This window comes from Sorex fumeus, unplaced genomic scaffold (genome assembly GCF_029834395.1).
Source record: "Sorex fumeus unplaced genomic scaffold, SorFum_2.1 ptg000043l, whole genome shotgun sequence".
Classification (NCBI taxonomy): domain Eukaryota; kingdom Metazoa; phylum Chordata; class Mammalia; order Eulipotyphla; family Soricidae; genus Sorex; species Sorex fumeus.
This window is the reverse complement of record NW_026606100.1, coordinates 47,589,830-47,733,593: the sequence shown is the minus strand read 5'-3', so window position 1 is coordinate 47,733,593 and position 143,764 is coordinate 47,589,830. Positions and strand designations below refer to the sequence as shown.

The 143,764-nt window shown below is 47.2% G+C and overlaps 1 protein-coding gene and 1 non-coding gene across 2 annotated transcripts; both read left to right on the top strand.

Moving 5' to 3' along the window:
- The first annotated feature begins 34,270 nt into the window (after nucleotides 1–34,270).
- Nucleotides 34,271–118,773, top strand: CACUL1 (CDK2 associated cullin domain 1). Its single transcript, XM_056120916.1, has 9 exons — nucleotides 34,271–34,697; nucleotides 61,259–61,385; nucleotides 62,334–62,436; nucleotides 93,730–93,825; nucleotides 100,979–101,081; nucleotides 104,749–104,838; nucleotides 106,091–106,229; nucleotides 115,942–115,985; nucleotides 116,563–118,773. The coding sequence occupies exons 1-9, from the start codon at nucleotides 34,301–34,303 to the stop codon at nucleotides 116,601–116,603; spliced, it is 1,140 nt and encodes a 379-aa protein (XP_055976891.1). The 5' UTR covers nucleotides 34,271–34,300; the 3' UTR covers nucleotides 116,604–118,773.
- Nucleotides 65,124–65,225, top strand: LOC130030015 (U6 spliceosomal RNA). The gene has a single exon (XR_008793446.1). It is a non-coding gene; the product is annotated as a U6 spliceosomal RNA (small nuclear RNA).
- Nucleotides 118,774–143,764: the final 24,991 nt, after the last annotated feature.

Genomic DNA, 143,764 nt, shown 5'->3' with positions numbered 1-143,764 from the left:
CCTTCCCACACCAGTAAAAATCTGCAGGCTTCCAAGAAGGCCTCACGGTGAGGGGTCTGGGGGTGCCGTTCCACTCCGGGAGCCTCCCCAGTCCCTTCTCACTCCTCTTCTCATCCCCCCGTTCCTGTCCTTCCTTCTCCCTCACTGGAGCACAAGGACACAGGATTGTCCTTGCCTCTGACCCACAGCTGGCCTCTGTCACCCACGGCCTGGTTACTGAGCAGCCTGTCCCGAGAGACTATTGGGGGGTGGGGAGGAAGGGGAGGAAGTGTTGAGAGTCCCGAAGAGCCCGGGAGGCACCCCATCCCCTGTCCCCTGGGAGAGACAGACGCCCCTCACCATTCAAAGCACGACCCTCCTCCCCACCCCCCTGCCCGTGACCTGCCCCTGGTACCTCCCTCCCCGTCTCCCGAGACCAGAAGACTGAGACCAGAAGACTGGGGAGCTGTCAGGGTTCACGTTGCTCCATCCCCACGGTGCTGGGAGGTGGCCGGTGGCTGCCTGTCCCTGCCGTCCTATGGCTTCACCCCGCTCAGGACTGCAACCATGGCTGGTGTCGTGGAGAAGACATGGGCCAGGGTGGCAGTTCAAACACTCTGGGAGCTCATTGCAGGTCTCTGGGGACCCCACCCCCACCCTGTTTGTCCATCTGGGCGGCCACTCCCACTGAGGCTATCTCTAGCTCACGCCTGGAAGCTGGTCGGCAGGGGGCGCACGGCCACCGCGCTGCTCTCCACCTCGCTCCCGTCTCTGGAGCCGCTGCCCGGCAAGACGAAGGGGGAGGAGGAGGGGGAGGAGGAGGAGGAGGAGGGGGAGGAGGAGGATCATGGAGGGGATGAAGGAGCTGAAGGAGGAGGAGGAGGAGAAGGAGGATGGAGGGGATGAAGGAGCTGAAGGAGGAGGAGGAGGAAGAGGAGGAAGAGGAGGAAGATGGAAGGGATGAAGGAGCTGAAGGAGGAGGAGGAGAAGGAGGAGGAGAAGGAGGATGGAGGGGATGAAGGAGCTGAAGGAGGAGGAGGAGAAGGAGGAGGAGAAGGAGGATGGAGGGGATGAAGGAGCTGAAGGAGGAGGAGGAGAAGGAGGAGGAGAAGGAGGATGGAGGGGATGAAGGAGCTGGAAGAGGAGGATGAGAATGAGGAGGAGGAGGAGAAGGAGGAGGGAGGAGAAAACGGAGAGGGAGAACAGAGGAGGGGAGGGAGGAGAGAGGCGGAAAGAGGGAGAAGGAAAGGGGGAGAGGAGGAGGACTGCAGGGAGCACTCCCCTCCCGCTGGCCTGTGGAAGAGACCTCTGCCATCTCCTGGGACCAACAGGATCCAGGGAGGTGGGACTTGACAACCCCCTGGTGGTGTGGGTCGCACTATGTGGAGAGCGGGTATGGCTGGTTCCAGGTGCTCCCTTGGTGCCCGGAAGATCAGTATCAGCCTTCAGTGCTCCCAACTCTCTCCGGGAACGCAGCTCTGGGGATCACCCACCATATACACCCTGTGTGGCCCTGAAGGAGAAGACCCCTTCGTTTCCATGCTTCTGGCAAATTCTATGTACACATCGGAACCTTGGCAAGACCCCAAGAAGGGACCGCCCCAATCACTGTCATCCCGTCCCTGAGCGAGGCACAGAGCCTGTCCCTGAGACCAGGGTCCAAACTGGAGAAGCCCAGCAGCCTCGAGTCCAAAGGGAGGCCGGGGAGGGAGGGAGTCCCGGGCTTCTGAGAGCAGGAGGAACCCGGGCCAGGGGGACAAAAGAGGGAGCAGAACAGCCCCGTGGCCTGGCTAAGGGACGGGACAGACAGACGTTTGGGCATCACAAGCCACACCCGCACCCCAAGGACCAGGGCAGGGCCGTGGGACACTGGCCGCCCTTGGTGGTGTCCAGAGCGACAGGTGGGCTCCGAGTTCCGTGAGAAGCGAGGCCTTTAGTTCGGAGACCCTGAGACTGGGAGGCAGCCCAGATGCTGCTCAGTAGTGCCCAAACTGTCTCAAGACAATTCCAGGCCCTGGAAAAATCCACAGAGGCGCGAGCACCTGATGGAGAGTTGGAGGTGTCTTGAGAGTAGAGGTCGCAGGGGCCGCAGATGTGTGTATCTACCGCTCTGTCACGGTTAGGGCGCTCTCATCACCCCCAAATACCCGGCAGCGGTCTCCCAGTTTCCCTCTCCTCCAGCGATGTGCCTGTTTAAGCCATGCAGACCCACGCCCTGGGGGCTCGGACCGGCTGCTCCCCCAAGCCCCAGGTTGCCGGACGCGTTCCCCTGTAGATGAGACAGTGTAGTCTCGTACTTCGGGATGTGAACCATGTTCTATTTTACCCATGCTGTGGCCATGCCAGTTGCTTCTAAGCTGGAGCTCTTAAGTGTTTGTGTGCAGATTTTCGTGGCTAGAGGGTCTCCGCAAGTTAAGTATATCATTCTCTCTATTTTTTATTTTTGAAGTAAGGTAAAGGTAAAGGTAAAGGTAAAGGCCCTCCCGTTGATCGTCGATTTGCTCGAGCGGGCCCAGTAACGTCTCCATTGGAGACTTTGTTGTTACTGTGTCTGGCATATCGAATACTCTCGGTAGCTTGCCGGGCTCTCCGAGAGGGGTGGAGGAATCGAACTCGGGTTGGCCGCTTGTAAGGCGAACGCCCTACCCGCTGTGCTATCGCTCCAGATTTTATTCGGAGAATTTTTGAAGGGAAGGAGGAAGAGAAAGTGGGAGAGAGTGGAGAGTAAGAGACAGAGTAATGTGCTCAAGAGAGAACACAGGCTTCTCCAAAGGCGGAGAGAGCCCCTACACACATCCCAGCGTTAGATAGAAAAGCATGAAAGTCCACATCTCAAGAGGCGACACATATGCTTGGGTGACACATGTGCTCGGCCACGTGGGTGCAAGTAGCACATGGGCTCATGCAGCATATGCGTCTATTATTCGCTATTTTAATTTTTTTTGGCTTTTTGGGTCACACCTGGTGTTGCACAGGGGTTACTCCTGGCTCTGAACTCAGGAATTACTCCTGGTGGTGCTCAGGGGACCATATGGGAGGTTGAGAATCGAACCCGCGTCGGTCGCATGCAAGGCAAACGCCCTACCCGCTGTTGTATCACTCTAGCCCCTATTTTAATTTTAAAAGTAATTATAGTTTTAAAAGTTGAATTGTCACGAGAGGCACAGTTCCAAAGATGTTCACGATTGGGTTTCAGTCTTACAATGTTCTCAGACCTGCCCCTTCACCTGTGTACATTTCCCAACTCCAGTGTCCCTAGATACCTCCCGCCCCACCCCTTCCCCAGACAGCCCCTATGGTAGATACTTCTCTCCTCTCCTCTCTCTGTCTCTGTCTCTGTCTCTCTCTCTCTCTCTCTCTCTCCTGGGCATCATGGTTTGCAATAGCACTGTAGCACTGTCCTCCTCTTGTTCATCAATTTGCTCGAGCGGGCCTAGTAACGTCTCCATGGTGAGACTTGTTGTTACTGTGTTTGGCATATTGACTAAGTCACAGGGAGCTTGCCAGGCTTTGCCGTGCGGGCGAGATACTCTCGGTAGCTTGCTGGGCTCTCTGAGAGGGGCGGAGGAATCGAACCTGGGTTGGCCAAGTCGGCCGTGTGCAAGGCAAACGCCCTGCTGCTGTGTTATCACTGCAGTACAGGTACTGAAAGGCTATCATGTACACTCCTTTATCTGCTTTCAGCACTCAGTTCTCATCCAGGGTGATTGTTTCCAACCATCATTGTCATCCTGGTCCCTTCTCTGTCCTAACCGCCCACCCCGAACCCCACTTGTGGCCAGGTATATTATCTAATCCTCAAAGCCCTATGAGTAGGGAGTATCGTCATCCCCAAGGCTAGTTCACCGGGGCCCAGGGTCACATGGCGTGTGAATTACAGAGTGAGAGAAGTCCAGGCAGCCGGACTTCAGAGCTTGTGCCTCTGGCCGTGCGCTGGATAACCTGGGAGAAACGGGCAGTTTTCAAACCCGTTCATGGAGAAGTGGCTTGATGGGACGGGCCGCCTTCACCACTGTGTTACTCACAGGGAGGCTGAATTGAAAATCGGGACACAGAGGGACCCTTTCAGCAGAGGGTGAGGCTGTGGCACCAATGCCTATCAAGCACCAGCCCACAGGGCTGACCTAAAGAAGTTCCAAGAAACTTCTTCTTCCATGGGCAGACTGGAAGTCTGGCTGTGGGTTTTTTGATTTGTTTGTTTGTTTTTGGTCAGGTGAATGAGACCAGTTGTAGTTACTGGTTTTGGCATATCGAATACACAGCGGATAGCTTGCCAGGCTCTTCCGTGCGGGCGGAGAACGAATCCGGAGTTCTGACATCCGTCGATGATCAAGGATCAGGGACGCTGTCTCATATGCCAAGGTGTCGAAAATCAGATGGGCTGGTCACGTAATGAGATTTAAAGATGACCGCTGGACTAGAGCTGTTACTGATTGGATTCCACGGGATGTCAAAAGACCGCGTGGCCGCCCACCTACCAGATGGTCAGACTTCTTCGTCAAGACCATGAACGATCGGTTTGAGGCCCTTCATGTTCCCGGAGCGAACAGATGCCATTGGGCTACACTAGCACGCGACAGGGACAAATGGAGACACTACTGGCACCCGCTCGAGCAAATCGACGACTAACGGGAAGTTAAGTGATTAAGTGATTAAGTGTTTGTTTTTTGGTTTTTGTTACTTTTAAAGTAGATTATATCATCTCATTTTTTCCCATTAAATTTAAATTTTAGGCCTCATACTTTACAATTCACAGCGGAAGGGCATTTGCCTTGCGCGCAGCCAACCCAACCGACACGGGTTCAATTCCTTTGCCCCTCTCGGAGAGCCTGGCAAGCTACTGAGAGTATCTCGCCCGCACGGCAAAGCCTGGCAAGCTACCCGTGACATATTCGATATGCCAAACACAGTAACAACAAGCCTCACCATGGAGATGTTACTGGGCCTGCTCGAGCAAATCCATAAATAACGGGAGGATAGTGACAGTGACAGTGACAGTGACTTTACTATACACTTAACAGGACTTTGTGCATGACATCATCCAGCCTCTCACCCTCGGCCATTGTCCCAGTATCCCCAACCCTGTCACCTTGGACAGTGATAGGCAGCCAGTGTAGAGGCTGCAGGTCAGGGAGGATGGGGTAGGGGCTTATCAGGGCCCCTCCCCGCCTCCCTGAGTCCAGTCCCACCTTCTCACGGCTCGGATGCCAGCCCCAGCCCCAGTGGCGCCTAGACTGTTGGAGAAGTGATTGACCTTTGCAAACCAGGAAGTCTCACACATGAGGCTCAAACCCAATTCCCAACCTTTTTTTTCTTCTCTTTTTGGGTCACACCCAGTGATGCTCAGGGGTTACTCCTGACTCTGCACTCAGGAATTACTCCTGGTGGTGCTTGAGGGACTATATGGGATGCCGGGGATTGAACTTGGGTCGGCCGCGTGCAAGGCAAACACCCGCCCCACTGTGCTATCGCTCCGGCCCTCTCAATCCTTTTATTTTTTTTTTAATTTTTATTAGTGAAACACCATAAGGTACAGTTGTAGACTTACAAATTTTTGTGCTTGAGTTTCAGTTACACAATGATTGAGTACCCCTGCCTCCACTAGTACCCATTCTCCACCATCGTACTTATCTTGGCTATTCTTGCGTGTTAGTCTCCTATTTTGTTACTTTATGTTCCCCAGATGAATGCAGTGTTTCTATGTCTGTCCCTCTCTTTCTGACTCTTTTTCGCTTAGCATGATACTTTCCATGTAGTACCACTTGTATGTAAATTTCATGACTTCATCTTTTCTAACAGCTACATAGTACTCCACTGTGTAGATGTACCAAAGTTTCTTTAACCAGTCATCTGTTCTCAATCTTTTAAGACTCAGAAAATCAGAGTTCCGGGAGCCGGGCGCAGACCTCTCCCGACCTGCCTCCACACCACAAGCCCAGCACTGGCCCCCAGTAGCAGGGAGTGCTTCCTCCCTTCCCCTCTTCCCCAGCAGGCCAGCCTGCCTCGGGCTCTCCTTGCACAAGCCTCGTTTCCTCTCCCTCAAGCTATTCTCCCAGCCTGGACACTCAGTTCCCACCTCCTCCAGGAAGTCCCTCAGGACAGTCCCTCGGGGCATGGAGACTCAACTTCTTCCTAAACCCCATTCCTCTCCCTCCCTCTTCCTTCCCTCCCTCCCCTCCATCACTGCTGAGGTCTCCAGGAGTGATCAGGTGAGAGGTGACCAGTGTCAGGAACAGGAGGTTCTAGGCGCCCCCTGCCCCGTCCCTGCCTTTCCACGTGGAGCTGGTGGGATGGGCTCACTTCTCTCCACTCGCTTCATCTCTGCAGGAAGGGGCTGGATTTGGAATCTCTGGAACAATCTTCGTCCTCACTGTCATCTCTGCGTGGGCAGCTTTCCCCAGCAGGAGAAGACAGAATGCCCAGCATTAGGTAACGGGGCTGAGGCAGAGGCCAGGGTTGTTCTGAGACACCCTGTAGGCGTGCACGGACTAAGGGGCTGGGAGGAGGCTCCCTCCTCCCTCTGCAGCCCTCCCTCCAGTGTGATGATCTACCCGCTGGGTTGCTTGGCACCTGCCGACCTGTGCCCACCAGGGTCACTCACAAAGAACAAGACAGTGACCGTCCCGGAGGTGAAACAAGCCTCAACTGCTCAAACGGGGAAACTGCCTGTTTCTTTTTCTTTCTTTCTTTCTTTCTTTCTTTCTTTCTTTCTTTCTTTCTTTCAAAATTCTTCTATTTTTATTTCTTAAATTTAGTTTTATTTTAGGGGCTGGAGCGATAGCACAGCGGGTAGGGGTTTTTCCTTGCATGCGGCCGACACTGTCGACCCGAGTTCGATTCCTTCGCCCCTCTTGGAGAGCCCGGCCAGCTACCGAGAGTATCTCACCCGCATGGCAAAGCCTGGCCAAGCTCCCCGTGACGTATTCGATCTGCCAAACACAGTAACAAGAAGTCTCACAATGTTACTGGGCCCACTTGAGCAAATCTATGAACAACGGGAGCACAGTGACAGTGACAGTTTTATTTTAATAAAGTTCTTCACAATAATTGATTACATTCTGTTTTAGGTCCCGTAACACTGTAGCACTGTAGCACTGTCCTCCCGTTGTTCATTGATTTATGCAAGCGGGCACCAGTAATGTCTCCATTGTGACACTTGTTACTGTTTTTGGCATATCGAATATGCCACAGTGAGCTTGCCAGACTCTGCCGTGCAGGCAGGATAATCTCGGTAACTTGCCGGACGCTACGAGAGGGGTGGAAGAATCGAACCCGGGTCCACCGCGTGCAAGGCAAACGCCCTACCTGCTGTGCTATCGCTCCAGTCCAATACAAGTACAAAAATACAAGTAACAAATCAAAAACCAAAAAAAACACCTTGGTAGCCAAAACATTGCGCTTTTTTGTGGTTAATATGGTTTTTGTCAGTAAGCACTCCTGGCTGTGCTCAGGAAGGCAGACACTTTCTAATTTACTAATTGATTGGTAAGTTTTTTTAAGCCCCTTCCCACCTAGGTCACAGGTGGGGTTGGGTCCTTCTGCCCTGTCCTGGTCAGCTTGGTGATTCATGCCCTGTTCATCTCTGCCGGGTCTCCAAAATGGGCCTCTGGCGGTGCCCGCCTCTAACCGCCTCCCTGGTTACCTGCACTTGTTACCTGCTCCTGTTCCTGGTTTCCCCTCCCTGAAACATACAGTCAGATCAGGCCCTTCTTAACGCCAAGAGCCCAGGGAGAGGGGCTGGAGTGATAGCACAGCGGGTAGGGCTTTTGCCTTGCATGCGGCTGACCCGGGTTCGATTTCCAGCATCCCATATGGTCCCCTGAGCACCGCCAGGGGTAATTCCTGAGTGCAGGGCCAGGAGTAACCCCTGAGCATCACCGAGTGTTACCCAAAAAGAAAAAAAAAAGAAATTGAGGGAGAGCAGAGCAAAACTCAGTTCAGCCCTTCTGTTTCCCCGGTGTGCCTTGGCTGCCGGGGAATAGTTGGCTGCCGGGGAATAGTTGGTGCATTCAAGGAAGGAAGAGCCAATGTTCAGGCACGGGGCGGGGGGTCTCCTCCGCGGGAGATAGCAGAAAGGGGCCATTCCTGGTGTGCAACCTGGCCTCCAGCCCGAGAACGGTTCCTGACCTGCGAATGGTGCTGGAGCTATGACTCCATCGGGGCTGTTTTTAGGCCACAGAGATGCAGAGAGGGAACAAGTTTCAGGCTTGGAGTAAGCGTTTCCAGGAGCTTACGGCCTCCTAACACCCTCCCTTGTCGTCACCATCCCCCCTTCACCCACTGGGAGAATAGATCACAGGGCATCCCAGGACCAGGCTGCTGGGAAGACGGGGCATCTCGCATCAACATCTGGTGTTGGGTACCGGCGTTGGGGGGCCCTCATGTTAGACATTGACACCCCACATCTGCCTCTCCTGTGACCAACGAGCCGGTCACAGACCCACTACGGAGAAGCACAGACAATCCCCGAGGCTGCCTCCTGCCAGTCGGCCGGTCACCAGAGCAGCTGGCGTCTCTGCTCAAGAGTTCTGGGCATGCTCCATGGCGTGCTCTGTGCTGTTTTACAAAAGCAAGAGGAAAGTAGGGGAGGAAAAAGAGAGCGGCCGTGCTCAGATCAGAGAGGAGGAGCGGCGTTCTTCTTTGCTTAATAACTCTCGCCTCAGAGCTGCAACTCGCCAGGAAATGGGCCAGTGACTCTGCCACAGACTCAGTGGGAAGAAGAGGAGCAACAAAGGAAGGGCCGTGCACACTGAACTGAGATTTTAAAATATCTGTGAACCTCGCAGAGAACCCCCAGCTGGCAGGGTTTCTTGTGCAGAGCAAAAGAGGGGACCCTCCCCTTACTTTCCTGGATAAACACAACCCCGCACTCAGTGGCCATTCAGTCCTTGTGTGCCTCCTAAGATCCCTTTTGAAATTTTGGGTTGGAGCCACACCCAGCTGTGCTCAGGGCTTACTCCTGGCTCTGCTCAGGGATCACTTCTGGCGGTGCTCAGGAGACCACAATGGGATGCTGGGGATCAAACCTGGGTTGGCTGCAGGCAAAGCAAATGCCCTATCTGCCAAACCATGGTTCCTGCCCCTAGGCCAGATACCTTTTTTTTTTCTTTTCTTTTCTTTTTGGGTCTCACACACAGCGATGCTCAGGAGTTACTCACAGCTCTGTACTCAGGAATTACTCCTGGTGGTGCTTGGGGGGGATCATATGGGATGCCAGGGATTGAACCCAGGTCAGCCGCATGCAAGGCAAACACCCTACCCGCTGTACTATCACTCTGGTCCAGGACAGATACCTCTGTACAGTACAAAAGTGCGGCTTGAAGCAGTGAGCACAGACGTTTCTCGTGTGGAAGCAGGACAGCTCTCCACACAGCAGTCCTAGTTCGTTACTCTTTTGTTTTGGTTCTGGCTTTCTTTCTGCTCTGGGGGTTGCATCTGGTGATGCCCAGAGCTTGCGCCTGGCTCTGTACTCAGGGATCACGCCACCCGTGGTACCGGGTAGCAAAACTGGACTGGCGCATGCCCAAATAGGGCATTTGCGTAGCATTCAGTTGGTGCATGCGCAGTAAGCGCCTCGCCCGTGCACCATCTCTCTGGCTTATCATTTCTCTCTTAGACTGGGTGACTTGCTGCACCTTTGAGACATCCCTGGGAGACCTGGCTGGGACAGTAACTGCAAAGTCACCAGCAGGGTGGGACTCTTGTCTCTAGGACCAGGGCTCACGTCCATCTGTGGGAATTTCCTGGCCTCTAGAGAGGTGTGTAGGGGTCAATCTTCACTTAAACCCTTATTCTGTGGATCCATTTTGTCTTTTTTTCTCCTAGGTTGCTGTCTTTCTGCAGACAGGAGGTATTTGTTCAAGGTGTCTCTTATTTCCAGAAAATAACGCAGAGCTGTGGTGATGTGGTGGCCAGCTCTGCATGAAGGACATGGAGGGAACTGCTAGGAGAGTCACTTGTTATCACGCAATAGAACTTTCCCCAGGTGTTTGCCCCTTTGGGCTCTCGGGACCCCCAGAATGCATGTCTCCTGCAGTTGGCTTTGCTTCTGTCCCTTGCTCCGGAGGCTGATGGGAAAACCTTCGCTGACTCTGATGGGGCTCACGGTTCACGGCTCACGGCCGACTGTCAAGTTTCAGCTCTTCCTTGGGGTTGAATCCTGCCCTCTCAGAGGAGTTATACCCGGGAAGTGTGGATTCTAGCACTTTTCTCAAATGCGTTGTTGTGTTTCCTCTCCTTGGTGCCTTCTTACAGCACTAGGACTGTGGGCTGAGCTTAGGGAATGGGCGGAATGGAAGAAAAGGTCAGTGTGGGGAAAAGTAGAACCGTGGAGGGGATAAGCGTGAGAGCGGGGTGGAGCAAGGCAGACAGTGGAGCATGCTGGTCCTCATGAAGGAAGAACTCCGAATACCTCCAAACTAGAGAAAGAACTCACAGACCCAGGCAGAAAACCAGCCACCTGCTCAGAAATCGGGCTGAGGATTCGAATAGACATTCCCCCAAAGAGGACACATGTGGGGGCTGGAGAAATAGCATAGTAGGTAGGGCGCTTGCCTTGCAAGAGGCCGACCTGGGTTCGATTCCCAGCATCCCATATGGTCCCCTGAGCACCGCCAGGAGTAACTCCTGAGTGCAGAGCCAGGAGTAACCCCTGTGCATCGCCAGGTGTGACCCAGAAAGCAAAAACAAAAAAAACAAAACAAAACAAACAACAAAAAAAGAGGACACATGTGGACCCAAGCATTAGCACAGCAGGTGGGGTGTTGCCTTCCATGCGGCTGACCTTTTCTATAGGAAAAGAAGAGTGAGGGCTGTGGGCCAGGGACACAGGGGGACAAGAGAAAGCTGAATGAGTCTGCAGAGTGGCAGGAAGTTCTGTTTTAAGCCGACAAATTGTTCATTTGTCACGAGCTCGGTTTGGTTGAGAGGGAGGGGAGAGAACCCCGTAGCTACCCATGGCCTCTGCTGTAATAGCCATATGCCATATGTGGCAGGGACATGGTTCTGACATCAAGGGGTGTCAGACATCGGCCACTGGCACAAAAGTGAGGCATCACAACCAACCCCGGGCTCCCAAAGCAGAGAACAGTCTTCTTCCCCTACCTCAGGGTCCGGTCAGGGCTGCCGCTGCAGGAGGTGTGGGCTCAGTGCCATGCGCTGCTCACACCAGGAGATCAGCTGGAACCTTCTCTGCAGGGGTGCATGAGCCCTGCCCCGAGACGGCACCCTGTTTGGACTCTGTAGAGCAGAGTTTCTCAGCCAGAAGCCATGCGGCTCCCATGGGTGCCCAGGGCATAGGGCTATGGGCTTGAAAAGAAGAACATGTTTCCAAGGGCATCGAGCCTACCAATAATCTACTGGCCACAAGGGATCATGTGACTAACATCACTCCTCCTCCACCCCTGATTTACCCACTTAGTGGTGGAGCTGCAGGGTCTAATGCCTTGGTGGTGCCCGCTGGGCAGAGGCAACCCTTTAGAGGCAATAATGCCCTGGACTGCGAAGGGAAGCCCCGTCTATAAAACCTAATCAGAAATCCGAGAGGCGCATCAGTGGTAGAGCATCTGCCTTGCATGGGCGGGGCAGAGAGTGATTCCTGGGGCCCCACTGCCCACCGCATGCGAGTGACCCATGAGCCACAATGCTTTACATGGACCCAGGGAACCCTCACAACAGCAGCCCAAGGGAAGGGAAGGAGGGGAAAAAAATGGGGCTAAGTTTAGCCAAATTCTCCTTAAACGATTCCACACATTTCTTTAGTGTAGAACAGAATTGGGGGATTTGAGTGACAATAAAAACTTTTTATTTATTTACTTATTTATTCCTTTTTTAAAAAAATTTTAGGGGCTGGAGCGATAGCACAGCGGGTAGGGCATTTGCCTTGCACGCAGCTGGCCTAGGTTCGATTCCCAGCATCCCATATGGTCCCCGGAGCACCACCAGGACTAATTCCTGAGTGCATGAGCCAGGAGTAACCCCTGTGCAGCACTGGGTGTGACCCAAAAAGAAAACAAAATTTTTTAAATAATAATTTTAAATGAATCACTGTGAGATATAATTCTAGATTTACAAACTTGGCATGATTATGTTTTGGTCATACAATGTTCAGGTACCCCTCCCTCCACCCGTGTCCATTCTCCACCACCAATGGTCCCAGTATCCCTCCTGCACCCCTCCAATCCCTTCCCCTCCCCACCTCTGTGGCAGGCACATTCCCTTTTACTCTCTCTCTCCTCTGGGTGTTATGGTTCGCAATAAGCGGCCATCATGTTTGGTCCATAGTCTACTTTCAGCACGCATCTCCCATCCTGAGCGAGCCCTCCAAGCATCATTCACTTAGTGGTCCCTTCTCTACCCCAGTGCCTTTTCCCACAGCACGTGAGATTGGCTTTCAAGCCGTGGAGCGATCCTCCTGGTCCTTATCTCTATTATCCTTAGGTGTTAGTCTCCCATTATGTTACTTTATATTTCACAAATCAGTGCAGTCCTTCTATGTCTGTCCCTCTCTATACTTTTTTAAATGATGTGGATAGATTGTCAAGAGACTAAAAAGCTGGTTTTCTAGTACTGAGTGCCACCATCCTCAGCATCCTCGGTGTACTGGGCTCTTGGTTCCTGGCACTCCCCATTTTAGGATCAATGGGAGTGGAAGCAGTTCCTCACTGAAGGACCCCACCGAACCAAGGACGAGAACAAACCAGCTCCAACAGAGCTGAAGCCGTAGCCCGGGGGCAGGGGCGAGTGGGGAAACTTTTCAGAGAAGACGAAGGAAGACCTCGGGGGACCTGGCTCGGAGCCTGGCTCGGGGAGGGAGGGCACGAGAAATGGGGTGTTTGGGGACCGGAGCAATAGCACAGTGGGGAGGACATTTGCCTTATATACAGCCAACCCGGGTTTGATCCCCAGCATCCCATATGCTCCCCCGAGCACCACCAGGAGTAATTCCTGAGTGCAGAGCCAGGAGTTGCTCCTGAGCACTTCCAGGTATGACCCCAAAAAGAAAGAAAGAAACGGGGTGTTTCCTCTGACTGGTCCTGATCTGGAAATGTGGGGCAAAAATAGGGAAGCTGGTGGTCACGGCCGAGGCCTGGCCCTCTCTGCCTGGATTCCGCGGGAGGTGTCACCGGGCCGGTGTCTATCTTTATATTCAGTCTCGCGAGACCCATGGAGAAAGACCTGCAAGCTCCAACGGGGTTAAAACTCTCCCCTCCAAAGAACAAAAGCAACCGATGCTGGCGCAGATGTGGCGAGAAAGGGAACTCCTTCACTGCTGGTGGGAATGCCGAATGGTTCAGCCCTTTTGGAAAACAGTATGGACGATTCTCAAAAAATTAGAAATTGAGCTCCCATTTGGCCCAGCAATACCACTCCTGGAAATATATCCCAGAGAGGCAAAAAGGTATAGTCGAAATGACATCTGCAATTGTTTGTTCATTGCAGCACTCTTTACAATAGGCAGAATCTGGAAAAAACCTGAGTGCCCAAGAACAGATGACTGGTTAGAAACTTTTGTACATCTACACAATGGAGTACTATGTAGCTGTTAGAAAAGATGAAGTCATGAATTTCATATGCAAGTGGTACTACATGGAAAGTATCGTGCTAAGCGAAATGAGTCAGAAAGAGAGGGATAGACATAGAAAGACTGCACTCATCTGGGGGACATAAAGTAACAAAATAGGAGATTAATACCCAAGAATAGCCGAGATCAGTACCAGGAGAATTACTCCATGGCTTAGAGGCCAGCCGGGCATTCTAGGGGAAAGGGCAGCTCAGATAGAGAAGGGAGCACCAAATAAAGGGTGTTGGGAGGATCCTCCCAGGATGGGAGATGTATGTTGAAAGTAGACTATGGACCGAACATGATTGCCACTCAATGCCTCTTTTGCAGACCAGAACACCCAAAAGGAGAGAGAAAGCAAAAGGGAATGTCCTGCCACAGAGGCAGGGTGGGATGGGGGGGATGGGGGTGGGAGGGATACTGGGATGCATGGTGGTGGAAAATGGGCACTGGTGGGTTTAAGTGGGATGGGTCTAAGTAAGTCTACAACTGTCCCTCATGGTGTTTCACTAATAAAAATTAAAACAAAACAAAACAAAACAAAAAACTCTCCCCTCTGGGTCCAACTGTGTCTCTGCTCCCTCACTGATGTCAGCAGTCTCCGCCTGCCCTCATCCCTCTCAGCTAGAACACCTCGGCGCTGTTGTCCTCTGTCCACCCAAGGCCACCCCAAGCGCCGTCTCCTCTGGCCTTTCCCCGTGCCGCTGTCCTCCCTCTCAGAAGCTGCTGGGGTCCCCTGAATCCCCAAACTGTTCTGGAAACTGGTTAGGCGGGGAGGTGCAGATGGCACTGCGCACACGGCGTTTCTTCCAAATGCAGGCCTGCCCCTCCAGGCCCCTAGGGACAGGGCGACGACCCCAGGAAGCAAGTTGGGATCTGCAGAGGGGTTAGGAGGAAAGGGGGAGGGGAGGAGGAGAGGAAGGAGGGGGCAGGAAGGAAGGGAGGAGGGGAGGGAGGGAAGGAGAGAAGAAGGAAGGAGGGAGGGACGGAGAAAAGAAGGGGAGAAGGAAGGAGAGATGGAAAGCGGGGACGGAAGGCAGGATAAGTTGAGCTGAGAGATAAGATGCAGATGCTTGGTTAAATTTAAGTTTCAGGGGCTGAAGCAATAGCACAGCGGGTAGGGCGTTTGCCTTGCACGCGGTCGACCTGGGTTCAATTCCCAGTATCCCATATGGTCCCCTGAGCACCGCCAGGAGTAATTCCTGAGTGCATGAGCCAGGAGTAACCCCTGTGCATTGCTGGGTGTGACCAAAAAAGCCAAAATAAAGAAACAAATAAATTTAAGTTTCAGATCAATGCTTTTCAGCGTGTGTTCCAAATATTGCATTGTAAATAGATTTCAAAACTATTTGAAATCTATTTCAATTATAAATAGATTTCAAAACATTGTAGGAGACAAATTTCCACCCAAAACCTGATTGTCTCTGAAACACCCTGCCCCAGCGGGGTACCCTGCGCTTTTACTAAATACCATGGCACCCGTCGGAGCGAAGCACTTGGTTACTCGGAACGGAGTGTGGGCCTGGGAGAAAATGTCTGGCGTCCAGAACCCTGCCCCAGGGGCTGGCCAGGCTGTTCCTGAAGCCAGAGACAAAAGCCCAGAGGGCTGGCCCTCCCGGAGCTCAGAGCCCAGGGGCGCGTTCCGGGAAGGCCCGGGAGAGAAGTTCCCCAGCCCAGTCGGCTTCAGACAGACAGGACAGGCCCTGGGCAGGCTGCAGCTTCCACAGGCCTGGCTGCAGGTCCCAAGCAACGCCCCAGCCCACAGTGCCACATACTGACTGCAAGGCCTGAGCTCGCATCTGCCTTCCCCGGCCCCTGGTGTCCAGTGCTCGTGGGACCCCATGGTCCAGAAAGGGGGGGTGCTAGAAGCAGGCCCAGGCTGTGCCCCCTACACCTTCTGGGGTCCATTCCCACCCCAGCTGGGCGCCAGGGTTGGAGGGAAGCCCTTCATCCTCCCGCCTGCCTCCGGCTCTGGGTGGGTCTGGTGGGGCCTGAGTGACATACTAATCAAGCCTGCGCCCTCGGATGCTGCCTAACGGTTTACCTGCATGATCTTTCTTCTCCCCCCACCCAGGGCGAGGCAGGGGTTAGGGTTACCACGACAACCGTATTTGTATTTTACTGGGGCCTGCCCAGCCTTCGGTGGACTTCAGGGAGGCACCTGGAGTGTCCAGGCAACCGGGATGTATTGGGGACCAACCTGGGGCCCTGCATAGTCACGTGTGCCCTGATCCCTCGCACTCTGACCCTTGATTCTTATTATTTCGGTTTTGGTGCACAGCGGATGGTGCTCAGGGCTTAGTCCTCACCTGTTGCTCCTGGAAGTGCTTGGGTGAGTGCTTGGTACCTGGGGCTGAACCCTGGGTCTCCTGCACGCGAATCACGTGCCCTCAACCTGGAGGGTGTCTCCAGACTCCAATTGGGGACTAGGTGATGCCATACTTCCTGACTCTGAAGATGAAATCGAGATGTGATTCCTCAGAGCCTCCTGCCTCTGTGAGCTCTGCAGCTCTGCGCATGTCACTGGGGCTCCTCCCTCACACTGGGGCTCCTCCCCTGCACTGGGGCTCCTCCCTCATACTATGACTCCTCCACATCATTGGGCTGCTCCCTCACACTGCGGCTCCTCCCTCACACTATGGCTCCTCCCCATACTATGGCTTTGCCCCATCACTGGGGCTCCTCCCCCACGCTGTGACTCCTCCCCATCACTGGGGCTCCTCCCTCACACTGGGGATCCTCCCTCACACTATGGCTCCTCCCCATACTATGGCTTTGCCCCATCACTGGGGCTCCTCCCCCACGCTGTGACTCCTCCCCATCACTGGGGCTCCTCCCTCACACTGGGGATCCTCCCTCACACTATGGCTCCTCCCCATACTATGGCTCCTCCCCATACTATGGCTCTGCCCCATCACTGGGGCTCCTCCCCCACACTGTGGCTCCTCCTCATTACTGGAGCTCCTCCCCATCATTGGGGCTCCTCCCCACACTGTGGCCTCTCCCCATCACTGAGGTTCCTCCCCCACACCGTGGCTCCTCCCCATCATTGGGCTCCTCCCCATTACTGGGGCTCCTCCCTCACACTATGGCTCCTCCCCATCACTGGGGCTTCTCTCCATCACACTGGGGCTCCTCCCTCACACTATGGCTCCTCCCCATACTATGGCTCCTCCCCATCACTGGGGCTCCTCCCCCATGCTATGGCTCCTCCCCATCATTGGGACTCCTCCCCATCACTGGGGCTCCTCCCCCACGCTGTGGCTCCTCCCTCACACTTGGCTCCTCTCCATCACTGGGGCTCCTCCCTCACACTGGGGCTCCTCCCTCACACTATGGCTCCTCCCCATACTATGGCTCCTCCCCATCACTGGGGCTCCTCCCCCATGCTGTGGCTCCTCCCCATCACTGGGGCTCCTCCCCCACGCTGTGGCTCCTCCCCATCACTGAGGTTCCTCCCCTACACTGTGGCTCCTCCCCATCACTGAGGCTCCTCCCCAACACTGTGGCTCCTTCCCATCATTGGGCTCCTCCCCATCATTGGGGCTCCTCCCCTGACACTGCGCCTACCCCGGGTGCACTGTGCTCAAATCTGGTCTCTCTCCCCAGCGGTGGCACTGCACCTTCAGGCCTTGCCTGAGCTGGAAGCAGGCATGATAGAGACGGGGAGGAGAGACCAGGCTGGGACCCTCGGAGGGCAGCCAGAGGCCGGTCCAGCCTGGACACGGGAGAAGCAAGTCCTGCCCAGGGCCGTCCCTGTGCCCAGGTGGTGCTCGTCCTGCAGATGCACCGAGAAGTTGGGCCAGGCGGGCTGTGGCCAACAGCTCTCCCTGCTCGCAGTCTGTACCTGGCTTCCTGCCCGGCCTCCCGCCCTCAGGGACACAGGAAGCACAGCTTGGGGCCCCTTGCAGGTGGGCAGGAGCTGAACTGGGAGGGCTCTGACCAGCGTGGCCAGTGGCGCTGCCCCGGCTTCAGTCCTGATAGGGAGAGTCCGAGTTGGCAGCCCCTCCGAGCCTCACTCTGGGCTGCGCTCCATCCCTTGCCGGATGCGTTTGTTGGCACTTATTTGCTCACTTTATCGCCTCCCCATCACTTGACTTCAAGCTCCAGGAAGGACGAGGCCTCCTCTGAGTTTTCTCTGCCATAGGTCATGCAAATAGCAGAGGCAAGTCAAGCCTCGAGTAGGTAAACACTTCAAGATCATTAGGATTGCCTGGATTTAATGAAGTGGGAAAGGCAACTGCAGAAGTCTTGGGTGGCTGGTGCAGGTTATGCCGTGAGAGGGTCTGAAGGAGTCAGGAGTGGCCCAGATCCCACTGACTTTAAAGCCTGGGTCGTTTCTTGAGACAGGTGCCATCTGTGTTATGACCCAGGTTCTTATTAAATCACAATGCAAAAGCCACTCCCTTCCCGCTTAGCTTTCAAACCCGATCACCTCCAGAAAGAGAGCATGGCTCAGGGTTAGAACCAGACTATCGGTCTGAAGTTTGACTATGATAAGGCAAAATCTTGAGAAGACCAAGGAAGATGAGGTATGTCAGCCTCTCCTAGAAATAAAGAGGAGGCATTGTGCAGGGTCAGCAGGGGACTGCAGTGACTGTTAGGGACCCAGTCCCTCCTATGTTACATGCATTGGCACCTCACTTTCATCATGTAGACTTTACTGCATAGCCCAAGATGGTTGCTGCAGCTCCAGCTATCACATTTACCTTCTGGTCATTCAACAGGAGAGATCCTAATCCTCTCTTTGAAAAAAAAAAATGCTTCCTAGAAGTCTTACACAATAATTCCACTTCTATTCCTCAGCCACTGGAGATTTGTAGAAGGAAGAAGAAGCTTTCTTTTCAAGACAAGGGTAACTTTGTTCGTATCATGTTGTTAAGAGCCTGGCTTTCCCAGGTCCATGGGTTCATTGCCGCTGGGCAGAGCCTCCAAACTTGGAAGCTTTGATCGGATGGAGGTGGTGTGTGTGGTGGTCGAACCAGCTGAAAGTGGGACTCATGCCTTGGGCTCTGGCCACGAGGCAGATGTGGCTCAGCAATCACTGGCCAGGCTGTGGGAGAGAGGGTCTGGAGGGGAAAATTTCCCTTCCACCTGGAAGTGGGGGGGCTGCTAATCCCTCCTCTTGTACCATCAAACCAGCGAAGGGGAGGAAGTCTCAAAGGACTTGCAGGGGCTGGGGGTAGGCAGGGGTGCAGTGTGGCATAGGAGACCTTCAGGAGCCTCCGTACAGGGCTTGGCCAGGATGGTGTCCAGCTGCATCTCAGTGAGCAGGGAGATGGTGAGAGGGAGGTGCCCAGGTGCCCACATGTGTCCCTTAGGCATTCGGGGGCACTGCAGGAGGTTTGGGGGGCAGCGCGGGTTTGCATGGACTGGAACAAAGCAGTTGTCAGGCACTATTGGAACCAGGGAGCCCAGGATGGAACCTCCGGTGGTGCAGCCCCTAGAAGAAGCCCCTGGGGGTAGCCATTCCCCAGGCACTGCCCACTTGCAGCGCGGCAGCTATGCCAGCCCCCCCTGCACGGCCCCAGGAGCTGCCTCCCAAGCCCTGCCAAGCTAGAGAAGGGGTTTCTGAAAGGTAGATTGAGCCCCCCTGGACTCATGGCTGACAGCAACGCAGACATCTGTCTCCACACCACCCCCCACCGCGGAGACAGTGATGGGGGAGGGTGGCATGGTTCGTTGGGCTTTACATGGATTTGATCCCCACGCCAGATGTCCCCCCCCCCCCCCCGAGCACTACCAGAAGCAGATCCTGAGCACCACACAGGAGGAAGTAGCTTCTGAGTACTGCTGGGTGTGAGACCCAATAAAAAAATAACATCCAGGGGTTGGAGTGCTAGTACAGTGGGTAAGGTGATTGCCTTGCATGAGGCCAACCCCAGTGCGATCCCTGAGCCACCCACGTGGTCTCCAGCCACTGCCTGGATTCACTCCTGAGTGCAGAGCCAGGAGTAACCCCTGAGCATCACTGGATATGGCCCCAAACCAAACCCAAAACCCAGCAACTGGTCAACGTGATCCTTGCAAACACCCCGAAACACCCTGTCCTTCTTCCCACTTTGTAGATGAGAAACTGAGGCCCAGAGAGAGAGAGTAAATCACCGGCTTGAGACACAAGACAACAGGACCCCTTGGTTCCCTCTTCTCTTGCCAGCACAGACACCAAGGTAAAGGTGCTGGTTCAGGTTCCAGATGGCAGTGGGCCAGGCACGAGGCGGGTCTGCAAGGAGAGAAACCAGGACGCATGGCTCTGACCACGATGGATGGTTCCTGGGGGAAGCCACCTGCAAGAGAGGTGGGGGAGGGTCCCTCCTGGAGCAGACATGGCCCAGCACCCGGAGAATTGAGCCTCCATGGGCTCAGGGGAGGGGGAGGGGAGCAGAGAATTTACTTGCCCCATCCAGGAGGGCAAATCATTTTTTATTTGATTTTTTTTTTTATTGAATCTCTGTGAGATCGACCCTTACAAAGCTATTCATGATTAGGGTTCAGGCATACAGTGTTCCAACACCCATCCCTCCTCCAGTGCACATTTCCCAGCACCAGTGTCCCCAGGTTCCCTCCCATCACCTCCCCAGTCTGCCTTTATGTCTCTCTCTCTCTCTCTCTCTCTCTCTCTCTCTCTCTCTCTCTCTCTCGGCAAATCTTGATCCGCATGCCAGCACAGGGCACATGAATGCAGCCTGGCGCCAGAGTTTGTCTGGAAACCAGCATCAAACACGGGCACTGGTTCAAGCAGCAGAGCACAAACCTAGCATGCGTGAGGCCTTGGGTTCAATCCCTGGCACCTCCAGCCCTTACCCTAGTGCTTCTGGGGATGGCTCCTATATGGGCGTCTTGTTACGTGGAACACAAAGCAAAATGAGAGGTTCCGTGGTCATCACACCTAAGGAGAGCAACTCTGGACCAGACGAACAGGAACCTTCTTGCTTGCATCTTGGGCACCACGTGCCACCGAGTCAGTGCTGGGGAGGGCAGGTCAGCTGTGGTGAAACAAGACTGACCGCAGCAACCAGCAGACCCACCTGGGAACAGAGAACACATCTCCAGGCAGACACTCATCCAGGAGAGCTTTTCAGAGTTCAATTCACTAGAGCCAGGAAATCAAGACTAGATGTCCATCAGCAGTGAGTGGAGAGAGAGCACCCATGGCAGAGTCATACAGTGGAATAGTGCTAAGTCATGAAAAGGGATAATTTGCCACCAAAGTCTGCAGGAAAACCTGGTGCCAGAAGCTGGTGAAGGTATGATTCCCTATAGAGCAGGTGTAACAAAGGACATGAGGATTGTTTTATCTGGCCTGCAGGAACAGACTCTTATAGGGAAGAGAGACAATTGGAGATGTCTCTGTTTTAGTGACAGAAACCATAGTTCTCAGTGAGAGGGCTGGGGAGAAGGGAGAGGGAGGATTTTGTTGTTCGTTTTTGTTTTGTTTTTACACTTCTCTGGTTCCTTAGAATTGTGTAATAGTATTTTTTAAGTGAGGATGGAAATAATTTGGGACTTGCTGGGAGGGTGGAGGCAGTTTCCCTGATGGAGTCACGTTTAAATGGTCAATTTGGTGCTGGAACCATAGTCCAGCAGGGAAGGTGCTGGTCTTGCACGTGGCTAACCCTGGTTTAAATCCCTGGCGTCACATATGTCCCTTGAGCACTGCCAGGAGTGACCCCCGAGCACTGCCGGGCGTGGCCCCCACAACATAAACAAAACAAAACTGAAACAGCTCAAAGTTGAGCTGTGTGAAGTGCAGGTCAACCTTTCCCAGCGTGCAGAGGGAGCTGGGCATCCCTCCCCAGAGATGGCTCCCTGTGCAAGGGGGAAGGGGGTCGTGTCCAGGCGCCCTCTCTAGTGACTCCAGCTCAGAGACAAGGTCCGGCAAGTGATTTTTCCTTGGTGACATAGAAAGGCCACGTCAGAACGCCCCAACCTCTAGGCCCACGGCCAGGAGCACAGCAAAAGCATCAGGGGGTCTTCCAAGGGGGACATGGGGGACACAGATGGACAGAGCAGGCCCCTGGGCTAGCACCCAGGAGGGGGCACCTGCCAATTCTTTCCTTGGATCCCCCCAGGACTTGTGGGAGAAGCTCGGGGCGGGGGGGGGGGGGTTGTCCATTGTTCTTGTGGCCTCTCCCCTCTGAAAGGTCTTCCTGGCAACTCTGCGGAGTGAGGAGTGCGCCCCACTACCAGGCCGAAGCGCCGGCGTAATCAGACTTCCTGCCTGCCAATCTCAGGGCTGTTTAATGCCTGAGCAAGCAAAGGCTTTGTTCCTCTGGGCTAATCATTTCGTTAGTGATAAAATGTACTAAAAATAAAAGCCACCGAAACGAAACAAAACACTCCCAAATCTTTCACTAGAGACCCACACAAAAATCCATTGTGTGTGATTTTTTGGACGTGATTTGAAGTGAGGGGAGGACCGGGTGGAGGGGGCACAGCCAGAGGAGAGGGGAGGGGAGAGGAGGAGAGGGGAGTGAGGGGAGAGGAGGGATGCAGAGGCGAGAGAAGGGACGAGGGGAAGCAGAGAGGCGGGGAGTGAGTGACAGACGCTGCGTAGAACTGAAATCCTGCAGCCCGGAAGGCTCAGAGAGGCTGACAGGCCGCCTGACAGTCACACAGCCAGCCCCCAGAGCCCGCGCTCGAACCCAGACCTTCCCATTTCTCGCCCAGCAAGTCCCAAGCCACTCTTCGTCCTCCAGACACAGCCGTTTCCAAAGGCAGCTTTTTCTGTTGGTGCGTTTTAATTAGCATATATGAAATACACTGCCAATCTAATTTAATTATAATTGGGTAACCAGAAGGCTGATTATGCTGTAAATTTAGATTTAAGAGCTGTTGTTTTCAATTAGGGTTGATTGGAGAGGGCTTTCTCCAGTCTCTAGGAAGGTTCTTGGTAGAACTCACCTCCCCCACCCCCCCACCCCCCGGCCCCTGACTCACTTTCCTGACCTGTGAGTCTAGCATGGGACCCCCTGGACTCAGATTCCCAGCACCCTCCCCCCACTGGTGCGAAGGGGGACCCGGTGCCTGTCCTGTTCGGACTTGGCTGTGGCATCCAAGAGGAGGAAGGAGCCAGTCCAGAAAGGCCCCATCCCCCACGCTTTTCAATACCGGAGGGTGGGGGTCTCACTCCCCCTCCCCACATGAGGAAGGTCTGTGCAGCTGAGCTTCCGGTGGAAAGGGCACCTCTTCCCCATGCCCCAAGCCTCGCTGACCACTCAGTGTCCTGGTCCTGGGCAGCCCCAGCATCCGCGTGATTGATCAGGGACTTGCTGGAGACCAGGGCCGGTGGGTCGGTGGTGCTGAGGAGGCTGTTGGCTCTGCCGCCAAGGGCTGGTGGCCCCGGCCCCATCTGCTGTCGCGCGCACCTGGTCTGTAGGACCGCGTGAGCGAGCTGGCAGAGTGACCGGCCTGTCGTGACCCCAGCAGTGTCTGCTCCAGCCTGGAGGGTTCTGGGTCCCGAGCGGCGCGGGCTGGCCGGGAGCCTTCCTGGCGCTGCGCGCGTGGGGCAGGTGCCTGACAGCTGAGGCCCGGGGCCTTCCTGCGCGCTCGCCCGCGGGCACCTTGGAGACAGGGCACCTCAGCCACGACCTGCCCATCTGGGGTCTCTGATGGCCGCCCAGGCAGTCCTGCCCCCACCCCCAACGCGGGTGGCGCCCGAGGAGACCAGGCCCCGCCAAGGCTGTTTGTTCCTTTCTAGAAGGCTCAGTGCGATGAAGCTGCTCCCACACTCCTGAGCACCGCGTGGACTTTTAAAGTTCATTTTGTTATTTAGCAGTAAAAGCACATTAACTGGGTGAAGTTTGGTGAAAGACAGAGAGGGAGAGAGAGAGAGAGAGAGAGAGAGAGAGAGAGACAGAGACACAGACAGAGACAGAGACAGAGACAGAGACAGAGAGAGTTTCTGTTTGCCGAGGTCCTAATGGTTTTTATCTGGTCTGAATGGGATTAATTTAACAACATTTATTTTAAAAAAACATTTTTGATTGAATCATCATAAGTTACAAAGCATAGTATGAGATTAACATGAGAAGTTAGTAGAAACAAGGGCCTGGAGGAGTGGTCCACGGTTGAAGCCTGCCTTGAAGGCATTGGGAAAGGGCAGCTGGGATGAAGAAGGGACCACTATGATAATGATAATTGAAAGGGATCACTCTGGATGAGATATGTGTGCTGAAAGTGGATAAAGGAACAAACACGATGGCCTATTAGTATCTCCAAATGAGAATAATCATTCTATGTCTGTCCTACTCACTCCTTCTGACTCATTTCACTCAGCATGATACTCTCCATGTCCATCCATTAATAAGTGAATTTCATAACTTCATCTCTCCTAACAGCTGCATAGTATTCCATTGTGTAGAGGTACCAGAGTTTCTTTAATCAGTCATCTGTTCTTGGGCACTCAGGTTGTTTCCAGTTTCTGGCTATTGTGAACAGTGCTAACAGCACTTTTTTTGGTAATCACTGGTCTCAGATCATCTAGTTCTTTTTAAAAATTCATCTATTATCACTATTTATTATTAGTACAAAACAGGTAAAACCCACACAATTTTAATAAACATACACTGCTGCCCAGACATTCAACTGAAGCTGTCAAAACTGACCTATAGGCCTGCAGGGGGCGCCACTGAGCCAATGCTGGAACACCGTAGGATGTTACCCAGTCCCAGTGCGGCTGTAGGTCAGAGCTAGGCAGGGCTTGCTAGGTGAGCTCCCAGGAAAGATTTTGGACTTGTCCCCCAAACCAGCTTCTGCTTAGGCTGGAGCTCGAGGAGCTTGAGGTCTATGAAGGGCTGGGGGAGAAGCAGCAACAGCTTGTGGGCGAAGGGGTCCCAACTCCATCCCTGCTGACATCACAGACTCGATGACGTCATCTCACCTTGGTAAAAGTTTCGAGATCACCCCGCAGTACCCAATTGGCCCTCAGAGGTCTGGGTGACGCCATGAAGGGCCGCCATCTGCTGGGTGATTCTCTCCCTGGTGACTGTTCCAACACTAAACAACAGAGTTAAGGAACGTTTCTTAGCATCAGGCAGAAGCAAGGGGTGAGCGAAAGGTCTGAAACTCCTGTAGTGAGCAAGAGGTTCTTTGTGCCTGCTCAGGTTCAGGGCATGAAAGAGGGACTGGGGAGACAGCTCATGGCAAAACCTCCAGTGGGCGTGACTCCCAGCACCCCTGAGTGGCCCCGGGTGCTCCTGACAATGCAGAGTCTGAACCTCAGTCCCACGCTGCAGCTGCTGGGCTCTGCAGTGGGTCCCGGGCACCCTCTCTGCCTCCGGGCCCCTCACCACCAGTGACATTGGGCATGTGCCCAAGTTTTTTTTTCCTTTTTGGGTAACACCCGGCAATACTTAGGGGTTATTCCTGGCTCTGCACTCAGGAATTAGCCCTGGTGGTGCTCAGGGGACCATACGGGATGCTGGGAATCGAACCAGGGTCGGCCGCGTGCAAGGCAAACGTCCTACCTGCTGTGCTATTGCTCCAGCCCCCGAAACTAAAATCTTGACTGTGCTAAAATAATGAAGTCAAGAACCGTGAGACAGGACAAGTTGGGGGGCCCTGGGAACGTAGAGAACGTTGAGAACGTTGAGAACGTTGGCTGGAAACCATGTAGCCTCTGGGTCCAGTGTCCTGAAATGCTAACGCGAATGCCTGGTCATGAGATCCCAGGTGTGTGTGGCGTCACTGCCAGCCCAGAGGTGCCCTGGGCACTGGCCGCTGCTGACTGATGTGAACCCGCAGGCCTGAATCCCCGCCCTGCCTTGGAGGGGCCTCACTTCCAGACCCACCGAGTGCAGACTCTGCCCCTGGCCAGCTTCCCAAGCTGGCTCAGATGGAAGACTGAACTTTCTGAGCTCCCCCCCCCCCTACATTGAATCACTGTGAGATACATAGTTACGGAGTTGCTCTTGACTGGGTTTTGGTCATACAGTGTTCCAAGACCCGACCCTTCACAGTGTACATTTCCCAGCACCGTGTCCCGTTTCCCTCCTGCCCACGCCCCCGCCTGCCTCTCTGGCAGATACTTTCCCTCGCCACCTCCCGCCACTCCTCTCTCCTGCTCTGAACTTCTAGCTGCTTCGTGGCTCCACGTGCGACGGGGACGCTGAGTGAGCAGCAGACTTCTCTCCAGACTTGTCACTTCTCCCCGACATCTTCATTCATCCCCTCCTCCTTTCACTACACCTTCTAGAACACTGTTCCGCAACCCCCTCTTTGGCGTCTGGGTTCATCTTTCTCTCTCCACTGCCTCCTGCCACCATTCCCCTGGACGTCGTGCCGCCCTCTGAACTCTTAGCTCCCAGGCTTCCGCGCCAGTCCCGATTCTAATATCCACCAGGGATATCTAATGCCAAGGGAGGTTCACCTGTGTGTCCAAGCACTGCTCCCATCACCGTCCGGCGAATGACACATGTCCTGGTCGCTCAGCAGCCTAGAGCTTCAATGCTGATGGTGAAACACTGCAAGTTTGGGCTCCTGTGCCACCACATGCACTAAGCAAAGCCTGGCAGCTTGGCTCTCTTGTGGTCCCCGGGCTCACAATTAATTTCCAGTGGCACCCACCGCCAGGGGAATATGCACACCACAGCAAAGGAGTGACCCCCTTCACATCATCAACAGAGGGAAAGGAAAGGGACCTGTGAAAATGACACACACAGGTCTGAGCCTTCTTTCTTGATAAGAAAGAGCACTGTTTCTAGAATACTGTTTTATATATCTATATCTATATCTTTATATATTGACAGAATAGTGCCCGCAAAGGCATGGTGAAATAGCAAAGACGGCCAGATTGAATGATTTTCAAGCACGCTTGGCGTTCTTTCCATGAGCTTATTCTTTAGAAACATAATAAAAGTCATACATAATTCATAAATTATATTTATTCCATAAAGTTAATTTTCTTGCCTTCATTTAAGCAAATTACTAATTATGTTGTTACAATCAAGACTTTTACATAATTTGTGTTCTATTGAAAGTAATGACTAATTAGACAAACTTCTGGGGACATGGTGGTTCTTAGGGTGTTTTTCATTAATTTGATAATGGAGAAATTCTGTTCAGTTGAGGTGGAAGCAACCAGACTTGTCAATTAAATTCTGGAAGCAATACTTAAGCATAGAAAGGAACCATGAGTTTCATATATTATGTTCACACGGATCATGATATGCTATGAATTTAATAGCATGTTTAAAATACAACATGTTGATAGGGTTATAAACAATGCATTGAAGTTACAGAAAATAGCATAAAATTCAATTTCCATTACACAAATTGCTATTCCCAGTATCATAAATTTCGCTGACTCTTAAAAACAACATGAAGAGTCCTGCAGTAATTTAAAGTATCTTTCTTTCAGATTCTTCAATTCTGGGACTTAAGAAGAAAATTGACAATAGCAGCATGTAATTTAATTTATTAAAACCTTTCTCCATTTTTTAAAAATCTCTAATGGCCAAAGATAATCCCTACAGAAACTAGTCTGGGAAAAATTTGTACACATTTTCTTCATTGTCATTCAAACATTGCTTCCTTTAAAAAATTAAATTAAAAATAGTGCTTTACAAAAATAAAATTCATGTATGCTTCTTTGGTCTATACAAAATAACTGTCACCAGAATCAGCACAAAAGTAATTTCACTTTTCACGAAGGACCATGATTCAGTCATATTTGAGCATCTTCTATTGTTTCACTTAACTCTCCGAGTGCATCTCATCTGTCTTGTATAAATTAGACCAAATTGCTGTAACACAACACCGCTTCCATGAATTAGAACATGAAAATGGACACTTTGCACAATTGGAAAATGATATTTTGTTATGCAGGAATCTATTGCATTCATGCCAAGCGGAGAGGATGTTAAGAAGTTAATTAATTTGTCTTCCTTTTCACTGAAGTGCTCCTATCGCTCAGTCTTCCCTGCTCTTTGTCTTGTGTGTCGGTGGGGGACCCCACCCAGAAACCTTCACAGCGTCCAGAAACTGTCGCTTGTTTGGACGGCGTGGGGTGTAGAGAAACCACAGTGAATTGCTAATTCAAGTGTTCTACTTATTGGTTATGACCTGTCCTGCTGGTTTGTTGATTAAGAGCAGGCATCCTTGCAATAGCTCTTCAGCCTCATGAAGACCCCTCATCCACACGCAGCTCTACCTTCTTTCCAGCCATCTGCTCCATCTGTCTTTATTTGTTATTCAGTTTGGAGTCTGTGGCTGCTTCATTATTTTCATGGCTCACCCACCCCTCATTCTAGTGCCCACACATGTCTAATAAAACCTGGGCTTTGGATGAACATGGTCAGCTAATGAGTCTATCAGGTCAGGAGAGACGCTGAAACATTTCTGGAGGCATCCCTGAAAGCTTTCGCCCTCATCTTTAATATTTAATCCAAGTCCTGTCTGTTGTAACTCAAAAAGAAATTTTCCACCTCTAACTCCTTTCTCTACCCACTTCCATGCTCCTGATCCAACTCATCATCATCATCTTTTTTTCACCACAAATTGCGACGACTTTCTAATTGGTCTCATTTCTCATCCTTTCCTCCCCCATAAGACAGCCCCTTTGGACAGTTAGATGCCTTTATGAAGCGTCACGTCTTACAGCGGTTCATTACCCAAATTCTTCCCTGGGACAAACAGGACAAGCATAACCTGGATGTTCATTTATCCCTTTCGTCCACATTTCCTTTTCTTTCGCATCACTCAACTCTCATTATCTTGCTTTCAGTTCTAAGAGGATGTCAAAGGTCTGCTGTCATGTTGTTTCTTCTGGAATGTTCTCTAATATTCTTTTCTCACTAATTTCTACCAACCCTTTTATCCTAGAAGAAATACTTCCTTTTTTTTCCCCAGCGAAGTTCTCCTTGATCACCCAGAGTATTTTTTTCCCATTATGCTCCCCACTAGCACCTGGTGCTTTTCTTCATGGCGCTTGTCATGCTTTGGTTCATGTGGTTAATTGTTTTCATCTTTGGCATCTCAGTGGAATGGCAGCTTCCGTGCGGGGGCAGAAATCCTTTTTGTTCATTTACTATTGTGGCTTCAGCACAGTGCCTGGACATGGGAATATTTGTGAACTGCTGAGACTTGGAACGGGAATATTTGTGAATGAAAAAGGCTTGCCACAGTTCTGGGAAGAACTGTGGGAACTTTTTGTTTTACAGTCCCCTTTATTCTAAAGCCGTTTCCTTAGTTTCTGTACTCATCAGGCATATGGAGAGAACCTGTAACTCTTTCTGTTCCCCTATTAGGATGGAACTTAGGCGTCAAATGCTAAGATGCAAGAGAAAGAGACAAAATCTAAGCTTAAAAGAAATTCCAAATAGAAATCCCGAATCCCCAAGTGGCTCCCCATCTCTGTCTTCATTACCTGCCGTAATCTCAGGGTGCAACTATCGAGGCTTGAGTTACTTACACGCCTTTAATCCTCTTACCCTCCATCAAGATCATTCCAGTAGCTTTGCAGTTAGATTTTTAACTGCAGTATGCATTCACAAGTCGTTTCTTGGTCAAATGCAACAGTGGTACCACTATAATCTCCTGGAGATTAAAAACAAGTATTCAGTCTTCTTTATCCTAGTATAGTTTATCTCTATCAAAGTTATGATTTCGAGTTTTTCAAGCTAATACCTTCATGAAAGTAATGAGTGTAAAATAAATTAGCAATTAAAATTGATCTATGTCTATTGTTTATCACAGTCTTCTCTGATTCAGTTCTTACCTGACTTAGAAGAGGCATTTTTTTTCATATAATTATTCTTCTCTTCTTTCCTCCTCTTGCTTAACTCTGGGCAATTTCCTTTCTAATAAAGCAAGAACAGATGGACAGATTAGATGGGAAAATGTAAAAATAGTAATAATTGTTTTCTGCTAGGGAAAAAATATATCGCATAGTACAAGCTATATTTTAAGAGTTGACTAAAGAATGGGGCCAGAGAGTTAGTACAGCAGAATGTTTGTTTGTAGGTAGGATGTTTGCCTTGTGTTCTCCATATGGTCCCGAGCACCACACGTGATCCCTGAGAGCAGAAACAGGAGTAAGCCCTGAGTACTTCGGTAGCCCAAACTCTCCCCCTGCCAGAAAAAGAGTTGACTAAAGAAAGCTATAAAGTAATATTTCAAGTATATAAAATAGTATGTAGGAAAGGTGATATTAGGATATATGCATATGTATATTATGCTTATATGTACTTACATATATACTTACATATATATATGCTTGTCCTTATTTATACTTTTATATAACTTGTACACATATACTTATATATACTTGTATACACACATATATACTTTTATATGTAAAAATGTTTGTGGAATTGATAATTGAACCCAGAGCTTATGCATGTAAAGCACATGCTTTACCACAGGGCTACTTCCCTGGTCCAGCATTTGGATATTTAAAGTCGTACAAAGCTGTACAGTGCCATTTTAACAGAGACTATGTTTGCACCCACCAAGTTACACTAAACCATTGGTTATATATTTATTTTTTTTTAAAAATTCGTTTAACAAAAGTATGTCCTTTATTTGAATCAGGTAAAGGTAAAGGTAAAGGCCCTCCCATTGTTCATCGATTTTCTCGAGCGGGCCCAGTAACATCTCCATTGGAGAACTTTGTTGTTACTGTGTTTGGTATATCGAATCAGAACATGCACAATTTAGCATAAATATATTACTTGTGGATGTGTTTATGAAGGGGAAGAAATGGAGAGGATGGGTTGAAGTCCTGTAATGGGTAAACTTCTGGGAATTAGATTTTTGGGTCTATAAAGGGCATTATTGCCTATCCTTCACTCATTTAAACTTCCCAATCGGACCCCAATTTTTACTCATGTATCTGCCTTTCCCTTTTTAGTCAGTGTATGTCTTTGAAGAGAAGCTGATCTCCTTCTGGGTTCCAGGGGTTGGCCTGACTTCCCAGGAATAAATCTATACCCTCCCAATAAATGCTTCAGGAATGCATTTCAGGAATGACCCAGGTGGACTGGGTCAGGATCAAGCCAAGGAAAGAGTGTGATGGATTCTGAGGGATTCTGGGACAGAACCCGCTTACTCATAATAGAGAGCTAATCAGAAGTCGTGGGCCCTCCTTGTCTGGACAATGTTGACCATGCATATGAGGCCGAGGGGCTGTGGGAACTGTTTTTCCTGAAGAGGGAAGCCTGCCAAAGAAATCAGGACAAAGAGAGTGGCCCAGAAGTGGAGCCGTGGCTACTAAACAGGCCTCACCTTTGCCCTTTCTAGCCTGCAGTGGTCTGTTAGGCCATAAAAAACCTTGGTGTTAAACTAGGTTTTTTTTTTTTTTTAAATAGGTTTTTACTGAGATTTGTTTCCAGAAGCCCCAAGAAACATTTTAACATATAGAATCCCAATTTATACTTCCTTCTGTTGTTTGTGTTTATTTTATCCTTTAAGTTTGGGACTATTTTCTGATTTTGAAAGTACTTGCTCATTAGTGTGAATGTAGAAAACATTAAAAGACACTAAGAGACTCATTAAAACCACCCAGAGTCCCATTATCTCTAGACAACTGTTGTTTTGAATTTCTCTTATATTCAGGCATCCAAATGTACACATGTATTTTGCATCATATATATTTTGATGTATTTGATGAAATATATATTTGATGAAAATCACAGCCCAGTGAAAAATAGAAACTAAAAAAATGTAAAACAAGGTAACTAGATTACTATCTGTGACTATGGCTATATAGCATACATCAACCTGTGTAATAATTGTCCTGTGTTGTTAGTTACTAGTAGTTACTCCTGATCTCCACACTTTATGAAATCTTAAATCATCTAAGATTTTAAGTTAATATTTAGTAAAAGATATGCTTTTAATATAAGAACGTGTCATATCTACAAAATCAACCAATTATCAACATGTCCATTTGGTTCCCCCAATAGGTGGTTTCTTTGTTGTTGGGGGGGCACACCCTATTAGTGCCAAGGGCTTAGTCCTGGCTCTGTGCTCACAGTTCATTCCTGGTGGGGCTCAGGGTACCATATGCGGTACCAGGGATCAAACCTGGATTAGCCACATGGAAGGCAAGGGCCCTACTTGCTATCTCTTAGGCTCCAGTGTTGTTTATTCTTATTTATGGTAAGTTGCTTCCTTAGGCCCAGTCCTCATTGGATTTTTCCATAATGTTGTTTTTAAACAATTATAGCAAAAATCGCTGCCTTACATTGATCATTTTGGCAACATACATGTGGTGGTTGTATTTATATATGGGATAAAAACTCTGGAATAGGGCCTTATTATATTGCCACAGTACCATGCTTTCAGTCCTAAATGTTTCCCAATTCCCATTATGATTTTCTGATGCCTGAGTTGATCGGAAGAGAAACAGGGTGGTTTACCAGCTGTCTTTTAGTTATTGATTTCTAACTTAACTACACGGTGGTCAGAGAATGTGGTTGCTATGATACCAGTCATTAGACATGTAGAGAGACTTGCTCTCCGTTTCACATATTCTTGAAAGAAGTGTGTGTTGAATGCAGTGTTCGTGATGTGTTCATTAATTAAGTTTGGTAACTGTGGCTCAAATCTTCAAGTCCTTTGTAGGATTTTTTTTTGGGTCCAGGGATGGGGGTGGTAGCTCCTTGATTTATGTATTTAGTTTCTTGTGACTGCTGTAACAAATGACCACAGATAGGGTGACTTAAAAGGACAAATATTCTCTCACAGCTGTGGAAGCCTCTAACCTCTGAAACCAAAGCTGCCCTCTCTGCAGGCTCTGAGAATCCATTCCCGACTCCTCTCAGCCTTAGTAGTTTCCTCCAGTCACTGACTCTGTGGTCACACTGTCTCCTCTGCTTCCATATCCTTGGTATCAAGTTCCCTGCTTTTTTTCTGATGAGGACACTTGTGGGTAGATTCATGGCCCGCTTGGGATACAACTTCCATGGAGGGAGGAAGGGAGGTCTCTTTACAATTCGCCCCACTGCAACTGGCATTGGAGGTATGTGAAAAGTCAACCAGATTTCTCCTTGTACTTGTCAACTTTTGCCTCATATTTTTTTAATTTAATTTTTATTAGTGAAACACCATGAGGTACAGTTGTAGACTTACAAGTTTTTGTGCTTGGGTTTCAATTATACAATGATCAAATACCCATCCCTCCAACAGTGCCCATTTTTGTCTCATATTTTTAAATATTAGAACACAACATTAATGTTTCTTTTCTTTTGCTTGAGGATTGATACTTTTACTATGCAGATGTCCAGGCTCCTGGAACACCCAGCTTAGGATAGAAGTTCTCCAGTTCCACTGGGAACTGTCTAAAAGCAATTTGACTTCTTCCACGTCTCACCCCCAATCTATTTTTTGAGGGGGGGGGGCGCAAACATGAAATTCTAGTTGTACAATTTTTTCCTCCTTTAACATTTTTAAAAAATTCTTTTACCATTTCTAAGACATCTTGCAGAACTACAAATTTTGTTCCAGGGTCAGAGGACTTAAACGGAGGGGCTACTCTATACCCATGGATCAAAACGAGGGCCTCTGGTCTGCAGTGAAATGGTTCTGATGGGTTAAGGCATTCTAACATTTAGCACAGCGCGGGTGCTAACGGGCAAACCGAGAGGCGGCGGCGACAGCCCGCGCAGAAGTCTATGGGAGGCAATTTCGCGCGGGTTGCAGGGGTTCCTCTCGGTGGAAACACAGGTTTCCCCCCTTTGCCGGCCGAAACGGGTCGTTTTCTGGACCGCGTCCCCGCACATGCTGAGTTCCACGGTCACATCAGAACCTGCATGCAGAACGTGCACGGACCCGGGCCACGGCGGGGGTCCCGAGAAAGGCCCTTCTCTCCCCAGGGCTGCAGGAATTCTCACGGCGGCCGAGACCCCGAGCCCTGGCGCCCGCAGCGCGACCCTCGGCGCCGGGACCGGGTTAACTTTTATCTGGCTTCCGCGTGGGGCGGCGCGGAGGGGCCTTCCGTGGCCGGCCCCACGCGTCCACGGCTGGGCGCTCTCTAGTCCAGCCCTTTAGTCTGGCTTCGGGCGCGGGATCCAGGCGGAGGCCCGAGTCCGATCCCGTCCAGGGTCGCGGTGCGACGCGCTGTCTCTGCGCGGGGGGTGGACCTAGACCACGAAACTGCCCTCACCCCCGCCCCGCCCCGTGCCTAAGGCCGGGCATCTCGGGAGTCCGCGGGGCGCCCGGTCGCCCCGGCAACCATCCGGCCGGCGCGCGTGCGCAGTCGCGCTCCCTTGTCACGTGGGGGCGACGGGGGCGGGGCCGGCGCCTTATGACGGCGCTGCCGGGGTGGGGGAGTGGGGGGGGAGGGAGAGGGAGGGAGGGGCGGCTGGGTCGCGCCCGCCCCGTGTCGCCCGGCTCTCTCGCGACTCGTTCCCCGCACCACGTGCCCTCCGGGCCGCTCCCCCGCGGCTCCCCCCCCGACTCCGCACACCCCGAGTCCCCGCCTGGCTGCCCTTGCCAACCGCCTGGGAGAGGGAGGCTGCTGTAAAATGTCGTGAGGGGCGCCGCCGCCGCCGCCGCTTTACGGCTGCCTCTCCCCGACCCGAGCCCGGGAGCGTCCAGCGCCGTCAGCCCGAGTCCTCGGAGCCCGAAGGCAGCGCGGGCGGCCGGCCGGCGAGCAGAGCCGCCGCCCCCCGCCCCGCGCCGCGCCGCCCCGCGCCGCGCCCGGCCGGGCCCCCGGCGATGTGAGCGCGCGGAGGGCGCCGGTGCCCCGCCTGGCCCGCGCGGGAGACGGCGGCAGGTGCCTGGCTGCGCGGCGGGCGGGTGCTGGGGGCCTGCAGGATGGAGGAGAGCATGGAGGAGGAGGAGGGGGGCAGCTACGAGGCGATGATGGACGACCAGAACCACAACAACTGGGAGGCGGCGGCCGACGGCTTCCGGCAGCCCCCGCCGGCGCCCGCGCCGCTGCGGCCCGCGCCCGCCCGGGAGCCCCCCGGGGCGCAGCTGCTGGCGGTGCCCGCGGGCGCGGCGGCGGACAGGAAGGGCCCCAAGGAGGGGCTGGCCCTGGGCGCGCCGCCGCCGCCGCCGCCGCCCCCGCCGCCGCCGCCGCCGCCGGCGGCCCCCGAGCCCAACGGGGTGATCATGATGCTGAAGAGCTGCGACGCGGCGGGGGCCAAGGCGGCCCCCGCCCCCAGCGCCGGCGCCAGCATCAACATCAACACCTCCACCTCCAAGTTCTGTGAGTGCGGCCCGGGACGGCCCCGCGGCCTTTGTTCCGGGCCCTCGGGGGGCGGGGGGAGGCGGCGCCCGGGACCCCCCTCAGCCCCGCCCCCGGCGATCGAGCCTCCGGGGAGGGGGCGCGCGGCTTTTCTTCCCCACCCCCACCGCCCCCGAAAGTTTCCCCCGCAGACCCGCAGAGGGGAGAATCAGGGGGCCTCTCATTATTAGTAATGGATTTATTTATTTCCCTCTTCCCCCGCTCTCGCTTTTGGTTTTTTTTTTTTTTGCATTTTATTTATTCTATTTTTTTTTGGGAGGGGGCGCGTCTCGCAGCCCCCCAGAAAGGAAAGCCATCTGGCAGCCCGTGCGTTGTTTGGGGGCTTGCCGCCTGCCCGCGCGCGTTGCAGCCAGCCAGCCAGCCGGAGCGAGAGAAAGTTGACCCATGTGGTCGTGGGTGCACCCCCCCTTTCTCCGCCTTCTCTGCGGCGCGCGCCTCCCGCGCCCCGCCCGGGAAGGGTCCGGGCGTAACCGTCGGGGGCGCGGCGGCCGCGACCCGCCGTTTTCGAAGCTCCGGATGGACCAGGAGGACTTACACCCCCTCCCCCTCCCCCTCCCCCCATTTCCCCCGCCCCCCTCCCCCGACGGGTTGGGTCCCGTTAGCACGTGTCGATGGTCCTGGTTCTGTTGAATTCTTGGGCTTGAAATGAGTGCTCGCTCTGTTGGAGTGAACGCCCCAGTGGCAGGCAAAAAAAAAAAAAAAGACACCCCAAATCTGTTCTGTAATTGAAACTGCCTCCCCACTCCCACCCCCCAGGATCTGTGCCTCGCTTGCTTTCGCGCCTAGGAAATTAAAAAGCGATTTTTGCTTTCAGCGAGTTGGATTAGAGCTGGTGAGGATGAAAATTGCCCGTCGCGGCCAGGTTTTTCTCTCCTATTAATAACTGCAAGTTTTGAATGGCATCTAGTAAAGCAACTGGAGATTTCAATCCCCGGTTACTAATTTTATCCAGCTGTAGTGGTTATTGTCCAATTAGGGGTACAGGGGAAATAGTTGCCTTGATTCACATGTGTGTGTTTAAGTCAGACTCGCACATTTGTGTGTAGATGCAGCCCTCGGTCTTAATTTATTTGCCTCCGGGAGACTGCATAAGAGAAAGATCTTATGTATTTGAAAACTTTGTCTGTGATTTCCCCACTTTGTCTACAGGAGAAGAATATTCAGATTGAGTAGTTTGTATGTTCAGGTCTGTTTGGTGAAATCAGATCTGGAACATACAGTGATGGGTGACATCCAAGTGACAGAAGTACTTTGGTTTTAGTGCTCAAGCAAAGTTCATCGAAGAGTTTTAAACACATACCTTAAAAAAGTAGAAATTAATAAAATTAAGGACAAAAGATTGATTTGCCCAAGATTGTTCCTTGACGATTATTAAGCTGGACAGATCACCAATAAAATCGACCAGGGAAAAAAATGCCGTGGGTGGGAAATGGGCGCTAACTACAAATAAAATATTTTTAAAAAATAAGTTATGGATTGCTGTACATTAATCAGCTTGAAAGTCTAGGTGAAATGTTTGAACTCTTAGAAAACTGCAAAGTGTGAAAGTTGATTTCAGAAGAATCAAATAACTTGAATTAATAATTAGCTCAAATTTTTCAAAAACTTTGGACCCAGATAATTTTGTTAAATTGTATTGAGGCGATTGGGTAGGGCGTTCGCCTTACACACGGCCAACATGGCCGACCCAAGTTCGATTCCTCTGCCCCTCTCAGAGAGCCCTCCAAGCTACCGAGAGTATCTCGCCCACACAGCAGAGCCTGGCAAGCTCCCCGTGACGTATTCGATATGCCAAACACAGTAACAACAAAGTCTCCAATGGAGACGTTACTGGGCCCGCTCGAGCAAATCGACGATCAACGGGAGGGCCTTTACCTTTACCTTTACCTTTACCTGTATTGAGGCGATACTGCAATATGATCTTACACAATTTCAAGTTGATATCATTGAAAATCTATCTGTCGGTCTATATAGTGAACATTGATTTCCCCTCTAAGATTTTTCCACCACACCAAGGTGTCCTCTAGATTTACTCTCCCTCCCTTCCCCACCAGTATTCTATTTACTGGTTTCCTTTTTGCAGTGCCAGGGATGCAACTAATAATTTCTTTTTCAAATTGTTCTGGGAAAAACAAAACCAATATTAATCTCATTTAAAGATCAGTGAAGTTTAACCAAAAACAAGATGTGAAACAAAATTTATCTCAATAGTCTCAAGGACAAAAACTAATTGTATATCACAATAATAATTCAGTTAGATATTATTAAAACTCTTAACAGGCTCAGAAGACAAGATAGAGGTCAAATGAAAACTTTGGGCAGAGAATTGAGAAATTTTAGATAAATTTAAGATAAGGATGCCCCTTAGTACATGTGTTGCTGGATATGTTAAGAAATATCTGGCTAACGCTATCCTGATTATCCTGGCTGACATTCTGCGTGTGTGTGTGTGGGGGGGGTGTGGGAAGGGGATAAAAATAAAAGGATAGGGAGGAAAACAAATATTTTCATTTCTGCACAAAGCAGATATTTTAGAATAATGTCATGTACCTGCAAGAACCATTAGAATTTGAGAAACTATTAGTAGGATTTTAGTAGGGCTATTGGATTGAAGACTGGCCTAGCAAAGTTAGTAGCATTTACTGCATCAACATAACTGTTTATTTAAGGTAAGAAAAATATTGCATAGAGCAATAGCTACAAAATAAAAAAAGCTTTTAGCGGGGCTGGAGCAATAGTACAGCGGGTAGGGCTTTTGCCTTGCCCTGGCCAACCTGGGTTTGATTCCCAGCATCCCAGCATTCCCCGAGCACCGCCAGGAGTAATTCCTGAGTGCAGAGCCAGGAGTAACCCCTGAGCATTGCCCAGTGAAGAAGTAGTGTTCTTGGGAATAGTCACATCTAATACCACGTGTATCTCTGGGTAAGTTAAAGATTGAAACAAAAAAGGAAACATAGTAGAAAAATTTCTTTAAATTGTATCTCTGTGAGATACATAGTTACAAAGCTGTTCACCATTGGGTTTCAGTTATACAATGTTCCAACACCCATCCTTTCATCAGTGTACATTTCCCACCACAAATGTCTCCAGTTTCCCTCCAGCACCTGCTTGCTCCCCCCTTCTCTCTCTCCTCTCCCCCTCCTACCTCTGCCTTCTAGGCATTGTGGTTTGTAAAATAGATGCTGAGGGTAACCCCATGGTTGTCCTTTTACCCACTTTGAGCACTTATCCAGAGTGATCATTTCCAACTATCATTCTCATAATTCTCCCTTCTCTATCCCAACTGCCTTCTCTTCCAGCACTTGAGTCTTGCTTCCAACCGTGGACCAATCCTCCTGAGTCTTGTTTCTCCTGTCCTTGGGTATTAGTCTCATTCTGTTTTATTATATCCCACAAATGAGTGCTGTCATTCTATGTCTGCCCCTCTCCTTCTGACTCACTTCATTCAGCATGGTACTTTCCATGGTCATCCATTTATAAGCAAGTTTTATGACTTCGTTTTTCCTGGTGGCTGCGTAGTATTCCGTTGTGTGGCTGTCCCATAGTTTCTTTCTCCAGTCATCTGTTCTCAGGCACTTGGGGTGCTCTCCAGATTCTGGCTATTGTGCATACTGCTGCAGTGAACAAAGAAGTGCAGATGGCATTTCTGTAGTTTGTTTTTGCACCCCCGGGGGTATACCCAGAAGTGGTATTGCTGGGTCATGTGAAAGTTTTGTTCCTAGTTAGAATAGAGGGCCCATATTGTTTTCCAAAAAGGGTGGACCAGTCCACGTTGCTACCAGCAATGAATGAGAGTCCCTTTCTCACCTCATCCATGCCAGCACTGTTTGTTCTTGTTCTTTTTGATGTGTGCCAGTCTCTGTGGTATGAGATGATATCTCATTGTTGTCTAGATTTGCGTCTCCCTGGTTAGTGATATAGAACATTTTTCCTGTGCTTTGTGGCCATTTGAATTTCTTTGAGGAAGTTTCTGTTCCTCCTCCCCATTTTTTGATGGCACCGGATGATTTTCTTTCTTGTAAAGTTCTATCATTGCCTTATATATCTTTGACATTAACCCCTCCTCAGATGGGCATCAGATAAATAATTTTTCCCATTCCATGCACAGTCTTTGTTTCTTGGTCACCATTTCTTTTGAAGTGCAGAAGCTTAGTTTAATGTAGTCCTGTTTGTTTATCTGTGCTTCCACTTGCTTGATCAGTGGCGTTTGATCCTGAAAGATGCCTTTAGCTTCAGTGTCATGCCTACGTTTTCCTCCGTATACCTTACGGATTCAGGTCTGAGATTGAGATCTTTAATCCATTTTGATCTGATTTTTGTGCCTGGCATCAGAAGCCTGAGTTCATTTTTCGCATGTAGCTGCCCAGTTTTCCTAGCAACACTCATTGGGAGGCTTTCTTTGTTCCACTTGGTGTTTCTCGCTCCTTTATCAATGATTTATTTATTTATTTTTGCTTTTTTGGGTCACACCTGGTGATGCTCAGGGGTTACTCCTGGCTCATGCATTCAGGAATCACTCCTGGCGGTGCTCGGGGGACCATATGGGATGCTGGGAATCGAACCTGTATCGGCCATGTTGGCTGCGTGCAAGGCAAACGCCCTACCCGCTGTGCTATCGCTCCAGTCCTGCTTTATCAACGATTTAGTGATCATATACTTGAGGGTCTATGGCAGGATATTCAGCTCTATTCCATTGGTCTGTGGGGTTGTCTTTATTCCAATACCATGCTGGTTTTAATTACTACCGCTTTGGTAGTGCAGTTTGAGGTTGGGAAGGGTGGTTGATGCCTTCCATCTTTCTCTCCTCAAGGATTGCTTTAGATATTTGTGGGGGTTTATTGTTCCATATGAATTTCAGGAGTGTTTTACCTATTTCTTTGAAAAATGTCATGGGTATCCTTCTAGGGGCTACATTGAGTCTATGTAATGCTTTGGGGAATGTTGCCATTTTGACAATATTAATCCTCCTGATCCATGAGCAGGGACTGTGTCTTCATTTCCTTGTGTCTTCTTTCATTTCTTGAAATTTGTTTTGTAGTTTTCTTTATATAGATCCTTCACTTCTTTAGTTAAGGTGAGTCTGAGATACTTGATTTTTCTGAGGCAGGATTTTGAATGGGGTTACTTTTTTTAAACATCTCTTCACTTTCATTATTTGTATAGAGGAGAGCCATGGGCTATTGGAAATTGATTTTGTAACCTGCCACTTTACTATACAATCCTATTGTTTCTAGGAGCTTTTTAAAAAATACAGTGTTTAGGATTTTCTAAATGCAATATCATGTCATCTGCATGTGGTGATAGCTTGATTACTTCCATTTCTATCTGGATATCTTTTTCCGTACTTCCAGTACTATATTGAATAGAAGTGGCAAGAGTAGGCAACCTTGTCTTGTGTCTGATCTTAGATGTATGGCTTTTAGTTTTTCCCCATTAAGGATAATGCTAGCTCTGTGCTTGTGGTCAGTGGCTTTGACTATATTGAGGAAACTTCTTTCAACTCCCATTTTGTTGAGCGTTTTTATCATGAATGGGTGCTGGATCTTGTCATATGTTTTCTCTGTGTCTATTGATGTGATCATATATAGTTTTTATCTTTCATTAATGTGGTGTATTATGTTGATTGACTTGAGAATGTTAAACCATCTTTGCAACCCTTGGGTGGATCCTACTTGGTCATGGTATATAATCTTTTTGACGAGGCGTTGGATTCTATTTGCTAGTATTCTTTGTATCTTGTTCATCAGGGATTTTGGCCTATAATTCTCTCTCTCTCTCTCTCTCTCTCTCTCTCTGATTTCTTTGTCGGCCTTTGGTATTAGGGTGATATTTGCTCATAGAAACTGGGGGTGTTTCTGTTTCTTCAATTCCCTGAAAAAGTTTAGAAAGGATTGGCAGTAGGTAAAAGTTTGAAAGAATTCACTAGTGAATCCATCTGGGCCTGGGCTTTTGTTTTTGGGAAGACTTTTTTTTTTTTTTCATAGAGATATTTTATTTTCATAAAAGTAGGTCACAGTAGTTCATTACAGATAATATTCAAATACCAATCCCACCAGTGAGCACCTTGCCACCACAATAAGCGGGAAGTGTGTGAAGGTTGTATTTAATTCTGGAGCCATTTAAGCCTGCATATAAGAGAATACAAGCAAGTATGTTAAGACCAAACAAATGTGTGCTACTTTTGATAAGGAAGTGAGATAGAGTGTAAGAGGCACAGGAAATTCTGGGTTCTCTTCCTTGAGCTTTAGTTTGTAGTCTCTGGGTCTTGATGAAATTACATGGTGGGAGGGGCAGTTTTGTGGGTGTGACTGCCAAGCTATTGGAAAATGGGGGACTTGGGGGGAGGAGACCCAGAGTCGATATGAGTGGGCTTGGAGATCTCAGTCACAGGTTCCTGCATAGCTGGGTTTTTCTGTCCGTCCCCCCTTGGGTGAGGCTCCTCCGAGCTGGCGGAGAGTGGCCTTGAGCATGGCAGAGCGGGAAGGGAAACTCAACCTGGCTCCGCTTCGAGGTGCCTTTGGGAAGACTTTTGATTATCATTTTAATTTCCTTGATAAGTGATAGGTCTGTTCAAGTATTCGGATCATCTCGGTTCATCCTCGGAAGGTTATATTTCTTCAAGGGTCTTGTTTTGTAGCATAAAGATTCTCAAAGAAATCTCTAATGATCCTTTGAATTACTTTGGTTTTTGTTGTGATGTACCCCCTTTCATTTCTGATTCTTTTTATTAGGGTTCTCTCTTTTTGTGAGTTTCGCTAGTAGTTTATCAATCTTGTTTATTTTCTCAAAGAACCAGCTCTTGGTTTCATTGATCTTTCACTTTTTTTTTTTCAGTTTTAGCTCTTTGTTAATTTCTTTTTTTTCTTTTTCTTTTTTTTTTTTGCTTTTTCGGTCACACCTGACGTTGCTTAGGGGTTACTCTTGGCTCTGCACTCAGGAATCACTCCTGGCGGTGCTCGGGGGACCACATGGGATGCTGGGAATCGAACCCGGGTCGGCCGCGTGAAAGGCAAATGCCCTACCCGCTGTGCTATCACTCCAGCCCCGCTCTTTGTTAATTTCTGCTCTAAGTTTTATCATTTTCTTTCTCCTGCCTGGTTTGGCCTTTTTTTGTTGGTCATTTTCTAAGATCTTAAGCTATGAAGTGTTATTTGAAAACACAGTAAAATTAGTGGGATGCCATATGAAAGAAGCTCTTTCCCTAGGGACGGGGAAGGACTTCTTAATGACCCTCAAATGGCTGAAAGGTAATTCTTATCAATTAATTGGTAAAAAGGAATGGCTTTGAATATATATAAAATTAAACGTTTTCATTTAACAGAAGACTGGGAAGATATTTGCCTGTCTAAACTTAATAAGGAATTAATATCTAGGGTAGACCAGGGGCTCTGCATCAATACAGAGTGCAAGCATTCCTATGGAAAAAAAAGGTACAGGATTTTAATGTGTCGTTTACAAAACAGGAAATCCTAGCATGTAGAAAAAGATGTTTGGAAGTATTAAGTAATGAGACACACGGTAGATTAAAACAGTGAAATGTCTTTTTTTTTTGTGGAAAAAATGAACTTATTTTTTCCATTTTAATTGTAATACTATGATTTACGATACTGCCAACATTATTTTCATGCACACATCATCCCAACAGTATGTCCGTCACCTGTGCCTGCTTCCTCCACCGGTATTAAGGACCCCTGCTGTCCCCTGGTCGGCCCCTTCCCATGACTTCCCCGGGCTCCATCTGAATTGTGTATTGTTGATACTCCCTGAGCTATGACAGTGAAGGGGACATCTGGACTGTAAGATGAGAAGAGCTCCTGGTGATCTCTTTCTGAAATAGATTTTAAAAAGAATTTCTTCACTTGATGGCTGCATTCTAGATGCCAGAGATTGTTGGTGTGGCCTAGTAGAGAGACCATATGTAAAATAGCAGCTACATTTGGATGCCCCACTTGGTGTGATTTGCCATGATCCTTGTTCTGGCCGGTAGGGCATTTGCCTTGCACGCAGCCAACCTGAGTTCGATTCCTCCACCCCTCTTGGAGAGCCCAGCAAGCTACCGAGAGTATCTCACCCGCACGGCAAAGCCTGGCAAGCTACCCGTGATGTATTCAATATGCCAAACACAGTAACAAGTCTCACAATGGAGACGTTACTGAGCCCGCTCAAGCAAATCGATGAACAACGGGAGAACAGTGATAGTGACAGTGATCCTTGTTCTCTGAGGCCCATCTTTTCAGCCTGTGAAGTTGGTACCCTCTGCAATTTCCTCAGGGACATGCTGTTGCCTTGGGTTTATTACCTGGGTGGGACGGGACCCACCCCAATGGAGGGGCTTTAATTAGGCTCTCGGACTGGGGGTGGGTGGGTGTGGAGGGATTAGCGGGTGACTCTGAATCTCCTGGGCTATGAAAGGGATGGAGACCAAAATACCACTTTTTCCAATGTGACACCCAGAGCTTCTGATCTGCTCGGTTTTACCATAGTGACATTTTGATCCCTGAGGGTTAGAAATAGCTTAGAACCCGAATCAAGTAACCCTAAAAAGGCTAAGTGATTCTGTGTCCCAAATGCACTGTCCTTTGATAGATATTGATGTGTTCTGTGGGAAAAGACCTGGAGGAAGAATAAGCCTGCTCGAATAGAGCTTTATAGATGCCTTCCTTAATGGAGCCCTTCCTCTGCTTCATTCCAGCTGCTTATTTTAATTTTAATCTGGATATTGGGTGAGATGTCATTTTTTTTAAAAACAATGTATTTTAGCCCTGTTATTTTAACAGGACAAAGATTTGTTTTATAGCCAGAGAGTTTAATGAATCTCCGATCTGTAGAAATGAAATGTAATTAAAATCTTGTTTCAGTATTTCCAGCATTCTGCCGTATAGGGTTAAGAAAGCTCAGACTTGGCTAGCTGTAGATTGAACGCTCTAAACTCTTCTCGGTTCTCCTTTTTTTCCTAACAGGGGCCACACCCAGTAGAGCTCAGCCCAGTTCCAGCCACCAGTGCGTAGTGTTCCTGGGCCATGAGGCCCCAGTTAGCAATGTTGGAGGCCACCAGAGTCCCCAGGCAGAACTCTGCCGCCACCTGGGCTGTACCTGGCGGTGCTGGGGGTGGATGTGTTCTGGTGACCAAACCCCGGGCAGTCTCTCAACCCTTCAGTTAATACCAGGGTTTTTGGGTTAGTCAATAAACCATACTTATATTGCGGCTATGTAAATATTTGCTGAATGGCCAAGATCGGCCTCAGATTGTACTTTCTTTCACATAGGACTGTGTGGGTTTAATTGGCCTCTATGCTTTAGTTGTCTTGATATTTGTATGATTTATCGTTAAGGTGATTTTTAAAACCACCAACAGCTTCGTCAGATCTACCTTATATCTGTCTCTGGTGTTTTTCAAAGGCTCAGTTACTCAGATTGTTGTCTACTTGTGAAGCTGTTGGGCTTTTTTTTCTATTTATTGCTTAGGGCCACTGTGTGGGTGCCTCAGGGACTTCCCAGAGAGCTGGAATGATTGTTACTTGATGTCTCTGAGTGTGTTTGTGTAACTCATATTCTAGATGTTCCATCTCTTGCAAGTGAAATGCTGCTCTCATACTTAATCAGCGCCCTGACTGGATCTAGGTTTTCGCTTTGTTTTGCTGGGCTGGTCAGTCGTAGGCCTTCCACATGTCCGAGCTGGCCTTCTGCTGAGCCACATCCCCAGCCTGGCCACAGAATTCTTAGGACTTTTATGCAGATTTTTTGCCCTTGCGATTTTTTAAGTGTTGCCTCATGCATTTAGGGTTGCCTCATGCACTCCGTTCTTGCAGTGGAGAAGTCAGGTGTCATCTTATTTCTTGTTCTTTTGTGTGTGTGACCTTTTGTGTCTCTGGAACATTTCTGGAATGTTTTCTTATCATAGTGTGTCAGTATTTTCTTCCTTTAAATTTTCTCTTTTCACTATCTTAATAAGTTAACATAAATGCTGTGTTATCTATATAAAATCTATTAACTTTAAAATGACTGTATTCTTTGGATCTTTCAGGAGAGATCCTTGTTTTCTTCTGCTGGATTTTTAACATTGATTAGTTTTTTATTTTAGGAGTATTTGAGTTTTTTTTTATGACAGTCTTACATTAAAAAAAAAAAACCTTAAAGGATAATTACAGGCTTCCCCTCCCCCATTTGTTTTTATTTTCAACTATTTTTGTTTTCAACTTTATTTTATGTTTATTCTGATCATTAAGTGTCTGACAATTTCTGCAGGTCTTTCTGATCCTTTTAAAAGTGAAAAAGACTAATTGGCAGTTCTCTGTGTATGAGGGGCCTTGCCAAAGTTTAAGTATTAAAATTCATTTTAGGCTAATTGGATGCAGAGCTGTTACTTTGTTGGGAAACTGCCCAATACTGGTATGTGAATGTCTTTTTCTTGCAACTATTCAGTTTCTCATAGAAAATGTCTTCTATTCTGGTTTAATGTCCTAACAGGAAGAGCATGATGTACCAATGCATTTTCCCCAGTGGATGGCATTCTGGCATAAAAGAGACTTAGTGGGGTTAGAGCATGTCTTAAATTGTCGTGGGAGTTTTTCTCAATCTAACACATACACACAAGAACCTCGGGTATTTTATGTGTTTTTGCTTTTTTTTTTTTTTTAAACAAAACTGTTTAATCTGCAGACTTGCATCCAAACTGCATTCTCAGCTTCCTTCCTAATTCCAGCCCTCCTCTAACCCTGGGCTTCTTAAATGTTTTCCTCTTGCCACCCCTTTTTTGCCCCAGAAATGTAACACCGGTGAGCACTGCCCGGAACAGCTCAGATTCCTTATGTGTTGGATTATGAATTAAGTTTTGGTTATTGCACATTCAGAAACCTTTCACTGTTGCCAGTTTTGTACACACACGCACACGTGTGCGCGCATGCGCGAGTGTGTGTGTGTGTGTGTGTGTGTGTGTGTGTGTGTGTGTGTGTACACCTAACCTGTGACCGCAGTTTTCGAAGCTGGGCTCTTACCAGGTCTCAAGTCCTGAGTGTGTATGTGTGTGTGTGTGTGTGTGTGTGTGTGTGTACATACACCTAACCTGTGACCGCAGTTTTCGAAGCTGGGCTCTTACCAGGTCTCAAGTCCTGCGCTTTGCAGGGGCCCGGAAGGCTGTACTAGCTCACCCTTGGTGCTTGCAGCTCAGCACATTGCTGTAAACGCTACTGTCTTCACTGTCACACAGGGCGAGATTTGCTGATTTTTGCAGGAAACCACAGAATTACTGAAACTACAGCAGACCTGCACTTAGCATAGTTTACACTTTGATAATCTCAGTTGAGTACGCTTTCTGTTTGAGTATTGTGAATTTCTGGGTTAGTTTGAGCCTTGATGGTCTCGATAGCCCTTCTTCACAGATTTATTTCATAAGTGGCTCATTATACGCATGGTCTCAGAGGCTTAAACATGATATAATTAGATGATAATGTTGTACAGTAACTATTCTGAAGGAACGTAGAGGTCAATTTTATTGACAGAGAAATTCTGAAATATTCTGTTACATTTCTTCAAAGTGGGAAACATGTGAATTTATAAAACTATACTAGAATGTATTTCCTGTAAGCTTTATGGTCATAATTTTTTTTTTTATGGGATGGGGGGGAGCATATACTTTGGAACAATGCAAAGCAATTTATATAGTTTTAGATTGTTAGTATGTTACAAGTTGTTTTTGTTCCAACAAGCTTTCCTTTTGGGCTGATAGAATAGGGTGGAATGGGATGCACAGGAACCCTTAAAGATTGTGTTAATGAGGACTTAGGTATTATAAAAATAAGACAGTATTAGCTATATGTTTGATTGTCTTGGGTTTTTTTTTTTTCCTTTTTAGGTCATACCCAGTGATGCTCAGAGGTTACTCCTGGCTCTGCACTCAGGAATTACTCCTGGTGGTGCTTGAGGGACCATATGGGATGCTGGGGATCGAACCCAGGTTGGCTGCGTGCAAGGCAAACACCCTACCTGCTGTACTATTGCTCCGGCCCCTGTTGTTGTTGTTTTGGGACCACAACTGGCAATGATTAGGGTTAATTTCTGACTTTGCATTCAGGAATGACTTCTGGCAACCAAATGGAAGGCCAGGGATTGAACCTGCATCTACTACATGCAAGGCAAATGCTCTACCTGCTATACTGTTATTCTGGCCCCAGTATTAACTATTTGGATGAGTGGGATTTAACCTTTTTTTCTCCTAGTTCATTATTTTGTATTATCTGTTGTTCAGTACTTGTGTTTAAGATCTACTCCAACCTATTGGTGTAATCATTTGTAATTTTTATTACTATATTCTTAGTTCTGAAAGAAGGCGGCTTAGTTTGGTGGGAAAAGAGAGACCCAGAAAAGTAGAACTTTTTCTTTTGGAGGGGGTGAGGGGCTGTTTTGGGACACCCCTGGCCATGCTGCTCAGGCAGGCTCACTTCTGGCTTTCTGCTCATTCATCACTCCTGGTGCTTGGGGACATTGCGCGGTGCTGGGATAAGCCAGAGTCCGGCATGCCAGGCAAGTGCCTTGCCTCTGGTACCATCTCTGGAGTCCACAAAAAGAACTTTTAATGATCTTTAATGTGAAGACTGTTCCCAGCTGCTATCTAACATTAATTTTTGATACTTTGTTTAACATGGAAACAGTTCAAATATGAAGTAGCAATGGAGAGTAGAGAAAAACCGCTGGCCCCTGGCAGTCCTGAGCTGTTGTAGTAACATCAAGCCATGATTCTCATGCTTTAGCAGGTGTAAGAGTCACCTGGCTGTAGAGTCACCTGACTGCAGAACACTAAACAGTGTCCTGCCTGGTGTCAGTTGTGTCGGTCCCTTTTCCTCATCTGCTCTGCTCACCTGCTGAGGTCTGGACTGGGGCGAGGCAGTCGCCTTTTTAGGAGACCCTGATACTGCTCTGCGTAACTCAATTTGAGAAGCACTAGTGGAAGGTAATGATGCCTGTGTGATTGCTGAATAATCTTCCTTTCAGAGAAATAGCAAAAAGCTGCCAAAGGAATTTCTAGTTTGGTCTACCTGGTTTTCTTTAGCCTGTCTGAAGTATTGATTTCAGAACAGCTAATGAGTAGTGTGCCATGCACTGTATTTAATTTTTTTATGAAATTAATTTACTTCACATACCTTTATCGAGTTGCATGTTTAGGCATGTTCAGAGAAGGGGTTTGAGTAGTAAACTCCTCCTGGAGGTGGCTTATATCTAGGTTGAGGTAGATTGATAATAATATATGAGTTTTGTTATTTGGATAGCACAGTGTTGAACATGTTTATTTCTGCCTGGTATGAAGTACATATCTGATATTTCTTATTTATAAGTGCAACATGAAATTTTCTGAGCTTTGGATTTTAGCCCTTCCATGTGATTTAGATTTTATTTTGCTTCTTGGTTAATGTCAGTTCAGCTGGTTTTCCTGTAGGACTTTGGTTTCATGAGCTTGTTATCTTTCAAATATATATTGCTAGATTTAAGCTCTGTGGCAGCCTGTTTTGAGGCTAATACAGCGTTATGAAAGTTTCGGGGTACTATTGGGTAGATCTGTCTGCAGCTCACCCCCACCCCCACCCCTTTTTGCTGCTCCGGTGGCATGATGGGGCCAGAGGATTGCATGCTTTAGCTGTGCTGCTGGCATGGACTTGGTTGTGGTCCGCTTGGACGTCACATACTTGATCATGACACCAGGTGCTCTGATGCCAGCCCCAGTCCTAGTGCCACAGCGATCATACTTGGCATGTGGGGTGGTTCTCTTTTAACCTTATACTAGGCCCGCTTTACTTATTTGTTCGTGACCTCTGGGCCTCCTTGGCATTGAGTTTACAATCCTCTCCATTCCCCTTTTTAAAAAGTATGGACCGTACCCAGTTGGAGTGGGGAAGGCACCAGCCACTCTTGGGGGTGGCCCTGTGAGCCAGATGTTTGAAAGAGGTGTGTGTGGTGCTGGGCATCAGACTCAGTGCTTTGCACATGGCAGGGCATATATATGGTCTACGTTTGGACCTTCTGGCCCTCTAATGCCTTCTTTAAGCAGTCTAGAAAGAAATGCTTCACAAACCTCAACAACGAAACAATTGGAGAAATGCTAAGTCTTCCACAAAGAAGACTTACAGATGGCCTACAGATTGCCAGAGTCTTCACCATCACTGAAGTAGAAATCAAAACGACAATGCGATATATCACCTTACACCAGTGAAAATAGGCTATGAGAGAAAAGCTGGAAACTATAAGTAACTAATGGGAATGTGGTGAGAAAGGAACCCTAATTCACTATTGGTGGAACTTTCCCTTAGTTCAGCCTCTCTGGAAAACAGTATGGAGATTTTCAAACAGTCAGAAATGGAACTACCATATGGTCCTGCAGTTCCACTGCTTGGTTCCGTCCCAAGAACACAAAAAACACCAGTTGAAAAGGATGTGTACACCTATGTTCATTACAGCTCTATTTACAATAGTAAGCTCTGGAAACAACCCAGGTGCCCAAGAACTGCTGGGTGGATAAATAAATTATGTTATTGTACAAACGGGTAGGGCATTCGCCTTACAAGCGGCCAACATGGCCGACCCGAGTTCGATTCCTCCGCCCCTCTCGGAGAGCCCGGCAAGCTACCGAGAGTATTCGATATGCCAGACACAGTAACAACAAAGTCTCCAATGGAGACGTTACTGGGCCCGCTCGAGCAAATCGACGATCAACGGGAGGGCCTTTACCTTTACCTTACAAACAGAGTAAGATTCAGCTATAAGAAAAGATGACGCCTTTCATTTTGCTACAACACGGATGGAACTGAAAGTGTTAAAAAAACCAAGTAAGTGTAGTATTTTTGGACTGGGAAATCTAACCAAGAAAAAAATTTAGTTTGCTTTTTAATTGGTAAATATTTTAATTGGTAATTAAAAAATTTTTAATTGGTGATTTTAGTTTGATTTACAGTAAATCTTTTACTTTTCCTTGGGTGAGTCTGAACTTCTTTGTGGGTAAAGTTGGTAGTGATTGATGACATACCTCTAAAGAGGATGTGGTTCTAAAAGTGTAGGGTTATACACTTAAACTTGGATAATGTATGGGGGGGGAAATGTTAAATCAATAAAACAACTGTAGCACTGTCCTCCCGTTGTTCATCGATTTATTCGAGCGGGCCCAGTAACGTCTCCATGGTGAGACTTGTTATTACTGTATTTGGCATATCAAATACGTCATGGGTAGCTTGCCAGTCTTTGCCATACGGGCGAGATACTCTTGGTAGCTTGCCGGGCTCTACGAGAGGGGTAGAAGAATCGAACTTGGATCAGCCACTTGGGCCTCGTGAAGGCAAACGCCTTACCCTCTGTGGTACTGCTCCAGCCCAAAACAACTATATATGTAAATATATTTTAAAAAGTCAGGTTGGGTTGAGATTAATAAGAAAATAATTTTCTTGATTCTTCTTGTGATTTCAAGTGTCGGCTATGGATTGATATAAAAAAATCTTCATAATTTTTGGTTAAGATTGTATGCTGAGGGGTCAGAGTGATAGTACAGAGGGTAAGGTGTTTGCCCTGTACATGGTTGACCTGGGTTTGATTCCCAGGACCCCTGTGGTCCCCTGAACCCTGACAGGAGTGATCCTTGAAAACATCCAGGACTAAGCCCTGAGTACCACGGGGTTGGCTCCAAAACCAAAAAAAAAAAAAAAAAATGTGTACTGAGGTCAGAGAGATAGTATAGTGGGTAAGGATAAGGTGCTTGTCTTGCATTCTGCCAACTCTAACCCCCCAGTACCACATATGATCCCTCAAGGCACCGCCAGCAGTGATCCCTGATAGTAGAGTCAGGAGTAATCCTTGAGAACAGTCAGGTGTGACCCCAAAACAACCCCCCCCAAAAAAAGACAAAGGAAAAAGAAAAAATATATACAGTGAATGCTTAGTTTTCAAGTTACCTAGTTCTGTATATGTTTGTCCTTGTTTCATTTTTCTTGGCGTTTTGTGAAGATTGGTTTCCAGCAGAGAAAGTCATGCCAGTGATGCTTCAGTCTGTTCAGGGTACTGTAATATACACAGAGACTTGGTTTCTTTTTCTTGGTTCTGGGACCGCAGAGGCCAAGATCAAGGTGCTAGCAGATTCGAAGTCTATTGCCGATTTGCCTCTTCATTCATGGGCGGTGCTCCTCTGTCCTCTGCAGAGAGGCAGCTCTGGGGCACTCATCCCATTTCTGAGGGTTTCATCTCTAGGACCTAAGACCTGGAGGTTTGCCTCCTGATACCGTTACATCAGGGGGCTAGGGTTGTTTCCAACATATAAATTTGGAAGTGGAACACAGGCATTTACTTTAACAGCATATAAGATCAATTGAATTGGCTTCCTGTTTACTTTTCAAGTTAAATGTTTGGAAATACATGTGTATTATGTTTAAAGTATCCAAGCAGAAATAGATATAGCTGGTTCTTTTGGAATCTGTAGCTGTAAAGGTTAACGTTTTTAGCTTGGGATGGGGGTAGGGCATTGGGCCAAGCTCCTGTGGCATTAATGCAAAGAAAACATAAAAACTGAATTAAGCAATTCCATTTTGTGAGAGGCCTTGCTGAGAAAATCCACCAGAGAATACAACTGGCGCCACAGGGAGATTTGACACTCCAGAAAACAGTCGTGGGCAAGTTGAGAACTAAGCGCTTCCCTCGGTGCAGTGTTTAAGCAGCACTTTCAAAGAGGAAGGACAAATACCACACTCATCTGCGGTATATATAGTAACAAAACAAGGAAATCATAATGCGCAAACCCTCAGTCCTGGGTGACAGAACTAAAACTACAATACAGGGAGAGGAAGGGGGCCGAGGTACGAAGAGGTCGGACCGAAACAGCTTCAGAACATTTGTGAATGAAAGGCCCTGAACGTTTGGTGAAGCCGAGGTGCGGTTCTACACCACGACCATAACTGTTAACCATTATTGTGAACGGGTTCGCTTCAACAACATAGGAAAATGAGAAGTGCTTTCAAAATAGCCTTGACTGCCCGAAATGAGCTGATTGAGATTCCTGCCCATTCTGGTGACCAGGAGCACCAGCTCACCGCTTATGCCTGCACTTGGTGCCCCCACCATCCACAGGGAAAAAGGAAGGAATTTGGCCACATCTGTGGACGGAGACAGCAGCCCTGGGAAGTCCCGACTACATCAGAACTTTCTGAACTGCCCAAGGATGGTTTCAGAGCAGCAGTTTGCTCAAAGTTCACTCAGCTGAGGAAGCCTTTGGAAAAGAAAGAAACTGGAAGGAAGATTGATGGGAGAAAAAAATGAGAGCACCTCTTCAAGCCCAAGCGATGAAGGAGCTAACGAGTACGGTAGCAGGACAGGTTGAAACTGAAAGAAGCTAGAAACCAAAACAGAAACCTTGAAGGTGAGGTACATAACATAATAAAGAAGAGGTATTAGAAAAGATTTCTAAAAAATGAGAATTTGAGAGAGACTTCTCAGTACAAGAGGAATAACCCCTCTATCAGTTCAAGTAGGAATGAAAAGAGGCCCCCAGAACTAATATAGCAGGTAAGGTTTGCCTTAAATGCGACCAACTTGGGTTTGATCCCCGGAATCTCATATGGTTCCCTGAGCTCCGCCAGGAGTGATCCCTGAGTACAGAGTCACAAGTAACCTCTGACCATTGCTGGGTGTGACACAAAAATACAAGGAAAAAAATGAAAAGAGTCTCCAGGTAAACAAGAATTAAAGACACAAATGATTAGAATCCATGTGGCACAGCCAAAGTAGAATTTTTTTTTTCCTTTTTGGGTCATACCAGGCAGTGCACAGGGGTTACTCCTGGCTTTGCACTCAGGAATTATTCCTGGTGGTGCTCGGGGAACCATATGGAATGCTGGGAATTGAACCCGGGTTGGCTGTGCGCAAGGTAGACGCACTACCTGCTGTACTGTTGTTCCAGCCCCCAAAGCTGTACTTTGAAGAAAGTTCAGAGCAACACAGTCTACATCAGAGATAAGAAAAAGCGCGAATAATTTAACCTCATTTCATTTTCATTTCATCATCCTGTTATTCGTTGATTGCCTCGAGCAGGCCCCAGTAACGTCCCTTTCATCCTAGCCCTGAGATTATATTCAAGGCTCTTTAGGAGAGTGAGACCCATCATTGTTACTGGTATTTGGCATATTTGGTACGCCACGGGGAGTTTGCCAGACTCTGCCCTGTGGGCAGGCTACATTCGATAGCCTGCAAGTTTGTCCAAAGTAGTAATGAGACAATAAGATGTCATTAAAAAAAAGTTCTGAAATTTTTTAACCTCAAAGCTTGCAAAACTGGAAAGATAACAGATGAATCCCAAAGTAAGTAGAAGAAAGGAAATAATAAAAATTAGGACAGAAATCAGTGTAAGCAAACTGCCTACGATAAATGAAACCAGGAGCTGAGTTTCTCAAGAGAATCAATGAGATTGACACTCCTTTGCCTACATTCATGTGGTGTAGCACCTGTGGTGAGAGGGGAGAAATTGCAACAACTTCCTCAGAAATACAAAAGATCATTAGAGATTACAAAGAACAACTTTATGACACTGGAGACTCTAGAAGAAAGGTACGAATGTCTAAAAATCATATAATTTCCCAAGACTGAAGCAGGAGGAAGTGGAAAACCTGAACAGATCATTTATGAATCAGGAAATTGAAGCAGCAATTAAAAATTTCACAAAGACAAAAGCAAAAGCCCAGATCCAGATTCATAGTGTGTTCACAATGTATTCTAGTACATCTTCAAAGAACTGTTAGCTGCACTCCTAGCTCTTCCAAAATAATGAAGAGAAGGGGTTCTCCTAATAGTTTATAATATTGTGAAGCCAGTATTACCCAAATTCCAAACGTAAAGAGAGATGAGGAAGAGAATTTGAGGCTGATCTCCCTAATGAACATCTATACAGGGATCCTCAGCAGCTTAGTGAACTGAGTCCAACAAAAGGTGGATTTCCAGGGATGCAGGGTTGGTTAAATATATGCAGATCAATTAATGTAATAAACCATATCAACAAAGGGAAAGATAAAAATCATGCAGTAGTTGTAGAGAAAGCTTTGACAAGTTTCCACACCCATCCTTGGATAAAACACCTTAACAACATAGGATACAAGGAATGTACCTCTAAATGTAGTGAGAGCCTTACACAACAAGCCAGCCTCCAGCATTATGCTCATTAGTGGAAAATGAAAGTTTTCTCTCAAGCTTAGGTTTAAGGCAAGGATATTCACCTTATCCACTTCTAGTCAGTATAGTTTTGGGAGTCTTTGCCACAGTAGTGAGGGAATAAAAGGAAATAAAAGACATCCAAATGGAAAAATTAAGTTTATTATTTGCGGATATCTTAGATGTATAAGACTCTGAAGACTCCACTAAGAAACGCTGAGAAACAAGAAACCACTATAGCAAAGTAGCAAGCTACAAAGTCAGTACACGGAAGTCTGTTGCATTTCTATATGAAAACTAGAAAACACTGCCATGTGTGGCCCTAGAGGTCCCCACACTGCAGGGCCTGAGCTGTCCTAGGGATCTAGCACTGAACTGCCAGCCCAGTGGCTTAGTATTGTCAGGAGTCGCCTCCTCTCCCCCACCCCACCCCTGACACTGATTGGGAGGCTCTTCATCCCAGAAAGAGACCATTCCACTCTAGATAGTGCCCAGAGACATCTGATTCCTGGGACTCATCAAAGGATGTGAAAGATGTATTTAACAAAAAATCAAAGTTACTGAAAGAATATCAGGAAATGGAAAATAATCCATTTTTACCGATTGGAAGAATTAAAATTAACATTGTCAAAATGACCATGCTACTCAGTGCATTATACAGATGCAGTGCAATCCGCATTGAAATGCCAATGGCTTCTACAGCCTTATAGAACTTTAATGCTACTGAAATTTATATGGAATCACAAACTTCCTGAGTAGCCAAGTAAGTCTGAGAAAAAATGAAGGTGGGAGGCGCTACATTCCCTGACTTTAAATTATGCCGTGAGGGGGCTGGGACATGGCTAAGCATTAGAACACTTCTGTTACATGTGTGAGGTCCTGGGTTTGATTCCTGGCACCACCAACACAAGACAAACCTAAATCGGACTATTAAGCGATAGCAGTCAAAACTCTGTGGGACTGGAATAAAAGCAGATTCAGATCAATGGAATAGAATTGAGGACCCCAAGGTAATAAATCAATAGTGAAGGAAAGAAGTAGGTACATGAAGTTTAGGGAGGAAATCCTCTTAAGCAGTGCTGGGAAGACTGGATAGTCACAGTTTAAAAAACAAAAACATGAAATTGGGCATTGAAGAGAGCAGAGGGCTCAAGGCAGTGCATTCCCTGTATGGGGCTGACCAAAGTCTCATCCTCAGTAGCAACTAGTCCCCCAAGCACTGCCAGGGACAGCTCTGGAGGTCCCCGAGCAGCACCAGGTGTGGCCCTGGAGGCCCTTGAGATCCACAGGAGTGCTTGGTCCGGGTCATCCCAGCACCACAGGGCCCAAGCGCCCCTGTACTCTGGGGCTCTGCTGGTAGGTCCTCGGGGCCCCATCCCAAGAAGTGAAATTGGACCCCTTACACCATACACCAAGGTTAATTAAAAATGGCTTAAGGACTTTGAGATTGGATCATAATCCATAAAATATGCTGAGGAAAACACAACTCTAGTATATGGGTGTCCGTGGTGTCTTCAACGATTTAACTCTCTTGGCAAAGAAAAAACAAGGGGGCTGGAGCCATAGCACAGCGGGTAGGGCATTTGCCTTGCACGTGGCCGAGGACCTGGGTTCAATTCCCAGCATCCCAGATGGTCCCCTGAACACTGCCGGGAATGATTCCTGAGTGCAGAGCCAGGAGTGACCCCTGAGCATCACCAGGTGTGACCCAAAAAGCAAAAAAAAAAAAAAAAAAAGTCAACAAATTGAGACGACACCAAACTAAAACAGCATTTTTTGAATGGCCGAAGAAAAAGACTCTAACATATGGCTAAAGTATAAAGACTTCTTACTGAACAGAATAAAATATTTGTACACTTGGTCCAGAGAGATAGTGGTAGGACTTCCTTTCTTGCAACCAACCCAGGTTTGATTCCTGGCATTCTGTATGGTCCAGAAGTAGCACTACACTGTAGCACTGTCCTCCTGTTGTTCATCAGTTTGATTGAGCAGGCACCAGTAGCTTCTCCTTTGTGAGACTTGTTGTTACAGTTTTTGGCATATTGAATACGTCATGGGGAGCTCTCCAGGCTCTGCTGTGTGGGCGAGATACTCTCGGCTTGCCAGGCTCTCTGAGAGGGAATGGAGGAATCGAACCCAGGTCGGCCACGTGCAAGGCAAATGCCCTACCTGCCTCTCGCCCCCCTCCCCCCAAAAAAACCCCAACCAACCAAACATTTGTATACCATAGATAAAGGATTAATACCCAAGATAAATAAATCACAGTAGAACAACCCTGTCCAAATAATGGGAAGAGAAACTGAACAGACACTTCCTTGTAGAAGAAATGCAGGAGGAAAACAGGCAAAAGTGACTATCATCTCTTATCAGGGAAATACAAATCAAAATGACAGTGAGACAGTATTTTCCAGCAGTGAGAATGGCGTCTGTCAGAGACTGTAAACAACAGATGCGGTGCGTGGAACCCCCTCTGCTGTTGGTGAGATTTGTCTGGTTGAGCCTCCTGGGAAACTGAAAGGCGACGTCTCACAGAAGTGGAAATAGAATGATGGAAAACAGGTGATCTGTTATTTCACGTCTTGGCATACACCCCAGCAACAAAAATACACTAGCTCAAAAATATGTGTGCACATCTATTTCATTGCAGTGCCGAGAAAACTAGGCCAGGATACAGAGGCAACCAGGATATGGAAGTGTCCAGTGGCGAATAAAAGGAGTTGTGGTGTGTATATACCTGATGGGATATTGGGCAGCTCTAAGGTGAAATCCTGAATGGCCCTGGAAGGACGCGTGTTAAGTGGGAGAAGTCAGAAGGCAGAGGACTGATACCGGGTCATCTGACTCACCTGTGGTGGACGGAGAAAGCGAACAGGAATAGACGACACCGAGTGATGACTGAGCCCATAAAACCGTGGCTAATACGCCACCGAGGAGAAAGGTGGAGGAGGAGTGTCTCTGGGACGCTGGAGGGAATTCAGGGCATTTCCGGGAAAGTGAAGGTGAAGGTGAAGGTGTGGGTATGTGTATGCTAGAGGCATAAGCTTTAGCACTGTGCAGCCGTGTTAACTGAAACTAGAGCACTGTAGCACTGTCCTCCCGCTGTTCATCAATTCGCTCGAGCGGGCACCAGTAACGTCTCCATTGTGAGCCTTGTCATTACTGTTTTTGGCGTATCGAATAAACCACGGGGAGCTTGCCAGGCTCTGCCGTGCGGGCGGGATACTGAAACTATAATAAAAATAAATGTAGGGGCTGGAGTGATAGCACAAGCGGGTAGGGTGTTTGCCTTGCACGCAGCCAACCCGGGTTCGATTCCCAGCATCCCGTATGGTCCCCCGAACACTGCCAGGAGTAATTCCTGAGCGCAGAGCCAGGAGTAACCCCTGTGCAACACTGGGTGTGACCCAAAAAACAAACAAAAAAATGTAAAAAATACTAGCGGTGAATTGTCTATTTTCCAGTGAACATTTGCACACCTTTTCCATTTTACAGTCTCTTTTCAAAGATATTTAAAAGAAGAGCACGGGGGAGGGGAGGATGAAAAACAAGAACTCCGTGGGAAAGAGGGCTGAGAGTCCTCACCCAGGGGATGCTCCTGTTGTCTCTGCCGCTGAACTCGGGGATCTTGGCTTCTTACCCTCTTGTCTGAGCTGCTGGTTTGCTACGGTGGCAGGAGTGCTTCCAGATGCAGCTCAAGGGTGTGGTGTCTCAGCTAAGAAGTTCAGTAGCCCGTTGGTCAGGCCCCTTAGTTCTTGCCTGTTTTTGGAAGGTTTTTGTGTTTTTTGTGTTTTTTTTTTTTTTCTGAACGTGGTGTCGAGAAGGCTTGTGATGTAGTTTAGTGTTAATGATAAGGGGTTTCAGTAACCTAGAATCACTTCTTGAAATCCAGGTCTTTTCTTTTTTAAAGATATACTTCATTTATTTTAAGCCTTCTGAAAGCAGGAAGGTGGCATTTCAGGCTTTGTGTGTTTCACTTTCAGTTCCTGCCAGTCTCATTCTGGCAGGAGGATCGAGCTCGAATTTAATAACGTTGCATTTATTTCTGTATTGCTTTCTGTTTAATGGCTTGTGACACTGCGTTTCTGCTTTTGATGGATGCCTTAAACAAATCGTCAGTCTTTGCCAAGTCTTCTTAGTGCAGGGGGATGAGGCCATGGGCCTCTGCGGGCAGTGGTCTGTGAGATGAAGCTGGGGTCACAGAGGGGCTCTGGGCCCAGGAAGCCAGACCTTCAGAGCGAGGGTGACCCTGGGGAACTGCTGTTGGGTTCACCTTCACCATCACCTCCACAGCACCGCCTTCAGGAAAAGCAACTCAGAATCCCAGAGAAAATCCTTAAGCAAGCAACAGTAGGTGTAGACAGTAGCCTACACCTGTAGGTGTAGACAGTAGCCCCACCCGTTGATTGTGTGAACCGAATCAATGGGTGTGGCCCCAATGATGTCTATTACACAGCAAATGGAAGCGTTCTGGCATTTTCCTCTTCGTTGTAAAATGGTAACTGCATCCTTTGGTGCTCAGGCCCGAAACTGTGCCATCACGGAGACCCCTTTAATGCCTGGCAGCCTGTCAACACATCCTGCTGGCGCTCCCTGCGAGGCATACTCAGAATCTGCGGTGGTCTTTGCTGCCCCTCACCCGGCCCCATCGGCTCACAGCCTCCTGTTGGTTTACTCTCAGCTGCTAGAATGAGGCAAGACACTTGATTATGTCCTTCCTAGCTTATATCACTTCTCTGCTGATTGCGGTCTAGATGCCCTCAGAGTAGAAGCCGAGCTTTTACAATAGCGCATCTGCCCTTTGGGACTCCGGCCATGTGTGTGTGTCTTTGTGCGTGTGGACATGTATAAGCACATATAAAAGTTCTCTTGTTTGGTTCTTAGCCTTCCGTGTCCTTGTCCTTCCCCTGCTGTGTGATTCATTTGTGCACTAGAGTCACCGGTCATAGACTTAGACTGTGTTCTTTCTTTGCCACTGCATTCCAGATTTTTAAAAAACTTTTCGGGATCAGAGAGATAACTCAGAGCGCTGAGTGCTTGTTTTCCACGTAGGAGGCACAGGTTCCATCCCTGCTCCACGTGATGCTCCAAGCACCACCATGCAAGATGCCCTCCCCCACCCCTCACTGAGCACGGAGCCGGGAGTAGCCCAGGAGCACTGTTGGTTGTGGCCTAAAAAACCAGCTTCCCTTAAAAGCAAAGCAAGGCTTTTGAAACACAGTGTGTTGACTCTCGGTGGTTTGCAGTTTCCTTTCTTTTGGCAAAAGCCCCGAGTGGTATATCCAAGATTCCAGTTCCATAAGAGAGAGTTCATTATCCTAAAATTCTCCTGTTCTGCTGCTGGACACTTCTTCATCCTTTTAGCTCAGGGGTTTCCAGATTATTCGGCCTATCACCCGCCTTTTCAGAAAAATATTACTCAACCCCTCCCCGCTTTGCTGGAAATCTGCTCTAAGTGAACAGACAAAGTGCTCCCCTGCCGGTTACACACACAGCCCTGCCCATCCAGCCCCAGTGATCTGGTCTTGCCCCCGTATTTTCGCCCGTGTCGATGTCATGTGAGACACTTAACCTTTCACATTGATTTTTTCACTTAGCAAAATGGGGTTAATATTGCTTCACGTGAGTCCGTAGTGTCCTTCTTTATTTTTCAAGTTATCATGGAGCGATAGCACAGCGGTAGGGCGTTCGCCTTACAAGCGGCCAACATGGCCAACCCGAGTTCGATTCCTCCGCCCCTCTCGGAGAGCCTGGCAAGCTACCGAGAGTATCTCGCCCGCACGGCAGAGCCTGGCAAGCTCCCCGTGACGTACTCGATATGCCAAACATAGTAACAACAAAGTCTCCAATGGAGATGTTACTGGGCCCGCTCGAGCAAATCGACGATCAACGGAAGGGCCTTTACCTTTACCTTACCTTAGCTAAATTAAAGCGTATTTCCCCTTCCTTCCTCTTCCCCTCGTGCTGTCGCGGTGACTGGAGCCTGCTCGGGCCTCGGTGGCTCCTGGCCACTGGAGACTTGGGTTATAAGCTGGAACGTGTGCTGGGGGGTCACTACACGGCGCTGTGCATCTTCTGGTGGCCGTGCTCCCTGGGGCTGGTTGTTTTCCCACACGTGCTTGCTGGGGATTGCGTCACGGCCGCAGTGCTCATTTGTTCGCTGTGGTGCTTGCACACAGCTAGCTGTGGCATTGCCGGGGGCTGGTGGTGGTGCCAGGAGTTTGCTCGGGAGAGCGCGCTGGGGCCTTAGCTCGGGAGTGCAGGGTCCCTGGACCTGCTAGGTCCTGTTTCCTGCCGTGGGATTGTTCCTAAGACTTGCGTATCTTTTTTGGGGTGCTCTGGGTACTTCTTTGTAATGTTAGCACTTGGTTGTTGTGACGCAGTTGGCGACCCGGGTTCAAGGCTGTGGAACCTGGTGTCATCCATCAATGCTTTCTCGGTCGGGGCGGGGGGCAAGTCTGGGGATGAAGACTCCACTTCACCCATGTGTGGAAGGTGGGGAGTGGGAGTGTCCTGGCTGTGGTCCTGCGTCCAGCAACCTCCTCTTCACGCCAGCTTTTGGGTTCGAGTCTCCTCAGTCCTTATCTTACACTGATTTTCCCATTAGTGCCTGCAAAGGTTGATTTTCAGGACTCCGAGTTTCTCAGAATCTTACTGTGGTCATTTTATCATGTCCTTGACAGTCCATTTTTGACCGTCGCTGTCTGTTTTGAGAGCACTCTACTAATAATAGGAACTTCCTGGAACCAGGAAGGGAACCCACTGGTCCTTGATTCTTTCGTTTGCTTATTCGAGATGGACAGGATCAGAGTGATCTCCTTTTGGGGGCACCCCCAGTGTTGCTTGGGGGTCCTGGGCCACTCTTAGTCCATGAAGTCAGGAGTCATGAAGGAGGGGTGGGGATTAGGAAGGGGCAATGTGGTGTGAGGTATTGGACTTGTGACCTCATTGAGGAATATGCTGTACCCCTTTGACTTAGCACCCCAGCCCCACTAACTTTTGAAATCATAATAACTAATTAAAATATCTGAGCCTTAAAAAAAAATTGGAAATTGGGGGCCAGAGCCATAGTATAGCCGGTAGGGTGTTTGCCTTGCATGTGACTGACCTAGGTTTGATCTCCGGCATCTCACATGATTCCCTGACCCTGCTAGGGGTGACAGAGCCAGGGCTAAGCCCTGAGCACACCCTCAAAAACAAAACAAAAGCCTTCCAGAATTGGAAATTGGATAATAGAGTTATGTTTAGGTAAGAGTATCAATGAAAAAAAAATCATAGCAAAGGAATAAATCAGAGTAAAAAATTGTTGATTTGTGTTTCCATGTGACATATAGTAATGATCGTTTTAATTTTTTTACTTTCAGTGATGAATGTTATAACTATTGAAGATTATAAGAGCACATACTGGCCAAAATTGGATGGTGCCATAGATCAGCTTTTAACCCAGAGTCCTGGTGACTATATCCCCATATCCTATGAACAGATATACAGGTAAGTCGAGATTTAACTTCCCTGGGTTTTAGAGAATATATTGAGGTTCATGGAAACTTAAATTATGATAGGAAGTATGCATATAACATGAAAATATAAACTATTTGTATGATTAGGGGTTTGTTTTATCCTTTTTTTGCTTTAGAATTGGTTTTCATATCAAGATAGAGTTAATCCCCCTTGCTAAGCCCCTCTTCCACCCAGCCTACAGTCCCACTGGACATAAAATAGAAATTGTGGAGACGTGTAAGAGGCAAGAACGAGCTGATGATGCTGCTGCAGTAGTAATTATTTTGTCTTTGAGTTGAGTTCCTAGCTTAACCTGTTGGTGGTGTTTGTTTCGTCGTGTATTTTGGTGGTATCGTTGAGCTTAGTTCTTGAGAAGCACGTGCTCTACCACTAAACTACGTCCTCCGCCAAGGGGGCTTGTGGGTATTTTTTCCCAGCTCCTGGTCACTGTAAGCAGCAGAGAAGGACTGGAATGGCCTGTGAGTTCAGCCCAGTGACAAGAGAAGCCAGTGGCTGTTGGGTTTTTCCACACAGGTGGTCACACAGATGTTCTGTCGTAAACTTTCAGAAATTTTGTGCTGTCAGTCTCTCCCCTATTTTGTCATTAGTTAAAATGAAAGCATGAGAAAGAAGCTGATCTGTAAGCTAGTTTCTAGACTCGGATTATCACCCATTTTTGCGTTGTTGACTATCAATAAAATGTGTGCTAGACTGTGTGGAGAGATTATTTGCAGCTGTAGGAATATCTCTCGTACCTGAGTATCGAGGCAGCTTACGTTTTTGTTTAGAAGTTGTGACTAGACCCGAGTGACTAGATTGTGATTGATCATTTAGTTTTGGCTTAAATTATCAGTGTGATTTATCAAAAGTATGCTTTCACTTTAGGCTGAACGAAGCACTTCATCGTTAACTTAGTTTTTTTGTTGTCATTTTCCGCAGTTGTGTGTATAAATGTGTATGCCAGCAGCACTCGGAACAGATGTATAGTGATCTGATTAAAAAGATAACCAGTCACTTACAGAGAGTCTCAAAGGAGCTGCAGGTAAAGATGGACGGTTTTGAGTTTTGCGCCCTGGGATTTTCCAACTACTTGGCTTTAGCCTGTATAATGTACATTTGGAAGCTTGTTAATTTCATTTTAATATATATAAATGTATAAATTCTAGATGAATATCAACCCCTCTAATCTTTGGAATAGATTGATAATTAAAAACTTGATGTACATTGAAGAAATTTGTAGATTGGAATTATTCCAAAGTTGAAGTGATCGCATTGATTCCTATATTAACATTCTTTTTATCCTTTTTTTTTTTGCATGACTTCAGTATTTGCTGATATGCATAATATAAATGCACACACATATATATGTATTTTTTATTTTGGAGCCATGCCCAGCAGTGCCCAGAGCTTGCTCCCAGCCATGTGCTTGGGGATTGAACCTGGGTTGACTGCAAGGCAGATGCCCTGCTCACTGTACTATTTATTACTCTAGCTCGTAAACACAGATATATTTGAAGTTTCTATGGGGCTTGCTTTTATGATATTTGAAGTGATTTGCCAACTAATTTAACATTTACTAATATAAACAGCTGGGTCAGCATTTACTTGCTAAACCTTTTATAGATGACCATCATTCCAGCATTTAAAATCTGGGGCAAGTTGTGGAAAATAGTCTGTTTAAAGAAACAGTCTGTTAATCCCCACTCCGCCTCTCCCACCTCGGAAGAGTTTCCAGGCTTGAAGGTCGGGTGCTGTTTCTCTGCCAGGACCAGCTCACATTCTCATTCTGGTGTAGAAATAGCACAATGTGGAGAAAAGTTAGTCAGCACTAGGCGAGCAGAATGTTCAGCATTCTGAAATAATCCAGTTTTGAATTAGTGCTGGGGCATGATTTGGACTTTGGCATTCTTCCTTGTTTCCCTTAGTCTTGTTTATCTGCGGTGGTTTGCTGCACCGGCGGCTTAAAAAAAAAAAACATTACGGCTTGGGCCAGGCTTTATCATCGTGAAACAAAAGGCTTTCCTCCTCTTAGTGTAAATTGTTTTCTTCATTTTCTGCCACTAAATACAAAATATTTAAACTTTAGTGCCTTGAGTGCCTTGGTATCGTGTAGAAGTTGTTGATGAGATCCAAGATCGGTGCTTTTTTTTTCCTTTCTGTATGTTTGTATTTGGACCACACCACCCAGAAGTGCTCAGGGCTTTCTTCTGACTCTGCTCAGGGATCACTCCTGGTGGTGCTTGGGGGACCATAAGAGGTGCCAGGGATTGAACCTGGGTCATCCGTGTTCAGGGCAAGTGCTTTTACTCTGTGTACCATTGCTCCGGAGCCGGGACCCATGCTTATTTGGAATGATCTGCTCATTAATCCTTGACTTCACCGTTCCCTGAGTTCCTTACCAAATCCAGTTCATTACCAAGTCCTCCTCCCTCTTTTCTCTCCTCTCTCGGAGTGCTTGTCAGTCAGGCCACCATCGTCTCAAGTGTTCACGAAATGCTTATCTTAGCCCATTGCTCTGCCTCTAGTTTTAACACCTCTAGCTTATTCTTGGATTTCAGATGGTGACTGTTTCTAAAACCTCAATCTGGTTATCATTCCTGTTGGAATAAATCCTACAGTTCTTAGTGTGGCCGAGGAAGCGTTTCATTAGGACTCCTGTTTATTTTTGCAGCCTGCTGTTTGTTTTCCCCTGTATCTCTGTATGCTAAATTTTTTCAGTTCTTGAACATTTTTTGTATTCTCTCATCTCTTTTGTCATCTAAATTTAATGCCTGGGGCATTTCTTTCCCTTCTGGCCTCTTTTTTGGTTTGTTTTTGTTTGGGGGCCACCCCCAGCTGTGTTCTGGACTTACTCCTGGCTCTGAGCTAGGGCAGGGGATCGACCAGGTTGGCCTCTTGCAAGGAAGGTTCCCCAAAGAAAACAAAACAATAAAAATTCTCTTAAGTGTGAATTGGAAAGTCTGTAAAATGTGTTAGACTTGTTCTGCCTTCACGTCTAGAAATTTGACCAATAGAATTGGGATTTGCTGAACTTAAAGGAGTATATTTTCCAAACTTTAGTTAGTTTAGAACTTTTAAAAGAACACTTCTTTACTTTCAGACAGTGTGATTTAAAATATGTTAATGGTAGGGTTTTATACATACAACTCTCCAACAGCTCACCCTTCACCAGAGTTCCCCCTTTTTCCTTAGTTTTGTAAGCACCATAGTACCTCTTGAGAATGCTATTCAGGTCTCCCAAAGAAGAATAGAAAGAGCTATGCTTGGAATATCACGTTTCACTCAAATGAGAGAACGAATCCGGAGTTCTGACATCCGTCGACGATCAAGGATCAGGGACGCTGTCTCATTTGCCAAGGTGTCGAAAATCAGATGGGCTGGTCACGTAATGAGATTTAAAGACGACCATTGGACTAGAGCTGTTACTGATTGGATTCCACGGGATGTCAAGAGACCGCGTGGCCGCCCACCTACCAGATGGTCAGACTTCTTTGTCAAGATCATGAACGATCGGTTTGAGGCCCTCCATGTTCCCGGAGCGAAGAGATGCCATTGGGCTACACTAGCATGCGACAGGGACAAATGGAGACGTTACTGGCGCCCGCTCGAGCAAATCGCCGACTAACGGGAAGTTAAGTGATTAAGTGATTAAGTACCTCTTAAAATTCTTAGAGCTTATTTAATTGTAAAATTTTAAAATACTGTTTTCTTTTTTTAAAATAAAAATGAGTGATCGCTTCAGCAGCACACATATAAAATTGAAACGATACAGAGAAGATTAGCATGGCCCCTGAGCAAGGATGACACATTCATGAAGCGTTCCAAATTTAAAAAGAAAATAAATACGATTGTTTATGAAAATCAACAACTATGTAAGTGAAGATTTAGGATCAAAATCTCAGGAAAAATAAAAAATAAAAGATCCTAAAGGTGAACAAGTTTGGAATGCTTTCATCGGAGATCAGCATGGTTGTGAGTTGTGAGCATATGGAAGAATGGAACAGGATGTAATATTTGAGGGAGATAGGAGTCGACTTCTATGTTCCATATATGTTGTCATAAGGGACTTGTGTTTGAGCGCCACTTTTGTGGTCAAATAAGTTTATATTTTATTACCATTCTAATAGAATAACTATAAATTGCGCAGAATATAAACAAAAAATAAAACTAACAGCTCCAATTATTTGATGTCATTGGAGTGTACAGAAATGCAGGCAGATTTTGGAAGGAATTCAAGACTTAAAAGAGAAAGTGGGACAGGGTGAGTTTTCCATTTCAGTTTCTGGCCTGGGGTCAGGACGCATTCAGCACATGGAGTGTCTCAAACTCCAGTGGAAAACCTGACAACCAAATCCTGCTGTTGAAGATCGAAAGAGTTTGGATGGCTGGAGCCACTGGAAATTTAAGCTAGTGCTTCAGTAGGCAGCTAGGACTCAGTGGTCCCAAGAAGCTCATAGCAAATACTATGTCTGAACTATGCCCAGATCTCACGGGACCCCTAAATCACAAAAGCAGAGGTTGAGAATCAGAGTGTTCTAATGCAGGGTTGAGAACTGAACAGAAATGACAACTGCTCTCTACAGGACAGTGTTCTGTGTCAGCCCATCCAGCTCCAAACCGAAACAAATAAAGAGCAACATTTTACCAAGGAATAAAATAGGATCCAGAGACTTATGCAGAATAAAATATGTAATACTTAATGGAACCCAGTACAAGATTATTTAACAAAAGAGGAATTAGGACAACATGACCCATTCGTCAAAAGAACATCAAGAAAGAGCAATCCTGATTTAAGCCGAATGTTGAACAAAATATCAGACACTTATTTTGATCACATTTAATATCACTATCACTGTCATTCTGTTGTTCATCGATCTCCTCGAGCTGGCACCAGTAACGTCTCCATTTGTCCTAGCCCTGAGATTTTAGCAAGTGCCACATTGGAGGCTCTTTCAGGGTTAGGGAAATGAGACCCATCATTGGTACTGGGTTTTGGCGTATTGAATATGCCACGGGGAGCTTGCCAGACTCTGCCATGTGGGCAGGATACTCTTGGTAGCCTGCTGGGTTCTCCGAGATCGAGAACTAGACTATAAGTCTCTTGGAGGGGGGCGGATTGAGTTTCCTTCTCCACCCCAAGCAGAGCCCCAGCAGCTGAAGGGCTCTGGAACCAGACACAGCCATGCTTACGCCCACTCTCCACACGCTCGGACGAGCCTCACGCATGAAGGATTTGGCAGAGGAACCCAGGTGTGCAGGACCCGGGGCTGAGATCTTCAAGCCTGCTCGGATCGGGACTGGGCCTCCTCCACCCAGATCCCCCATCTTCCAGTAGCTAGGCGTTACACCCACCAACTGCCCCTGGCGCCGAGTAATCCCGTCAATGACCAAGACCTAGAGACTGTAAAACCAAGCTCCCAGAAGAGAATAACACAGAGTCTCCTGCCCCTGTGCCTGGCTCTCCTCACTGGGGCCCCTTGGAGGGGGCGTGGGTTGAGTTTCCCTCCCCGTCCCAAACAGAGCCCCAGCAGCTGAAGATCTCTGGAACCAGACACAGCCATGCTTAAGAATGGGTTTCGGCATATTGAATATGTCACGGGGAGCTTGCCAGACTACCATGCGGGCAGGATACTCTCGGTAGCCTGTCGGGTTCTCTGAGAGCGAGAACTAGACTATAAGAAGTCCCTTGGAGGGGGACTTCTTACATGAAGGAACTGGCAGAGGAACCCAGGTGTGTGGGACCCGGGGCTGATATCACATTTAATAATGGAATGGAAAATATGCTAGTAACAAGTGAGTATGCATGAAGCATCAAAGGAGAAATAAGATGTACTTAAAAAGTTTTAAAAAAGTGTTTTGGGGCCCTGAAAAGGTAGTATGGTACAACATAATGCACTTGCCTTGCACAGGGCCAACCTGGGTTCAGCCCCCTTACCTCACATGGTCCAAGCTTGGTACACTAGAGTATGTCACTGGAATTTAATAGGAGTTGCATTCAGTCTGCACAGTGGGTTGGAAGGGCATTTTGACAACCTGGTCTTCCAATCCTTGAACATGGAATATTTTTCCATTTCCTGGTTTCATTTTCTGTTTCTTTGAGTAGTCTTTTATAGTTTTCACCATATAAGTCTTTCACCTCCTCTGTTGGTTACTAGATATTTGATGTTTTGAGACACTTCTTTGAAAATGATTGCTTTTTAATTTATTTCTGCTAGTTCATTGTTTGCATACAGAAATACTGCAGATGTTTATGTGTTTTGTATCCTGCTATCTTGTCTTGTTGGTTTACTGTTTCTTTCAGTTGAGTCTTTAGGGTTTCCAGTGTATATTATGCCATTTGGAAATAGTGATAGTTTAACAACTGCTTTCTATTTGAATCCCTTAGATATTTTTATCTGATTGCTGTAGCAAAGACTTCCAGAACTACATAAAATAAGAGTGGTGAAAGTGGATATCCTTGCCTCAGGGATGATCTTAGTAGAAGGGTTTCAGTTTTTCACCATTGAGTGTGATATTGGCTGTCTTGAAATATGATCCTTCTTTCCATATATATATATATTTTTTTTTTTTTGCTTTTTAGGTCACACCCATCAATGCACAGGGGTTACTCCTGGCTCTGCACTCAGGAATTAGCCCTGGCGGTGCTCAGGGGACCATATGGGATGCTGGGAATGGAACCCGGGTCGGCCGCGTGCAAGGCAAACGCCCTACCTGCTGTGCTATTGCTCCAGCCCCATATCCATATATTTTTTTGAGGGATCTTACCACGAATGAAAATTAGATGGTGTCAAAAGCCTTCTGAGTTTTGTTGATAATGATGTTTTACATTAATTGATTTGCATAGATTGACCAGCCTTTGCATCTCTGGGATGAAATCCAAATGATCATGGTATATAATCCTTTTGATAAATTGTTGGATTCAGTTTGATGTGATTTTGTTGAGGATCTTTGAATCGATATTCATTAGGGATATTGGCTGGTAATTTCATTTTTTACTAATATAGCTGTCTGGAGGCAGAACAGTAGTAAAAGGGTGTTTATCTTGCACACGGCCAACCCGAGTTCAATCCCAGCATCCCATATGATCTCCAAAGTACAATCAGGGTGATTCCTGAATGCAGAGCCAGGAGTAACTCCAGAGCACTGCCAGGTATGGCCCCAAAACAATATATACTGTCTGCTTTGGGTATTAGGGTGTTATTGGCTTTCTAGAATCTGTAGCACTATAGCACTGTCGTCCCATTGTTCATTGATTTGCTCGAGCGGTCAGCAGTAATGTCTCCATTGTGAAACTTGTTACTTTTTTTGGCATATCGAATATGCCACGGTAGCTTGCTAGCCTCTGCCATGTGGACCATAGAATCTAGTAGGGATTATTCCTATTTCTTGGTATTTTAGAAGAGCATGAGGATTATGGACACTTAAAAGAAGTTTGGACACAATTGAAGCTTTGATAAAACCACTGGTGAACCCATCTGGTCCAGGACTTCTGTTCTTGAGATCTTTAATCACTATTTCAGTTTCCTTTTTCCTTACTCATGATCAGTCTTTGGTGGGTTCAGGTTTTCTATTTTCTCCTGATTCAATTGTATGACTCTTGGAAGTTTGTATGAGTTTGAATTAATTCATTTCTGTTAGGCTCTCAAACTGGGTAGCATAGAATTGCTTATAGTAACCTCCATGATCTTTTTTATTTCCGAGGTGTCTGTTGTAATTCCTCCCCTCTCATCTATGTGTTTTCTGTCTTTTTTCTTTATGAGGCTAGTTAAAGGTTTGTCATTCTTTTTTATTCTTTTGAAGAACCAGCTCTGGGTCTCATTGACCCTTTGTATTTTCTTATTTCCTATATCATTGATATCCACTGTAATTTTTATTATCTCCTTCCTCTACTTCCTCTGGGATTAATTTGCCATTCTTTTTCTAATTTCTCAAGCTATCTGCAATTAGCCTGTATGATTGTTTTCTAGCCATTCACTCTGAGCCTTTGTTTATCATGGGAGTTTAAGCATATCTTCTGTAAGCAACGAAGTAAGGTTATGTTTTGTTTTCTCATTCATTCTGCTACTCTATTGTATCTCAGGAGAGTTTAGTCTATTGAAAAAGTTATCAATAAAGTTAGCAATGAGAAAGGTTTATTGCCATGTCGGTATGCAGAGTTTGGCAACTTGTGCTGTTTCCTTTGTATAATGGTCTTGACAGAGCTGGGTTAGACTTCAGTTATTCCCTCAGCTACTATTCATCTGAGAATATTTGTACCTTCTTTCACTCTGAGTGACAGTCTTGCTGGGTAGAGGATTCTTGGTTGGAGGTTCTTTTGGCTTTTTGGGTCACACAGGGGTTACTCGTGGCTCTGCATTCAGGAATTACTACTGGGCGGTGCACGGGGGACCCTATGGGATGCTGGTGATCGAACCTGGGTCAACCACGTGTAAGGCAAATGCCCTACTGTCACTCCAGCCCTATATATTTGTCCTCTGTATTAATATATATTCATTGGTGAAATGTACTGAAATCTAATGTTTTTCCCCTTGTACGTGAGATTTTTGCTTCCTTTGCAGCTGGTCAGGAGTCTGTGGTTCTTGCCATTTTGATGACAAAATGTCTTGGTGCTGTTTGCTTGGGTTCACTTTATTACTCTTTGATCCTCTTAGATCAGTGCTCTCCCTCTGTAGGTTGGGGAAATTTCCACCAGTTATTACTTCAGTTTATTTTTCTTCTCTCCCCATTTCTTTTTCTCAAATTCCTGTGATTTTGAGATTGCTTCTTTTGAGATCAGTAATAACCCTTATATTCTCTTTGTTTTTTCTCATCGTTTTGTCTGTTTCCTCTTCTATCTTGCTGGAGTTGTTTATTGTATCACTGAGCATATTGATTTTCTTTTCAGCTTCATCCGTGCTGCTTGTGAGACTTACTATTGCGTTCAATTCCTTTGCTTCTCTTGAACAATTGCTTTCATAGTTTCGATCAGGCTTTCTTTGAGTTTATTGATTCTCTGCTTGACAGTCATTTTCAAATCCCTGAGTATTGATAAGATTTGTCCTAAAGACTGCTTCAGGCTGGTGTTGTTGGGGGATCCTCTGGGCTTTCGTTGCCTCTGTGACACCTCCGTGCTCTCATTGCCCCATTGTCCCTGCGGTGTTCACTGGTTTCTGGGATTGGACTAAACTGATGGTCAATACGAGATTCATATCCAAGGACAGTGGAAATTAGGGCTAGGAGGTTCACTGTCCATGGCTGGAAGCTTGACCACAAGTGGTGAGGGAGGGCAGCTAGGACAGAGAAGGGACCACTTTGATAGTGGTAGTTGGAAATGATCACTGGACAAGAACTGAGTGCTGAAAGGAGGGAAAGGGGTATCCATGATAACCTTTCAGTACAATTATTACAAACCATAATACCAAAAAGGTAGGAGGGAGGGAGGGAGAGGAAGATGACAGGAGAGGGGGACAAGGAGCAGGGAGGGATGAGGAAAAGGGACTGCCATAGAGGTAGGCTGGTGGGGGGGGACTGGGGACAGTGGTGGTGGGAAATTACACTGGTGAAGGGATGGGTGTTGGGAACATTGGGAACATTGTATGACCGAAACCTAATCACAAACAACTTTGTAACTGTATCTCATGGTGATTCAATAAAATAATAATAAAAAAAATAGTTCAAAGAAAAATAAATTAGTGTCTGTGTCCAGATCTTACTCTGGGCTGGTGCTGGGAATGGGTTGGTGTCTGGTGGGACCCTGGATGCTGCTACTGTAGCGGCTTGCCAACGTCCCATGTTTGAATGGTGGGGAATTGGGGCGTTAGGCCAAGTGTCACTCCTGAGGCTTTCCAGCGGGACTCTGAATGTGTGAATAGGGTGGAGTAGAGTTGTTTCCGGACTGGTGCACCATGGGTGGCCTGGCGTTCCTCTGGCACTCCCCTATAGGCAGGTAAAGAGGGAAGCCCAGCGCGGGAGCTGTGTCATCTCTGTTATTCCTAACCTCAGGAGCAATGCACAAGAGTATCTGCTAGTCCCCAGGACGTAGAAACTTTTTGTTTGTTCAGCGAGAGCCTTTTGTTTGCAGCTCTGATTTTTGTGAAAAGTCCTTGTTAGGAGCTAAAGTTATTGTTATGGAATGAGTTGCATTTGGGAGATACTCAGAAATTGAGTGTTGGGCTTATTAAGTCAATGCGTTGGACCTTCCGGGTAGCAGCTTGCACTCCATAAGGGCATCTGGAAACATCTGCATGTTCCTGTAGCTTAGTTGTACTTTCTCTCACTCTCTCAAGGCTTTTGCCAGTTGGGGAAATGGAGAATATATGAATTAATATTCCACACCCCCCCACCCCCCAGACTTAAAAAGACAGTTTCCAGGGACCAGGTGTGACTTTGGGTAGAGCGCAGGCCCTGCACGTACATGTTCAAATGGTCGAGGACAGCTGTGACCCACAAGGTGCCCACGAGACCCAGCCCTGGGCCACGCAGCCCTGCCTGGCCCTGGCACCCCTGTTGTCCTCCTTTGTTGGAACAGTGGCCCTGTGTCCTGCCATCAGCTTTCCTAAACAATCCTCCCACCTGCTGCTTAGTTTTCTCTTTAAATATCACACCCTCTTCTGTTTTCCATGTCTCCAACTCCTTGAAATGTACATATCCAATTTTTTCTTTTTTTTTTTTTTTTTAATGTAGCTGTACTGCTGTTTATTCAGCCACTAGCTTAGATGCTTGAATTGGGCATGAACACCACCTTACTTTTTTTTTCATTTTTTATAATTTTATTTATTGATACACCGTGAGAGCAGTTACAAACTTTCGGGTTTAAGTCTCGGTCATACAATGAAACATCTGTACCTTCACCAGTGCCCATTCTCCACCACCAAAAACCCCAGTACACCCCCATCCCACGCCCTCCCCCTACCTGTGGGGCAGATGATTTCCACATTACTCTCTCTCTCTACTTTGATTGCATTCAATATTTTGACACCAGATCCACCATTATTATTTGGGATTTTACCCTAACACTCAGACTGCTGAAAAGGCAATAGACAGTTTGTTTTCTATTACAGGTTATAAATAACATATGGTGTTGCATGGCTGCAGTAGTGGCCACGCGATTTTGAAATTCGAAGTTTAACATTTAATGGCCCTTGGCGGCTCGGTGGCTGTCATCCTCCAGAGGCCACTGGACAGTCGGGTTTGGACCCACAGTGACGAGACACGTGGGGCCTCACGGGATGCGGGTGGAGCTGGTCCTTTCCTCCCCACCCCAACGAGATCCCAAGTCACCGCCCATGAACGGCCTCTCTAGCTCCTGATCAAGCTGCTTAATGGCCATGATGCCAGAGACTCAGAAACAGATCTTGGCTTTTGGCAGAAATGCGTCCTGTTCCTGCAGCAGGTTACCGGCGCTGGGCCAACCCAGGTGGGAATAGGTTTCGTGCCTTGGCCTGTTCCCCTGGCAGCCCAGTGGCCGCCATCCTCCAGAGGCCACTGGACAGACAGGTTTGGGCCCGCATGACGAGACACATGGGGCCTCATGGGATGGGGATGGAGCCGGCCCTTTCCACCCCGTCCCAACAAGACCCCGAGTCGCCGCCCACGAATGGCCTCTCTGGTTCCTGATCAAGCTGCTTAACGGCCATGATCCCAGAGACTCAAGAGACAAGTCTCGGAACCTAGTGGCTTTTGGCAGAAATGCATCCAGACCCGTAGTAGGTTACTGTCTCCAGGCCACCCCATGGGTGAAAGGGTGCTGTTCCTCCGCCTGCTCCCCCTAGGTAGCTCGGTGGCTGCCATCCTCCAGAGGACATTGTACAGTCAGGTTTGGGCCCTTAGTGATGAGACACGTGGGGCCTCACGGGATGGGGGATGGAGCCAGCCCTTTCCTCCCCACCCCATCGAGACCCTGAGTCACCACCCACGAACGGCCTCTCTGGCTCCTGATCAAGCTGCTTAACGGCCATGATCCAAGAGACTCAGGAACAAATCTCAGAACCCAGCAGATTTTGGCAGAAATCCCTCCAGATTTAATGTTAAATTTGGTCTGGCCAAAGGCACAGCAGCAATTTCGGGGTATCTGAAAGCCTGACGGTGCCATCAGACTGCTGATGCACTCGCCTCACAGGTACAGATTGACCTGCTGGCGGCACCATACCCCCATACATTTCTAATTTTTATCTTTAAAAAAAAATATGCCAATGAATGGAAGTAGATGACTATGGTTCACTAGGTTTCTGATGATATTCTGATTCATTATGGAAAATTCTGTTGAAAGTTTTACTTATTACCTAATTTCCGGTGAGAGACTTAATCTGTAGGTTCACCTACAGCTTGTTGAACATTTTAAGTTTTTTTTTCAATTTTTTTGTTTTGTTTTTTGGGTCACACTCGGTGATGCTCAGGGGTTAGTGCTGGCTCTGCACTCAGGAGTCACTTCTGGTGGTGCTCGGGGACCAGATAGGATGCCCAGGAGTGAACTCAGGTCATCATCCACGTGCCAGGCAAGAGCTGTGGAACTATCACTCGGACCTTGCCTGTGGAACATTTAAATGTGGGATTTTTCTTACAGGTGCTTCATATTTAGGTCTATTTCCAGTTTCTCCACCCAAATCAGTTTCACTCTCAGGCTTCAGACTTCAGAGTTATCTTTGACTCTTGTCTCTGCCTTGGTGGCCCCCAGCACCACCAATCCCAACTAACACGTTATCGCCAGGCTGAGCACTGAGCCCCCGACTCACCCAGTAATACATTCTAGAAAGAGGAAGTTAAAATAGGCTGAGAAATTTAATCAAGCTTTGATAGACACGGAGTTTAGGACCCACGGAACTTGCTGGGACCACATCCGAGGAATAGCAGTAATCTCTGCTCTGTTCTTGGAGCTAGTCTGCATCCTGACTGATTGGAGATGTTCCGGATTTGCTGTGTCTCCAGTTGCCTACAGAAGCAAAAGTAAATTCTCTCTGGAACCCTAAACATCATATTATTTTCATAATTTTTGTTTGTTTTGGGTTTGGGAGTGCCACACTTGGAGTGCTCCGGGGTTACTTCTGGCTCTGCACTTAGGAATCACTCCTGGTGGGCTCGGGAGACATTATGGAATGCCAGGGATTGAATCCCAGTTTGCTGCATGCAAGGCAAGCCCCTTGCCTGCTGCACTGTCTCTCTGACCCCTATTTTCATAAATTTCAAGAGTTAGAACTCAAACACCTGTTCATTCTAAGAGAGGAGGTGACCGTAGAATGAAGAGAACTGGTGCAGGACATCTTTAGGCATAAATTGACTCTGCGTCATTGTCAGTAATATTTCACTTTAAAGGAATCAAGAACAGTGTTTCTCAGATAGAGAGATAGCGTCCCCGAACAAAACCCTGGAGAGTCAGTGGAAATGAGGAGCAGTAGTGAAGGTGAGTACATGATTATAGAACAAAGGTAATGCCTTAAAGGGTGTGAAACTAACAGAGTGCCCGAGACACTTAGATGTCATGTGAAGGGGTATGAATGGGTCCAAAATGCTCTGAAGTCCTTGCATTTTCCAGGAAGAGGAAAAGACTTGTTATTGTTGTTACTGTGTTTGGCATATCGAATACATCACAGGTAGCTTGCCAGGCTTTGCCGTGCGGGCGAGATACTCTCGGTAGCTTGCCAGGCTCTCCGAAAGGGGCAGAGGAATCAAAGTCGGAGAAATCGAACTTGGGTCGGCCTGGTCGGTCACCATGCAAGGAAAACACCCTACCCGCTGTGCTATCGCCCCAGCCCACTAATTATTGTAGACTATTTAATCTTAGGGTATGCCTAATGGTGAAATAGTAAAAGAGAATATAATTGACAGTATAAGGTAAAGGCCCTCCCGTTGATCGTCGATTTGCTCGAGCGGGCCCAGTAACGTCTCCATTGGAGACTTTGTTGTTACTGTGTCTGGCATATCGAATACTCTCGGTAGCTTGCCGGGCTCTCCGAGAGGGGCGGAGGAATCGAACTCGGGTCGGCCATGTTGGCCGCTTGTAAGGCGAACGCCCTACCCGCTATGCTATTGCTCCAGCCAGTATAATGGTAACTAAAAGTCTTTTTTCATATTGTTTTTACACCCGGCAGTACTCAGAGATAACTCCTAGATCTCTGCACAGAGATCACTCCTGGAGTGCTCGGAGGTTACTCCTTAGAGATCACTCCTGGGTCTGTGCTCAGAGATCACTCCAGACAGGGCTCTGGGGACCTATGTCATACCGGGTACCGAGTATGACTCATGTCACATGTGTCACATGTGCACATGGCAGTTGCTGTATCTGCTTTACTATCTCTCTAATCCCTAAAGGGTTTTGTTTGTTTGTTTTTGTTTTTTAAATAAGGATAAAAAAAGGATATTCTGTTGAACAGATGGGAAAAATGGATAAGATTTATACTTTGGTTTATAAATTAATATATGAAATAAATGTTCAAAGCTAACCTGCATTTAAAAAATAATTTCCTGCTGTTACCTATTGCATATAAGAAGGGCAACTGGCAAAACAAGTAAATATTTCAAGATAACAGAAGCCAGTTTTCTACTGTGTGAGATACAATTGTAAAATAATAATAATAAAAAAAGGAAAGAAATGATAAATAATGAAAATAGTGAAGGAAAAATAATAATAAAAGAAAAAAATAATTTTCAGACAGTATAAGCTGCTGCTACCACGAGACATACCTGAACTCTAAGGATACAGAAAGATTTACAAGTAAATAAAGGAGAAAGATAATATCATGCAAAAAATTAGCCCAAAATAAAGGTAATGTAACTCCATCACTATAAAGTCAATTTTGAGCAGAAGGTATTGTTTTGTGAAGGGAGAACCTTTTATTGTGAACATGCTGTTAAGAGGATGATAAGAATTTTAAATTTGTGTGCACCCAATAGTAGAGCCTCACAAACAGAGAAACAAACCCACAATCATAGAAATTAACACATGGCTTAGCATTTAGTTCTAGAAAGTAGAAAACGAGTAATAAATGAAACTCATAAAAGGAATTAGGTCCCAGTCTCTGCTAGTAGTTAGTCCTCTGGAACAATGAATTAGACATAGTTAAACGTCCTGATACCTAGTTCAGAGAGCTTAGGAACCGAGCGGAATCAAGAAAACGCCATGTCTGTGTAGAGGTGAGTGATCACACCCAGATGGCAGAACGAAGAGGAAGGAAGTTAAGAATCCCTTACAGAGGGGCTTGGAAGGTGATAGACGCCCTGGCAGGAGCGTGGTTTTGCTAGGTTTGACCCCTAGCACAGACCGTGGTTCCCTGAGCAAACCAGGAAGAGTATGTCACGGAGAATGGATCGGTGATTGGGAAGGGAAACTTGGCAGAAACTCTAGGGAAAGGAAACCTTTTTAGAGGACTGGGTTAACGGGGAGTAGTTTTATGAGAATAACATACGTGGCCTATGAGGGAGTTGGTTGGAGATAAGGTTCTTGGAGCCAAACTTCAAAAACCCTCAAATGCCCGGAGTTGCATCTTAGAAAGATTTTTGTGGTTAGAGAATACCACGTTGGAATCGGAAAGAATGTGATGTAGGAAAGACAGTGGTAGTAGTCATTGAGTTGGATTATAAGCCCCAGCCTTTCACTGCAATTCAGAAATTTAGAGCTTTGAAAATAAAATTTTACCCCAGAAGTTTACATACCCCAAAGTCATGTGGTGTGTAAACTTCATCTAAACCCATTTGAGGAACTCAGTGGGAACATTCATATATTTTCTTTCAGAAATCACAGTATATTGATCTCCTAATCTCTACTGGGCATTTTACATGACTAAGTGGTATATAGATCGTAGTACCTTCTAAATATGAAAAGTTCTGAATGGTGGCACGTGTCCCAGAAATTTTGGACGAAAAAATTGTTGGACCTTTAAATAGTGGGGGCGGGGGTTGGTGTGGAGAGAGATTTGGGGCACATTGCAGATAATTAGGAGTTGGGGCAGAGAGGTGTGAGGTGAGGGGACTCAGAGATCATTTTGGGGTTGTTTTTTTTTTTTTAAATGTAGGAGTACTGCTATTTATTCAGCCACTGATTAGGTGATTGAGATCATTTTGGTTTTAATAGAAATTTTAGTAGTTGAGCCTCCAGAGAGAGAGCACAGTGGCAAGGTGCTTGCCTGGTACCCACCTGACCCCAGTTGGGTCCCTGACATCCTATGTGGTCCCTAGAGCCTCCCAGAACTGATCCCTGAGTGCTGAGTCCAGAGTCAACCCTGAGCATAGTGGGTGTGGTCAGAATTACATTAAAAAAAAAAAAAAACATTTGAGGAGTCTTGCAGGAGGGAAGGAAAAGTGACGGTGGTTTTAGAATGTCCTGGAGCGCAGACTCTGTTAAGGACAGAGATGATTGAGAACGAGCTGGTTGTTGAGCACCGTTTAGGGGACAGGAGAGACGAGATGGGTCCTTGTCATTTTCCTTCTTGGCAGAGATTTCAGATTTAGCCCCTGCCCAGCCCCCTTGTCCCTTCCCTGCAGTTTGGTCCTCTTTGGTAATTACTGAGCAATAAAGAAATGATTTGGGGCTGGAGCAATAGTGTGGCAGGGAGGGCGTTTGCCTTGCATGCAGCCGACTCGGGTTCCATCCTCGGCATCCCATATGGTCCCTGAGTACCACCAGGAGTAATTCCTGAGTGCAGAGTCAGGAGTAATCCCTGTGCATCACCAGGTGTGACCCAAAAAGCAAAAACCAAACAAACAAACAACTCAAAAAACAAAAAACAAACAAGAAATGATTTCTAGTCCGAATCTTGGCCCTGTGCTTTTCCTTGATTCATTTTGTTCTGTTTTCCCAGACCTAGCCATGCCGTCCATTTTCTTAACCTTTCGGCTCTGTTTACGCAGCGCGCCAAGACCATGCCCTTTTACTGGGAGCTCAGGGCTTGTCACCCACTGGACACTGCAAGCTGACCCAACAGTAGCCCGCTGTAAAATTCAATCCGGCTGTGTCTTTCCTTCTTTGTCCTCCTCACAGTTGGGCATTCTGCTTGTCTTCTAAGGCCCACTCAGCTTTTCACATCACTAATCCTAATAGTCCTAATTAAACCCTTTTTCTTGGCTTGGCAGCACTTTATTTGCCTGGCAACTGTGGTCCCTAGTGGAGCACTTTGGCATGGGTTGAGTCGCCCAGCAGGAGGCCCAGCCTCTGCAGCACTGAGTGTCCTAAGGGCACAGAGCCTGACTTCCTAGCTTTGTTCTCTGTCAGCCTGTTGGAGCCTTGAGTTAAGTGTTCACTCAACGCTGATGTGCCAGTGTCGTGTTCACCACGTGCTCCAGTTCTCTCCTGGAGACAGGGTAGGATTGTTCTTTTCTATCCACTTGCTTTGGCCTATGTATGAATTGTGAGTACAAGTTAACGGTCTCTGGCAAAGTGAGTACTCCGAGATCTGGAACCTTTGAGGTTGATTGTGCAGTGACTTGTATTTCCCTTTCCCAGTGCTAGGGGTTCCCTTAATGTGGGGGTCTGACTGGGTGAAAGAGAGCAGACTCTCTCTCCATAGACTTGGGACACGGGCCAGTAAGAGAAGGTGGCTAGATATTTCTTCCTGACTTGAACTCATCTTGAAGACTTTATGTTCGTTTTATTGAGATACAAGTCATATGCCCCAGCATTCCCTTCTAGAATTGTACAACCCAGTGGGTTTTGTGAAGTTGGTATGTTGTATCAGCATCACTGAAAATTTCTTTTATTTTTTTAAAAAAAATGTATTTTAATTTTTTAGGGTTTTTTGGGGGGAGGGGGTTCACACTCAGCAATGCTTAGGGGCCATTCCTGGCTCTGCACTCAGGAATCACTCCTGGCGGTGCTCCGGGGACCCTACGGGATGCCGGGGATCGAACCCGGGTCAACAGTGTGCAAGGCAAATACCCTTCCCGCTGGAGTATTGCTCCGGCTCCTCACTGCAAATTTTAAAGCATTTTCGTCTCCCCAGAAGGAAACGGGGGCTCGTTCGCAACCCCTTTGCTCAGGCCCTGGCCATCATTCATCTGCTCTGTCTCGCTGGACTTGCTTGTTCTGACCATTTTGTAGAAATGGAATCAGGCAACTCTGCATTTCACCAGGAGTTACAGATTTCGTGACCAAGAACTTGAGGGTGACAGAGAACCAGAGAGAGTCCAGTGGGCAGGATGGATGACTTGGTCTGATCCCTGAGTCAGAGCAAGGAGTAACCCCTGAGCATTCCGTTTGTGACCCAAAAAGAAAAAAAGAAGTTACCAAAGCAAATCCTGCCCCCCGCCCGCTTGTCTTCTATAACTTCATTTTAATTTTTCCATGCTTTTCAAAGTTGTCTTTTAAATTAATCCTCCTGTTCCTTCTTTAACACCACCACCAAAAGCTCTGTTCAGTGTCCGCGAGGCCCTGGGCTTTACAGAATCCTTTCTGGAAACTTCTCCCGGATTGCCCACGGGCCTGTGTGGCTGAGCCATCATCCCTCCACCCAACCTCCTCTTCCACAAAAGCCGCAGAACCAAAGCTCCGGGTGTTCTGTTTGCACGAGTCTCTCAGCACCCCAGACCCACGGGCCCCACTTCTCAGAGTGTCATTCTGCATTGTCGTTTGTCTTCAAGGCTCAGGGCAGCAGTCTAGAACTCGGAGAGGTGCTGCTTCCTACGGATCACGGCCCTCCACGTGGAGGCCAGACTCAATTTTTGCCCAGCTCGTTCAGCAGGGGAGCCCAGCTGTATTGTTCAAAGTCACTGAGAATTTGGGTTTGTTCTCGGAGAGGAAACTTATTTGAATGAACAGTTTCTGGACTGTTCGTACCCTGTTTTGTCTTACTCCCAGTTTGAATGATGAAATGTCGCGGGTCAGATCCTTGACTCAGAGCTGCCTTTAAGGACCCTTCATGCTTTGTTACTCTCCATGCCTGAATCTGAACCCTTGGCAGCTGGGAGGCATTTTCTCCCCCCACCCGTTGCTAATATGTTATCATATGTGTTAACGTACTTTATCAATGGAGAGTTGTTTATTGTCACCAAGTTGAAATAGTCTGGTGTTTTTTGTTCTACTAACTTTATATATAGACTGTAATGTACTAGCAGACTTGTTGCTTTCACAATTTCTTCTGTCATTGCTTTGGAACTGAAGTTATATGACACCCCCTCTCCTCCCAATAAGCAGTTTGTAACCAGAACAAAAAGCATCGAGGGCCAGCCTGTGACTCGGTGCTGGAGAACATTGGCCTTGCGTGTGTGAAGAAGCCCTCAGTTTCAATCTCTGCCCTGCGAACAACGGCAGTGATGTTATGAATATATGGTTATACTCACCTGCATTTAGGGCGCTAAGAAGAAGAGACCAAAAGGCAGGTGGAGAATGTTGGATTTTTTTAATTCTCAGATAGGGCTAAATTTGGATTTATTTTGGTGTTTTTTTTCTTTGGGGGAGCACACACCTGGCGATGCTTAGGGCTTACCTCGTGGCTCTGAGCCAGGTCTGTGCAAAGAGCCTTACCTGCTGTTCTGTCTCTGCAGCCCGAGAATTTCTTTATATAAGCATTTGTCAACTATTTTGACTTCAAATGAAGTTAATCACATGCGAACCATTCATTTTAATTGAGAGTAGTTTTGATGTCTTTTAAGCTAAATATATCTTAGCTAAGTATAATTTGCTTTCAGTCCACTTATTAATAGAAATTAATACAAATTAACTAGAGTCACCATTTCATAGCTTTGACTCCTTCTTCCCAGACACGGTGTTTCATGTGAAAGCTTTATAACTGCCAGGCTGCGGACAAACCGAGCCCCGTTAGTTACTTCCCTGCCCGTGGGTGCTTGCTGCCTGCGCTTTGTGTTTTCTCCACTGGGTGGCAGCATAATGCAACTAGTCTGGTGCGCGGCTATTATTTGTTAAAAGCTGTAATTTTTGTATCTATCGAAATACAAAGTATATGTTTTTAAAACTTTAATCCCCCCCCCAATCAGCTATTTACCCCGTGCTAGAGTGAGGATTTTAGATAAGAAAAGTGCCTGTTATCTTTCTCTGTAGATTTTGAATTAAATAAGGTATCATTTATTTACCAGCTGGTAAGCTCTTCTGCTGAAACATTTCCCGAGCACTTGCCTCGGAGAGCTGTTTGTGATTCGGAACTAGAGCCTAATGCAGTTATGGCGAAGCTGTCATCCGTGAACACTTGCCAGGGAGGCACCCACGTGGTGCTGGGCCTCCGTTCAGCCCAGAGCTCGGTCTCTTCACGTCCCAGCTGTGAAGGCAACAGTTGTGGTCGTTGCTGTTAAGTGTTCCCTTGTCTGGGTTCAGCGTGACTCTGGGGAGACCCAGGAGAGTGACAGCTGGCGGAGAGGCGGCCCGTGCCCGCTTGGCAGGCCCCTCCCTTCCCCGCTGCTGCTCGAGGGCTCCGTGGGGGGCTTGGGAGGTGGGGGGTCAGGCTCCCATGTCTGGGCGCTCTTGCTCCTGCCTGAGCCCTTTGTGGTGGGTCGTGCTCCCCCTTCCCATCTCTCTCCCACCCCATGTCCACGTCAAGGACCGGAGCAGGAGTGAGGCCACCCCTGCCACCGGCCAGGTGGTCACTGCTGCACAGGAAGCACAGGCAGGCCATGAGTGACGGCGGCGGCCGCTCTGTGGGTCTAGAACCCTCCCGCCCAGACCTTGCCTTGTTCCTGCCTGGCACCCGGGGAGTGAGCCATGTCCTACCTGTCCCCAGGAGCCGCTGGGCGGGTCCCTGGCCTTGGGGCTCTGGGCTGTGGCTCGCAGCTTCTGCTTCATCCAGAGGAGGCCTGCCCGCCGTGGCCGTGCTCCCGCGGCTGCCTCCGGCAGCTCATCTCAAAGCTTTCACACCTGCAGCCCCGCCCCCCCCCCCCCCCCCCGAGTGCCTGTGCTCTGCGGGGACCCTGTCCCTTTCCCCGGCTCTGGACACTGGCCCTGCATTGCTGTTGCCCTCTGTCCTTCTGCCCAGGGTCCGAGGAAACCCAGCAAGGAGCAGGGAAAGGTATGCGGCTTACCCTGTGGGAAGGCACCCGGTGGGGAAGGGGAGGAGTGAGGAGAGCCCCAGTGGACACACCCCGGGGGAGGGGAGGAGTGAGGGGACCCCTCAGTGGACACACCCGGGACCTTTCAGGATTCTGCAGGACAAACTTCTCTCTTTGGCTTTTATGAGCGCCGCCACCACAGGAGAAACTTTTCATGCATCCCATCTCTCCTCAAGCGACCTTGCCACTCTTTGGAACTCTTTTCACCTAGTTGGGCATGGTAGAGGTGAAGTGCCCAAGGAGACCCGAGGTGTCTGATGGGCTGAAGTCAGTTGATGATACGCATGAATCTGCATCCTAAGTGGAGGTTGAACTTCACTGCTTCATTGTAGTGACTTGATTATCACTGGCCTTCTGGCATCAAGAAGCTATTGTATTTAAAAGAAAATTTTGCCTTCGGACCTAATGTTGAAGTTAGTGTTAGCATATATATATATATATGTGAGTATATATATATGTGTGTGTGTATATATATATATATATAAATTTTAACAGACTGACGCAACATCACAGCACGCAGCTGACCCGGGTTCGATTCCTCTGCCCCTCTCGGAGGGCCTGGCAAGCGACCGAAAGTATCCCGCCCACACGGCAGAACCTGACAAGCTCTCCATGGTGTATTCAATATGCCAAAAACAGTAGCAGCAAGTCTCACAATGGAGACGTTACTGGTGCCCACTTGAGCAAATCGATGAACAATGGGAGGACAGTGCTATCAATTTTGACAGTTTGCTGCTCAGGTGTCACTGTTGTTAAGCAGCGTAACTGCCGAGAGCTGTGCGGGTGATTACTGGCCACCCCCTTATTTCCTGGGAAGCCCCCCCAGCATGAAGGCCTGATGGTCTGAAGTTCTCAGGCCTGGCACTATGGTGCTGCTTAGGCATCGCTGAGCTGGGGGTCTCCAGGGCCATGTGGGGTGGTCCTGGAGGGAGGGTACTTGGTGCTGGGGATTGGATTCTGGGTCTCAAGCATGCAGACGCACACTTGGGCTTTCTGAGCCGTGTCCCTGGCCCTGACCCCTGACTTTAACCCTCTTACCTTCACTCTGCAAGCGGCTTTTCTGTTGAAGCGTTCTCAGGTGAAGTTTGTAAATGCTTAACAGATGTTGAACCAGCCGGTCCAAGACTTCCACCTGAAATCCTCCCTAAAAAGTAGTATTTCTGGAAAGTGTCTGACGTGGGTGATCTGGAAAGCGCAGTTCTCTGAGACCCGCTCCCCGGCCCGCCGGACCTGTGCTGTGACCTCTCGGCAACGAGCAGCAGCAGCTCAGGTCTGAGTGTGAGCTCGCTCCGCTGCCGGCAGCTCTACGCCTGCACCGCCTCGGTGCTAGTCAGGATTAGAAGAACTCACCAGGGCCGGATAATACATTCAGCAAAGCACAGTGTAAGGATAATGAAGAGGGACTAATGAAATAGACTGTGTATCGAGAGACCCACTTTGGCGGTTCCTTGCTCGTGTAGTTATTAACGTAAAAATAAAACTTGCTGTTCCTTGGGGGCTGGAGCCAGAGTATAGCAGGGAGGGAGTTTGTCTTGCTTGCGGCCAACCCGGGTTCGATCCCCAGTATCTCATATGGTCCTCCGAGCACTGCCAGGAGTAATTCCTGAGTGCAGAGCCAGGAGGAACCCCTGTGCATCATTGGGTGTGACCCAAAAAGCAAAAAAAAAAACAAACCTGTTTCTTGGTGTGGTTGTCCCTTGGAGCATTATCAGTGCTCAGGAGCCACACCTGACTAGTAGGGGAGAGTCACGGTCACGGTCACTGTCCTCCCGTTGTTCATCGATTTGCTCCAGTGGGCCCAGTAATGTCTCCATCGTGAGACTTGTTGTTACTGTGTCTGGCATATCGAATTCGTCACGGGGAGCTTGCCAGGCCCTGCCGTGCGGGCGAGATACTCTCGGTAGCTTGCCGGGCTCTCCGAGAGGGGCGGAGGAATCGAACTCGGGTCGGCCATGTTGGCCCCTTGTAAGGCGAACGCCCTACCGCTGTGCTATCGCTCCGCACAGTAGGGGAGAGAGAGCAGATAAAGCACATTTCCATCCTCACAGAACTGGGGAGTCCCGGCCTAGGTCATCCTGCGTTTTTTAGCCTATTGGCTAGTAAACACTTTGTAACAAGTCATGCGGTTCTACAATTAACGGGCATCTAGTCAGAGTGACTGACCAAATTGCTTTGTCTGGCATCCAACATGAAAAGATTTCGAGCTTTCTTTCCACCTTCTCTCCTGTGAAGCCTCGGAATCAAATCTGACCTTAATTTTCATTTTTGACATTTTAAACTCATTTTGATGCCAATATTAAAAAAAAACCAGATTTTAAAAACAACAGAGGCAGTGCTTGGAAATAATATTAGATTCTATTGCTTTTGACCTTTCTTTCTTTGTTCTGTTACTGGTGCCGTAAAACTGAGTACCAAGAATTACTTTCTCTTATAAACCTTTTCCAATAAATTTTCCAAAAAGGGACCAGAATTAATTTCTTTTTATATAATGATTATAATATATATATAATGTTTTTATGTACTAACATGCAATTTTCATATAATGTTGTACCTTTTATTTTTGAGGGGGCCTTGCCCCTAAGCAGTTCTCAGGGGGCCTGGCGTCCACACCCAGCAGTATTCAGCCAACAGGCATGGTCAGTTTTGTGCTTAGGCCAGCAGTGTGGCTCTGCTTGGGCCCAGCAGTACTTGGGGCCACCAATGCCACACGGAGTGGATGCTCAGGAGGCCTGTGAGGTACTGGAGTTGGAACCTCAATTCTTTACAGGTATAACGCTTGAGACCCCGACCTGATTATCTTCTTGGTCCTTTAGTTTAACTCTCTTTTTTTTTTTTTTTTTCGCTTTTTGGGTCACACCCGGCGATACTCAGGGGTAACTCCTGGCTTTGCACTCAGGAATTACTCCTGGCAGTGCTCAGGGGACCATGTGGGATGCTGGGAGTTGAACCCGGGTCTGCCGTGTGCAAGGCAAATGCCCTACCCGCTGTGCTATCTATCACTCCAGCCCCTAGTTTAACTGTCTTTTAACACAGCTTGCTTTAATGCTGTTATCTACAAAATAACCAGCTATATAAAGTTAATCATTGAAATTTATTTGTGTGAACAAAAGATTAGCAGCAAGTTGTTAATAGCAGAAGAGATTTCTCTTTTTTCTCCCCTTTATTTAAACACAGGGGTTTAAACTGAGCACTGAAAGTAGATAAAGGGATATACACGAGAACCTTTCAGTGCCTATATTGCAGACCATAATGCTGAGGGTAGGGGAGAGGGGTGGAGAGAGAGGGTGGACACTGGTGAAGGGACGTGTGTTGTACGTTGTATGACTGAAACCCAATCATGAACAACTGAACAGCTTTGTACCTGTTTATCTCGAGGTGATCCAATAAACTATAGTTTCAAAATAAGCACCGTGGCATACAAAGTTGTTTATGATGCATTTATGATATATTTGTTACAGGTATTCGATATTCCGACACCAGTCCTGCTACCAGTGTGACCTTCCTTCCGTCTTTGTCCCCATTTTCCCAGCCACCCCCCAAGCCTACACCCTCAGTATGCACAAGATAATTTATTTTATATTCCTTGCTACAACAAAGTGGCTAATCATATTATCAAAGCTTACTTCAGTCGAAGAAGATCTGTGAAAATTGCCCTCTCTCACCAGGAGGCCATCGAGTCCTTATCTGGGGGTTTAGTAAAAACCTGTTGGTTGCTAGTTGAGCCTTATGGAGCTTCGTTGGTTTTCACGTTCCCTTTTCATCTAGTTTGGTAATTTGCTCCTACTGGGGTGTCAGTATTGTAGAATTTGGGTTGTTGTGCTCTGGACACTGCAGGATACGTAACTGTGGGCCGAGTTTACATGGTGGCTGTTGTGGGCTGGGGCTGGGGCTGCCGGGGCTTCCGGAGGTACAGAGGGTCTGGGGGGTCGGCTGCCAGAAGATGGTGTGCCTAGAGTTTTCTGCAGATTGGCATCTCTGCAGAGCCTAGTTGTGAGGCAGTGGAGCTGGGCCTTTGGCGGGTGGCAGCCCATGGGGCTGAGTGGCGGCTGGGGCTCCACTTGGACTCAGGACTCAGGACTCCGCCGCCTTCCTCCCAAGGGAGCCCAGAGAGAGGTTCCATTTCCGAGACCAGGGAACCCATGGATTTTTTTTTTTCTTTTTGGGTCACACCCGGCGGTGCACAGGGGTTACTCCTGGATCTGCACTCAGGAATTACTCCTGGCGGTGCTTGGGGGACTATATGGGATGCAAACGCCCTACCCGCTGTGCTATCGCTCCAGCCCTAGATACCGTGGATTTTTGCGCCTTGTTGATCTCTTTGGAGATTTCATTGTGGGTCTGTGAGTCTGGGTCGCTGGAGGAGTTTCCATGGCAGCAGCTCCGAAGAGTAGACTGGTTCAAGAACCTGAGAAACCCGAACTCTTTCTAATGCCGCTAAGATGTTATTCACCCTTTTCTCTGGTACCGTGTGCTCTCTCAAGGCAATGGTTGATGGTGGGCACCTTGGCCCGATTCTGGATGGCCCTCACACTCAGAAAACAAAAACTGGGCACACTCGAAAATGTTTTGGATGAAGCAGTGGTAGCACTTTTATTATAATTTGGTTTGGAGAATACTGTAAGAGTATTCTCTGTGAAGAAATAGGAAGCTCCATTCCAAAGTATGAAGATTGTTTTAATTTTATTTGTGTTTGTTTTTCAGCACTGGGTCTCAGACCCAGAGCCATACACACGCCAGGCGAATATGTACCCTGTGCCCCGCCCCAGCCTTGGATTGTTTTTAGAAAAAAGCAGTTATGTGATGGTAGAGTTGTGAGCTAAACTAGTTGAGGTGCTTTTTCTTTTTTTCCTAGATAACACTTTTCGTTTGGAAGAATGACTGATAAGCCATGGCTGTTTAGACTTTGACATTTTCTTTTACATTGTAAGTTTGTTGTTTTATGAGACTTCTCAGCTAGATTGCAAACCAAATTGCTCAGAAAGGGGGGAGAGAGAAAGAGAGAGGTGGAGAGAGAGAGAGAGGAGAGAGGAAAGAGAGGAAAAAGGAGAGAGAGAGAGGACTGCCATTGAGGCAGGCAGTAGTGGTGGCAGGGGAAGGTGGCAGGAGGGAAACTGGGAACATTGGTGATGGGAAATGTATATATACAGTGAAGGGACTGGAACATGTATAACTGAAACCCAATTATGAAGAACCTTGTAACTGTATCTCATGGTGATTCTATTAAAAATAAAACATTTTTTAAAATTTATTTATTTATTTCTGCTTTTTGTGTCACACCCGGCAATGCACAGGGGTCACTCCTGGTTCTGCACTCAGGAATCACCCCTGGCGGTGCTCAGGGGACCATATGGGATGCTGGGAATCGAACCCGGGTCGGCCGCGTGCAAGGCAAATCTCTCACCTGCTGTGCTATTGCTCCAGCCCCAAATTATAACATTTTAAAAAATAAAGTTTGTTGTTTCAAGTAAAACATCTTACAGCACTTTTTTTATTTTTTGGCCAAAGTTCAAACTTTGAGTTGAAAATCAGAATTTAGAAAATGGCTCTTTACCACCATGACATTGCATATCAAATGCTTTAAAAGGCTCAATTATTAGATAAGTAATAATACTAGCAAATAGAATTTTTTTTCTATGTGACAGGGAAGTGTATGATGTCGTCCTTTGGAAGATCTGCACAACTCAGTATTTCTCAGTTGGCCACTTCGTGGCTATAAAAATATATGTGTAAAAGATCCCCTGAGAGCAGGAGGCTGGAGAGTTTCAGTGTAACAGAGAAGAAGGACTTCACTGGTAGTTTCAGATTTCATTTTGCCTCTACCTTTCAAAAAGTATCGTTAGGGCCAGAGTGATGGTAGAGTGGGTAGGGATTGGCCTTCACGTGGCTGACCATGGCCAACTCGGGTTTGATTCTCAGCACCCCTTATGGTTCCTTGAGCCCACCAGAAGTGACCCCTATGTTCAGAGCCAGGAGTAAGCCCTGAGCACCGCCGGGTGTGGCTCACAGGGCCTCCCCTCCCTCCCCCAAAATAAAACCCCCAAATCTATCAAGTTTCAAAAATGATCGATTTTTGATAGCTGGAGCGATAGCACAGCGGTAGGGTGTTTGCCTTGCGTGCAGCCAGCCCGGTTGAGCCGGGTTCGATTCCTCCGCCCCTCTCGGAGAGCCTGGCAAGCTACCAAGAGTATCTCGCCCACACAGCAAAGCCTGGCAAGCTCCCCGTGATGTATTTGATATGCCAAATATAGTAACAACAAATCTCTTAAAAAACAGCTATGAAATATTTTGTTTTCTACGTCCATATCTGTGTGAGGCAAGATTTTCATTTGTTCAATCAAAACAGCAGTCACGACTGATTGGGGACAGAAGCAGGTCTGGGGTCCCAGCTGGACTCTTGCAAACACTATAAGTAACTCATTTATGATATAAACGATATCACATTTAATGTTAAAATATGTTCAAATATAATACTGCTACTTTTAAATTGAACTTATGTGTTTCTTGGCCCAGATTTATTTTCTAATCTGTCGAATACAGATTGATAGAACCAACAATGTGGAGAAAAACTTTTGACTCTTCAGCTCTTTTCAATAATATAAGGGTTCCTGGACCAGTGTTTGAGAACCACTAGAATTAAAGTCTCTGAGAGCCATTGGAATTAGTCTCAGGATTTGTTGTGAGGGGACCATGAACCTAGTGGGACTTAAGTCACACCTGACTGGAGTCCAGGCCCTCACACGTCACCTGCTAAGCCTGAACATGGCACCCAGGGCTGGAGCAGCATCGCATCTTGGGACCTTAGCACAGGACCAATTGCTAGTCAGGGTGGCGGCATACTCCTGGGAGCATCCCCCTCCCTCCAAAAAAGATGAGTCATTAGGAAAAGCACTGATAAATAAAGGTAAAAGGTAAAGGCCCTCCCGTTGATCGTCGATTTGCTCGAGCGGGCCCAGTAACGTCTCCATTGGAGACTTTGTTGTTACTGTGTTTGGCATATCGAATACTCTTGGTAGCTTGCCCGCAAAGAGTTATTAATAGGATACTTACTTTCTTGTAAATAAAGTTCTTCTAGAATATGATAGAAATTGGCCCTGAGAAAGGAGCAGAAGGAGGGTAAATTCTTTAAAAACCTTTGAACTCATCCTTTTTTTTTTAAGATACTGTGATTAATAACAAAGTCGCTAATGTAGAGTCTTTCAGGCATACAATGTTCCAACACCTATCCTGTCACCAGTGTCCCCTTCTCTCATTCATATTTTAGACTGGATGACTGCATTCTCCCTTTAAAAAAAAAATCAAAATATTCCCTTCAGCTTTACTACAGATTTCAGGGAACTTTAGTTCTCCAATGAAAAGTTAAAGTAAGTTTAGAATAATGGATATTTCTTCTGGCGACTTGCGTTTTTCATGTTTTGTTTGAGAATAAAATGAAGCTTGTTTGTTTTAAGGGTGAAAAATTCCATTTGCTGTACCAAGTCAAATACATCCATGTTGAACTAATGTAAATCAAATAGGGAGCAATTTCCCTGGTGGGACTCAAAGTGTACTGAACTTAAATCTGAAGGAAGAGTGGTTTGATTTGTTGTTTTTTAAAATGGCAATGAGTGTGAGTTTCCTAGTAATAAGACTGGTTTTATTTAAAAGGTTTTGAATAAGTGCTGCATGAAATGGGGAAGTGAGACAGCCAAGTAAACGCTCAGACATTTGATTTAGTACAAAAAGTACTTTGACTATTCATAACCTTTGCGACGTTGGGTACTCTTGAAGAGTAACTAATAAATTAAATTTTATTTATTATCTCTGCTAGTAAATGTGCTTTTTGATCATCCGTGCTTTTTACTTTTTGAGTAAAGTGTTCTTTTATGAAAAGGGAAAATTGGTTTTATGCAAAAAGTTCTGTGAATTTTTTTTTTTTTTAGTTCTAAGAATGTGTTTCTTTGAATACTAAAATATCATTTCCAGGGTTCTCTGAAACTTTGGAGAAAAATATTAGGTGTGATCTATTCATTAGTCATAGCTAAAAATTTATTTATAATATACAACCACTATCATGAATTTCATTAATTGGAAATTTCTTTAATTATGTTAATGGGCCTTCAGAAGTACTAAGCAAATGGGTAATTATTTTAGAAAAGAGTGTACTTACTCTCCCTAGTTGGAAGTACATGTATACTACTTGACATTTTTCAAACCATTATAACTTATTTTCTCGGATTCTTAGCACATCCTAGAAGTAGCATAATTAGTAATTTTCCCATTTTATATGTGTGGAAATTGAAATTCAGAGGGCCAAATGAATTGCCTAATGTCATGCTGCCTTGTTTAATAAATAGTGAAATAATAGTTTAGAGTTAAACTAGTTTAGATAGTATTTAAATCTAAACAGGACGAGAGAGAGAGAGAGAGAGAGAGAGAGATATGCATTTATCTATACCTATTCAGGATTTGTGGACACTTCTAGATATAGAAAGGCAGTACATAGAGATGATGTCCTCTGTGGACTTGCATTGATTGGAGAGATGAATCGGGCATGCTCTGTGCCAAGAATAGAGGTTTTGAGAAAGTGGCAGCTTCTGAAGGCATATAGAAAGTACCTAGCCTGAATCATTGGGGAGTTGGGATGAAGGTGTTCAGGTAGAGCAGATAAGGAATCCCAAAACCCCATGGTGGCCTTTGGGAACTGTGGTCCCCTTCGACCTCTGAGCTGGACCACATGTCTGAAGGAACTGGATGTGAGCCCAGAGAAGGGAACAGAATGCCTCTACTGGGAGTTGGCACTGTTCTCAGGTTTTAGAATGCTCGAGGACTTGGACTTATCCAGGTTTGAGTTTTAAGCCGCGGATTTATTATCTATAGAAGTGTAATCAAGGGACAATTTCTGAGCCCAGATGCCTCATAAATTAAAAAAAAAATCCCCTTTAGACAAGACAAAGGAAAGAAGCACCCAGTGTGCACCCAGCCTGAGCAGACACAGTGATGGGAGAATCAGAAGTAAGGACAGCCCCCCACGCCTACCCCACGCTTCTGAGAAGAACCGAAGAACATGGGAAATAGAATTTCAACATAATATTGGTACATGTCAACATTTCTAAAACAGCTTAGCCAGAAGGGTTGGTTTTATAATTGCTCCTATTTAATATTTGGGAATTTTCTGTGTGCCACTTCTGAATATCTTTGTTTGAAAGTCAGATTTTTATAAGATAGTAGAAAGACTTCTATAGAGTCAGTTTTGTTTGCGTGTTTTGATATATCATTTCCTGGCACTCCACAGGCAAATTATTTGCCTGTTTTTGTGTTCAATGTTAGAATGCTAATTTTCCTTCGTAAAATAAACTGAAACAGTACCTGGCTGCTTTTTTTTTCTCTCATAAAGATAATTTATTAGAAAGGAGTATATAAAATGTAATGAGTATACATTGTGATGTGCTTTGACTTTCTTATGAAAGTAGAGGGACTGGGGCAATGACTCCAGTCAGGGACTCAGCCTTGCATAAATACAGATTCAAGTTTGTTCTCAGATTGGTTCCTAGAGGTTTCCTGCATCTCATCTCGAAGTTTCCGATCTTTTCCTCAGCTGCTGCTGTTCTGCTGCACAGATGTTCTCTTTAGTTCATTTTATATCACCTATTCTACTCTTCATTTCTGTCATTTCTGATTGCAGTTTTCTCCTTTTCGACTGTTACTTTCTTGTGCTTTGCTGGCAGTCTGTTTCTTTGAGCCCACTAAACATCCTCAACATGGTGTCACTGCAGTCGCCTGAGATTCTAGTGCTGATTGGTGCTAGAGTCTTCCATGTCACTGCCCCACTCCTTGAGCTTGGTGGGCTTCTGCCCATCTCCCCCAGGGGTTGCTGTACTGTGGGTGAATCTTTGTATTTAGGCTGGGAGTTGCTCTCTTCCTTCCCTGCTGTCTCCACTTATTGACAGGAAGTGTAACTGTGACTAGTGTAAGATGTAGTGGGTGAGGAGGCTGCATGTTTCAGGAGCTCTGGAGCTGAGACTGTTGATAGGGCAGAGGTCAGGCAGGAAGACTGCTAGGTCCTCGCCGGAAGGTCCATCTTGGTTCATGAAAGGTCCCAGCAAGGTCAGCAGAGATTACTTTTGCCTGGGAGCGTGGCAGAGCGAGTAAAGGTTTCGATGTGTAGCTGGGTCTATGCCTTTTTAAAACACAGTGTCTTAGTCCACTTGGCTATAACAAAATGCCACAAACTGGGAGATTTAAGCAACAGAAATGGATTTGCTCTAGCTGATCTTATGCCTGATGGGACCTTTTCTGGCTGTGTCAAGCCAAGCTTCAGTGGCTCATGTGACCTTTACTCTTCGTGGAGAGGGGTAGAGTGACACTCCATCTCTTCTCAGGAGAACACAAATCCTCCAGGTCCAGGTCCTCACTCTGACCACCTGCAGCCCTAATTACTTCCTTATTTCAAATACTGGAACTTGAGGATTCAACATAGACATCTGGGGGAGACACAAACATTCACCTCATAACACACAGTGAAACTGCAGGTATTTTTCCGCTGTCTTTAAGACTCGGTCTTTAGTAACAATGAATTACATGCTAGGCCTGTATTATATTTAATTTACTGCTCTTCAGAATTGCAGGCACATAGAGTTTATTTCAGTACCTGCATCCTCGATAATAATGTCTGTAATTAACTGTAGATGTGGTTCACAACCAAATTAATACAGAGCTCAGAATATTGCTGTAGTTAAAGGAAATCATGCACACAAAAAAGAACCCAGTAGGCATTCTAATGGCATAGTAAGCCTGTACCACTTCCTTCAATCTTTCTTACCCATCCAGGCACAGCAATTCAGTGATAATTTTAAACTCATATTATTTTTCCTGACTGTGAATGCAACATCTTTTTTACTCACTAAGAGGATGAGCCTTAAGAAAAACAGTGGTGCACGGCTGACCCAGGTTCAATCTCTGGTTATCCCATATGGCTTCTTGAGCACTACCAGGAGTGGTTCCTGAGTGCAGAGCCAGGAGTTAGTCCCTGAGCATCTCTGGGTGTGACCATTCCCCCCCCCAAAACAAACAAACAAACAAACAAACAAATACTCCAGCTCATCCCCATTCTGACTGAGTGAGTCATCAGCTTCTCAACTCGGGACATGTAATTCCTTTTACTTTATGGGGTCCAAGCCTGTGTTTTCTCTTGAACATACTACACTCACTAATATGATTTGTACAGATATTTGGTGGTTGGGGGGCTGGGGGGGGGAAGGAATCTAAACAAGAGGCCACAAACCTCTTCCACATTTTTTGTGAATTTGAGGAGGAATTTTGGGATCTGTTAGCATTTTGGATTGTGGTGGTCTTCGTTCTTTGTCTCTCAGAGTGATCACGTTGATATTCTTTCCCACAGGCCAGCCCTCCAGATCTTTATATTGAAAGATTTAATATAGCTCTTGGACAATATATGGGAGCATTGCAGAGCATTGTGCCTCTTTTCATATATATGGTAAGTCAGCCCTGTTCCCCTGTCCTATCCCTGCGTTTCCTGGTCTCCACGCAGATGCAAAGCAGGCTTTTATTATGTTACCGATGGAAATTAATCTTATTTCAACAACGCTTAATAGCATTGCTTTGGAAATAATATTTACCCCTTTTCTGTTTTAAAATTCCCCCAAGTAACAGCCTGAGTATAAATAGTAGCAAGTGTTATTAATGAGCAGTTGTCCGCCAAGTGTTTATTCCACGCCTGCCCGTGGCAGACATTGCTTGGTCCTATGCTTCGAGTATGTCAGAAGCGCATCTTGTTCTCAGTGAGTGAAACATTAAGGCTTGTGAGTCTAAAAATGTGTTGTTGAATGTTGGTAAGTTATTGCACTAATTCATTTCATTCATCATCCTGTTATTCGTCGATTGCCTCGAGCAGGCCCCAGTAACGTCTCTTTTATCCTAGCCCTGAGATTATATTCAAGGCTCTTTAGGAGAATGAGACCCATCATTGTTACTGGTATTTGGCATATTGGGTACGCCACGGGGAGTTTGCCAGACTCTGCCCTGTGTGCAGGCTACATTCGATAGCCTGCAAGTTTGTCCACTAAAAAGTCCTATAAAATATGCTTGCTTCTGCTGACTTTTTTATTTGGAGAATTATGCCGAGTATGATTTGCACTATTGATTGCTGATGGCTCTTCCTTTTAAATCTATAGAGTCACAGAGTCTCCAGTTGTCTGGAGGTGCCCATGGAAACCTTGATTTCCACCCCCACCCCCATTTGTGTTTAGTAGAGTGGGGAATGGTATATTAGGAATGCATATAGAATGTTCAAATGAGCATATTAGATTACTATAGGTGGGCTACAGATTTTCAAAATGATTTGCTCTCTATAAGATTAGAGTTTATTAAAAATTTTTCCTCAAACTACCGCTGACTTCCCTCAATTTTGAAAGATGTTTTCCAAAATACTTTCATTTTAGCTTTTTTATTCCTTGGACATTAATAAGAAGTTTTCCAGTAAACATAATTTGGAAGAAAAAATTTTTGCATTTTTTTTACCAGGACATCGTGGAAGAAATTGAGCTTAAAAAGGCTTTCTTTGACTTAAGTTTCAGAACTCTTATGAATTATTAAACTTTAATAAAAATATTACTGATAATATTACATATCACTGCACCTGGGTTAACTGAACTAACTTCTTGAAAAGAGGAAGCTTGAAAGTCATCACTTTGGTGCAGTCCCCCCATAGGCTATACCCCATAGATGACTCATCAGATTCCTTGTTCTTTCATTTCAGTGAGAGACTGAGACTACAAAGTGAGAGCGATAAGTGCCTTTTTGTGGACAAGGAAGTTTAGAAGCCGAGTAGGTTAACTTACCTTCACATTTGCCATTTTAAAGGCATTTTTCAGTAACTCGGGGGATTTTCCATAAGGAAAGCTCAGTAACAGGCTGTGTCTACATTTTTGTAATTTTTTTTAAATTGTATTTTCATAAAGTTGTTGAATGTAGTAATTTACTGCATTCAACATTCCCACACCAGTCCCAGCACCATTACGCCTTTCCACCATCATTAGTTTGAATTTTCCCACCACCACCCTCTGCAGATGCTAATTTATTTTGTATTGCTTGTTATGAATTTTTGACTAAAAATGATCCAAAAAGGTTTCTTTAGAGGAAAGTGTGTGAAAATTGTTGTATCTCACCTTGGAGCCATTAAGCCCCTGTATAAGAGATCACTAGCATGTTACGGGCTGGAGCAATAGCACAGCGGTAGGGCGTTTGCCTTGCACGCAGCCAACATGGCCGACCCGAGTTCGATTCCTCCACCCCTCTCGGAGAGCCCGGCAAGCTACCGAGAGTATCTCACCCGCACGGCAGGGCCTGGCAAGCTCCCCGTGACGTATTCGATATGCCAGACACAGTAACAACAAAGTCTCCAATGGAGACGTTACTGGGCCCGCTCGAGCAAATCGATGATCAAAAGGAGGACAGTGACAGTGACAGCATGTTACAGGCTGAGCCTTGTGTGCTTATCTATATCTATATCTTTATATATTAATTAAGATCTACCCTTCTACCCTCCACCCCATCAAATGTGGTATGCTACTCTTGGTATAGCAGTGGCATAAAGTATGGGTTGTATAAAAGTATAAACTTTTAACTGGATGGTGATTTGGTGGTCCTGAGGCATCTCTGCAGCATATTGCTCTCTTCCGGGAATTATTTAGGAGTCTCTGAATCATGGCTGTTAATGTGCTCCCAGAGACAGTTCATGGGCCTGACTGCCAGAGTCCCAAAGCACAGGGAGATGGGAGGATGGCACCCATTCCCGACTCCATGCGAGCCTGGAGATTTCAGCCACAAAACCCACATACTTGGGTCTTTCAGCAGATTCATTTTCATGCGTGGGGAGCTCATCCTGAGCCTGTGAAGGTCAGCAGTTGGGTTCTGGAGGTTTGTGCCTGCTGGGGTTGTTTTGGGGGCAGGTGGAGGGACACACCTGCCCCCCTCAGAAGCACCTTGATGAAGTCAGCCTGGCGAGGGGTGAGGAGACATCTCTGCAGCATGTTTCTCTCTTCCGAGATTTATTTGTGAGTCTTTTGCTATTTTTTTAGTGAAGCAAGATAGTTTTTTTTGTTGTTTTTTTTGTTTTTTTTTTTGCTTTTTGGGTCACACCTGGCGATGCACAGGGGTTACTCCTGGCTCTGCACTCAGGAGTTACTCCTGGCGGTGCTCAGGGGACCATACGGGATGTTGGGAATCGAACCTGGGTCAGCCATGGGCAAGGCAAATGCCCTACCCGCTGTGCTATTGCACCAGCCCCAAGATAGTTTTTATTGAATGAAATTTAGAAAGATATAAGGGGAGGGAAAGAGAAATGATACTTGTTCAAGAGAGAACACACAGAGTTTTCTAAAATGGAAAAAAAAAGCAAGCGAGCAAAGATATGTAGGGGTAAGTGAGCGAGATTTGTGTTGAAGGGAGAACATGGGCTCAGAGAGCAGGTTACAGTTTGACATGGATTTTGAACCAAAATATGACTATAAAACTTTGGTTAAGATAAGGTAATGTGATTCAAACTTTTTCTGTTATGCTGTTATTACTGTTTTTCTTTTTCGAGAGGTGTGGGGTTCTTTTCAGGGCTTTCCTCCTGCAGGGGAAGGGTGCGAGGTGGGGAGGAATAGTTGGTGCCCGCGATATGCCAGTGTGTGCAGGGAAAATGCCTGACCTGCTGTGCTCTCTCCGTTGCACCATTGTTGCTTTCTTGAACTTTGGATTTAGGAAGGTAAAGGTAAAGGTAAAGGCCCTCTCGTCGTTCATCGATTTGCTCGAGCGAGCCCAGTAACGTCTCCATTGGAGACTTTGTTGTTACTGTGTTTGGCATATCGAATACATCACGGGTGGCTTGCCAGACTCTGCCGTGCGGGCGAGATACTCTCGGTAGCTTGCCGGGCTCTCCGAGAGGGGCGGAGGAATCGAACTCGGGTCGGCCATGTTGGCTGCGTGCAAGGCAAATGCCCTACCCGCTGCGCTATCGCTCCAGCCCGGAGCGATAGCACAGCGGTAGGGCGTTTGCCTTGCATGCAGCCAACATGGCCGACACAGGTTCGATTCCCAGCATCCCATATGGTCCCCCGAGCACCGCGAGGAGCAGTTCCTGAGTGCATGAGCCAGGAGTAACACCTGAGCATCGCCGGGTGTGACCCAAAAAGCAAAAAAAGAAAAGCTATTTAGGAAGTCAGTATCAGTTAAAAATAAACAAGCTTCAAACTTTCCTCGAGCGAAGGGTAGAAAAAAACCTTCCCAAACAAGCCCACAATCCTCAAGGCCATGAAGGCCAATACCAACTATGGTCATTGAAAAAGTTAAAAACCTTGTACCCTGAAATACGCCATAAACCAAAATAGTTGGGAAGAAATTGCAATAAATTTGCAAAACATATGATGAAGGTTGCTTTCCTTGATATATAATCATGTTTTATGAATTAATTAGAAAACAACCACTCTACTTTGTCCTTATAAGTTGAGAAAGGACACAAATGCATAGTTCACAGGGGAAAAAAGAATGACATGAGTAATAAACATGCAAATATACCTACTGTCTTAAAAATAAGTTAAAATAACTAGCTTTAAAAAAAAAACTTTCAGTTAGTGAAATGAAATAGGTTTGATAGCCCAGTTCTGTGGCTTTGGGGAAATGGTCCCTCCCATGAGGAGCAAGATAAGGAAGTGTGTGTCGGTAAAACCTCTTGAAAGATTGACTGGCATGACTGGGCATAGATGAAAATGCACCAGCGTTTGACTGAGGAATTGTACCTCTAGGAATTTATCAAACAAACTCATACATATTTGTAAGTGTATGTGCAAGAATTATGCAACATTGTTTTTAATAGCAAGATGATGGGGGGGGGAATCTATTATCAGCAGGGGACTACTAATTTTAAATAATATGTAGAAGATACAGTAAAGAAATATGTAGTTAAAAATAATGATGTCGGTGTGTTATTATAGAAAAAAAATCTTCCTTAGGTAAATTAGGTGAAAAAGCCAGTGCAAAGCTTAGTGTAATATTTCTTCATTAGCAGGTGCTTTCTAATTTGTTAAGGGAAAAAAACCCACATAACACATGGACTGGGCAGCACTTTAGAAAGAATGCCAATATTTCCCCAGTGTCCAATGGTATATTTGGGAATGGGACTGGAGTGGTTAGCTCTGAGAGACCTTATTGCATACCCTTCTGCATAGTTTTATTTTGCAACCACATGAATGTTTTATAAATTTTCAAAGAGGAGGAAAGCATCATAATTTTAATTAAGCCATTTGTTAAGATTTAAAAATTTTCCATTCCTGTAATTGTGTTAACATCTAAATTTGAACCTATTGTTTTGACTTGCTAATAATCCTAATCATGGTGCTTTTGCTTGCAAGAAACAGAACCCAAATTTAAAGTAATTATGTAATTTAGAAGCATGAGTATCTCTTGTAAAAGAAATTTCCAGAAAAAAAAGACCATCTCCAGGGTCACTTGATCTTTGGTTTCCACAGTAGTACAAGGTCTTGGGTTCTGTTTTGTTTCTTTGCTTGTCTGTAGGGTTTGTTTCATCTTTTTTTATGGTTATCCAAATATTTTATAATTACCTTTTTTTAACTTTATTTAAATACCATGGCTTGCAAAGTTGCTTGTTCATAATACAGTTGTTTCAGGCATTCAGTGTTCCGACACCAGCCGCGCCACCAGTGTGACCTCTCTCCATCATTGTCCCCACCTGCGCTCCCAGCAGGAACAAAATAATTTACTTTATTTTGCTTGTCACCACAACATGGCTAATGGAATGATCAAAAAATACTAAAGTAAAAGGAAATTAGTGAAAATTGTTCTCTCTCACAGTGGGACATTCAAGTCATTGTTTGAGGGTGGGCTGAGCTCTTGTGTTCCTCTGTGAGCCTTCTGTGCCATTGTTTTAATTTACTGAGCTAGTTAGTGGGCATCTGTGCTCCTTTCCTCTCTTGATTTGCTGTGCTCCTACTGAGCTGCCAGTACTGTGGAATTTGGAGGTGCTGCTGGCTGCGTCCGCCGTCCCCGCCTCCCAGGGACTCCGGGATCTGGAGAATTGGGCTGATGGGTTTCAGAGGCTTGGCTCGGCTCGCATCGCTCCCGAGGATTGGCCTGAAGCTCTGAAGCTGGATCATTGTTTGTGTGACTGAGACTAGGGGGCCGCCTTTGCCCACTCCAAGAACCCCCACAGTTCACAGCCTGAAATCCCGTGTGGCTGGAATTTTCATCAGCCCGACATCTCTGCAGAGTTAGTTGGGAAGCAGTGAGGTCGGGCTGTTTGTGCGGTGGCAACTCTGGGATGTGGATGTGACTGCCAGGATTTCGTCAGGACAGGAACCACTTTCCCACCCCAAGGCACCCCAGAGTTTTGGACTCAAAAGACCAGTGTACCCATGAGTTTCTGCAGCTTAGATTCTATCTCTTTGAGATTAGTCTTCAGGCTGACTCATTCATCTTGTTCTCGGATTAGAAGATGACGTGTCGTTCCCTGGCCCCCCCCCAAAAAAAATTTTTATTGAGGTACTAGGATTTACAGTACTGATATACTTTTCATGGATCTGTTATTCCAGCACGACACTGACCTGTCCCCCAGTGTTCCAGGAACCCCTCCCCCTACTGTCCTCATCCACAAACAGCTCAGTTGCTTAGACAAACTCTTCAGTTCTGATAACTTTGACCATTTATTACATTCTTACTATGTTTATTATCTAGCATGTGGGATAGCTCTCTCCTTTCTCCATGCTGTGGAGTTGGTGACGCCCAGACACAGAGGTGAATAGAGCTAAACTCCTGGAATTCTGCAAAATTGTAAATCAGTGATAAATTTATAAATAAAATTTTTTTCCTAAGATATCTTATTTTGCAGATACATGAGTTTTAAAAATATTATGACTCGTTCTGTGCTAATGCATTTTAAGATTTACATTAAATGGATATAAGATAGCTCTTAAGAAACTTTCTCTCAAAAACTTTCCTAGTTTTTTGTCATCCTGATTGGGTCACTTGACTTCCTTAAAAGATTACGTGCTTGGGGGGTGGGAGGGATACTGGGTGGTGGTGGGAAATGGGCACTGGTGGAGGAATGGGTATTTGATCACTGTGTAATTGAAACCCAAGCACAAAGATTTGTAAGTCTACAACTGTACCTCATGGTGTTTCACTAATAAAAAATCAAAAAATAAAACAAACAAAAAACAAACAAACAAAAAGATTACGTGCTTATGACATGAGACACTCAGGTCTGCTCTGGATATCCCTGTCTACTTAATGTTAGGTATCTTTCTGTGTTATGGAAGGTATGTGGTTCATGTATTTGATCTTTTGGTGTTTAACTCCATGCCAGAAAGACCCAGCAAGGTTGGGGACTTGGCTCAGGGGTAGAACACATGCCTTGCATTCAGAAGGCCCCAGAGTTCAATTCTTGGCACCAATAGAAGGAATAAATTAGAGAAAGATGTAACAGTGGTAGGGTTTTTATTATTAAACATTCATGTTTTAATTAGTGCCTGTATTATTTCTCAAAATTGGCCATTTTTTTTTCAGTGCTTCAGTTTCTTTAGAATATTTCTCCCTAACCGATGCAATAAAAAATAACTTATTTTCTTTTTCAGAATAAGTTTTACATCGAAACCAAGCTTAACAGAGACTTAAAAGATGACCTTATAAAGCTGTTTACGGAACATGTTGCAGAAAAGCACATTTATAGCCTAATGCGTAAGTAATTCCGCTTATTGCAAGGGTGAGGTAGCACCAACAGCGCTCTCTGGGAGCAGGGAGGGTTATGGTGCCTTGGCATATAAACCCCAGTGTTGACATGTCTTTAATCAAATAGCCAGAAGTTTTCAAGGCTTGTTTTAGGGAGAGAGAATTCAAACTGTGACTTGAAGGTCACCCAGTGATCTTGCTAGCTGGACATTGTCTTCATATCTGACCTGAGACTTTTGCCTCCTGCTCCCCTTGCTACCCCTGTTAGGAGGGGAACGTCCTCAAGGGGGTTGTTTACTGTGAACTTTGATGAGTGGGTACTGATAATTGACATTGTTGCTGATTACTCCAGAAGATACTGTTGCATCTTGGAAGTGTTAGTACAGCATCTGTAATTTTTCACTTTTTTTTAAAAATTATTTTTTGTTTTAATGTAATTTTTCACTCTTAGGGCCTTTCTCTAATCTGACTCTGCCGTTTACTGATTTACTCAAGCTTTGTGACCGCAACCCTGCATTTTCTCTTCTGCGTGCTGGATTTTGTAAATTGTTTGACATCCAGTTGCAGATCTCAGTGCTAAGTTCAGTGTCCTCTCTCCTGGGCCTGGGCCCCTGCCTCCTCACCCAAGGCGGCATCATAAATCTAAGAATTACCGGCTCGCCAAGTAAAGTTTACGTGGGTGCCAACAGCCTTTGTTTCAGCATCTTTTTTTAGGGGATGGGGACACAGCCTGGCTCAGGACCTACTCCTGGCTCTGGGCTCAGGATTGCTCCTGGCCATGCTCAGGAACTGTAAGTGGGATGTCAGAGATCTAACCCAGGTTGACCACGTGAAAGGCAAACGCCCCATTGCTGTACTCGCTCGCCCTGTTTCAGCATCTTTCAAGGTTCATATTTTATGCAACTTAGCAAGTCACCTTTTTTTTTTAGATTTTCTAGAATTTGATGACTTACTTGGACTTGTAGTATGTATTTTTGCATTCATTAGCGCCTGTTACAATAAAAATTTACTAAAACTCATAAAGAATTACTGCTTTTTCATTCTTAAATTTAAAAGAAGTATTAAACATTCTGCACCAGTTTATTTCAGAAAAGCAACTTCCTTATATTATTGTAGATGAAGATAATAGGCCTCATCATTGTGTTCCCATGGGAGTCCAGAGTCTTAATCAAGGCCCAGAATCATGGGATTGGGGCTTTTTTCCCTTTAGGCTAGGCTGGACAAATGTTTATAGACATCTGTAAGCATTATCTCAGGAGATATTCCAGCTACTGGTTATTATCATTTAAATGTTCTTTCTGATGTCGACACTGCCTTTTGCTTTAGTTTTAAAATAGAGCCGTGTTTTGGAGTCTTTCCTGTTAAAGTTCTTTAGAGAATTGCTATTACTCAGAGAAAAGCCTACTTAACCTCATAAATAGGCATTTATATGTTGGTGACTTAGAAATGAATTTAATCGTCATTTTATAGATAATATATATCTAAAAGAAAATTTTAGAGATAACATATTAGTATACACAAGGTGAGAGAAAATGAATCATTTCCTCCTTTGTGTGTTACCTCATCTGGTTTATAATAAAAATTACTCCTGAAGAGGCTGAATCGTTTCTTTTCCTAGTAAACTAAAAGGCCTTTTCACTTTCACAAGTCAGGTAAAACTGGCTGATATCATGAGCAGTTGTCAGGGTTTCTAGTCTGCCCCTTCTTCAACCCTTCCTCCCACTGTTCGGTACCTCAGATTTATAGTAAAAGTCTATAAATTTATAGTCAAAGGATTTTTTTAAATTATTCAATATCATCTTATTCCCTGCTTTGTTTCTCTACATACCACAGATGAGTAAGATCATCAAGGACTTGTCTTTCTACTGTGACTTACTTTGCCTTCGAGTTCTGTTCCAAGGGCAGCTAGTTGCAGGATTTCATCTTTCCTTATGGGCTGGAGCAATAGCATAGCGGTAGGGCGTTCGCCTTACAAGCAGCCAACACGGCCAATCCGAGTTCGATTCCTCCGCCCCTCTCGGAGAGCCCGGCAAGCTACCGAGAGTATTCGATATGCCAGACACAGTAACAACAAAGTCTCCAATGGAGACGTTACTGGGCCCGCTCGAGCAAATCGACGATCAACGGGAGGGCCTTTACCATCTTTCCTTATAACCTCACAATATTCCAGTGTGTGTATAAATACCACAACTTCTTTCTCCATTCCTCTGTTGTTTTGTTTTATGTTTAGCCTGTTTTCTTATTGGTTAAAAAAAAAAGTCCATGATGATAAAGTATGAAGATATAATTCCTAAGGTATTAGGAGATTTAAACAATATGTAAGGAAGCGTAGTATCTACTCTGTTTTTTTATCCGCACTCCAGCTGCTGTTCCTTCAGTCATTTTATATAGTTTTGCGCACTTGACTTAAAATCATATTCTGCCAAGTAGTACTTGTAAAATGTAGGTCTTTGAGTGACAAATTTAAAACGAACGGTTGCGAATCACTAAGCGATTGTTCTATCCACTAATTCAGGGGTAAGAAACTTCCAGCAGTCCCCTTAAGGCCCATGAAGTCAGGTGGTCTGGCCCTGGCAGGTGACAAGACACACAGGACTGCTTCTCATGGCTTCCCACAGCCTATCTGACTATATGGTGTGCTCTGTGAATGAGGTTATAAATATCCAAATGGCCTTGGCCCCCCCCAAAAAAAAAATTCTCCACCCCTGCACTAAATATTGAAAGTTATTTGTATCCATTAATGGCGATATTAAGGGGGAATTATTCCTACCCATGTAAAAAGGTTTTAATAGAATTTCTGTGTAGAAATAGTTCTCCAAGAGAGAACAAAAGGGAATGCCCTGCCACAGAGGCAGGGTGGGATGGGAGGATGGGGGGTGGGAGGGATACTGGGATCCGTGGTGGTGGGAAATGGGCACTGGTGGAGGGATGGGTACTTGATCATTGTATAATCGAAACCCAAGCACAAAAATTTGTAAGTCTACAACTGTACCTTATGGTGTTCCACTAATAAAAAGAAAAAGAAAAAAAAGAAATCGTTCTCCAAAAGAGAATTATTGGCCTGTCCAGTCCAGGTCAGATCATTCATTGTTAATGGGGTTGTGGAAATGAGATGGTTGAGTCAGCGTAATCTCTGGTCTTTTACGGAGAAAGAGAGGGAAAGCATTTGGGAAAGTGAGTTTTTGACTGACTGCGGTTACTAAAATTGCTATTAATATATCTTTAATAAAAATTCCAAACGTGTCAAAGAATAGTGATTTGGGGGAAAGAGGGAGATTGAGGGAGCTCATTTTAAACCCTGGAGAACATTTTATTCCCCAAATGCAGCTCTTATGAATCATGAACTTAACGGGAAGCGCTTTTATACCACTCACTAAGTCCACGAATGCTATTGCTTTTAGAGAGCTTTACTGACTTTCAGAACCTCTCCGAATTGAATCATTTCCATTAGTGCTTCCGTCTGCACACATTGCCCCCCGCAGTCGAAGCGCCTCTGCATCTGATGTGAAAAACACAACCCTTTCTAGTGCATGACTCTTGGCACTCCTGAGATGTTCTCTTGGGCTGTTCGTTTCTTGTTTGTTCTGCGGTCTTTGGGAGAGACAGCCGTAGAAAGCAGCCTTATCGGCGAATAGTTCAAATCATTGTTCTAACCCATCTTCTCTTTGTGTTTCAGCTTTACTCTTAGAAGCCCAGTCTACACCGTTTCAGGTCACACCTTCAACTATGGCAAATATCGTGAAAGGCCTGTACACCCTCAGACCAGGTAAACACTCATCTTGTCTCCGGGGGTTGAACTTGCTGGTTTATGGCAGTTCCAGTCTTATCAAAATGAGAGTGTTTCTCTTTCTGACTTAAAACCATGTGGTATTTGGATTTGCCATAGCAAAAATACCAAGTAGGTATTTATCACTGGGACTCAGGGCCCTCTTCTTTCTCTGCTAGGAAAAACCAATGAGTTTGGGAAATACAGGAGATAATTTATAGGAGACACTAGGTAAAGTCGACTCTCCTGTCTGGTTCTGAATCTCTCCCGATCTCATGTTTCTCCTTCATTTCTACCCCACACTGCAAATTTACAACTGGCACCTGCGTGCACATTCACAACTCCATCTTCTTAGCCCTGTTATGTAAAAACTTGTTGAAAAATCGGAAGTTGGTAAAGGTAATTTCATAGGGATGCTTTGAGGAGTGAAATAGATATCAGAACCAAAATCAAAGCGCTCACTATCACTATTTAGTAATAGTAATAAAGAAACCAAATGATGGTGCTTCTGTTTATTGCGTCTACTTACTGTAACCTCTAATAGTCTCCTCTTGTATTTGGTGGATTGTTTTAATTAATGCTGGTGACTTGGACCGATATTTTCACTACACCCCTTACCTCCCACTCAGAATTCCTTGGTTGTCTCATTAATGTTTTCCTCCTTATTCAGAATTTTCAGAACTTTCTATTAAACAATTCTAGGTCTTTTCTTTAAATTTTATTAAAATTTAGAAAAGAAGAAAACACTTTATACTGTGAATTCTCTTCAGGAAGGATGATGTATAAAGAACATATCTTGGTATGTTCTTTATTCGAATGTGATCAGGGGGGCTGGAGCGATAGTACAGCAGTCAGGGTGCTTCCCTTGCATCCAGCTGACCCAGGTTCTATTTAGAAAACCCAGCAAACCCTCTGGTCCCCCATCACCGCCAGGAGTGATCCCTGAATCAGGAGTAAGCCCTGAGCACTCCTGGTGTGTTCCAAAACATAGACAACCAATGAGATTGCAGCTTGAGATGTGGCTTGGGATGGAGTGCGTGCCTCTCATGGGTGAGGTCCTCGGTTCAGTCTCTAGTGCTACAAAATAATAGTAATAAATAAATAAATAAAACAGATAAGATTGCACTAGCTTTTCCTTGTACTAAGTTTGGCTTAATACACATTTTTGTTGTCTGAACGAAAGAAAATGTTTCCTTTTCCATTTAATTTGCCGGTAAGATTTCCTTAATGCCTTCTTTTTCTTCCCTTGCAGAGTGGGTTCAGATGGCGCCAACTCTGTTTTCTAAATTCATACCCAACATTCTCCCTCCGGCAGTGGAATCTGAGCTTTCAGAATATGCTGCCCAAGATCAGAAACTTCAGCGAGAACTTATACAGAATGGTTTTACAAGGCAAGTTTGGACCTCTCAGAACAAAGTGTGTCTCCTTAGCCCAGTTTGGTCTGGCAGGGAGGGATGCCGGGACGTACTCCCTGAACGGGAGTCAGCTGTTGGGGATTAGAGTGCTGGGAAGCGCGTTCGGGCCTCTCTTTGGGGGGGGAGGTGGGTGGGTCTGGGAGCTGGGGTTTGAGTTAATGGAAGCTGCCCTTGCACTCCCTCCCCCCAGAGCTCTTCCAACTTTCAGCTCAGAGCAATTGAATTATAGAAATGTTAGAAAGTGTATATGCTCTTATGACTAAGACAGCAGCTGACGAGTGTTAGGACTATTAAAGAGGCTTCAGCTTCTGTTTTTCATACTTTTGCTTTGCTCTAAGTTCTAGTTGTTCGCTCAAAGAGTAGAGTTCTCTTTACATGTATTTCCCTTGGCAGAGTTTTTTCTAAATCATGTCTGTATCCCAGAAAATCTTCTAACATGCACAGTTTCAACTGAAATAAATTATGTACAATGTGACGCCCCGTGAGAGCGACATTGCATTGTCACCAAATCATCAGCGGACGTCTTACTACCTGTGTTTTCATAATCCTTACTCCTCACATTTTCATATCTTCATTCATTTGGATTCTTGCTATTAAAAGAAGAAAGTTTAATAGCTGCAGGGGCTGCTCTCGTAGGCCAAATGTAACCACAGCCAATAGGGTGAGTACTGGCTCATTAGGTTGCGGAATGGACTTTTTGTCTTAGGCGCTGAGATCAGGTGAAATCTCAGAATATACCGGTCTTGACCAAAATCACTGTTAATTCTGTTCTTTCAGCAGAGATTAGGAAAGAGAGCAGAGTAATTATTCTCTGCAAGCTCCCGCAGATCAGCGTTTATTCCCTTTGGGTCCTGGGAGCTTCCGGCATCGTGCAGTAGTGATGGTGTGGGGGCACAGAGTGACCCACCAGTCGCTGACTTCACTCAGTGGAGTGGGTGATGGGCGCCGGGGCCTGGGTGGGGCAAGTGTAAGGGGCAGGGAGGGCAGTAAGAAGTGCCCAACTCAGAACAGACGGCTGTTCTCCCTGGCGCCCAGGGTTAGATATCTGCTGGCTCTCTCTGGAGTCACTATCACTATCACTATTACCCCGTTGCTCACCGATAAGCTCGAGTGGGCCCAGTAATGTCTCCATTCATCCCTGTCACATGCTAGTGTAGCCCGATGACAAATTGGGGGCTCCTTTAGGATCAGGGGAATGAGGACTATTCATTGTTACTGTTTTTGACATATTGAGTATGCCACGGTTAGCTTGTCAGGCTCTGTCGTGTGGGCAGGATACTCTCGGTAGCTTGCTGGACTCTCCGAGAGGGATGGAAGCTTTTGGGGCAGCCTCTAATCACCTTTACAGGTGTTCCTAGTCAAGCATATAGGCGGGTATGATACTCTCAGTAGACTGCCGGGTTCTCTGAGAGTGAGAACTAGAGAAAAAGGGGTCGTGCAGCCGCAAATGCGGCCGCGTGCTTCCAGGAGCTTGGTTTTAGAGTCTCTGAATCCTGGCCGTTGATGGGGTTACACGGCAGTTGGTGGGTGTTAACTGTCTAGCTACTGGAAGGTGGGGGAGCTGGGTGGAGGAGGCCCAGTCCCGAAACCAAGCAGGCTTGGAGATCTCAGCCCCGGGTCCTGCACACCTGGGTTCCTCTGCCGGTTCCTCGTCCAAGCGTGTGGAGAGTGGTCTCAGCATGGCTCTGGCTGGGTCCCAGAGGTCTTCAGCTGTCGGGGCTCTGCTCAGGGTGGAGAGGGAAACTGAATCCGTCCTGCTCCAATGGGCCCCGGTGAGGATAGTCAGGCACGGGGGCAGGAGACTCTGCCTTGTTCTCTTCCGGGAGCTTGGAATACTCTGGAGTATTTCTAATAATATTGTCAGAAGCAGAATGATGCTATTAATGGTCAGTCATTTTACTTAGCAGTGTCGTTTTTCATGCGAAGTGTGCATTGAGAAGCTTTTGTGTGTTCACAAAATGTGTGTGGGTGCTCTTCAGGACACGTTCCTTCGGTGGCCATGAGCCGCATTGCCGCCTCAGCCAGCCACCACCACCGGTTTCACATGAAAGAGGGAACAGGGCCACCAAGCTGTGTGGTGATCAGTCGCCATTTATTCCAGTCTCTGTGCTGCCATTTATTCCATTCTCCCCGCCTGCCTACTCCAGTGTCACTGCGTGCCCCATTCCCGCTTACCCCCTATTCTCCTCCTCCAGACTTAGTTAAGAACCCGACCTGTAAGGTTGGGGGTAACCACTCCACATAGGTCAGGTAGCACATATGTAAAGCCCTTCCTTCCGGGGAAGGTCTTCTAAGAAAGAGATCTCATCTTCCCTCATTCCGCTCCAAGGCGGAATTTCATCTAAGGGTGTATTTCTCCTTTGACTTAGTTCATCTCCACATAAATGGTCATTTTAAGTTTACTTCTTAATAATATTTCTAGTCATCTTGATGGACACAGTAAGAGATATATTAAGCTTATAGGGTGCCCCCCCCTGGAGACATCTCGCTATAGATCCCAGACTACAGTGCTCAGGCCAGGTTAGTTCTTCCTAACCCCAGCAGGGTCCTTGTCCAGTTGCTTCTCTTCTATTCTGGGTCATAGTAGAATTTGTCCACATCATGTTCTTATCTTATTATAAGTTTTGTGGCACTTGGCCTATCCCTTTTCGATGTCAGGGTAGCTTACGGCTTGCCCTGGGTCCATCTAAAGGCCCTTTGTCAGGACCCTTCTTTTCAGGTGCTAGGAACTAAGGAAAACTGAGGCTTAAGTTGAGTAAATATGACCGATGCCCAGGAGTAAATTTAATTCAGAGTCAGTTAACTCTCAAAAGAGGTTACAAAAGCATAGCATTAACTGCTGTGCAAAAAGGACATTGCTCTAGCACTCCTGGGAATATATCCCAGAGAGGCAAAAAAGTATAGTCGAAGTGACATCTGCACTTGTTTGTTCATTGCAGCACTCTTTACAATAGCCAGAATATGGAAAAAACCTGAGTGCCCGAGAACAGATGACTGGTTAAAGAAACTTTTGGTACATTTACACAATGGAGTACTATGTAGCTGTTAGAAAAGATAAAGTTATGAAATTTACATAGAAGTGGTACTACATGGAAAGTATCATGTTAAGCGCAATGAGTCAGGAAGAGTGGGATGGACACAGAAAGATTCCATTCATCTGGGGAACATAAAGCAACAAAATGGGAGACTAACACCCAGGAATGGCTGAGATTAGTACCAGGAATTTTGCTCCCTGACTTGGATGCCAGCCACACGTGCTAGGGGAAAAGGAAGCTCAGATAGAGAAGAGAGCACCAAATAAAGGGTGTTGTGAGGATCCTCCCAGGGTGGGAGAAGTATGCTGAAAGTAGACTATAGACCAAACATGATTGCCACTCAACGCCTCTCTTGCAAAACACAGTACCCAAAAGAAGAGAGAGAGAGAGAACAAGGGGGAATGCCCTGCCTCTGTGGGACGGGGGAATGGGGGGTGGGAGGGATGCTGGAACCCGTGGTGGTGGAGGGATGGGTACTCGATCATTGTATAACTGAAACCCAAGCACAAAAATGTGTAAGTCTATAACTGTACCTCATGGTGTTTCACTAATAAAAAAAATATATTCAAAAAAAAAAGGACATTGCTCTAAGGTAAACTATGCAAAGGACATAAGGGAAAGCAATATTTCACTTACAAATACTAAGTCCAGAGTCCTTAGGAGACTCTGACCTTACAAGTCACAGGGTCTGACTTGGGGATACAGGTGATTAACAGATAAGGGAAGCAGAGCACAGACAAGTTAAAGATAAACACAGAGGAGAGGGAGCGCACTGTGATGGGTGTAACCAGTAAACCCAAGCTCCCTGCGGCAGAGGAGAAAGGGCAAACCCATGTTAAACCTGAAATGTTTAGAACTATAATCCAACAAAACTTTGCTCCTATTCCTGTTAGGTCACCATTTCCCTTTGTGCCTTATGATTCCAGACTCTTAATACCTTCTTTATTCCTTTCTTACGCACCCCATTGTGTTGAAATACTGTAACTGATTTCACCAGGTAGCAACTGGGCTTATTTCTAGTCCTTTGCTGTTACATAGACAGCAGCAGCAAGTAACCTCGTTCACGCATTATTTTGTACCTGTTGCAGGTATCTCTGGAGAAAGCGTTCCACAAGGGGATTGCAGAGTCGGGGGTAAATGGAGCTGAGATTTTGATTAATGCTGTCAAATTGCTCTCTCCCATGATTTGTGCCATTTTACACAGTTGTTTGAAAGTTCTTCGTGGCTTGGCTATTGAGAATATTGTTAACTTTTGAATTTTTGTCAATCTGGCAGGTAAAAAATAATTCCTCAGAGTTTGTTTAATTTGCGTTTATTATGAGTAAAGCTTAGACTGCTCTTACATTTGGGGAGGAGGGGCCTGGGCTCAGGGGTGCCATGTGGTATCCAGGAACCCATCAGAGTCAGCTGCGTGCGAGGCATGTGCCTAAAATCTCTCTAGCCCCCAGATTTGTATTTAATTTTTTTCTTTCTCTTGTTTTTGGGGGGGAGTGGGAGGTCACACCTGGCAGTGAGTGCTCAGGGCTGATCCTGCTCAGTGCTCAGGGGTCACTCCTGGTAGGCTCTGGGGACCGTATGGAGTGCCAGGGATCAAACCCGGGTCAGCTGTATGCAAGGCAAGCTTCCTACCCACTGTACGACTCTTCCCCCCTATACTTCATTTTCTACAAGTGACCTGTTTTGTTTGCTTGTTACTCTTTTTCTGTTAGGTTCTTATAGCTCCTTCTGTACTGAAGAGACTGAATCTTGCTTGGCTCAAGATAGTAAGGCAGTTATTTTTCTCAGACGGTCTTTGACTTTGCCGGTAGTGGCTTTTGGGGAGGGGGCGGGGGAAGGTAGAATGGGGGTTGAGTTAACCATGATGCTCCAGGCTCACCCTGGCTCCACGCTCGGGGATCACTCCTGGCAGTGCTCCAGGGACCATATGGGATGCTGGGGGATGAAACAAGGCAGACTCCCTACCCACTTTATTGTCACTCTAGCCCACCCCTGGTAGCTTTTCAAGTCATATAAATGGTTTTGTGTAACTAACTTTACCATGCCTTTTTTTCCTTTTTAGCTTATATATATTTTATTAATTTTCCCTTACGTGTTCTTAAGTAAGCACAAAAGTTTTTATAATGTTTTGTAGGCTCAGCATAATTTTGAAATCTCTTAAGCTTGCTTTTTTTTTACCCCTCATTGCTTTTTGAGAAACAGGAAAGTCTTCTAAGAACTTTCATTTCTGTGAAATGGTGTCGGAAGTTATTTTGTTGTGAATCTTTCAGAGCACTTTGAAAATTCCTCTTCCAGAATAGTTTACGCAGCTGTTTGTCTATTTACTTTTTTCATGAGAGTTTCATTGTAGAGAGATAACAGTATTTCATGTTTCCTTCTAAATCTTGTTGTTGTTGTTGTTGTTGTCATTTATTTGTTTTTAGGCCACAAACAGAGTTGCTCAGGATTCACTCCTGGACCACTTGTGTGGCCCACAGGTGGTTCTGGGGATATTTAAACATGACCAGAGATGTTTTCCTAATCCTGATTTTGAAAGTGGAAAGGGAGCACCCAGTGTTCTGCTCTGGGCGAGCGGAGGGGCTGACCCCATGCAGTGCCTCACGGGCGTTTCCCTCGTCCATGAGTGACAGACAGAGCACTCTTGAGTCTCAGCCAAGCTGATCAGAGGCAGGGAAATGCCTTGGCTTTTTTTAATGTAAATGGGAATTTTTGTTTCCCTTAGTTGAATGCTTGTGTACTACTTCTGCCTGACATTTAAGTAATAACCGGTATTTCAAGATGTGATGAAATTTGAGTGTTTTATTTTACAAACTGGCTTGAACCTTTCTAGATTAAATTAGCCATTTGTTACATATTTATAGGGCTGGAGTGATAGCACAGTGGTAGGGCCTTTGCCTTGAGCGAAGCCAGCCCGGCCAAGCCAGGTTCAATTCCTCTGCCCCTCTCGGAGATCCTGGCAAGCTATCGAGAGTTATCTCGCCCGCACGGCAAAGCCTGCCAAGCTACCCGTGATGTATTCAGTATGCCAAACACAGTAACAACAAGTCTCAAAATGGTGACGTTACTGGGCCCGCTTGAGCAAATCGATGAACAACGGGAGGACAGTGTTTGTTTTGTTACATATTAATGATGAGGATTAAAGTTAGCGTTGCAAATGATTCGGATGGGTGCTGTGCACACAGGAATTATTCTCAGGCTCCTTGCGGCCTCTCCTGAGCTACCCCAATGGCCAGGAAGCACGGGCCCCACCTCTACTGGGCAGCTGGGAGAGTCTCGCAGACGCGGTGCCTTCTTTCATCAGTCTCTGTCTAGGACTGTCCGGAGCACATGTCCTCTGAGGGCAGGGAAACATGGAAAATACAGAACTGGCTATCTAACAAGACTTCTGTTAGTATTCTGATAAAAATGGCCATTTCATCATTTATGCCTAACCATAGGATTGCTATTCAGCTTTGCGAACTATTATTCATTAGGATTATGTTCCATTTACACATACTTACATGTATATTTATACACACATACATTTATATATATATACACACACATATAGGAAGATGAATAGATATAATGCAGAGGGTTCTGAATCGACAGCTCACATCCATAAGGCAGGGAATTCTAAATAGGCCGCACACAGCTCTAGTATGGATATAGCAGAGATTAAGGCTACTTGAAGCTCTTGAAATAGCGAAGAACATTATCAGGTATATCGCCTTCTGCATTTAATGTACGAAGTCTTGCGTGAATTGGATTTGTATGCAGTTTATGGAGCTTGGTGCGTGGGAATATGGTGGTGACTTGAGAGGTAGATAGAGTCAACACGGACGCTAAGAGCAACTCTTAGATCTCCTGGCTCCTGCATGACTGAATTAATGGCTAGGCTTGGGGGATGGCGAGGGGAGGTGGTTTCTGCCGTTGGGCAGTTTCCCTTACAGAAGGTTCCCAGGGAGCTTCCTGCGGCAGGCACTCAGGTGGAACAACACTCAGACTGGGCGGTCCATGGAACCCAGCCCGCCAGCCTCTTGGCAAGGGGAGAACGCGATGCCAAACGGCTCTGAAAGGCAAGCAGAGTGTTCTTTCTGGGTGCTACCTGGTTTCTGGAACCAAACAGAACCTTAAGAAGTGCTGTTGATTTTTTTTCCGCCGAGAGAGCCTCTAGAATTGGCACCTTTTCACTTCCGAGCAGCTGTCTGGCTTAGAGCAACGCTGTCTGTCTTTTCAGAGTTGTGGCATCAACTCATATCCGAAGCAGCCCCTCGCCCACACCCTCTTTGCGTTCCTTATTTGTTTTCAGCGATGCCTTTTCCTCCTGCACGGTATTGTTATTTAAACACATCCGTTTCTAACCTGATCCCAGAGGGGTAGAAATGAGGTTTCAGAGACACATTCCCATTATCTTCCACGCTGATCAGCACTCACGTACTTGTTGGATACTGTTTGAATGTTGCGCTGAGGGTCCTAGTATAAATAGTGACGGAGGCGCTCAGCATTTTTTTTTTTTTTACCGTTTAAGGGTGCCCTGGCATTCTTGGAGTCGGTCTTCCCTCTGCTCTTTCGCCTGCCGGAGACTGGTTTGGCTAAACCTGGGGCTTATTCTTCTCTAAATGCTCAGCCTGGAGGAAAGTACCTCCCGAGACTACATACCCGCTTCCTGGCAGTCACTTAAGACTTTCTGATCACAGGCATCTCCAGAACAAAGAAAACTGGGAGTTTGGTTGTCTGGAAAATCCTTCAAAATCAATCAAAAATACTTCCTTGGGGTACCATATTACTGATCCATCTGTCAGTGCCATTTGTGACTCGCTAATTTGCTGCATCAGCGAGTAATTGCTGTCTGCAGTGGGAGACTTTGCTGACTGGAATGAACAAGACAGAGCGCCGTCTCGTCTTCGCGGTGCTCGGCCTCTGGTGTAGGGCGAGAGAGGAACATTTCAACAGAATTGCCGATAGGGAGGCCCAGAGCTGTTGGGTGGGGAGTGGAAGGAGCAGAGTTAGTGCAAGGTGCTGTCGATGTCTTGCTGTCCCACAGAGTAGCCAATTAAGATTTCTTTGAAGAGGCACTATCCCAACCAGAACACAAATAAGGAGTCCGCCCCGGGGGCCAGTGACAGGGAACAGCATTGAGGCAGAAAGTCCTCAACACCAAAGCACCTGTCTAAGAACATCAGACTGGTTGGGGGAGGCGGGAGTTGGCAGGAACTGTGTCTCCCAGGGCCGGGAAAATGAACGGAAAGCCACCAGAGGGCTTTAATCAGAGGCGGGAAATACTTTTATTTACGGGTTTGTGTTTTTAAGACCTGACTCTGGCTCTTGTCTGGACTGATAATAGTCAAACATGGATTTGCGTAGAGCAGAGAGAGTGGTGCGGATTGGGACTATTGCCATGAGCTCAGGGAAAGGAGAGGGCTCGCTCTAGGGTTCTGTTAGCGGAGAGCTCAGGGGGAGGGGAAGAGAAACGAAGAGTGAGGTAGGATTGGGGTTTGGGGGTGGGGTTTACTGAGAAGCACTGAGCAAGGCCTGGGGTGGAGTGAAGGAGTGGTCAGTTCACACTGCGTATCAACCATCCAGTGCAGGGATAAAAGTAGGAGCTAGAACCAGCCAGAGACGCTGTTACATGAGGGTGGTTTCACGTCATGAAACTTGGGTGATCCAGAATGTGGCCTAGGGTATTTTCCAGATCCTGGAAAATAGAGTAGATGGAGAGGTCAAGGGCAAGGTTGAGCAAAGCCAGAAGACTCAGGAAGAGAAAGAGGAGAGAAAGAACGCCACCAAGAAACCCCCAAAGAAATAGCTGGTGAGACGGTTGTTATTACTCTTCACTTTGGCAGCTGAGCCATTGGTCTGGATTGTTGTCTGAAAAACTAGAGAGACAAAGATAGAGTTTGTGGGCAGCACAGGCCGCAGTTGAAACTCTTTTCTTCCCTTTGAAGAAGAAATAGAACTCTGCTTGAGTCTGAAGATGAACTGGCAGTAATATGTCAGTTCAGTCCACGTTCGCTGTGTGACAGGTATTCATGGACATTAAGATTTTGATTTTTTTTTTCAACTTTAAGCAATTTTTAATCTCAGTAAGGCAAGGCTTTGGGAGACGATATATTCTAATTTATCTTTGAAATATGCCCTAATATATACATAGAGATGCTGATGGCTGAGCCAGGTTATTCTTCTAAGACATTTCAGCCTGACCCTATTTCTAGAACCCCATGCAATACCTTTATATATATATATATATATATATAGATAGATAGATAATTATTTCTTCATTTAGTTGTGCTCTGTATTTAAGACAGCACTTTCATTTTGGTTTTGTTTTGGTTTTTGAACTATACCTGGTTGTGCTCAGGGCTTGCTCCCAGTTCTGCTCAGGTTATCATTCCTGGTGGGGCTTGGGGGACCATATGGGGTGCTGGGGATCGAACCCTGCTTGGCTGCGTGCAAGGCAGGCACCCTACATGCTGTTCTATCATTCTGGCCCTTGAGCTCGCACTTTTAAGCTGACAGCATTCCAGTTATCAATGTTTTGTTGAGTTATTTTAAAATAGAGGCCTTGATTTGGAATATCTAATACTTCTGTTATCTGTTCTGTCCGGTTATTTCTCCTATTTTGATATGTGATGATGTCAGGCAACTCTGTTGAGTGTCTCTTTTCTTATCCACAGGGGTGACCAGTCCCGGAAGCGAGCTGGGGAGGAGTTGGCATATAGTAAGTACCGGTGTTTTTCATCTCTAATTTGTCCCTTGATGGGTTTGCAACATCAGGGGTCCTCTGGGTTGACAGTGTCGTGGAACAATCCCATTAATAGCCTCATAAGGGTGGGATTGGAGCAATAGTACAGCGGGGGGGGAGAGGGGGGCAGGGCATTTGCCCTGCACACAGCTGACCTGGGTTCAATCCCCAGAATTCCATATGGTCCCGTAGCACCACCAGAAGTGATTCCTGAGTGCAGGGCCAGGAGCAACTCCTGAGCATTGCTGGGTATGACCCAAAAAGAAAAAAAAGTCTCAAGGCATGTTGTGAGATCAAGGTTAGAATGCTCTGCCAGGTGGGTTGTAGCAGTGCTGATGTCCAGAGGCAGGGCCCGGGGACTGGGGGCTACGGAGAGGCTAGAACAGAACAGTGACCAGCCTCAGTTCCTAGTGATTGAACCTCCTTTGACATCACTCCATACACATGATCTTCAGGGCTGTTTGTTGTTTAAATCTCCTTTTGTGGAGTTGGGGGAGGGTTGAGAGTCGACTGGTCCCCGTTGATGCTTTTTCTGGTTTGGATGTTTTTCCAGACAGCTCATCCGCATGTGCGAGTTCCCGTGGGTACAGATAGTAAATGTATTGGCTGCGCTTTCCCGAGGCCGCAGAGCTGCAGAGACTGGGCAGCGCCCCGAGGGGCCCGCACACTCGGCTCTGTCACGAAGCTGTTCTTGGAAGACGATATGGGACTTCTTACTTTGGTTTGTAATTTTGAAAAACGAAAAAACAAAACAAAACAAAAAAAAACTAACACAAACGAAACAAACAACGGTCAGTTGCTGCTAGACTTGGGGATGATTGTGAAATGGGACAATCTCTTAACAACAGTGTGACTACAGACCTGAGAGGAACAAGCCTCTCAAAAAGTGACCATGTCTGTGTGAAATCTGACAGCCAAAATTAGCAGCTTCCTCCAAAAATATCAGAGCAGAAGAGTCTTTCCTTTTTTTAAAAGCACTTGTTTTGTTCCTTTGTGAACTTGGCACGTCGACGTACTGGTTTCACATGTCAAGATTTCTTTTGCTTTCCAAGTAAGCAGATCAGTGTTTTTTTCACACCCATAACCAAAAAAACAAACAAACCCATTTGAAAGAGTTGGTCTTTGTTTAGCATTGGTCTTGTCGAGAGTAAATGCTAACTCTGCTTTTGCCCCGACCCTCTCCCCCTCAGTCCACGACCTTTTTTTTCTACTCTGTGCCTTGAGCTTTGTGCACTTTGCAACTTTGTGAACGTGTTGTCCAACTCGCAGATGCTTCCTGGGAGAGTTGACGGTGTGACGGACCCGCCAACCCCGGGGCAGTGTGACACTCCCACCCCCCCCCCCCGGGGGGCGGGATGCTCAGTGGGAAGACAACAACAAGCTGTGCCCTCGTCCCAGTCCCCTGCTTCCTGCCGCGTGTCCATGCTGATGTTGGGGACCAACTCTTCTAGAACATTTCCATTCCCTCGGTCACTTACCACGATCTCACCAGCTGCTATAGTCTTGGCATTGCGCTAGGTTAGGGGTGGGGAGGTGCCTTTAGCATTAGAACTCTCTTCGCCATGTGGAGAATTGTACCCAACAGTGAAAGCTGGTTCCTGGGATGCCCTAGGGAGCAGGTAACGGTTATTAACCCCGGATATAATCAATGGTGTGGGTGATCCCCGATCCATTTCATTTGAAATGGTTGAGATAAGTACTTAAAAAACAAAAGTCTGCAATCTGTGTCTAAAACATTTTCTCTGAGAGTGAGAGTAGAGAACTAGCGTTGCTGTTTTGTGATCCCTTCGCACCGTGGCAAAGTTCCATTTTCTGTGTCTCCACACTGTCAGTGCGATTTGGTCCTTATAAAGGACTCTGAGTCTAGTTGGTTTTGAAGGACAAAGGGAAACAGGAAGACGTGGCAAGGCAAATTTCCTTCCCGGTTTTGCCTGAATCTGAATTAAGCGTATAAGGGACCGTGGCTTCCGCCTGGTCCTCTTGCTCTTCGGGATGGAGGTGAGCTGAGGCTTAAAAGTGTAATACTGGGGAGAAATAAGTCATGCCTTAGAAATCTTCCTTGTGTAAAATGTGTCTTCAAAAACCAAAAGGAGGGGGCTGGAGAGATAGCACAGCGGGTAAGGCATTTGCCTTGCACGCGGCCGACCCGGGTTGGATTCCCAGCATCCCATGTGGTCCCCTGAGCACCGCCAGGAGTAACTCCTGAGTGCAGAGCCAGAGCCAGGAGTAACCCTTGTGCATCGCCAGGTGTGACCCAAAAAGCGGGCGGGGGGGTGGGAAGGAAAGATTGTCAGAATGAATTTTTTTTAAGTACTTAACCCAAGTTGGGTTGGGAGGGCGTGGACTCAGTTAACCGTGCGCATCTCTGATGGTGTGGGTAGACACTCAATCACTGTAAGAATGTCACAGGCCTCCTGAGGCTCTGTGCGTTTTGATTTCCTCCTCCAGTAACATCTGAGTCCCAAGGAAGAATTCCTTTTTTATCATGAAGTCCAAATTTACAGTTCTCGATGGAATGCCTGTTGCAGGCTTGTGAATAAAACCCTTGCAGCTGAAGTCTCCCCGCCACGGTTTTACTGAAAGGGGTGAATGGGAACATCCTTTCAGTGTGGGTGAATCTTCCAGTATCTTTAATTATATACCCAAATGCTTTTTCTGGGAGGAAGTGTTCTTCTTTCGGCCAACAGCGGAAACTTTCCCTGTAAAAGCATTGTATTATGATGTGAATTGGCATTAAAATCTTTGGATGCTTTTGCATTATTAACTTAATGAAGAAAGATTTTATATTGTTGTCCTTTATCATGTCTGTGTTAACAAAAAAGTGGGCTAAGTGAAACGTGCAAAGTGTCGTTCTTCTCAGTGTTCGCCTGGTGACTGTGGCCGGCGCCGGATCTGCACTTGACCCCGCAGAGAGCAGCATCCGGGAGCCTGTGGGGGAGGAAGCGACTCGGTTCCCCCCCGTGGGACTGTGTCCTTCTTGGCCCTCGGGGTACATTGCACTTACGGGGAATGTATTTATGTCAGGTTGAAATGAACTCTGCTTGTTTCATTGGAATCCGTAACAAAATTCTTCAATTGCAGCATGAGCAGAAACCAGATTTGCCCTTCGTTTTGTGTTGAGTGAGCACTGTTCGCCAGAAAGTATTTCCCTCTCTTGTTTACTTGTCTTCTTCTTGCCGATATAGTGTACAGTTTCTGACGCTAGATGCTAGAGGCTGGCCTCTGCGGGGGCCCCTCCCGTCCTTGGAGACGGACGGTTGTTGGTGCAGGTTGATTGTCTTGGTAGCTGCACACCTGCCTTGGCTTACTCTGACACGGGTCAGGGAGGGGGCGGGGGTTGGTCTGAGATTGGGGCCTCCGAGAGAAGCTGGCTCAGTCACCTCCAGATAATGACACGTGAAGGTAAATGATGCGGAGGGCTTGGAGAGACCATGGTTGGCCTTAAACTTCTCTAGCAGTGTCTGCTCGGGACCTGCTGCCACCGCTCTATACCCTGACCCGTCAGGAATGGCCACTCAGTTTCCTGGGGGTTAAGAGCAAGGTCTGGGGTTCACGATGCTTCGCCTCAGAGTGCTGAGGGAGAGTTGGTGAGAAATCCAAACCCAGGAGCGTGATTGGTGCATTATTCAATTTTGTGGGAAGGAACTTTTTTTTCTCCCCTCCCTTTCTTTGGGGTGTCGGAGGAAAAGGGGCTCGTGAGTCAGTGAGATGCAGGATGGATACCCTCGGCCGTTAATGCCGCCCCAGCTGCATATCTTAGGGGATTGCACATTTGCACACATGAAAGAATTCCTCAGGAAGTGTTTACACCTGCATCTCAAAGATCCAGATACTCCCTTCTGACTGAGCAAGGGATGTGGCAGTTCGAAGCACAAAAGGAGAATACAGGAACCCACAGTGAGCACGCCTGTCCCCACAGCACCACGTCTCGGCATTTAAATAAACTCAGTTTACCGCCAAGTCACCCTCCCAGATTTCTCTTCATTTTGCTAAGACAGGCTGTATTTTCTTCTAGGTTATTTCCCGTTTTTCATTGTAATTAATTGCCCCTAATTCTTAATGCAAGATGCATTACCCTTGAGCTAAAATTTCGTTTAATAAGCATCTGTTACTAAAATGATGGAATATTTTTTTCTAAATATACACTAACATGAAATTTAAAAAAAAAATCTTTACAGCTGAAAAAAAAAGCAGGCAAAACTTAGATTAGCAACATCATCGTGTGGCTGTTTTTTGTGGAGTGGGTTTGGTGTGGTTTTTAATTTGAGCTTCTGAAGCTCCTGTTTACTTTAATTCTGTCTAGGCCTCAGTAAAGGCGACGGTAAGTTTAGGAATCAGAATGTGACGGGTACCTGTCAGGATCTGTAGACCTTCCTGGCTGTGGTCACAGCGTTGAAGAAGATTGCACGGGGGAGGCCTCACCATTATCAGGAGGTGAAGTTAAGGGGGTAGGAGCCCCCAAGAGACGCGGCTCTCCTGTCATTCTTTTTTGCAATTTGCTCCACTTTGGGGCCACCCGTATGTATAAAACACCCGCCCTGCTCTTCCCCAAGGGGGGAATGGTTCCTCTCTGTCTTCATTTTCCATCGACACATCTCAGCGGCCTCTGGCCAAGACCATCTCTTGAGCCTCTTCTGCCGAGGCACGTGGCGGGGCAGTTGGGAACATGCCCATCCGGATTGTTCCAGGACCCGCCCCGCGCTGCACCCCTGCCGGCTGGAAATTGTCCTCATTGAATTTCTGGTTGGACTGTATTGTTCAAAAAAAACGCTAATGGCTGACAACAATTCTGAGAAATTTATAGTGTGGCTCTGGAGTGAATTCCACAGGTTGAAAAAAAATAATAAATATTTTGCATTGGTTCTCACTTCATTTCAATATTGTGACTGTACAAAAATATGCAGTTGGACGGTGGCTAGTGTCTTAAGTGGGCATGTCTGCTGAACAGATGGTGGTGTCATCGCTCCCATGGGCCCTCACCGTCAATATCACAGCAGTTCCGCTGGAGCCCTTCACGCGTGCGACATTGTGGGGAGCGTGGCTGGCAGCAGGAGTGCTTATGGAAATGGGGGGTGGGGGACAAGTGTCTCCCCCCCCACACCCCGCACCGCCAGAGAGAGAAGGAAGTGATGGAGGCCACGGTGCGGTGCTTGCTTGCTCGTCAGACACGTGGAGCAAAAGCCAGGATGCTCAGCCCCTCGATTGGTCCCAGAGAAGATCGGTGGGTGACACTTACTCCCCCGGGATTCAGTCACTGACTGTGACTTGAACTGAATTTTGAGTCGCTCCTTCTGTAGCAGGGTGTATCCCAACACTCTCAAACATGTGGTTAATGAAATAAATCTTGTACGGTTATCCTTGCCCTTGTTACGTCGATGCCAGGCTCACGGGAACAGCACTGTGTAAGAGAGCACACGGCGTGGCATTCCCAGTCATCCTACCACCTAGGAGATAACCATTCCCAGTGTGGCAGCCTGCAGCGTGAGCTTGCCGTGCGACCTCTGTGCCATGCACTAAAGTAATGCGTGTATGTGTATTTAACTACACAGTTACACACTTTATAGAGATGAACATGCATGTATGTATGTGTACATATGTGCGATTTTTTTTTTTAACAGTGCGTTATGGACCTGCAGCCACACTTGAGAGCTTTCTTGCTTTGGTTATACCTTGCTTTTAAAAAAGAACTATGATTTCTTGCTGTAGAGTCAGTAATCCCCTGAGGTTTTTGTCATCTTGACCATTTTCGTTTCTCTGCTGTCTTTAAAAGCGTCCTTCTGCGGGGTTCCACCGGGCCCATTCTCAGCCTCTTTTGTCAGCTCGGTTGTGCTGTGCCGGTGTCTGCTCTCATTACCACGCACAGCTGGATTCGGTGACTCTCTTTCTTTTTCTCTGCATTTAAATCACCTGACAGTTGCCATCTTCAGCTTTCTTCTCCCCACTTGCCAAGTTAAACCTGTCTTAGAAAAAAATTTTTTTACTACATAACTTTTTTACAAAGAACCATTTCTTTGTGTTTGTGTGCATAGGTGTTTAATTTGCTTCATAAATTAGTGAATTTTTTCAATCATCTAAAATGTTAAAACGTTATGAATTTGGAAAAGCATGGTATCGTGAAAAGAATGTCACATAGAATTGACAAGCTAGTCTGAGGGTCAGCTTAACTAGTTGTATGTTACATGGGTAGGTTCTGTTTGGGTGTCTTAAATTTCCCGTATTAAAGCTTTTTCCCTCCCCCAAATTATTAGCAATAGCATCAACATATGGGAAAGGGCTTAATATTCCCAAAGAATATAATTCTAAGCTATCACACTTCAAAATGTAATAAAGAAAAAATAGCCAAGGAGAAACAGATTCATCCTTCATTTTGATAGGTGTCTCTAATGCCCTCTTTACTAATTAATCACACAGAAGACAGTCATGATTACTAAGAGCATGAAAGATTTAAAGAACTCTATGGGAGTCAAGTATATTCCATGTATATAGTAGCTATGCTGTAATAAGAGAAGGGGCATATTTTGATTTTTGCATATCTAACATTTCAAGTATAAAACTGATGGCTTATAAATGGTGACTTATCTCAGGAATGCATCGCCAATGTTAAAAAATTAATGACTCACGTTGCAGTTATTGGTTGATGAAATTCTCTGAATATCTACAATGCAAATTTGAAGACTTAAAAGTTTTTATCAAGGTTGCAGGAACAAAAGCAGCATCAAATATCAAATACATGTTTGTGCAGTAATAACATTTTTAATGCAATTAAGCTAATTTAGTTACCCAAGAAATCAAGTACCTAACAATAAAAGCAATCTAAGACTTCAGTTAAGAAAATGATCATTTAAAAAGTAAAAAGGCTTTAGGGCCGAAGAGATCGTACGTACAGCAGGAAGAGTGCTTGCCTTACACGCACCCAACCCATGTTCAGTCCCCAGCACCCCATATGGTCCCTTGAACCCCACCAGGAATGATCCCCTGAACACAAGCACAGATCCCATGAGCACAGAGCCAGCTGGATGTGACCCAAGCACAAAACCAACTTTATTGTCCAAAATAAATGTAAAGATAGCATCTAAATTGTTTAATAAAATAATCAATTTCAGGGGGTGGGGAGTATCAGTTGTTACTTGACAGGAAGATCCTAAAGTAAAAGTGTGGAGAATCAAGGGTATTCAAGACATTTGGGGTGTTGGTTGGGGAGGGGAAGATGTGTGAATGGCATTGGCACCATTAGACTACAAGATTTACTGTAAAGATATGGTGGTCAAGCCATGTGGAGTTGGTACCAAGATTCAATAGGTTAGTGACCAGGAAAGAGCCAGACTTGGGAATGAAACATTTATATCTTGATTTTTAGAAGATGGTTATTGTACTTCTGTGAGGAGAATGGGTTTAAAAAGTAGAGCTTCGGTAATTCCTCACAGAGGCAAAAAAAAAAAAAAATGAATTGATCTCTACTTTGTATCATACTCAAAAGTCAATTCTTAGTGGATTAAATTATTTGCATAGAAAAGTTTAAAAATATAAAATTTTTAGAAATTAATATAGAACAGTCATGACTTCCAGGAAGGGGAACGGATTTTGTAAATAAAATAGTACAGACCACTCTTTTGTTAAAAGATAACTCGGGGCGGGGGGGCCGGAATGATAGTACAGCAGGTAGGGTGTTTGTCTTGCATGTGGCTGACCTGGGTTCAATCCCTGGCATCCCATAATGTCCCCCAAGCACCGCCAGGAGTGAGTCCTGTGTGCAGAGCCAGGAGCAATTCCTGAGCATCACTGGATGTGACCCAAAAAATATATATGGGGGGGGGGTACTGGAGCGATAGCACAGCGGGTAAGGTGTTTGCCTTGCACGCAGCCAACGTGGCCGACCCAAATTCGATTCCTCCGCCCCTCTCGGAGAGCCTGGCAAGCTACCGAGAGTATCTCGCCTGCACGTTAAAGCTTGGCAAGCTCCCCGTGATGTATTCAATATGCCAAACACAGTAACAACAAAGTCTCATGGTAGCGATGTTACTGGGTCCACTCAAGAAAATCGATGAACAACGGAAAGACAGTGACAGTGATAGAGAACACTTGCTCGAGTGGGCACCAGTAACGTTTCCATTGTGAGACTTGCTACTGTGTTTGGCCATCGAATACGCCATGGGGAGCTTGCCAGGCTCTGCCGTGCGGGCGAGATACTCTTGGTAGCTTGCTGGGCTCTCCTAGAGGGATGGAGGAATCAAACCTGGGTCGGCCGGCTGTGTGGAAGGCAAACGCCTTACCGCTGTGCTATGGCTTCAGCCTATATCTATATATCTATATCTATATATATACATATACATATATATATATATTACACACACAAGATAATTTGGGGAGATGGCCCAAAGGACTGGAGCACATGCTTTGTGGGAGCCCTGGGTTCAGTCCCCAGAACCTCATAGTCCCTTATGCATGCTAGGGAAAATTCCCAGAGCACCACGGCAGGAGTAACCCCCAAGTACTCTGAGGTGCAGCCCCAAACTACACAAGAAAATTTAGCGACCTTGGAAGGTACTTTGCCAAAATTGCTGAAGAGTGAAAGATTCAGACTGAGACTAGATGCAGATAATCACGAAATACACATGATCAGTTAAAGAGGAACTCGATGCAGATCAATCACAAAACCCCCTCGGTTGAGAAATGGGCAAACCACTCCACCAGCAGCCATTTCACAGAAGAGGTGATGTCTTGTCTGAGTAGTGGTCAGGAAATTGTGAAGATTCACCATTCACACTGTTGTAGCCACCAGATTGGCTAAGTTAGGGACCACTGTAGCACTGTCCTCCTGTTCATCGATTTGCCCGAGTGGGCACCAGTAATGTCTCACAACAAATTGTGAGACTTGGCATATCGAATACATCACGGGGAGCTTGCCAGGCTTTGCCGTGTGGGCGGAATACTCTTGGTAGCTTGCCGGGCTCTCCGAGAGGGGCAGAGGAATCGAACTTGGGTCGACTGCGTGCAAGGCAAATGCCTTACCCACCGTGCTATCGCTCAAGGCCGAGTGGTTAAGGCTAAGTTAGGAGTCAGGGAAAACCTCCCAGTAATTGGGAAGATAACAGCAAGAGCTCCCGTCCACTGCCGGTGTGTTAATCAGTGCTGTCGCCTCACTAAAAAGGAAAGTAAAACAGGATAAATTTAATAGCTCAGGATCTGTGCTCCAAGAGCAACATATGTGTGGACCCCCAAAAGCTGTGGGTGTGGTCACATTGTTATTGGCGGTGGTCCCGTAAAAGGAGGTGGGAAGGAGAGGGCCTGGTGGGCATCTTGAACTTTCCACTCTCCACCCCTCATCACCTGGCAGCACAGGCCAGCCCAGCCAGAGGCCCCATCCAGCTCACGACAGCTGGTTTCAGTTCAGTTTGGGTTGCTGCATGTTCAGAAACCTTTAACAGTGGGACCCCCCCCCCATCCTCTCCCCTGACCCCAGAAGGGTTTCAGCCCACAATTTAAGAAGCTGGGGAATCGAGTATGCTGAATGCAAGTACATGTGGCCAGTGGGATCTTAGGAGCTGGACACAGCTGGTTTTCCTAGCCAGGGGGTTGTGCTGATCAAAGAAGCAAGTTGTAAGGTTTGGTCAGCCTGGGTACTTTCTGTAAGATCAACAATAGGAGAGGCAGTGAAGCAGGGAATTTGATAACATTGATGTGAGGTCAGTGGTCCTTGGGGGGTGGTTAAGAATATCCAGGCAGTCTTCGGAAGTACTCAACAGTAGTATTGGTCTCTGATTATAAGTTTGCTTATTGGTCTTTGTAAACACGTTGGTTCTTAAGTTACTATGTCAATTCAGGGCAAAGCCAATTCAACTGCAGTAGTAATTTTGAATAAAAATTAAAAAAAAAACAAAAAAAAATTAAAATTTCACATGGAGCAAAACACACGAGAATGTGGGGGGGGGCGGAATCTTCCTTGAAAAGATGACAGAATGAGACTAAAAGCAAGAAACAAATGACTTTTTGAGTGCAGTTAAATTTTCTCCTTATTATAATAGAAATGGGAAATAGTTTAAAAAAAGATTCAAATGTTTGTAAGACTCTGAAGTATGTAAAAGGCGGCTTTTTGAAATAATTCCAGCCATGATGGATTATTCAAATAAAAGATGTTAGAACGAGTGGGGGCGGGGGGGAACCGAAATCAATCCTGTAGTATCATTCATCAAAAAGAAGCTTCAGATGAGCCAAAAATGTTAAATAAGATAAAACAAGAAGACGGTATAACTAGTATTTTCTTGAGAATGGAGAAGTTCTGAGGATACTCTGGCCTGAGACAAAAACCTGTGTGAACCTGTTTCTTGCTTGCAGGCAGGAGTGCCCCACCCCCAGGGCATCACCTCCTTTTATGGGATCACCACAGATTTTCTTTTTATATATTTTTATTTTATTTTGCTCGAGCGGGCCCAGTAACGTCTCCATTGTGACACTTGTTACTGTGTTTGGCATATCGAGTACATCACGGGTAGCTTGCCAGGCTTTAGCCGTGGGGGCGAGATACTCTCAGTAGTTTGCCAGGCTTTCCGAGAGGGGTGGAGGAATCGAACCTGGGTAAGCCAGGTCGGCCGCGTGCAAGGCAAATGCCCTACCCGCTGTGCTATTGCTCCAGCCCCACACACAGAGATTTTAATTTGTGGATTGTACCTGTAAGAAAAATACAAGAGATGAAGTTAAGTGTTTCACCACATTGTAATGTAAACCTTTTGCTCTTTCTAAAAAGCGTTTTAATGAGAGTCATAATTCTTAGATGCTTCCTTGGTCTTGAGATGCCTCAATTCTTAGTTTTGTAATACTTCATTCTAACATTTTATGAGATGACTCAAAGGGCTGGAGTGAGTGTTTTGCATGTGGGAACCCTGGGTTTAATACTTGACACCACATGGTTCCCCCCAAACAATGCTGGGTATGATGCCCCATCCCCCAAAAATTATGTCTGCTGGAGCGATAGCACAGCGGTAGGGCGTTTGCCTTGCACGCAGCCAACATGGCCGACCCAAGTTCGATTCCTCTGCCCCTCTCGGAGAGCCTGGCAAGCTGCCGAGAGTATCTCGCCCGCACGGCAGAGCCTGGCAAGCCACCCGTGACGTATTCGATATGCCAGACACAGTAACAACAAAGTCTCCAGTGGAGGCGTTACTGGGCCCGCTCGAGCAAATCGAGCTCGAGCTGCTCAGATGAGTTCATTTAAACGCTACTTTTTAGCACCCAATATGAAACTGGTTCCAGTGACCGTTTCTCAGAAAAGCACGTAGGATTTCTCAATTTCCCACCTACTAGTGCTTGTGGAAATCTTCCTGACAACTTTTCCTCTTCCCACTGGTCAGCAACCCGCTCTCAGTAACGGGAGCGTGGCAGCCCACCACTTCTGCCCAGCGGGTTCCGATCCCACTACAGCACATTTCTGGGGTTTCACTTCTCAAGTTTCAGCGTACATTTGGGACAGGCTTTTACAGGCAACAGCTATTGACCACGTGTTTGTGTAAAGCTGGAAAAGTAGGTCTGATGGTGGTGCGTGTCCCCTGCTCTGTGGCTCCCACCCGTGTCCACGTGCTGCCACCTAGATGACCACCAGCACCTGCACCGCTGTGCAGAAGGTTCTGGTAAACCTGCAAGCCCTGTTTCCTTCCTGCTCCCTTCCGGATCTCCTCATTTTACTTCTGAGAGCACTGGCTTCATCCAGAAGCCCTAAAGGCTGGAAAGTTCTAGGGTGGAGGAATCGGCTACTCCTTGGCATCGCCCACAACCCGGGCACCTTTTGGCTCTCTGCCCACCACCAGGGGCATGAGCTCTGTTCTCATGCTACTGCCTGTCGGGGCCCCTTCCTGGGCTGCTGGAGTGTCAGACAGTGACTGGGTGACTCTTGGCCATCTCTGCCCGTCTCCAGCATCTCTAAGAGCGCGGAAATTTTCTAGAAGCCCAGCACCATATTTGCCCTCATTTCTCACCAGCGGAAACTGGGATGCATGAAGAGCGAACTGCATGGCAGGCGAGAATTCCACCACTGAACCACCCATGCAAGAGCGAACTGCATGGAGGCTGGCCAAGAGGCTGTGTGGACTCCCCTCCCCCTCCCATCTCCTCCCTCACCCCGGGTGCCACATCCGAAGGAGCAGGTAGGTGTCCTTAGGACGTGGGGGGAAACAGGGTGCCCCTGACTCAGGACTGCGGCCTCTGCTAACTGGGAGCTTCACACCTCAATGGCTAGTCGGGGTACGGGGTCCCCCTTCCTGTTGGAACCCTGCAGGAGCACCAGAACACCGTGTACCGACCATTGCTAATAAGCTGACAAACAGTCAAGGAAGACAACAGCTGATGTTCTGCGACCCGCACCTGACGGGGGCCGGGGCTGCCCTTTCAGTCTAAGAAAACAGCCTTTGAGGGGGGACAAGAGCCAAAGGGCAGGTTACCCAGGAGATGCTCAGTGGCCCGTGGACTGGCTTGGGGGCGCTCACTGTACGTGGTGGGTTGGACAGGCCCTGAAAGCTGTGTTCGCCCAGCGTGCAGAGACCTGGGAAGAGCGATGAGAAAATTCAGGCGAATTTTCCTGGGAGGAGTGCATTGCAGCAGTTTTTAAATTCATGTTCGCTGGGCGAGGGTCTCCCAGGCGGGCCGGCGAGAAAAGCCTAGGCTAGCAGAGTCGGGTGCTGGGCGGAGCCCCCCGTTCCTGGGCAGTTCCCCATGCCCTCTGGGATGACCTTCCAGGTGGGCTCACCTTTCTCTCGCTCCCAGCTGTGAATTGCCTGGCAGAGTGAAAAGTGCGATTCCAGTCTGCACAGCCCAGCGGGGTCCACCCTTGGGGCCGTGGACCAGCCCCCTGCCCAGTGCACCCCGCTCTGGGGAACTGTGGGGTCGGGGAGGCCCCCATTTGGTTGACTCTGTCCCCACCGGGTCCTGCAGGTGGCCTGCAAGGAGCCCAACTGCCGACCTGGACACACAGCACCTGGCAGGATGGTGTCGGGAGCTGCCAGGGGACCCCCAGGAAGCTCCAGTCTGAGGGTCAATGGGCGTATGAACCCCGGCTTCCATCCAGGCGCTGGTTCTGGGGCCCAGATGGGTGTCACAGAGAGCCCAGTGATGCCCCATGCCCGTCCCCCTCCCGGCTGGCACAGGGAGAGGATGACAGCGGCGCCCGTGAGAGCGCGTTGACGTGGCTTCGTCCTTGAAAGAGCAGCACGAGGCAGCGCGAGAAGCCGCTATTCCCCTCCGGGCGCCCGCCCCATTGTTCAGGCTGCCTTTCAGCGCGCGTCGTGGGGTTAAAATTGGATTCCTGCTTGCCCTTAACTCAATCAACAGCCTCTGAGCAGCCTCCAGGATTCGGATTCGGCTAGAACATCTCCATGGCAATCGGAAGCATCTGCGTCCCCATCCTGGCAGCGTCTGGGAATGGGATCCGTGGACGGCCGCAGCCGCTTTCAATTACCGCACCCGGTGCTGGGGGCGTGGAGCGCCCCGTGGGGCCCTAGAAGGAGCTACCGGCGAGTCCCATCTCCTTTCCCAGAAGGGCTACGTGGGTTTAGGGAAATTCAGTCTTTTGTGCCAAATCTAACAGGGCAAGAGCTGGGTGCGGTCTGGTGGAGGGATGGGTGATTGATCATTGTGTGACCGAAACTCAAACATGAAAGCTTTGTAACTGCATCTCACGGTGAATCAATTAAAAAAAAAAAAAGGGAGGGGGAATAATAATTTAAAATTTTTTTTATAAAATGAGCTGGGTGCAGTGAGGGGCGCCCCCAAAGGCCTAAGACACACTGCAGACTCCATGACTGAGCACCTTGGGTGTTTTAGGGCACAGGAGGAAGCTCACTCGTGTCCCCCTTTCCCCCAAAAAAGGTCGCTCTGACCAGCTCCCACCTGGAAGGAAATTATCCAAGGGGAGCGAGGACCAGCCGGCCAGACCCCCACTCGCGCCCGCATCTGGTTCTGCTGGTCCGGCTGTGGCTGTGGGTCCCAGGCCAGTGATCCCACTGCTTCCTGAGGAACCTGCTTTTCCTGCCTGGGGTTGTATCTAGAGCTGGTCAGACCCCAGGACCCATCTGCTGCCAAAGTCCACAGCCTCTGCCCACCTGTTCCCCACAAACTGAGAGGTGGCTGTCCCCCTGTGCAAACAGCGTTTCTCAGGCCTGCACCCCACCCCCTCCTGGCTGTTAAGTTGCGGGAGCATGGCCAAGGGACTTGTTAATGCATTTGGCACTCACGCCACGCCCTGTGCAGCGGAGGGTGTGTGCAGACCCCCTCACGCACCCTGACTCCCGCAGGGCACAGGCAAGAGGAGGGCGGGGTGTCCGGTGTCCCCATTTCTGTGCCTTCTGACCAGACCCCTGGTTCTACGTTATCTTGTGGCTTCTCACTCCCAGCACTCCGGCAGATTCCCAAATGGAGCTGAGCGTCTCAGTCAAATCTCCAGTTGCCCAGAGCACCCACTCTGAAGGACCCATGGGTGAGGGCCCAGCGGGGCACACAGTGGTCCCTGTCCACCCTCCCCCCGCCACAGCTCGGAACTGCCTGCTCAGCCCGGGGAGCCTGTTGTCAGCAGGAGAGTTGGGGGGTCTCCGGGGCTCTGCACATCCCCTCTGCAACCTGGCCTCATTCATGGCCAGGAGTCTTGATTTCCTCCAATGAATGAGTTTGGACCCGTTACTCTGGCAACCAGGTCTGACTCCATTCTTTCCCGGGGATGGAGATTAAGTGTGATAGAATCTGGGCTGTGGTTAGGGGCGGGGGTGGGGGTGGGGGCTGTCATTCAGGGGTCTCTGCTGGCTCTGAGAAACAACCCCCCCGGCCCTGGACCAGTGGGCAGGAGGCGTGGTGCCCCACCGGGCCCGGAACACAAGCAGGGTTTCCTCTCTGTGTGGTGACACGGGGTGGGTGTGCCCAGCAGAGTCTCCCCGGCTCCTCTACACTGCCCGCTGCTGGGCCTGGGGAGTGGGTGTGGGCCAAACACTCGGACCCTGGGGCTCGGGGAACGGGCTCTCTGGCCAGCTGCCTCAACTTCTGTGTCCCCACCACTGACCCGCCACAGACAGTCCAGAGCCAGGTGGAACCACATCCTCCTGCCAGCCTGAGGTCACACCCCAGATTTCACTTCCTAAGGTCACACCCCAGAGGTCACTTCCTGAGGTCAACTCCCCGGTACTGCTCCAGCCTCACCTTCCTCCCTCAGAGAGCCTGACTGGGCAGCGATGCCCCCCACCCCAATCCCCCCAGTGCACAGGCCCACCGCCACCCTGGCTGAATGGTTTGTCCCATGAGGCTTCGTGGGCTCTGTGGATGCCTGATGTGTGCCAGGCATGGGTGGGTGGTGAAAGCAATGGGTCCCTCAAGCTGTGGACAGAGGAGGGCACCCTTCCCCGCGCAGGCAGCTGGCACTGCAGGACTTTGGGCATGCCCTGTCAATCCAGTTCCTCCTGTAGTACCTTCTCAGGTGTGACCCCGTGGGGACTGGACCCCCTCTGCTCCGAAGTGAGTATGGCTCCAGGGAACTCCAGGCAGTTGGGGCCGGGGAAGAGCCCACGGGGAAGAAGGGCAAGCCCAGGGCGGGATCCGGGCACCCCTGGCTGCAGTGCCTTTGGAGAGGCACCCAAACCTCCCTCCAGCTTCTGGCCCGGGGCAGCCGATCACAGAGGATAGTCCCCCAGGGAGGTGGAGAGACTCCCACACAGTGCTCAGGAGGCCTGAGAGCTCCCCTGGCGAGCCCTGGCACAGCACACAGTAGTTCGGTGCCTGATCCCGAGGCTGTGATGCTGTTCGGGCTCTGCAGTGCTCGGGCCATCCCAGGGTGCCGGGAATCGAACCTGGGTCAGGTGCACCTACCCGCTGTTCAATCTCCCATCCACAGGAGGACTTTGACTGCTACACACACACACACACACACACACACACACACACACACACACACAACACACACACACACACACACACCAGGACTGCTAATCAATCTCAGGAAAGTCTGGGAATGGCTCTTGTCCTCTATCTAGATCTCCACGTTGGGCGGTCACGTCCTGGTCGTGCTCAGGGAACCATATTTAATTCTGGGTTATCAAACCTGGGTTGGCTATGTGCAAAGCCAAGTGCCTTACTTGCCGTACTATCTGTCCAGCCCCATCTAATTATGGCTTGTTTGGGTCACACCCGGTGATGCTCAGGGGTTCCTCTTGGCTTTCCACTTGGGAAATACTCCTGGCGGTGCTCGGGGAGCCATATGGAATGCCAGGGATCGAGCCCGGGTTGGCCGTGTGCAAAGCAAACATCCTACCTGCTGTTGCTATCACTCCGACTCCCTCATTATCTTTTAATTGTAGGTGCCTTTGACCTACATCTCCTGAATGCCAAACCTCTCCCGTTGGCATCTACCAATTTATATTCTGTTTCTATGAGTCTGACCTTTTTAGATTCAGCCTCTCCGGGAGCTCAGATCGTGTTGAATTCCCTCATCTCCCTGCTTCCCCCTTCTCGCCACATTCTCGCAAGCAGGAGGATGCCTTCTGCGAGCACTGTGGAGGCCTGTGTCTTTCTGCCCTGTGCATGTTCTCTGCCTCATTTTCTTTCTCCACTTATTCGCTGCTCGACTCAGGCTATTTCCCCGTCTGCGCTGTGATGAACGCCTGCAATAAGCGCGGGGCACCAGTCACCCGGCAGCCGCGCTCCATGCCCGAGTCGAGCACAGTTCGAGAGATGCCTGCCGATCTCTCACCTGCGGTGTCCAGAGGAACAAGGAAACGGGCTGTGAGGAACGAGAACGAGCCCTCGACCATGGATTAGAGAACGGAGACCGAGGCTGGATCGATAGCACAGCGTTTGCCTTGCACGCGGCCGACCTGAGTTCGATCTCCAGCATCACATATGGTCCCCCTAGCATCAGTGATTCCTGAGTTGTCACCCAAAAAGCAGAGAGAGAGAGAGAGAGAGAGAGAGAGAGAGAGAGAGAGAGAGAGAGAGAGAGAGAAAACGGGAACCCTGTGATGAGGCAGGAGCAACAGGGAGAATGATGTTGCACTGGGCGTGACCGTAGGATGTGGGTGGAGGGGCTGAAGCTCTTTGTCCCTTTGTTGGGAGTGAGGTGTGACTGCATTGAAACCATAAACACACAATTGGAAGCGGATCTAAAGTATGCTCATTGAAAAAAAAAAAATCTAACAAGCGCTTCTGTCCAAATCACAGGAGAGGCACCCTGGGAGTCCGCCTTAAAATGCAGATCCTGAGTTTAGGCACCTGTGCAGGGACCAGGGAATTTGCATTCCCGGGAAAGTCAGTCATCAGTGTGGCAGGTGCCCAGCTTGTCACTGCGATCAGACTACCTGTTTGATTCGGGGGGGGGGGGGGGGGCGGCGGGGAACTATCTTTAGTGCAGGGAAATCCACTTTGGCTCATCTCGTGTCATGCGCCCAAAGACATTTCCTTTGAGAATTTTGGAGTGATAGTACAGCGGTAGGGCGTTTGCCTTGCACGCAGCCAACCCCGACTGAACCGGGTTCGATTCCTCCTCCCGTCTCTCAGAGAGCCCGGCAAGCTACTGAGAGTATCTCACCTGCACAGCAAAGCCTGGCAAGCTACCCGTAATGTATTCGATATGCCAAACACAATAACAACAAGTCTCACAATGGAGACGTTACTGGGCCCACTCGAGCAAATCAATGAACAACGGGAGGACAGTGACAGTGATCCAAGGTCTTTTCAGTTCATTTGGGTCATTTGGAGTTGTTCAGGATTTGTGGTGACTGGGCTGCTTGGAGTGACCACAGAGGTGAGACCAGCAGGGGCCTCACAAACAGGGCCAGCCCCCAATTTCTCCAGCTCCGCTTTCCTAGAATGGGGCATCTGTTGCCTACAGTCTTTGAAAACTGCATCTCTTTCCTGACATGCTCTGTTGGGCAGTTAAGGGATACAAGACGCAGAGAAGTTCAGCGACTTGCTCAGGGTTCTGGAGGGCGGCCCCCAGACTAGACACATACTGTGGCCCCCAGACCAGACACCATCTGTGCCTGGGCAGAGCCCGCTCAGGGCTCAGGAGCCCTGGATGCCTAAGGATCACCAGCCCTACCCCAGCGAGGGACCACTGCATCGCCCTGGAGAGCGGGTCCTCGGTTCAGAGCCCAGAAGTCCTAGTGGGGTCACTTTTGCTCATCTGCGGTGGGAGACAGAGCCAGACCGTCACCTAGACCTGCTTTATGTCAGAGCTGGGGACAAAGAGCCTCCAGCACACGGAGCTGCTCAGGAGGGGTTCGCTGGTTTGCTTCTGCAGACTGGAAGATGGGGGAGACCTCAGACAGGAAACAGGGAGCCGCCTGCCTCAGCTCGGTCCTAGGACCAAGGGACGTGGGGCTGGGGAGGGTCCACACCTCCGTTTCCCAGACCCACTCTGCCCTCCCTCCCTCCCACACCCCCTTCAGGGGCTGCGGGCCCCTCCCTGCTGGCACAAGCATCTGCCCTGAGCTGCCAGCCTGCCTCAGCTCCCAGCCCGCTCCTGTCCCAGCTCGGGGGACGTGCGGGGTGCCGAGGCCCCTAATTGCGTGTGAGAGTTTTCGATTTCTGCGGAGCCTGTGCAAAGGAGGGAGCGAGGGGAGGGGGGGAACGGTGGTCGCTCGCAACCCTAATTTGAAAAATGAGCCGAGAGAAGCAGTCTGAGCCGCCGCCTGACTCAGCACCATTATCCCTAATCACATCGCAAATGTCCTAGCTGGTGCGGGCTCCTGGGGGGACGGTGCGGGCTGGGGGCCACTCCCCGGGCCTGCTCTCCCCTCGGCCACTGGAGCAGAAGACCCCTGTCTGGGTGGGGGCGCTGTGATGGGGGTTTGACCAGGTGCAGGATGGGTATGTCGGGGGGGGGAGCAGTCAGCTTGTCCCTATTGGGGATATGTTCCCCCCTCACACACACCCTGTCCGCCAAGGCTCAGACACACAGGAAACAGGATGTGCTGAATGTCCACTCGAGCATGATGAGGGAGCCCCAGGGGGGGACCCTGCAGATGTCTGCTCCCACCAGGAGAGCAGATGTCCTGGCAGGTCCGGAGGCTGCAAGTCCTGGCCAGGTGCTGGCACGGTGGCCATGGGGAGGCCTGTGAGAGGCCACCGCCTGGCTGGGTCCTCACCGTGCCCTTCCTTGGCCAGCAGGGGTGGGCAGGGCAGGGCAGAGGGGAGAGGGAGAGACACTCCAGGAAGCTCCTCCTGACAGGACACTGCTCTCAGCACCCCCAAATCCCCATCTCCAGCAGCCACAATGGATGAGAGCTTTGGGGGCTCTGCTAGGATTGGAGAGGTCTCTGAGGACTTAGCACACCCACCCCAAGCACTGCTTGGTTTGGAGAGGTCTCTGTGGGCTTAGCACATCCCCCCAAGCTCTGCCGGGCTTGGAGAGGTCTCTGCGGACTTAGTACACACACCCCAAGCACTGCCCAGCTTGGAGAGGTCTCTGCGGACTTAGCACTCCCACCCCAAGCACTGCTTGGCTTGGAGAAGTCTCTGCAGACTTAGCACACACCCCCCAAGCACTGCCTGGCTTGGGGAGGTCTCTGCGGACTTAGCACACCCACCCCAAGCACTGCCCGGCTTGGAGAGATCTCTGCGGACTTAGCACATCCCCCCCAAGCACTGCCCAGCTTGGAGAGACCTCTGTAGACTTACTCCCTCCCCCGCTCACCCCCCTCCACCTGCTTTTTCTGGCCTCTCTGGGAGAACAGCTCGGCCGAAACCTCAGTTCTAGCTCTTGCTGACATGATTAGCGGGAAGGGCTTCCAAAACACTTCGTCTCTAGGGTGATCTGAGCACTTCCAAAGAAACAGCCCGTGGCGGTACTGCTTGAAGCTTCCTTGGGGACCAGCCCACCCTCCCCCACCAGGACCAGGGCCCTGTCTCACCGAGGGAGGGGGAGTCTTGGACAACGCGGGCCTGGCTGTCTCCCTCTCTGCCTTCCTAACAGCGTGCAGGGCCCCTTCTCCACGAGCACAGCCAGCTTCCTGCCCCTTCCTAGCTGCCTTGTGCCTCTGTGGGCCTCTGCACATCTTCGTCTGGCTCAGGCACGGACTCCAGCCAGCTGCTCTGGGCCACACTGTGGCAGCTCCGTTATCCTGGAGTGCCATACATCACAGCGCTAAGTGGCACGCTGGGTCGTGGCCTTAATTTCCAGCCGGGGCGCAGCAGCATGGATTGCAGGGGTGGGGTGGGGGAACCGTGCCCTCAGAGACCCAACTCGGAGGAAGCGCTCAGACAGGCCTCTGATGCCAGCCCCTGGGCTCCAGAGCCGGGAGAGGGGGAGCTGGTGCCCGCTCTGCACTGGGCCCTGCTCGGCCAGAGTTTCCTCATCCACAAAGCGGGTGTGTGGCCGCCATGATTCGGGTCTGTGTGTCTTTGCTCTGCAACTCTGCTCTCTCCATCAACCATAGTTCCTGGTTTCCTTTGGGGTCTGCACCACCCCCCAACTCCCTGAAGGCCACACCAGGGGGACATTCACAGTCTCCTGGGCTGCGATCACAGGATCAAACCAGGACAATGCAAGTGATACCAAGTGGTCCCCGCTCCTCAGTCGGGCCATAGAGTGGCCAAGACTCCTGATGCCAGAGCCTCAGGTGAGGCCGTTCCTCCAGGCGTCTTGTCACTCCCATGGGTGAATGAACGTCCCCGCCATGATCTCGTCCTCACTGACTTTGTCCAGGCTGAGAACTCAGGCTCCCAGATGGCAGGGGGTGCAAATCTCTGCTCTAGTCAAGTACCTGCCAACCGTGGCTCTCCAGGCAACCTCTGCCCAGGGAGCAGTTTACTGAAGTAGGAGCCTGGGGTGGGCATGCTTGCTATGGACTGAGGCACTGTAGCTGTGGGTCAGAGGGTGGCCCTGTGGGAACCTGTCTCACTCCCTCTCACTCCAGGGGCTGAGGGGGTAGTTCTGGGGGGTAGGGGGCTGAAGAAGGAGCACTGATCCAGAGAGTCTCCCTCTCCTTCCTTTCTTTCTTTCTTTCTTTCTTTCTTTCTTTCTTTCTTTCTTCTTTCCTTTCCCTCTCTTTCTTTCTTTCTTTCTTTCTTTCTTTCTTTTTCTTTCTTTCTTTCTTTCTTTGTCTTTCTCTTCTTTCTCTCTTTCTTTCTTCTTTCCTCTTTCTTTCTTTCTTTCTTTCTTTCTTTCTTTCTTCTTTCCTTTCCCTTTCTTTCTTTCTTTCTTTCTTTCTTTTTTGTCTTTCTCTTTCTTTCTTTCTTTCTCTTCTTTCTCTCTTTCTTTCTTTCTTCTTTCCTCTTTCTTTCTTTCTTTCTTCCTTTCTTTCTTTCTTTCTTTCTTTCTTTCTTTCTTTCTTTCTTTCTCTGCTTCCCATGCACCCAGGCTACTAAGTCTGTACACGTGTGGTGTGCATACAGACACACACACAGAGACACACAGACACACACAGACACACAGACACACACACACCAGCAGGGGAGAGGTGCACAGTCAGGCGCAGAAACTGTGACATTTTATTTTATTTTTAGCAAAGCAATATGGTTTTTATTGACCAAAACTTGCTTAGAGAGATATAAGAGGTCAGCTCCATGACTAGACTTGGAAAGATGCCGAACTGCTGAGTCATCCCAAGTAGATGCTCTTGGGGCTGAGAGCTCTGGGGTGCCCACACCCACACCCTCTATCCCCTGGCATCGTACTGACCCAGCTCCACAACTGAACCTATCAAACTGCCAAGCCACCAAATTGTCCCAGCATCACAGCCCCTGGAGTCTACGGCTGCATTTATATGTCACCTCCAAATCTCCTAGTCCTGACAGCCCACTTGGGGCATGTGAATGTGATGGGACAGTTGTGTAGAAGCCCCCTCAAGCTGGATGAGCGAAAACATTAACACAGAAGGCTCAACTAGCACCAACCATCTCAGCAAGTCCTCAGGCAATGACTTTAGTAGAACCATTGGGAAATAGAATCATTATCAAACTTTCTCTTTCATTGGCCTATTTCTTTGATCATTCCATTCGCCATTTTGTTGTTACAAGCAAGATAAATTTGTTCGTACCTGCTCAGGGGGGCAGACTTGGGGGGTGGGTGGGAAATTGAGGACATGGGCGGGGGAAGGTCACACCTGGTGGTGAGACTGCGGTTGGAACATTGTATGCATCAAACAGCTGTGTTATGAAGAAACTTTGTAAACCGAGGAGGTGATGAGGGAAACGTATTCAAGAGAGAAAGAGGCAAGCAAAGACAGAGAGAGACGAGCAAGCGAGATCCAGTGGAAGCCACAGGCTGAAGAGCAAGGCAGGAAGCCGTGAGTGTCTGAACCTGCAGCTCCCGTGGGGGCTGTGCCTTCTCTTCCCCATCACTTGCTTCGATCTTGGGAGAGGGAGGAGTGGCTGGGTAGCCGACAGTAATCATCCCTCCAAAGGTGTCAGCGAAAACAAGTGCTCACCCAATTGCACTAGCTGTGGGAAACTGCTCGGAACCATTCACCTTCTTCTCTTTAAGGAAACTACTTTGATAGATGAACATAGTCTCCTGCTGAGAGGAATGAGTCAGAAGGAGAGGGACAGATATATACTGATGGCACTCCTGGAGAGGATATAAAAAGCATCGTCTGAGACTAGTACCCCGGGGACGGTAGAAGCGAGGGCCAGGTGGACGGATCCCCAATCGGAAGCTTGCCACAAGTTGGGGCAGGAAAGGCAGTTAGGGCAGAGAAGGGACCATCGTGACAATGGTAGTTGGAAATGGTCACTCTGAACAACAACTGGGTGCTGAAAGGAGGTAGAAGGATAACGTGATAGCCTTTCAGTTACTGCATTGCAAACCATAATGCCCCAGAGGAAAGAGAGAGTGAGAGAGAGAGAGAAGAAAAGTGCCTGAGGGTGGGTGGGTATCAGGAGGGAAACTGAGGACATTGGTGGTTGGAAATGTACACAGGTGAAGGGACAGGGGTTGGACTATTGTATGACCGAAACCCAATCATGAACAACTTTGTAACTATGTGTATCACAGTGATTTAATAATAATAATAATAATAATAATAATAAAAAAAACACCAGCAACCTACTTTGGGGGTCAAAGGGGTAACATAGCATGTAGGGTGCTTGCCTTGCATGTGACTGACCAAGGTTTGATCCCCAGCACCCCATATTGCCCTATGAACTCCCCTGCAGTGACAACTGGGTGTAGAGCAAGGACTAAGCCCAAAACAAACAAAAACCCCTGCTTTGTAAGAAGTTTTCTTTGTTGGTTATTATTATTATTATTTTACCACACCCAGCAGTGCTCAGGGCCAATTCCTGGCTCTGCACTCAGGGATCACGCCTGGTGTGTCTCAGGAGGATCCTCTGCTGTGCCCGGGATTGAATCCAGGTCAGCCAGGTGCAAGGCGAGCACTTCCCTTCTGCTGTTGCAGTCTCCCCCGACCTCCTACTTTGTAAGAAGTTGAACTGCACAGAAAAGTTCAGTACAGGACCAGGAGATAGTTGAGTGGGCTGGAGCATTTTCTAGGCATGCAGGAGCCTGGGGTTGAACCCCTGGCCCCGAAGGGTCCCCCAGCACTGAGCTGGGAGTAGCCACTGAGCACTACCAGCTGTGACCCAACTCTCTCCCCTGCCCCATGCCAATAAAAGTGAAATACAAGTAGAACACGAGCAACACCACACCACACCACTTAAAAGAAACTTTCTTTACACTGTATCCCATTTTCTTTCACCTCAAGAAGTCCAAATCCCTTGCAACCATCCTGCCCATCCCTTCTCTCTTCTCCATGCCCAGGGCACTGCCAAGGGGGTGCTGGAGGGGCTTCCCTTGCTTCTTCCCTTCAGGAGTACAGGTGGCCTACAGTAATGAACTTTTTTTTTTTTTTTTTTTTTTGCTTTTTGGGTCACATCTGGCAATGCTCAAGGGTTACTCCTGGCTCATGCACTCAGGAATTGCTCCTGGCGGTGCTTGGGGGACCATATGGGATGCTGGGGATTGAACCTGTGTCAGCCATGTTGGCTGTGTGCAAGGCAAACGCCCTACCCGCTGTGCTATCGCTCCAGCCCCATGAACATTTTTTAAAAGAAAAATGGTGTTGGTGTTATACATGTCATTTATTACCTTGATTTTCTCCTCCAACATTTTGTTTTAAAATCTCTGCTGATGATCATGGCACAGGATACACACACACACACACACACACACACACACACACACACACTTCATTTGAACTGCTGTGACATGTTCTCTGTACCACTATTGTTCCTTCTTCTTACCCATGTACCCTGCTCTGTAGTGTGTTTTGTGTATTGGTTTTTTTGGAGGTGGGATTCACACCTGGCCATGCACAGGGCTTACTCCTGGCTCTGCACTCAGCAGTTACTCCTGGTGGTGCTCAGGGGACCATATGGGGTGCTGGGAATTGAACCCGGGTCAGCCACGTGCAAGGCAAACGCCCTACCCGCTGTACTATCTCTCCAGCCCTTTGTGTATTGTTTTTGTTGTTCTTTTGTTTTGTTTTGTTCAGGGGATGGGCACATCCAGAGATGCTCAGGGTTTACTCTAGTCTCTGTGCTCAGGGATCACTCCTGGTGATGCTCCAAGGACCAGAGAGGGTGCCAGGAACCCAGCTGGAATCAGCCATATGTAAGGTAAGCCCTGAAGTTCCTGGATTCTCTCTTCTACCCCTTTGTTTTAACCTCATCTCAACCTAAAAAGTATTTGTTTATCTCTATTCCTCTCAAAAACTATAAACCAAAAATAAATCCGTTGTTGCTTGAACCAGATAGAAGGGTTATTATGTATAACAGAATCCTCCCCGATTGAATCCTGAATGATGGGGTTTCTTTCATTCCCTCCCCCACCTTCAGCAACAAAACAAGCACAGGACACGCCAGAGAAGGAGGAGCTTGGTCCTGAAAAGGAGTTTCTTTATTTTTTAAATTTCTTTAATTTAATTTTTAGTAGTGAAACGCCATGAGGTACAGTTGTAGACTTACAAATTTTTGTGCTTGGGTTTCAATTATACAATGATCAAATACCCATCCCTCCACCAGTGCCCATTTCCCACCACCATGGATCCCAGTATCCCTCCCACCCCCCATCCCCCCACCCCACCCTGCCTCTGTGGCAGGGCATTCCCTTTTGTTCTTTCAATGAAAAGGAGTTTCTTACTCTGATTCATTCTTTGTCTTTCTCGGACGCACATTCTAACTTAGCTCTCTTCATTTGTTATCGAATCATCCAACAGTGAGTACAAAGCACCTGTCAGATGTCCCTATACTGAACACAAGTGACACACGAGTGTGGTCCACCCCGCTAGCCGCCTGGTTCCAGTGTTTGGAACCCCATTCTTTCCCCTAGAAACTCCACGCAGACCGTTGGCTCTGCTCTTCGTCCACTTCCACCCTCCTGGTCCTTCCCTGAACTGCGGTGTCAGAGTGAGTTTCCACAAACCTTTGATTGCAAATCCTGAATGCAGCTTCCAGAACCCAGAGTGCTTGGTCTGTTGCCCAGAGCCATGAGAGCCCCTTAGGAGACATCTGACCTGGGGCAGGAGACTGTCACCTCCTTGAGAATGTCCTCCCGGGTGCTTGAGATTTCCAACAACGTCCGTTAGCATCTGCCTTCTCAGAGTCGGGGCTTTGGGTCTCAGCTGAGTGATGGCCACTTTTTCTCAAGACAAAAGACCTACCAACTCTTGAGCAGGAAGCGCTGTTTTCCCTGTGGCCAGTGGGCACCACATCTGGGGAAGACTTAAGCCACACGAGCCATTTCCTTCTGTTCTTAGAGGATGTTCTAAATGCTGGCATCCGCTGGGCCTGAGACTGTGGGAGTGTTGCCTTTATGGTCAAGGTTGCTGTAGGGAATAATTATTTTTGTATTCCTTAAAATTATTTTTTTTTATTTGAGGGAGGAGAGTGATTTAGGGCCACACCTGGAAGGGCTCAAGGACTTCTTCTTTTTTTTCTTTGGCTTTTGGGGTCACACCTGGCGATGCACAGGGGTTACTCCTGGCTCTGCACTCAGGAATTACCCCTGGCGGTGCTCAGGGGACCATATGGGATGCTGGGAATCGAACCCGGGTTGGCCGCGTGCAAGGCAAACGCTCTATCCACTGTGCTATTGCTCCAGCCCTCAAGGACTCCTGATTCAGAGTTCAGGGTCACTCCAGGACGAGCTCAGGGGACCATGCAGTGCCAGGAATCAAACCCGGGCCTCCTGCATGCAAAGCAAGAGCTTCAGCCCAGGGATTCGTCTCTCCCGTCCCCTGTCTTCTTCTTTTAGTAGAGTAAGATGGGACCATGTAGATTTCCCCCCCTAATTTTCTTATTTTATAAAGTAGTTCACAATGTTTCATTACATTTAATATTCAAACACCAATCCCACCACCACACCATCTTCCCACTACCATATTTCGGATGTTTCCATCCCGAACCTCAATCCCTGCCCCAAAGAAGAACCGAAATAGTATATTTTGTATTGTTTCTTATGAAATACCGCTGAAAATGCTACAAAAAAAGTATCCTTAGAGGAAAGAGTGTGGACGTTGTTGTATTTCACCCAGGAGCCATTATCCTTTCTATAAGAGATCACTTACATGTGGTTGAGCCTTGTGATATATATATATATATATATATATATATATATATATATATAGGCATTTGCAGCCTCAAAACATCTTATTATCTCATTCTTACTTTGGACAACCTGGCAGGCTACCGAATGTAACCTGCCCACACGGCAGCGTCTGGCAAACTCCCTGTGGTGTACCCTATATGCCAAATACCAGTAACAATGATGGGTCTCATTCTCCTAACCCTGAAAGAGCCTTGAATATGGCACTTTTTAGAATCTCAGGGCTAGGACAAAGGAGACGTTACTGGTGCCTGCTCGAGGCACTCCTGCTTTGAACCCTATCAAATGTGGTGCAGTAATCTTGGAGTATGGGTAGGGTATGTGGTTTGAAGTATGGCAAAGCCACAAATTTGACTGCGTGGTCCAGGAATAGATTTACTCATGGGTGAGGCTCTGCCCGAGTTTGTGAAGAGTGGCCGTGGGCATGGCGGTGGCTGGGTGCTGGAGGTTTTTGCTTGGTACCATGCGGGTTATTCAGAGTCACGATAAAGAGCATTGCCAGAGATGAAAGAGAACCTTTATTTTCTTTTTCTTTCAATTTCAGAATAGAGAAATAAAGTAATACCTCTTTTATAACCGGTAATTGGAAGACATTTTCACATTATCTTCTATTGGTAAGGTAGCCACTTCTTTTTCTTTTAAATTTTAATTTTATGATAGTCCGGGTAAGATCATGACGTTAGTGCTGAATTATGTAGTATGTTGAACAATTACTGCACCCCACCCTCACCAGAGTCACTGTGTCCCTCCAGTACTGTCTTCATTGCCTCTGGTCTAGTTGTTCCTTCCAGCCACCCCCCCAAAGGTTTGGAATCAGTATTGGACTCAGTTCATTATTGTTTGATATTATCTTTTTCATTTGTTTTCGCTCATTCTATTTCACAGATGAGTGACACTACATGGTATCTGTCCTTCATCCTTTGCCTTACTTGCTTAGCATGACACCCTCTAATCTCATCCATGTAGAAATGGACTCTGTAATTTTGTCTTTTCTTAGAGCTGCATAGTATTCCATTATATATACATACATACCGTTTAGGTTGCTTGGTATCCTGGCCACTGTTCTAAGTGCTGCGATGAATATGCAGAATATCATTTTCAAATTGTTTTTGTGTTTGGGGGGAATCCAATGCCAAGCAGTGGAATTTATGAGTCATATGGAAGTTCTATTCTTGCTTTTCATGGCGGGGGG

Bases quoted from the DNA above. Each gene is read 5' to 3' on its own strand.
- CACUL1 (XM_056120916.1), top strand. From the start codon at position 34,301: ATGGAGGAGAGCATGGAGGAGGAGGAGGGGGGCAGCTACGAGGCGATG. The intron at 104,839-106,090 runs GTAAACACTCAT...CTTCCCTTGCAG, and splicing joins CCTGTACACCCTCAGACCAG to AGTGGGTTCAGATGGCGCCA. The intron at 106,230-115,941 runs GCAAGTTTGGAC...TCTTATCCACAG, and splicing joins ATACAGAATGGTTTTACAAG to GGGTGACCAGTCCCGGAAGC.